Source organism: Poecilia reticulata, chromosome 2, assembly GCF_904066995.2.
Source record: "Poecilia reticulata chromosome 2, P_reticulata-male-v2, whole genome shotgun sequence".
NCBI lineage: Eukaryota > Metazoa > Chordata > Actinopteri > Cyprinodontiformes > Poeciliidae > Poecilia > Poecilia reticulata.
This window is the reverse complement of record NC_088831.1, coordinates 4,417,625-4,524,873: the sequence shown is the minus strand read 5'-3', so window position 1 is coordinate 4,524,873 and position 107,249 is coordinate 4,417,625. Positions and strand designations below refer to the sequence as shown.

The window sequence follows — 107,249 nt, the reverse complement described above, 5'->3', positions numbered from 1 at the left end:
CGTAGCGAACGTTCCAGATTATAAAACAGTTTTTGGTTTGGTAAATTGACATGAAGCAAAGTGGTTCAGAACTCCTACATCCTCTTAGATCTAAGTTTTTAATAGAAACACATTCATTCTAGACATTTTCTAATTAATGTTATTCTAGTATTGATTATATGTTTGACTTAGTGTTACAAATTTAGCCTGATTTAGACAATACCAGTGCTGTTAATATAAAACTACAAATTAGACTAGGTTCAAGTCATGTTAATTTTAACTAAATGGTATTCTATTAATCAAATTGCAATGAATAAAAGTATTAGTTTGTTTTCTTTACGTTTTAGTGTTTCTCTGTGGGAGATAACTTAAGATGTGTCCTCCGCTGCCTGCTCGTTGTAGACACGGCCTGTGTGCCAGAGTTGATTTGTGTCCTGGTTCCTCCCTGATAACAGACAGTCTCTCTTGTAAGACGGTTTTCAAACTAATCCTGCTCAATCCACTATTTTCACATGTGGAAAAATTAACTGTATGTAGGATGAATGAAGTTACATAACAGGTAAAATTGTAAATAAAATAAAGTGACTTCTAATGTGTTGAAATTTTGCTTACCTGTTCACAGGTTCAAATTTAAACTTAATGAAACTTGAGAAATTATAACATGGTTATTATAATTGAATATTATCACCATTGTTTTTTTAATAGTAATAATAGTACTAATAATATCCCCACAAAAATTTAATATTCAGTCCATTACAGTTTTATGTTTTTGTGGTTTGATATTTTGCAATTATTAATAAGTGATCAATGTGGTAGATTAGCTACCGCTGCTATTAGCTCATTAAACACCTGCTGTACTGATGATCAGTCAGAGTTGGTGTTTAACTCGCCTTTTATTTTCTAACTGAACTCAAACAGAATTCCACACCACATCTACATGTTTAGGTTGTCAAAGTCAAGCTAGCATAACTGAACTACTTCCCTCTCCCTCCATATTTTTTTCTTAATTAACTTTTTCCTTACCTGTTTATCCCTTTCCCTTTTATTAGGCGTACATTTAAAATTTAGTACGCTATATTTTAAATGTATAGCGTACTATACATTTAAAATATTGTGTACTATATTTTAAATGTATAGTACACTATACATTTAAAATATAAATGTATATTTATATACATTTATATTTCATTAATGCAAAGCTTAATGACGCTTGCATTCATGAAGCTTTGCATTAATGAATGCAAAGCTTCATTAAAGCTTTGCATTTTATATATTTTATCTGTTTGGTAAAATACCAAGTTATTTTGTCCTCTAACTTTAAATAAGCATTTAAAGTTAGAATGAATTACAGGATTATAATAGTTGTCAGGCTACAAGCTCAATTAATTCTGTTATAGATCCAGATACAAACTTCACATTAGGACAAATAGATTCATTATTCTTCTACAGAAATGAATAATTAATCCCAGGACTTCAGTCAAAACATCTAGAGCTGCATATTTTCCTGGGTAATTTAAAACTTTTAAAATCGAATTTAATTCAACTCTGTATTAAGCCTATTTATCTGGATTCATGGGCGTCGCCAGAAATCTTAGGAACCCCTGACAAAAAATTAGATTAGGCCCCCCTGCGCGGCTGCTGTTATAATTTTTTATGTCTATTTGACCCATAAAAAGCATCACAATTTTAAAGGCTTGCAACTTGCTGTCTTTGGTTTGATACCGATAGTAGCACAATATTTATTGCTTATGAATTTTACATCCAACAGTCCGCATACAGTATGTAAGTACGGCATCTTTTTATTAGAACAAGTGGAACAACCGTACACGACATGGACTTTCTGCCTCTTGAAGCTGGATAAACAGAAGTAAACGGGCTGCATTTACCTTTTGACCGCCATCAGCATTGCGTGACGTTTGCACTACGTCATCTGAAATCCAGCAGTACTTTGGGCCACAGCTCCATCTAGTGACCAAACCCAAAAAATACACATTGGTGACCATTAAGTGCCTGAGAGTCGAACCTCACAGGAGAGAAGACAGTGAGTGGTTCCTCTGCTACAAGCTACACATGCGATGTAGAAAGCAAAAGCTGCTCAGCATTAATTAGCCACACAAGCTAACATTCACCCAGAACCATGTCTACAACTAACCTCCTTATATCTGAGCCACAAAAATAGACAGGTGTGCACCAGTAAATCTTAATAACTTTATTGTCTTTGTTCTCATGATTTTACAAATATGATACTTCTGCAATTCAACTTTGACTGTGCAACACAATGGCATTATGGACTGTTAACCTGACGTCCCAAGGGACATCCGTGATTCCAGAAGGTTGTGAATCCTGCAGGCCAAAGGCCTTACATGTAAGTTTTGACCGTTTAGTGTCATCTATGTAGTGTTACGTAAATATCCCGCCTGCTGGATTCACTAGCAGCTTGCACATAATGGTCCACAGGTGACGTAATGACGGCTACTTTCAGGTCGGAGAGCGACTCCTCGGACGTGGGCTTGAAGTTAGACAGTCTCTTTGGATGAGGCTGGTTGATACTGGTCAGGGCGGTTCGTCTTTTTCTTAGAAATGGGTGATCTCGCCATGTAGGTTTACAGATAAGAACAATGGCATGCAAGACTCACATACAGACCCACTTATTTTATTTTTTTTCTCCATTTAAAATAAAAAATAAAGATTCCGACATGGTGGAAACACCCAACGGCCAAGCGTATTGAACTATACGGAGGACAAGTGAATTTTATTTTATTTTTTTACTTGGTATGGCCGCTAAAACCATTTCAACACGACAGCTGGCTTCTTTTCATATTCAACAAGTCCCTTTGTGAGGACATAATACATCTCACAGTTATATTATTTCTTCTTCTACACTTTTTTTTTATTACAAACATATGTGCTTTTGATTTGAAACGACTCGGGGGGGAGAAGCTGAGAAAGTTTTGCATTTCAGTACCAGTCCCACCCTCGAACCGCCACCGGCGAGTTTTATTGCAAATGAAGTGATAACCTCTGAACAGCAACACACACTTCAATATGGCACAAGCGTCTGAGAGATGACCGAGATATGATGTCGTCTGCGTAAGAGGGCGAATATAGAAAAACCAAACCACACCATATCTGAAAATATTAAGACGGTAATCAATAGGAAAGAAAACATGCAGTCTGACGCTCTGCAAGCAAAACCATAAAAAGAGAAAAAAATAAAAATTATCAAAGAAAAATAAATGCTGCGCTTTCAAAAAACTCGTGTTATTCCAGGGCTGGATGAGGATTCCTTCTCTTCGGAAATCGCACTCCGGCTTGCGAAGTGAAGCCCGAATCGACCTGACTGCCTGAAACGTTGCATTTCGTCAAATAAAACTTTGCAGAAAATAATCCAAACTCTCACCTTGAAGCACTCGTTTGCCTACAGATGTCGCGCTGAGACATCCTGTGTGCTTGTCTTGCTCAGCTTTGGCACCGTCCCTGAGGTACCCGACTGGAAATCTGGAAACCCAACCCCCCTCCCCCACTTATTGAGGATCTTGTTGTCTCTGGAGTGTTGAGGAGAAATCTACACATGAAGGCATTTTCCTCCAGCCCTTTCTTCGACTACAAATAAATATTGTTTAAAGTAAGGGCGACTTGGTAAACGACAAAACAAAAAACGAAAAATGTAGTGGCTTCATAACTTAACAACACTCCTGTTTGGTCAAATAAGAAAGAAACATTACAAGGAAGGATATATCTAGAGCAGTGGTTGTTTTACAATGGCGACAACTATGTCGAAAGAATGACCTCAGTTTGTCGTGTCCTTTAGAACAGCTGCGCTCGGATGGAGGTCATGCTCCGTCTGATCCAAGTCTCCGCCCGCTCCCGTCAGAGGAGGGCTGCTCAATCGGCGTAGTGCATGATGGACTCCACATAGTTACCGGGGAAGAGACCCGTGGTCCCGTTCATCACGCCCTCAAACCAGCCGTCGTCATTCTTCTTGATCACGTAGATGATGGCGCCCTCCTGGAAGGACAGCTCGTCTTCTTTGTCGCGAGTGTAGTCGTAAATGGCCACCACTGAGGCAAGGAAAGAGGGAAAGGACGTACATGAAGTGTTCCTTTGCCATTTGAACATCTAAAAACATCTTCGGGACATTAGGAAGCTTCTGGGGAAGTTGAGACATTTTACTGCTGAACTTGGCAAAACAGGCAGAGTTCATTTAAACTGGTTGGTTTTCCAGCTTTGAAGCAAATTCAGATTGAGAAGAAATGAGAAGAGGTGGATGAACTCTGAACGCTTCGACCTCTCCTCGTTTCAGGAGTTCAAAGTTCGGGTTTAGAAACAAACAAGTGTGTCCAAAACAAATAAACACATGATTTTTAAGTAAATGTATGAATACAGTTTATGTGATTTTTCCTTTCTGAACACAAACCTTTCTCCAGATAGCTGCGTGGGGCCCATGGTGGGTCTTCCTCGGCGTAGGGGTCGGTGTACTCCACCACCGCCGACTCTTCTTCTTCCTCGTCATCCTCATAGTCCTCAGGCGGAGGCGGGGGCGGGGTGGGCTCCTCGAACACCGGCTCGTCAGCGGGCGGAGGTGGCGGCGGCACGTCTGAAACTACAGGTAGCCACGGAAACACGAGATGACTCATTATGAAGGACAGAGGCAACCGAGAAAACTCTGAAAGGTTTGGGAAGGTAACAAGGTGCCATGCAGGTTCAGAAAAAGACGTGCTGACGTAAAAATAAATATAATGCATGTAAAATAAAAAAATATCCCACAGTAATATGCTTTAGTAATATGAACCACCAACATCTGCTGCCACGGAAACCCGCAGTTATCCCACCTTCACATTTAATGATGGCATCATCTCAAACAAAATTCCTGCAGGTTTAGTTTAAACGGTCTGAATGTGGAGCAGCAGCTCATGGACAGCAAGATCAACCAAACATTGAAACAAAAAGACAGACACCAGCTGATGAGGAAGGTGGAGTTCACACAAGCCAAGGTCATGCAGAGGGAAGCAAGGTGCTAAAACGCTACTTACTAGTCTCCTGAACTCGGGCCACAAAGCCCATGAGAGGCAGCTGGGGGGTGATCTGCATGGATGGGGGAGGGGGCGCGTGTGGGCCTGCTAGCACCAGTACACACAATCAGACACCAGCATGAGGTTAGAGAGTACGAGAGAAGCACAACAGAGTTAAAGGTCAGAAAAAGAGGAGCAGAGACTCCAAATAAAAAGTTCAGTCTCTGAATATTCATTTGATTTTTGCCATTTTAATTTAAGTGTTGGTAAAGTGAATATATTTGAAAGGAGGACATGAGAAGCTCTTTATCAATTTGAAGTTATACAAGCAGACAATTTCTGGCAGAGAAACAGGACAAAATATTGCAATAAGACAAAAAGTGAAAGAGCAAAGTGTCCTGATGTCGATACGAAGTGTCAGAGTCGGACAGGAAATGATTTAATAAAAAATAAACAAGCCAGGATCAGTTTTCTCTACAACCTAGTTAAACAAACAGAGACAAAAGCTTTGTTTTTGTCAACAGCACAAATGAAAATGAACTCAGAGAAAAAGTGTGTGACCAGCCCCCCCTACAAAGTCTTGTATTTTAAATAGTTCACCTCACAAAGAAGCTCATAAATGTTAAGTAGAAGGAAAAGGACAGATGATTTTCTAAATGTTCTAAAGACTGAAAAGTAATATTCAACAATATTTAATCATCTACCGCAGTTATGTGCTGCTTTGTCTCATAAAACCCTAATAAAAACACCCAGGGAGTTTGTGACAAAGCGAGTCTGGACCCGCTCTGCGTTACCTTGGTTCTGGGCGAAGTGCGGCCCGCCGTTCAGCTGGCTCTGGTTGTTGTGGGCCGTGTTGGGCTGGCCCGTGACCGACGAGGGCCGGCGGAACGGCAGGGACCCCCCGACCTGGGGGTTCTGGGGCTGCTGCTGCGCCGGGCGATTCATGCTGTAGAACTGAGGCGCACCTATCAACAGACGACAGCAGGGGGCAGCAGAGACTCCTCAGTTGGTGAAAGAAACTACAAACATTAACATTTAAGAATAGATGGAATGAATAATATTGGGCTAATTCTGCAACACTTAAGCAACTTACAAACAAATTGCTAGGTGCTAATTAATTATGATTAAGTTCCATTAAATTAAATGTACACCATCAGTTATTTGTCCTCGTTGGTACTGATATAAATAGACAGAAATTCAAATGACTGACGGAAAACATAAATGATTTATGATGTTCAAGATGAGAAAAGTCAAGAAACTGCCTTTTAGGGCAGGAATCTGACACCAGCAGGGAAGAAAAACTGAAAACAACAAATAGAAAAAAAAAAAAACAGGGACAAAGAAAACACAGAAGCTGTTCTGGCAGTCGGTTCGTGCATTTTACATCAGAACACAACGTCTCACCAGACGCCAATGACCTCTGTGTGAGACGCGGGGAGGAGCATGATGGGACGTCTACATGACAAACGCTCAGAAATGAAGTGATTAGACGGAGCCACAACTTCTTTGCGTACTTCTAGGTGTATTTCAACACTCTTCTGTGTGGAAGTCGTTACCATCACATTTGATATATGGAATATTTTTATAGGTGAAGGTAACGCGAATGGCAATATGTGTCTTTAAACTACATGATACTGCCCCTTTAAAAGACATTTGATTTCATGATTTAATGGCTTGAAATTGGGTCTTTGTCTCTTTAAGAAGCTCCTGCTCCTTCTGAAACTCCGCCTTCAGGAAGTCATCACAACATGGCTCTATTAAACCTTCATCAACATTTTTCACAGCATTTCCCTGAGAAGTAGCTCCTATAACAAGTTCAGCAGATGCTCAGTTCCACCAGGTGTTTGCTAATTGCTGCTGGCTAGTCTGAAGGATCTGAGTGGGGGAGTCACAGCTTGGAAGCTTGGAAACTGAAGCTCTGAGGAGGAGCTGCGTCTCAAAGGCGGAGCTTGGTTCCCCCAGGCGTTTTACACAGCTGAATGGTTGCCATGGGAGATTAAAGGATTTCTCAAACATGCATGAAAAAAAAAAAAGGAAACACTCCAGGTATGTTTTGATGGGGCAATAACATTATAACATGATGTAAAGCGAAAAAAAAGACAATATTATAAAGAGGATGGAGGTCCTTAACAAGCAAGTTGCATCTCGGTGTGTTTGTTTCTAACCTCTAGACACAAACACACCGGGCAACATCCAGAGAAAACCCAACGACTGCAGTCAGGAATGTTTACAAGCCAGACATGGATAAACCAAGCAGGGGGCGGTGGGGTGAAGGGGGGGTGGGGGGCGTGCAGGGTGAGCGTCTCCACTCACCTTGTGTGGGGTTGCCATAAGAAGCGGGGCCGGTGCCTGAGGGGGCCATGGAGGCGGGGAGCTGAGGAGGGGGCGGGGGGACAGGCGGGATCTCTACAGATTGGTTAGGGGCCTGTTGTGGGCCGTCTAGGACAGAAGGAAGTGGCCCGGGGGTGGTGGCAGTGTTAGGGGGAGATTTGGTCGTGTTAGGAGGGAGAGGGGCTGAACCTGATGGATATAAGTGAGGGGGTTAAAGGTCAAGAAGGAAGGAAACAAACAAACAAACAAACAAAAAAAAGATAGGTGAGGGAGGGGAAGAACAGCAGATCCCAAGTACAACCCGACGCTCGGATTAGTTCAGTTAGTTTCCGGCTGTGGAGGATAAAGGAAGCCTAGGGTTACCTGGGAATACTGTGGGCGGGGCAGGCGTCGGCACGGCGATGGGCACGCCCACGCTGCCACTGCCGCTGTTCTCTCGGCTGCTGCTGCGACTGCTGCTGGGGTGGCTTCCTCCGCTGCTCCCACTGCTGCTGACGGGGCGGCAAGGCGCGTCAGAACCCACACACACTCACACACACAATGCGAAGCACACTCCGGCTTGTTTTCTTCTTCACACAAACATATTTGTGACGAATGAAATAATCGTTTAAGCAGCAAATTGTGTAATTATTCAAAACGTATTTAGCCATTTCAACAGAACATTAAGAGGCAAAATGTTTTTCCACATTCTCTTAAAGTGGCACCCTCAAGAAGCATCGATGTGTTAGTGTGAGCCTCTGAAATGACTGACAAGTTAAATCAATAAATAAAGCAGCTGGATGCCTGAATAAGGACAAACAACACAGGAGACACTGTAGCAACAGAAGACACACACACACACACACACACACACACATGAGAGTGTGTGAAAAGCAGGAAGACGGTGAAGAGCTGCGTTTCCATTACAAATGTACGCAAAACTCTTGATAACATTAACGGGAATGTCGATAAAACACAATCTTGTTATTGTGGTGTTTCTAACACAGTTAAAAATCACACGTGAATAAGTTAGTTCACGCAGTAAGTCATTAAAAACCATCATTCTTTATTTATTTCCTGTTGTATTCTTCATGTTCTGCGCCAGTGGCAACATCCAGCTGTTGGTCATGTGACTTGCAGTGTTGCGACATAAACCCGCCTCATCCCATTACCAAATCTTTTCACCAAAAAGTGAAAATATTTTTTTTCAAATTAGCGTGTTTCCATTTAGCAAATTTATTTTATGTCAAATTGCACAATTATTTGCTCAGTAGCTGCGTCTCCATCAGCCAACAGATTACAGAAATAAGGTTGCTTAATAAAAACACGGAGATTAAAAATAAACAAAATCAAACCAAACTTGTTTTTCTGTAAAAAAAAAAGTTTTTGGTGGTTTTCGGACTTATGGGAACAGATGTCTGTTACAAAACTGCAACATAAATACTTTTATTCGCATCACATGACTCATGATCAACAGCTGGATGTTTCTACTGGTGGAAACGACAAAGACGACACAGGAAGTGGGAGGAACATGGTTTGTTTTTATTTCGTTGCTGTGGTTTTTAATGACCTATTCTGTAAAGAAACTTCCTCGTGTGATATTCATTGAGTTACTTATTTAGTGGACACACCTCAATTGCAAAATTGTGTCGGTTTTTTGACATTTGTGCACATTTATAACGGAAAAGCAGCTGCTGAGAGATGAAGAGATGTAGATGGAGAGAAATTCAGAGGAAAGTCAGGGGAAGATTTTCTCGTCTTTACAGACTGGAATAGTTTGTGAGCAACAGATGGGGGCACAGATTCAAACTGGGTTTGTGTTTCTCCCCAGAGCAGACAGCAGTTTCACAGAGAGCGTCTGGAAGGACAAAAGCTCATCAAAAAGATTTCTGTGGAGAGCCGCTTCAGAGAAGAAGAAAGGTTTTCAGAAGCTGGCAGCGGGGGTAGGGGGGCAGAAAGGGGGCTTGTTTAAAGTTTAAAGAGTACAGAGGCATGCTGGGAAGCAGAAGGCGGGGCGAGGGGGAGTGAGGGGGTACCTGTACGTGCGGTTCCTCTGATTAACGGATGCAGTGCGTGCGGGACTCTGCTGGGGGGGCGCCGTGTTGCGCGTCGGGCTCGAGACGTAGTCGTTAGGGACAACGGGAGGACGCACCGGCTCAAGCGTCCGGAAGGGGGAGTGGCGCCTGTGAGGGGTTAGGAGGAATCCAGGGGTGGGTGAAGGAGGGTGGGGGGATGCATTCAAGGGTGAGTGTTGGGGGGGAGGAGGGAAGGAGGGGAGGAAGAAACAAAGTGCAAACTTAAAAAAAATGACATGACAGATGGTAAACAGGTGAGGTGACTGCTGTTGGTGGAGAAACATGGAGCAGTTTTTCCTTCTCGGTCGTGATCAGATTGAGACAGTTTTGATAAACTAAAGATTCTCTGGTGAGTGTTGGAAACGACATGGAGCAACTTAAACATCTAGAAGAGTTAGCTTCCTGGTCTCTGAATGAAGCATTGAAACGGGAGAGTTAATGGTAGGTTGAGTCAGTATATTGTTATTATTGTTAATCTTATTGTTTTTAACACAAATAACTTGTTGTGTGAACCTTTAGATCCGCTTCTGCTGTTACACCTGACTTTACGCTTTGCGGGACAATATTCTACTTATTTCCTTGTATATCCTGCCGTAATTATGTTTTCCAGTTTTTTCTTTAAGTGAAATTCACCTCTATGAAGGCATAAAGGAAGCTAAAATGAAACTTGTTTTTATGTTACATAATTTGTCAGAGGAGAGAGACAATAATTGCTGGTGATTTTTATTCTCTATTTTATGCATCTTTCAAATAGACAATAAGAGGGTCAATGATTTGGAGCGGCCATCAAAACGTAGGCATGGGCATTTATTGTACTGTTTATCATTTATAGAGATAATTTTCTTATCGTGATAAAAATCTTGATTTATTGTCACAATAAATTACAATTAATAATGTTTAAAATCCCCTAAAACTATCTGTGCTGTTAGTTTTACTATTACCTCCACTGTACATTCAATGAAACTACCAATTTGAAAATATGATCAAATTCAGTCACTGATACAAATCACACCTCTTTATGTAATGTAATACACGTAAAGAAGCATAATATAAATGGCTGTTTCTCAAAAGCAGAATTTGTGGTTGTGGTGCTACAACCTAAAAAAGTAGCAAATAGTTCCTATTGTCGCTTTTATCGTTATCCCAAAATATTGTGATACAACTTTAAGGTCATATCATCCACTCATATCAAAAAGCCTTAGAGGAAATCTCTGAGCAGATCTGGAAAGGTGTGTGTGAGCAGGGCGGCCTACAAACCCGACCCAGTTCCACCGGTTCTGTCAGAGCAAACGCTCCAAAATTCAACTAAACTATTGGGTCAAATATTTGGGTGTCCCTCAATAAGCTGCTCCCAAGTCGTATCCGACTCGACTTCTGATCTGAGAGTGTACAAGTTGTAGTTTATTTTCTATTAAATAACTTTACCAATTATTAAAGTGAACTCAGTGAATGAGTTACTCTGTCACCACGCTTTTTTATTTATTTTTATTATTATTATTATTTAAAAGATGCAACCAAATTATATCTTTTTGCTTTGATTGTGAGCAAAAACTGTTTCATCTTTAGTCCAACAGCAGCTCTGATGAGTTTTAAACATGAGGAAACAAAGATTCAGTGATCAGAGCCTCTCTCTGCGTTTGGATGACAAGAACATTTTTTATGAGGAATGCGTAGCAGCTTGGAGTGGTCACACAAACGAAAAGGTGGAAAATAAATGTAAAAAAAAAAATCCGAGGAGATTTTTCACAAGCTTAGATGCATCATGGATGATTGATATGCATCTTGAAGGGACAAACACACACCTCTGTGGGTCGATATGAAGGTGTGGACACACTGGACCTCTCAACAAACAACTGCAGGGTACAAATACAAGCTTCTTTTTCACACGCAGAGACAAAACAAACACAAAGTTACGAGCAGCGCAGGTCGAACCCCTGAGGGATAAACACGCCTTGGATGAGTTAGGACACAGAACAGAGCATGTGCAACCTTCAGCCGCTGTGAGAAACTCAAAACAAGTCCAACTTCTGATGGCTTATTCCCCCCAAGAAAGAAGAAATTTTCATTCAAAAATATCAACCATTTCCCAAAGATATTCCCAAAGTGAAGAAATGTTTGATTAGCCTCATAACATAAGAAATGATCTCTTCCTACACTTGTTTAATAACTTAATATGAAGCCAAAATGCAAAAAGCCAAAGAGAAAAATCTTTTCCATTTGTTCATGACCCAACACAGCTTCCGTACTTCCAGATGTCTTGGCTTCAAAATCTGCAAAAATCATTTACCAATAAATTAAGAGCAGGTTCAAATGTTATGAATCGTTCTAACCACCCAGCATTTCTACTGTTTTTGTCTCAAGTTACACCAAAAAAAAAAAAAACTGATTGATGCCATCAAGTCCTAAAATGTTGATGAAAAGCCAGCAACAGATTTTTTGTCAAAAGACAGAGATCCCAAGTAAGAATCTATCCAACATCACAAAGGAATATTTGACTTTTCTGATATAAAATTGATCACAGAGAGAAGCTACTTCTCTACTGTTAGACTAATTTCTATGTACAAAAAGAGATAAAATGTCTGAATATACATTTCCATATCATACAGTTTCAGTATTTGGTTCAAAACCATTCTAAAGTCAACAGAGAAATTTTAGTTCAGCAAGTCTCCACAAGGTAACATGCAGCTATTATTAATGCATGAACTGACATTGATGTTTTATTAATGGTGACCTGAGAAAGGCCAATAATGTCAGCCAAGCTTATGTATTGTTAATCCCGACTCACACACGGTCCAACCTGCTCTGAAAGTAAAACACAGATCAACTCTTGGGGTCTGCACGCCCCAAAAAAGTGGTTTAAAAACCCAAAACAAACCCCCTGTGGCTTACATACCCAAGGGTCCCTTTCCCTGACATAGGTGGGCTGGGGGGCTTCTGTGTGGGGGGGTTGGTGCGAGGCAGGGCGCTTCCTCCGGTTTTCATGTTTTGAGCGCTGGCCTGTGAGGGAGGACAGAGGTGTGAACACCTGTTATAGCTATAGCACCTAAAAAAATAAAACAGCAATGACATTAACTACAAGAAGCAACAACTGAATTTCATAACACCACAAGTGGCATGCTTCTCTTTTTTTCTACCGAGAACAGATCAGAAAATCATCAGCTAAATAGCCGAAGAGGAGACAACGAGATGATTGATGATGGAGGACTTTCAGCTGGAATCAAGGAAGTTTTTGTAGGCTGTCCTAAAGAGCTATGTTCATATTCCCAGCAAACACTTGTCCCCAGTGTGGGATAGTGTTTGTATTGTGTATGGACAGGATCTCATGCTATGGTCAAGGAGAAGAAGACTTTCTGGATGGGGAATCTCAAGATCTCCTCGTTTGTTTCAGATTCAAAAGGTCTGCTGACATCTTCAGGCCATGACGTTGGCCGAACACTGAAGGGTCTGACGATTGAGGTTGAAGTTGCTGAAATTAATCCATCATGGTTCTAAACCAGAAGACAACTGTTACCTGAAGATTTCTCTCTTTTTTTAGCCTGGTTTTCTGTTACCCCAGCAACCAATAGTAGCTGGAGGTTTACGTTCTAGTATTTTTTAAAAAACTCTTTAACTAAGGATTTTTAAAGAATTTTAAGGCTTGAAAGAGCTTCACACATCAAACAACAGATGCACTGAAATTTCAGCAGATTTGTCACAGATCGACTTCATGTCGTTTTGTGACAAATTAAGTTTCCACTTTCTAATGTCATCTTATCTGATTATGAATAGGAATGAATAGATGCTCAACAGTAAAAGTGGTGATTAAAAACTGAAAAAAAGAGAAACAGAAACAAAAGCCACTCCCATTGCAATTCAACCCAATCCACTGATGCACCCTGAAAGCAAAACAATCCCCACCTCATGTCAGGCTTTTACTTTGAAATTCTTACCTTAAACCTTTGCAACCACTAGAGTTGACAACAAAGAGACATTTTGGCAAGCATTAAGAGAGAAAGAGAGAGAGAGACAGGAAGAAATCAGGGGGTTAGTTGGAGAAAGAACAGTAAAGCTGGTTTTCTGAAAAGCTGCTAACAATAGCTTATTGTTCAGATCTGAGGAATTCGATCTTCGGTGCTTTTGTTTCCCCACTTCTGGGAAACAAAGACACAACCAGAACAAACCACTTTTAATATGTTATTATTTGAGAAAATAGCAGGACAGAAATCTGTAGCCAGCAGCAGGTGACAGACTTTAGATTTAGTTTCCTGGCGAAAAAGACAGACTTATTGATTTTTTTCTTCCATTACTTCACTCAGAAATGCAGTGAAACCCGAGAGCTCTCTTATGTTTGACCTTTTATGTCCTCTACATTAGATTTATTCTTTTTTTTTGTTTTGCATCAACAAAAACACAATTTCATTCAGAAAAGTCACGTTTTCACACAGAAACAACTCCAATGTCTTTGTTTAAGGAAAGCAAACATTGTTAGAAAAATCAAAGTTCATCAGGATTCCTAAACATTTTCAGTGCAAAATTCCACTTAATGTTATTTAGCCACATTTTTTGATAGAGTGGACAAAATAGTGTGAATGTGTTTGTGTCACTGGGATTCCAGTCAGTAATTTAAAAAGTCAAAAGTAGATTTTGACAGAATTATGTTATATGAATTGTTTATCTCGTTATTATGATATGAAAGTCGAAACATCGGGAAATGTCTTATTATAAGTGAGATAATTGACACTGGAACTAGGACCATTTCATAAATATTAAGAAATTATCATCTTAAAATAAGCTGACAAGTTACTTCTGAGTTAGTTTTGCTTTATTTCAAGTGTACCAAAAATATTTGCACTAGAAAAATAGACCAAAAATACTTGGTAAGTTTTGTAATTTTTGCACTATATCCTATTCATACGTCACATTTTTCAAGTCTAATAAAGTAAAAGCATAAACAATAAGCTTAAAATCACCCCAAAACATATTTGATTGAACGATTTGAGTTCCTTTTAGTTAGGAATACGTTTTCAAGTATTCTGAACATTACAGAAGTAAAAAAAACAGTGAGCACCTTGACTCCGTGGCCCATGTCGTCCAGCAAGCTGTAGTCGATGGGTTTGCGGATGTAGCGGACGGGCCTCTCTGGGTTGGCCGGGGCGATGATCTTGTGTGTGCGGGAGGTGTTCTTGTTGGTGGTGAGGATGCCGATCTCTCGCCGTGCTACTTTCTCTTTGTGGATGTCCACTGTCTGAGGGACGTGAGGCAGTAATTAAACCACTGAACCTGAACTCTAACTGTGAACGGCGGCACGTTTTGTGCGCCGGATCCGCTGGTACCTGCGAGATGTGATTGATGGAGGACTCCATGCGGCGCAGCTGCGACGCCTGGATGTCAAGCATTTGCAACACATTGTTGGCCAGCGTGTTGATCAGGTAGGCCACGCTGGCCAGGGACTGGGTAGTGTAGTTCTTGGTCTCCTCCAGCGCCCTCTGCTTGTCTGGAGACTGAACAAACATGCATTTAGACGTTACGGTTAGCTGTAACAATTGTGTTAAATTTCCATACAAGTCGGTACAATAACAACAAATCAGATGAGTTTATGTTTACGGTATGACTGTCTAAGTGTTACATTTTGGGCAAGAGCTGAAGAAATGTTTGATTTTATATAAAATGTGGAAAATTCAAGTGGCCTGTATAAACATTTCTGGACAAACTTCCAACAGAAAAGTGTGAAATTACTTGACTTGTCGAAATGCAAGGTTTAAATGTCAACAGGGGGTTCAAAGTTACACCTTTTAGTCTTATTTCTAAATTGACTTTAAAAATCTGATGCTAAGAAAATTGCTTGATAGTATTTCTGATATAATTTTTTATGAAGGTATGTGGTTCTTTCTTAAAAAAAATACAATACAAAAACTTGGTAATATTAGCTTGTTTTACTTTATAGTTAGCTATTAAATAATAATAAACTAAAAAATACATCATTTCTGCACTTTAGACAAACTGTAGCATTTGTTTTTTATTTAATTTAAGTTTTAAGTAGCAGTTAAAATTAAGAGTGCACTGATTGCAGTTTTCTGGCCAATCACCAATCTTTAAAAAGCCTTGGTTACTATTCTGATAGATTTTTTTGGTCTGAATACTTACTAAATATAGCAACAAAGTTGCTATTATAATATGGACTGACATACATACTTCCAAAATAAAGAAAATTTGGACTGAATTATTGGTGCTCCACCAAATTATCGTCACTTTCACTTAAATACAGGAAATCATACAGTTTTTTGGTTTTAATTTTTGTCTTAATGCCATTATCAATAGTCTATGGGGCACAATGACAAATTTTTCTAGAAATAAATTAGGCTTTAGTGACTTCGAAGGCCTTTAGTCATGAACACATGTGACAACGTGTGGATAAACACGAATCACCCGAGAAATAAACGGTACGTGAGCTCTTTTGTAAGCAGAAACGAGCCGAGAGCGTAGAAATAACAAAACAGAGGTTAAGTAAACCCAAATCAAGTCGCATAAAGCTCCCAAAGCAGACGGATTTGGTCTGAACGGAGTTGCTGGAGGCAGGCTGATGAGAACATGGAAGTGAACGTTTCTGACACGGCAGCTATCAGAGCAGATTCAAACACATTCAATCAAAAGAACTAAAACCGACTTTCACTTCTAATTCAAACAACAAATACAAAAAAATCTACCAATACGACAAAGATTTTTCCCTTCCAGGACAGAGCTCTGAAAAAGGGGCCCACCTAATCTTAGCTTAGCTTCCATGTTTTAATTACTTTGAGAAACATTTTTCTGCTAAACTGAGAGCATAAAATCAGTTTATCTCAGTCACATCTGTTCACATAAATCCACTGGATGCCACTAGACAGCTGTTGCAAGAACCTAATGTTACTTCTAGTAAGACACACACTCCCTATAATGAGACACATTTATCAGGAATCACATCATAAAGCAGCACTGGAAAAGTAAACAAGAGCGTGTTGGAGTATGAAGACTAACTGGTTAGAAAGGAGTTTTATTTTTATCAAAGAAAAACATGCTTCTTTATAATAATAGAAAATTGAATCAATCGTTTAATAAAAAAAAAAGTTATTAGTAGCAGCCAGGTTCATGCCAATAACAGGGTTTCCACCAAAAAACTTGCTAACGACCACCTACTGTGTTTCTGAGTTAAAACTTTTTAAAGGTTGACAGTAAATTGGAAAGTATTACTATGTAGAAATACCTAAACACCAACTATAACATCTTAAAAATGGCAGACATTAAAAAAACAAAAAAACAAAACAAAGCTTGGCCTTGTGGGGGCACAAGTTAAATCTGGAGGCCCGCCAGGCTCATTATGCACCCAGGGAAACCCTGACAATGGTAATAAAATGGAGATGAAAACAGAATAGATGTTTCAACTGCATATTAGATGTATTCAAAATATAGAATTAGCTAATATCAAAGTTTTTGGTTTGCTAAACTAATTGGAATTGTTTGCGGCGGTGGGAAGAGACTGCGCGAGTCTGGCATGAAACAAGGCATAAATATAACAACCAATAAATAAAACAGAAATAAAAACCCACCCAACCGAAATCATAAATAAAACAGAAATCATCGAGCTCATTTCATTGTGTATTGTGACAGGCTTAGGTCAAAATGTTGTAAGGAAAATATCCTCCACCGTCAAAGAAACAGAAAAGAAAAGTCAATGCTCCTACTAATAATAATAATGATAATAATAATAATGTGATAAATAATAAAGAAAAATGGGTTTGGATCATTTAAATGACATCTTATGCAAGTAGGTCAAAAAGAACTGCAGTCTGCAGACAATTTCTAAGGGTTCATTTTATGAGATATACGTCAAAGCAAAACACCACAATAAGTGCAAATAGTGAAAACAGTATTTTTGACATTAATCTAAAAATGTGTGAATGTGTTCAGAATATGGATGTCATTTCTGCATCCTCTCTCTACAGACTTGAGCTCTACATTCCCTGGTGATGATGATGTTACTAGAAACCTGGCCCACATCCAGAGGAAGCTGTGACACATCCTAATAGTATTCTCCTGACTAACACTCCTGTCACAGCAATGTGAGAGCGATACCAGCTGCCTGACGGGGCAGCGTGGACAAACAGCTGGATACCACGCCCCTTGTCTCCAGGAAGACCGGACAGACCTGATCATGTCAGGATTTCACCATCACACCTTGTCGAATCTTTCTGCTTGTCTCAAGCAGATATAAATGCTGGAAAGTTGTGGTTAAATCGGCAATATTAGACTGGAATTCCTGCGTCTTTGATTTAAAGTAAGCTTAGCCGTGTAGTAGTCCCCGGAATGATGCAATTGGGAGGCCAAACCATGATAAATAACCAAAAAAATAATAATCGGCCTCTGTGTCAGCTGTCAGTCTCTCCCCCCCATCGGTTCACTTCTATAACTGTGATGCATATCTGCTGCAATATTTGAGTACACCAATAAAGCAACAGTCATATGAGCATTGAGATATAGAAGGCGTGAGGGAATTAGGAGCCTTTTATAGACTCATTTAAATAAATGTTAAGGTTGTGCATTGCATCTTAAATCAGCGGTGTAGTCGTGTGATCACAACGGTTTATCTGCTGCCAACTACAGCTCAGCAGAGATTAGTCAGACTACATATCCTTCATCGATAGCTGCCTAATCTGCCTGATCGCGACGATTGATTTCACGGCCCATTTATCGTTCTTACTGTTTTCTTCCAACCTTAATTGATGAGGGGAAAGTGGCTAGCTAGCGACCTACGGAGCTCCAGCACACATGCCCACCATAACGTTGTTGAAAATGTAAAGCTAATAGTTGTACATGTTAATAAGGTCAATAACACTTAAGTAAACCTGCCACTTGTTGATTTAGTTTCAAACCAGACGCCCTGAGAGTGTCTCATTTTCCCTATAGCAGAGGAAAGCAATAAAACAGCGCTAGCAACAGTTAGCCTAGCATCAGCTCGTCCAGTCAGGGATGCCCGTCTTAAACCTGAACCAAAAATTGCATTATAATAACATACCTGGACATAGTTGCTTTCGCAGTATTCCGCTACTCTTTCCAAGTTGGTGAAACTGTCTAGGAGAGCGCCTCGTCCTGCTGGAATCTCCTCTTCCAGAAGCATTTGTAGCTCCGCCATTTTCACATCTTTTGGCAGAGCGGGATGCAGGGCTCGGCAGCGCCGCTAGCGGCCGCGTGTGGTACTGGAAGGGCTGTCCCAGGAGCAGGGCTTCCCACGATGATGTATGTTTGAAATAGAAGTTTCCACTGACACACGGAGATGGACTATGCAAAATTAATCGTTTTCAATTCTATTTCTTTCTTATAAAATTCCATTGATGTTTAAAAATTGGGTAATACATTTGAGTATTACCCAACGCAGTTCCCCAACTTGTAAAAATGTGCAGTTCACTTCATATTAGTCTATGCTTGGAATAATCAAGCAGCAAGTAGGCGGAGTCATGTAAATTTACAAGCCCATCAATAGACGAATGTTTTGTAAAATTAAATAAAAGACAACAGCAAAAACAATATTTTCTGTTCAAGTTTATTAAACGAGAGGCCATAAAAAGTAAAATGAAATATCCAAATGCTGTAAGGCTCTAATATTTGGCCTAAAGCAGCAATGAAAATTAAGATTACCAATATTATAAACATCTGTCAAAAACAAATCATGTTTAAAAAAATGTTTCAGGTAGTTTCTACTGATTTTTAAAAAATGATTTTGTATTAATTAAATAATTACAAAATAGGACAACTGTGGAAAGTCATATTTCTACGACTAAAAAAAAGACGTAAAATGATTAGTTAAAAAAAAAAAAGATCCAGAAACAGGAAGAGCTGAAAAGGTAAAGTTATTTTTCTTCTCCATAGATGATTTACATAATCGTTAATAAAGATATAATTTCTTGCTCACGAACAGATCGGCCAAATTTTGGAAAGCCACTAGATGTCAGTCTTAGTTACAATATACTCCTTTAAAAATAAAACTCTTGCCTTTACAGCTTGCCCATTTATGAAGTAGAAATTTATTTGGCTGCAGGTTAGAAATGTCCTGAAAGTCTCTGGTCCTTACAACCGATTCAATTAAGAGCTTCATTTTAAACCACAACTGTAATACTTTGCTGGTAAATTCTCACTCAAATCGATTGTTTTCTAAAAACATGATGCTTTAGTTGCTGGGCACTATAAACTATTTTCAGCTTTTTCTATTGCTGACAGTGATCCAGGTTTCATCCTTGGGTGTGGACACCAGCTCAGATTTGACTTCTGCCACTTGATCTTCCAGTTGGTGAAGCTTCAGCTGTCGCACCAAAGTGCTGAGCAGGACTGTAGCTACAGTGTAAGCAAACCTAACAAAAAAAACCCAGTTTAGCCAATTATTAAACCACAATCTTCTGACAAAAGCTTAGTCATAAAAATGTGAAACTACCTGAGTTCTGGACACGTTTGATTCCCTGAGAAGCCAAGTAGGCAGAAACTCTTCCTTGCAGATTCTCCCTCAAATCGATCTGGATCAAACCTGATAAATATAAGAATGTTTGATTTGCGCAATATTATCTCCAGTAGTGAAGCTAATTTGTAGATACTGCCAATGGAATAAACCAAGTACACTTTGAGCAAACAGCTTATAGAACCACCTCTGAAAAAGAAGTTGCCAGAGTAAGACTCCTTGAGTCACACCTTGAATGGCAATGAACGTATGTTCATCAAATAGTCAGAAAAAATGAAGTATACCCCATGAACTCAGTAGTTGTCTCTTCTTTGCCATATTGCCTCCGTTTGTTGAGGATTAAACACCTTCCTTTTTCTGCAACGCCGCATTTCACGTTTCAATCACCTTGAATCTTCTTCAACCACTACTGTAGATTTGCTGCCATGTTTGAGATAAACCTTCCAGTTGATGACCCAGTTAGGAACAAACTTCTAAATGGAACCTTTCCTAAAAGATTTCCACTTAGGACTCTTCTCTGCTATGATAGACTTCAAATAATTTGGAAATTATCCCTGAATTTCTAACAGATTGACAAGCATCAAGAGTTGCTTCTCTGAGATCATTACTGATGTCTTTCTGTCTTGTGTTAGCACACACACACGTGGTATTCCAGGCCAAAAATAACAGTGTTTCTGTTGGAAACACACCACTTTTTTGGGGGGATCACAAAGTTTCATATCACACAATCAACAACTGGATATTAGTGATGGCAGAAAAGACAAAGACGACAACAAGAAGCGGTAGGACAATTATGTTTTTTAAATGACTTATCACATGAGCAAACGTCTTCATGTGTGATTTTAACTGTGTTTCTTATTTACTGGAAATAAGAAACTTATTTCACTTGCTGAATACAAAACGTTTTTTGCACATTTGTAATGGAAACACAGCTAGTAACAATTCCAAGTGGTCACTTAGATGCAGCAAAGTTGTACTTTGTTTTTCCATATTAAGAATCAGAGATTAGTTTGTTCTTCCAATAACTAAAGGTGAACCTGTAGGGGGCGCTCCATGTGTCTGCATCCTGAAGGACTACTCCCAGGGCGTAGATTACCAAAGTCTGAAAGTGAATACATGAAACGTTACCGTCACTTCCTCCTATTGTGGCCACAAGCTGGACACCTGAGCAGAGTTGATACCTCTTTAGGGATCACATGTTGATCAACTTTGCCCTCCACTTCCTGAAGTCGAGCAGCTACGGGGGTCAGCTTGGCGGTCCTTACTGTCTCATTGAGAACTTGCTGGCAGTATCTTCCCAAAGAGAGACAAGATTAAACTCAGCAGCTGTTTCTCTTATGCAGCCTACATACGAAGGATGATACTAAAAGTGGGTCGGAACAGGTTTCACCTGAGCTGAGGAATCTTGTCTAGAGAAACCGGATCAGAACCCAGAACATCTTGTAACTCCTGGTAGAGTTTGTCTTGGACTTCTATGGATGTGGACAGGAAGTGAAGCGCCCAGATGCACACTGCCGAAACAGCATTTTTCATTTTGGATACTTTTTTATGAGGCAAAGCAGTAATTTCTGCTACGAGTTTACTTTCAGGGTGACTCCTCGCTTACAGTTAGCAGTGATGACGCATCCAGCCAGAGTGAAGACCATGCAGTCCTCCATGACCTAAAACACAGAAATACAAAAAAAAAGTACAATTTCATAAGGTTCTCCATTAAGTTTTTTCTAAAGCTATCAAAGACTCCACCTGTCGTTCTGTGAGACTGGACTGAAGAAGAGCATCCACAAACGCCATCTGTTTCCTCTGGGCCTTCCTCTCCTTCACCACTGACAGCAGCATGGATTCCATCTCTGACAAAGCTGACAAAGGTTTTTAAAAAATCATTTATGGTTAAAACAAAAAGAAAAATATCCAAAACAACAACAATAAAATGTAAAATCCTGCGAACAAAAAAAAATTTAACAGATCCAATCTTGTGTCTAAATCCTCCTCCTGGTTTTGAAGATGAGTAAAGAATGTACATAGTTGGAATGTACATAGTTGTAGTTCCCAACTCTGTCACTAGATGTCTCCAAACCTCTATTATTTATTTGGATTGACAATAAAGTGAATGAGATTCTCCATGTTGAATTTAGATTCAAACCCATCAAAAATTACCAGAAGATGACTAAATTTTGATACGTTTTCACATTTTTTTAAACATAAACTCTCGTTTTAGGAGAATACGGCTCCTAAAACGCAACAACTACAAACGACATGTTGCTGTTTTGGCTATTTGTTAGGTTTTTTGTGAATTTTATCAACAATGCAAGACGTCACAGCACAGCATTCCTACTCAAACAGTGTGTTTTAATTAATTTTTCTGTTCAAGTTTACAGTAATGTGGGTGAAGAAGCAAAGTAATGTTAAATAAACCAATCAGGAAACCCCCCAAACTTACAGAGAATTCAAAGATGTCGGCTTCCTGATTTTTGTACAAGGAGTCAATCAAAAGTTTTGTCATAACAGCATCACAGATTGAAAGTAGATCGCAACAAAGTTCAATGATTGAACTCACCTTTCTCATAATGAGCTTTTCTACTGGAGCTCTTCTCCATGGAGCCGTCCATGTAGCCCTTCCCAATTTCAGACCAGATCTGGCAGAATCAGAACAAACACTTAAGTAATTTTGATGCCAGATTAAAAAAAGAAAAGACAAATCCAACAGATTCTCACCGCGTCGTGGTTCTTGCGGAAGGAGATGATTTCAGCGTCGTCTTTGAAGCGCTCGCCCAGACCCAGCTGGGTGACGGTCTTCAGGGCCAGACCCAGCTGGTGGGCACACAGCGGGATGTGCTGAGCCTCCGGGAACGACTTCCACTTTACCACAAGTTCCTCCACCACCTAGACAAAACTTCCTGGTCAGTGGGTCTCCTTTGATTTGAGGCGAGTCTCGTTTAAAGTGATCCAGACGAACCTTGAGCATGACTGGGAAGTTGTTCTTCAGGCTGTTATTGATGGCCCCCTCATATAATTTCTTTCTGACCACTGACTCATTGGGCCCACCTCCCATGCCCGGGGGGTATCCGAGCAGCGACTTCAACATGGTCTCAAAGGAGTCGGCTGAAAATCATAAAAACGTGAAGAGTTTAGGTATTCGCATAGACAAAAGACCCTCAGTTTGAGTGTGACGTCCTTACTGGTGTGATTGGGGTTGATGTGCTGCTTGAGCTGATTCACAGAGCCCAGGCTGACCACCGGCCGCCCGCCGAACCAGAATGATGCCACTGATCCAAACTCCTGATGCAGGTTAACAAGAAACTCATGCAGACTGCCTTGGTTGATGATGTCCTGCAAGTTTCCATCCCTAAAGATTGGAAAGAAGAATCAAAACAACCAAGATAAAAAAAATGTTGTTTATGCAGCTCCCTTCAGAATTGTTAACTCAATAAATAGGTAAACATACATTTAAATGCACCATTTCGTACAGTTAAATAGTTGTCCATGTCTTATTGTGTCATATGATTATGTAGCAAATTAGCAAAATGAAAAGACAAAAACACACTTTTCAATTTGTTTAAATGTGCATAAGAGTAGAACAGTAATTACTAATATGTACAAAACTAAATATAACTTACTTCTCATCTGTGGGATACAGACCAGGGACACCAGAGGCCCTTCTGGAAGACTGAAAACATGTTAAGAAACAAGTGAACACATCATGGCGATTTCCATTTGAATGCTGTCCATTTTAAGCCTATTATTTTCCGTTTAAGGGAGTCCAAGCTTTTTAAGACAAACAAATTATCATACGAACAGATATTTGTGCTTTCTAAAAATCGGCTAATAAATTATACACTTTCAAGTTCGAAAATGTTCATATCTACGCGTGTTTCACCTTTTTTTGCGCAAACCAAAACTCATAAAACTGTGGCTTTATGCACTAAATTTGTAGCGAGTGGAATAAAATGAATGCCGATTATGAGATAACATTACACAATGTCTGGATTTGTAAAACTGTTACACATTAGCCATCGCAATTTGCAAAAATCTGTAGATGTTTTAAAATCGAGTGTTTTGTGTTTGCAGCCTGCCCTATGTATAGCAGCCTGCTAAATGCTAACTAACTTTGACCTATCTGGGGCTTACCGGGTACAAATAGAGAACAGCTCCAACTAAAATGATGACAAACGTGACAGCGAAGATGGCAAAGTCCAACATGACGGCGCTGTTACGTTTTATTCGTGTATGTTTGGAAGTTTGAGTCCAAATGTTGGGAGTTACCACGTCAACATTGCATATCTGTGTGCGACTACACTGCCTAGCCACGGCAAGAAGACCAAAGTAATCGATGGATTTATGGAAGTTTACGGGGTTTTTTTATCTTGACATTTGAACAATTATTTTTCAATTTTCTTTTTACAAATTATACTTTTGTCTTCATAAAAATAATCGAAAACTCATAACAATTTTATTTGTACAATTTGAAATATTTCAACTTAAAAACTTGTTTTAATATCTTGATATCTTGGAGTGGAATGAGTATTTGATCCCTATATTATGGAGTATTAGGGCCACACAAATAAAAATACAATTTCTAGAATGAAATCTTAATATTACGAAAATAACGTCATAATATACTTGACCATCTCAGTTTATATTTGTAAGTATATGTATAAAAATGAAATCTTTAAATATTGTAATTTTTGTCTGTTTTCACTATGATAGAGCTTTGTTTCTTATAATGAGTAAATAAATAGTAATAATAATAATAAAAAAACATGTTATTAGTTGGTTTTATTTCAATGATCCCAGAAAATGCATCTGGACATCTGTTCAGTGGATTTTATTTCATAAATGTCATATTTTATCAGACATAAAGAAGAGTCATTGTTGGATTACTTTAAACTCTATATTTTAAGAGACAAGCACATTAGAAAAATACCAAAAATAATAATCTCTAATACAATCACAGATGTCAACAAAGCTGCAGCAAGAAGAAATTAACAGTTGCTCCTTTTTTTTTTTTTTTTTTTCAGCTGGTAATTTCTGATTTGTCCTCCGGCCTTGCCGGCTCAACCTCCATCGCCCTCAGATAACCTAAAGAAAACAGAAAACACAACATAATCTGTGATCTCACAGTGGATTTCACTGGAATTCTAACAGTTTTCCAGCGTCATCTGTCTTTCTCACCCTCGGTGTAGTCCGTCTCCGGCCTGGTGGCGATAAAGATCCACGCCAAGCCCACCAGCAGAGCCACCACCAGGTTGATGGTCACCCACGGGTGGAGGATCTGGTGCTCCGACCCCGCAGGCCTGCAGCAAGAACAGATGAAACCCGAGGAATGTAATCCTGGCCTTATGTTTTGCTTCGTAACGTCAGGATTATCTGCGTCGTCGCACCATATCGTTGTGTTGGAGGACGCATAGAGGTTGATCCGATCGCTGGTCATCTGCTGACTCAGAGAAAGAATCAACGCAGAGAAATACACTGAGTGGGGGAAAAAAAACAGTGTGGGATTAAAGTAAACAGAAACAACAGGGATCAATAATCTCTGAACGGATGTGGATTTACAGAACGAAGCCAGAGCCACTGGATCCAGAGTGATGAACTGCCGCAGAGCCACCGGACCTTTAGCCAGGTTCACCCTGACAACAGAAAGCCAAAAACAAAAAATAAATCATCAATTCTGAGGAGTAGGTTCATATTTTGGTGTACATCAGACAGATTGTTCCTGATCTGATCAAAACATGTGGTTCATGCTTGTACGATGGCGAATCAGGATCAGACAGAAGACAGGAGGAGTGAATTTCTGCTGAAAAAATTCCGAAATTTTGAGATTAATCTCAGAAATTTTCTAGCAAAAACAAAGACATTTATGAGTCAGAAAAGTCATAAGACATGTTGGAAAAAAAAAAATAAAACACAAAAATTTTGAGATTAATCTCAGAGATTTCCTAGAAAGAAAACATGGACATTTCAAAAGTCGAAAAGTTTTAACTTTCGAGAGAAATATTCAAAAGTTTTTCATTTGCAAAGTGCTGTTCTATTTTTCCTCTCTATTCTTTGCTCTTAAAAAAAAACAAAACAAAAAAAACATGTTTCGTGAGATATGACCGTAAAATGAAGTGGGTTTTTTTTCATATAAAAAAATAAGACAAAAAAAAAAGAAACTGAGAAGGTGTTGAAAAATTATTTCCAAATATTTCATTTTTTCTCCTCTAAAAAAGGAACATTGCTGTATTTTTCTGTATAATATATTATAATAAATACAGTCGGCACAGCAAGAAACCTCATATCTTCGGAATAAAAGCACTTTTATGATAAAGATATTTTCTTAAGTGACTCGTGACTTTTTGTAAAATGTAGGCTCTTATTTTGAAAGGGATTTCTCCTGGTTCACCTGTCGAAGGAGGCCACGGTGCAGATGGCCAGCAGTATGTAGAGCAGGGCCTGTGAGGGGTAGGCCAGGCCGTGATACTGCTCCAGCAGGTTGCGCAGAGCGGTGAGGTGTTGGCCGGCCAGCATGTAGACCACCACCACGTTCCACACGGCGTAGCCGGCCAGGAAGCCATGACAGAACAGACCAAACACCCTAACAAAAAAACAACAACATTGAGGAGGATACAGGAGAGGTGAAGGTTGAGTTCTCAGGTTCTCCCTCCCCTCACCTGAAGCCTTCATGCACTCGGACAGAAACGTCTCTGGTGGTCCAGAGCGGCGGCATGTGCTGCAGCTCGGCCACGCCGTCCATCTGTTCGCCCGTGGTCCTCCAGTCGGAACGCTCGGCGGCCTGGAACCGCTCTGCGCATCAACATAACCATAACAAAAAGAACACATTTTTGAAAAAACCTCAAAGTCAACCTCAAACCTTTCCACAGAGACATCTCTGATTTGACCTGTCAAGCGTTTTCTTGGTCAGAAGCTAAAGATTGTCGATTCATTTAGAAAAAAAACTATTGAATCTATTTCTTTCTCCACTTGCTGTCCTAGTGTACGACACGGGATCAGGTCAGGCTGAGGTTTTTTTTAATTAGGAGAATTAAAAATGTCACAACGATAACGACTTTTTTCTGTTTTTATTTTGACTTTTATCTCGTATTATTTCGCCTTAATGTGGTACAACTTTATTCTCGTAATAAAATGACAGTAATTTCACTTTCGTTCCTGAGCCTGGTCCTGCTATTTGTGAGCGCAGAGGAGAATAGAAGAACATTTTTAAAAAGAATCACTTTTTTGTTATTTTTGTACATAAATTCAGGCAGTAAAAAGTTAAAATAGGTGGAACACAGAAGCAGGCCTTCCTTTAGCATAAAAAAACAAGTTTATTGAATAAACTTCAGTTTAATCTCTATTGTAGATTTAATGGAGTATCTTAAGGTTTTAGTTATATATATATATATATATATATATATATATATATATATATATATATATATATATATATATATATATATAGTTTCTAAAACATAATTTAGTACTTATGATGTCATTAACTGACAGCTTTATTTGACTCTTCATATAACCTGTAAAGTTAAGTTGATTGTTTTCCTGTAGATATCGATCGGTGTAATGAACTCACTGGTTCTCTCTACAAACAGCTTCCCGACCGGCTGGCTCTGGCCCTGCGGCGCTGAGAACAGGGCCTGCTGGGGGATCGGCGAGCAGCTGTCGTTGATGATGTCGTCCTCTTCGACGCAAAACTCGTCGGGAAGCGGCGACTCTGCCACCTTCGACTTCCTGAACATGAGAAACACCTTTTTTTGTTGTTGTTGTCTTCTTAACTCTAATTTTGCTAAGTGTATTTGTTTTTCTCTTACTTTTTCTTTTTGGTTTTCTTCACCACTTCTTCCCCGTCGGTGGTCTGATCTCCGGTGTCTCCGTTGACCAGGTCGGCTTGGTTGTCTTCCAGATCTGAATTCGAGACGGATAAGCTTAAAACCGCCACCGTACTTTTGAAAAACATGAAAGAAAAGCGAAGTGGTTTCCACCTGTGGACATGGCTTTCTTCTTCTTCCGTTTCCTCTGCGTTGGACCATCTGTTGTGGCTTCGAGTGTCAGGTGATCTCCGACCTCAGACGCCCTCCGGCTGCCGAGCCCTCCCATCTCCATTTCCTGATCTGAGGAAACACAATTATTCAAACAAAGAACGCCGTTTCTCTTGTCTCCTCCTCATCTCCTTACCGTCCACGTCTCCTTCTCCATTTGCGTCTTTTCTTGGCTTCTTCTTTTTCCGTTTTGGGGCTGGAAAATCTGTCGACGTTTTTCATTTGAATTTAGAAACGGAAATAAATTGACATTGTGGCTTCTGAAAAAATTTGGACCCACCTGCTGTGTCTTGGCTTTTATGAAACAACAACAAAAAAAGAGTTTTATTATTATTCTCATTTTTACAAAGAAGTTGTTAAAGAGGAGAAGTTTTCCTACCTGGACATGGTGGGAAGGGCTCGCTGCCCTCGCTACGGAGACAAAAAAAGCAAGCATAAAAATAATTATCTCTAATTATTTAGTCATTTCTTATCAATGTAATATTACTCATAATCAAACCAAGAGAGGGTCCTAAAGAGATTTCAGATTTTTAAGGACTTTTACACATTTATCCAAGTCTTTAAGAAAAAAAAGATATCTCCACCACATTTATTGTCTACTTTAAAAAAAAATAATATAAAAAAAAAAATTAATGTGTTTTCATACACATGAACCTGCACAAAAGAATTGGAGGAGTTTTGCCAAATCCTCAGAATATTTCATAATGAATAGTTTACCTTTTAAAGAGTTTCACACGTTTTTCACAAACGTATCAGTTACTGTTTCTGTCAAATAGTACTTTTGAAACTAAAACCAAGCAAATCGACCAGGACATTAGTTCTACTTGTACCAGAACTTTGTCCTTTTTCCCCCCCAAACAAAGTATTTAAAACACAATAACTATGTTTTCTTAAAATAAAAAACCCTGATCCAAATAAGAAACTCTTACTAAACAGGGCAACCACATGATAAGTAGTTTGTTTAATCCCGGACGTTTACGTAACATCTGATCCGGTGAGGTTTTTATACTCGTATAGCTGAACTTCTTGGACGCAGCTAATCCTGAAACAAGCGGCTGAGATAACAAAAACCTTACCGTGGTTTTTCTGGCCATTTCGGTCAAGAATGCAACTCAGAGCGAAGCGAAGCCACACATGACATCCTGACAGATAAATCCTGAGCTAAATCTGCCAAGACGGAGGATTAGTTTGGGAGCAGAGGTCAAACGATTTAAACCTTTTACAAAAGACTTGGAGCATCATAAGAGTGGCTGTTTGTGAGGATGGAGAAGCGAGCTTTGGTGGGATTTGGTTTGTTTTTATTGACGGCACTGCAGCGCTTTGTTGTTTGGGAAAATAGCAACTTTTAAAGAGTTTTTGCAGGATTTATTCTTTTTTTTGTTTGTTTTGTTCTATGTCAATAAATACACATTCTTTAAAACTGAGTTCTCACTTTTTCGGATTTTATTCTGGTTGTGAACATGCAAATTGTGATGTGGTAAATAAATATCAAGCGTCAGACCTGCCACGATCCAATAAATAAATAATTACAAAAAATTTTTTTGTTTATGTGGTATTAGTAAAACAAATTAATTGTATTAAGAATTCAGTTTGTACAGAGATCTGTAATTATATGGATGTCAATAATTCATTAAATACAGAATTTTATATAAAAATCATCAATTAAAATGTTTTACATTTAGAAGTTGATCTAAATGATCACATAATAAATACATATTTATTTACTAAATTGCAAAAAAAAAAAAAAAACTTGATTGGTACACAATAAAAAAATGTAACCCAAGGATAAAATCAATTTGAAATAACTGAAATAACTTGTGAACTCTACCAGAACTCCAACATCCTGCCTTAATAGACACTGCCAGCACTTTTAAAAAGAAACGCAACAGAAGAACAAATTAAAAAGCAACTAAATTAAAATGGTCATATTACTAGTTAAATTGTATCTAAAGGTTCAATTATAAAATTATTACATTTAAAGTTTTATGGACTTTTGTCCTGCACAGTGGTACAGTTGGTAGAGCTGTTGCCTTGCAGCAAGAAGGTTCTGGGTTCGATTCCCGGCCCCGGTCTTTCTGCATGGAGTTTGCATGTTCTCTGTGCATGCGTGAGTTTTCGCCGGGTACTGCGGTTTCCTCCCAGTCCAAAACATGACTGTCAGGTTAATTGGCCTCTCTAAACGTGTGAGTTTCTTTCTACACTTTTACTTTACTTTCTACAGACAGTAATAATAATGGAACTCTAACAAATAAGTGAGTTCACTTACCTTAGGGAGAGGCGGCAGCTCCCTAAACCTTATATTCTGCACAGTAACAGAAAAAATACAAGAAGTTATAGATTTAAAAAAAAAAAAACAGCAATGAAAATGGATGGAGTATGTGCCTGGATACAAGGATGCATGGGTGGCTCCTTGTGCTATGATACAGAATAAAATGCAAAATGATACATTTTGCCAAATATATCATTTTATTCTGAATAAACTATCTTACAGACATTGAGATGTGAGAACATTTCGACAAAAGAACCGTTATTCATCTAGTATATAGATAAGTACTTACTTTACCATCTCCCCCGTCCATTCTCGGTCTTTTCACCTAAAACCCTTCAGCGAAATGAATTTCTGGTCACATTCTCATCAATGTAGCCAGACTTTTTCAACACCAAGACAGTTAAAAACCGAGTTATCGTTGTGTTGTTTACACTCACTGAGCTACCTTAACCGGATGTTACGAATGCTAGGAAGTAGTACGTATAATTTCAAAATAAAAGCAGACATTAAAAAAGTTCAAATAAGAAACGCAAAAGAGTTAATACATTTCTTCACCGATATACACTTTAATCAGTCACAAAAGTATTTACATATTTAACTTTTGCTCAGGTTGCAGTTATATAACATTTTATTTTGAAAATCTTTTATGTTGATTTATTAAATTACGAAGTCAAATTTCTAAGTCGCATTTGACATTTAAGGCATTTTTAACAACTTGTATGTATTTAGTTACTTGGCTGTGGTATAAAATGGCAGCCTGAAACATACCTAATACTGTCTTTTCAAAGTGACATTAACCCAGTTAATTATTCACCTATTTAAGATAATTTTTTTGTCATGAAACACACAAAAACGAGAGCAAACATAAAATTTTTATTTCTATACTGTAAACATTCAGAAAAAATTATTTCAACTTTGTGAGTACATATCTGATCTTAATCAGTTTTTTGTTTTTTTTTGTGTGAAAATGGAGCTGCATTCAAAGTACAAAACGGATTTATTTTAATCTAAACACCTTCCAATCCAGTACACAAAGCACATCTAAATAAACTGCTAAGTTGAGCAGAGTTTAAAAAAAAAGAAATTGTGACACAGTTTATGGGATTTCTTGGGGCTTTGTGTCCTCTGGGATTTAAAGACCAGAACAAGCTTTCCACACATATACATACAGATCAAAGGATTTACATATTTCCTGGCTCGCTTCCCCCCAAACATCCAGGCAAGGATTTTACATTTCAACATTTGTATCTTCCCGGCGAAGAGTGCTCTAATCCCTCTCTCTCTCATGATTCGGCCGTGGGTCGGATCCAGCAGGCGGGGACCCACTGTGGTTCATCCTGTGCCTTCCTGACGGCTGTCAGCAGCTGGACGCAGGAGTCCTGCAGCTCATCGTTGACGATCACCTGATCATAGAACTGCCAGTACTGGGCCTCGATCTTCCGGGCTGATTCCTCCATCTCGTGGAAGTCTTCATCCTTTTGAAAATCAAAGTCAGGTTGGATTTCAGCCTTTGGGGATTTTTGTGGGTCAATGACCAACAATGTCCATAAAAATTTTAAAAAAATGTGATAATCAAATCTTTAGCTTATATTTTTGTCTGACCTATTTAATCACTGTGTTGTTCAACTTTTAAGTTCAGCATACACTGAGTTTGTAATAGCCACATAGGAAAATAGATAGTTTTTGAGTAATATAGAGAATACATTAGAATAACTTTTTTTAGATAAAAAATAATAATTTAGGATCTCAAAAAATTGGAAAAAGTTTGAATTGTATTATATAAATGAATCCAAGGTGGAAAACAAAATAAGTGGCTCCAGTACAATTCCTTGGGGTTCACCTCATGATAATCTGAGCGCTAAACCACTAAACACACAACAGCAGAAATAACTCTTGGTAGTCATTTTCCGTCATCGTGTTTGACAATCTGTGTGCTGACGCTGATTTTTGATGTTGGTCAAACATCTCTACTTTGGTCTCATCTTTCAAAACTCTTCATTTCGAATCAATTTTGAAGTTGACCCTGTAAGACCTCATGCTGGTTCACCAGTGACATCATCTTACACCTACTACTGAACTTACTACTGTCTGTAACTAAGAAAAACTAGATGTAAACATTAAAACCCAGCCATCAGAGAGCATACTTTGAATGGACGGTTGACATAGTAGTTGGTGGTGATGTATGACTCCTGTCTCGTCTCCCTGAGGCGGTCTAGAGCCGGGGGCTTCACGTAGACAACGTACGCTCTCAGCTCATGAGTCCTCACTGCCTGAACAACCTAAAGAATAAGGCAAAGTGCTTTCGTTTTACTCTGCATCATCAGCTCTGCCCCTAAAGCGGGCGCGTGGCGAGACTTTCGAGGCTTACGTTTGGCTCTATGTCGACGATGCAGATCTTTCCGCTGTTTAAGACGTCTTTCACAGCATCAATGCTAGTTCCGTAAAGGTTACCTTTGTACTCACCAAACTCCAGAAACCTATCAAAAAAATAACAGCGTTACATTACAACATCACAATTTATTTGAAGGCGAAAAGCATGTGACAGATAGCAGCTTTACCGATTATTGTAGACCATATGATCAAAAATCTCTCGGCTGGTGAAGTAATATTCTCTCCCGGATTCCTCGTACCCTCTTGGACTTCTTGTCGTGTCTAGTGAAAGAGGAAAAACTAAATATATGACTTCTACTGGCTAAAACAACAATGATTCATAATATTTTTGTGATTCTGAAGGCTTTACACGTACGAGGTATAGCTCCCTGGAAGACGTTTGGGTTCATCTCGATAAGGCGCCGTCGGAGTTCATTCACACCAACACCAGACGAACCTGAGGAACAAGAACAAGACAAAGTCTTTTTTCATCCAGACCCGTGATATTCTGAACTCAAACTGCATACTTCTCCAGATTGTACAGAAGTCAAACCAAAGTTTTATTTCTGTACCTATAAGGGCAATGACGCGATGCGTGTCCTCTGGGTGGCGCTGGTAGCGGACCACCTCCTCGTAAGGGTCATTTAGTACGCTGCTGCAGCTGCTGGGACAGCGGATGTGGGAGGAAGGCTGAATTGTGCTCTGGGAACGCCGGCGACACAGACGGATGCTGCGCCTGAACCCCGCTGATGGTCAGACACAAAGGATGTCAGAGGCTTACCCTTACAGATGCTTTTTGTACCTTTACCGAAGGGGCAGTGAACATGTATTTTACGCGCTGTTGAAGTTCATGTGTTAATTATACGTGGCACTTTCATGTGTTTTTGTCGTGTAAGCATCACATCAGAGCAGGGGGCGTCACTAAGGTTCAAGGAGCGCAGATGCCAAGATGTACCAAACAGCAACAAAAACAGAAGAAGTTAACCAATGCTGTAAGACGTTAACCAATATAATAAAAGACTTTCCTAACAAATCTTAAGATAATTATAATTTTCTGCAGGTCTGCATACAAAATTTGTAAAATTTATAAAACTTACGTTGCCTCCTAAGGACATTTCATATTTGTATCACCTTCCGAGCAACTCCAGCCGTGTTTCACACCAGTTATGTGATTATTTATTCAAACTCATATTCTGGTCATATTATGTTGAATTTGTTGTCAATTTTTTTGGAAAACAACAACAACAAAACATCCCCACCAAATTATTTACAGGGCTTGAGAACATTTTTAGGGGGGCTGTAAGTTTGGGTTAGACCCGAGGAACATGTTGAAATGCAGTCGTCATCTCAATATTATTCAACACCACAATTATAAATGACTGCACAAACTCACTCTTATATCTGCACTACAATTAATTCATTTTCTGAAAAAAACCCGCAAAAAAAACACCATATGCAAGTTATCTGATGGGGTTTTTACACCCAATAAATACACTCACTGACTCTTGATTTCCCTCATGGAAATTCATACAAATTATGTGAAAAGCACATTTAAATATTAAATGTGCACTCTAATAAACAATTGCTTTGAGGTCAGTAGTTACCCAAGTAAACTCCTTCAATGTTGCTGCTGAAGTCATCCTCCTCTGATGGGGAGAAAAAGAGCAGAGAAGGAAAATTTAGCAAACTTATTAAGTGAAAACCTAATGGATGGAGAAATTATGACTGTAAAAACATGATACATCCACAGAGGCTGAAATCTATTAAACTTTCCTTTTCTCAAATTAATTCAAAGATTCAGAAAAACCACCAGTTTCCTCACCTTCTCTGAGCTCCTCTGACGTTTTGCGCATCAGGAATCACAAAGATTTGGAAAAGAAAAAAAAAAGTTTTCCGTGAAGCGCAAGAAAACGGATCGAGTCGTCGACTTCAGGCTCCAAAACAAATGTATCAAAGACTTACCTACCAGATTCAAATGCCTCCTCATCTGTTTTGACCCCAAAACACACAGAGAATTAAATGAAAAAGAAGCAACAAAAAAACAATAATGTGATGGTTCATCTTAACTAAATCTTACCTGCTTCAACACATCTCTCATCAATGGCCATCAAATCCTCCTCTGTGAAGAAAAAAAAAGATGTAGAAGGATTTTTGAAAAAAACAAAAAGAAAAACAATTCAGCAGAAATCTGAACATAACTTCTGTTTACCTTCGTCTACGGTGCTCACTGCAGTAAACAAGGAGTGAAACAGATAAAACCAATCTGTGAGTTTATATGGACGATTGTATGGATGGCAACAGCAAGAGCAGGTCACTCACAGATTTGCATGCAGACGTGTGGTTGGTACGGCTGGGACCACCAGAACTCCCTCTGCTTCCTGCAACAGGAGCACAGTTCAGGGGAAAATTCTTTATATTTCCAAGATGCAAATGTAATCAGTTTACTAAAGAAAAAAAAAAAGTCTTGCACATATAAAGCACAACATTCCAGATGAGAAACAGTTCCAACGATGCTAAAGGTGTACAAGCTAACGGATCGTACAGGGTACTTCATTTCTAAGACTGCATTTAACTGACAGATTTTTGGTAAAGTACCCCAAAGAATAATACCAGGATCACTTTTTTTTAACCTGAAAAGTTTAGATATTGTGCACCTTGAAATTGGGAATCTGTCTCTTTAAGAAAATGAGTGCAATCCCACTAGGACTGAGCATGTTTCCCTCCCTCCTAGGACTGTGGGAGAGTTTTACAGGAAAATCAGATCTCCCAAAGAGCTGAGGATGAAAATACACCTTATTCAAAGTAGAACATCCCTCACCTCCACACTGATCTAGGTTTAACCGTAGCCTAAAACACCTTCATGCAGAAGATGCAGAAGAGTTGTGTTGGGTAAAACTAATCATTGTTATTTTATTTGAGTGTTTTATCTAAATGTGTTCAGTTATCTAACTGGCTCTGACCAGTTATTCTTTAAGGTTCTTTCGTTATCTATAATGTAATGTCCTACTTAAGGGGTCCATCTGTTCTGTTATCTCAGCATTGTTCTACTGAAGAAGGTCATCATAATAAAAGCCAATTCCCAAGCAGAGTTGAGCAGAGCTCACCAATCTTTGATCCCGAGCGGGTTAGAGGTTGTGGATCTCTCCCTTCGCAAAGGAAGGTATAAAAACCTCAATGGTCTTATGTCTGGTTCTTTACAAGTCTTGAGTTAATTCTAAAAACCCCAACAAGTTGGGTTCAGACTCACCGTTTGAGCAGGCTAGTGGAAGGGATGAGTCCGGCACAGGCCGAGCTGCCGGGCAGCTTCTTGGCTTGCCACCAGAGGGCGTCGGTCTGGTCCACGATCTCTAAGATGTCGCCTTTCTTGAAGCTCATCCCGGCGTCGGCGCAGGGGATGGTTGGGTCCTGCTGAGGGCTGTAGTCGGTCATGGCCCGGACATAGAGCTGAGCAACGATTTACACTCGGTTTTTTTAGGCAGTTTTATGTCTAAACAAAGAAATGACAGAAGTGTGGTGGAAGACTCACCATGGTCTGGTTGTGGATCGGCCTCTCTGTGATGGGAATGACCTTAAACATGATGGTGCCATGTGACCGAGCTTGCTGATTGGATGTAATTAAACAAACAATAACTTTATTATACCCTCTTTATCCAGTTAAGACTGCAACATCTTGCAGTTAAGCATGAAGGCCATTAGACGACGGAAATAACCGATTTAATTTCTACTCTTAATCAACCCACCACGACTTGGATGACTTGCTCAGGCTCCATTCCGTCCACAGGAAACCCGTTCACCTCTATAATCCTGTCTCCTGCATGAAGCAGGCCTGCATACAGAGAAACAAATTCAAACTAAACTTGAGGATTTGGTTGAAAGTTTTTTTTGTTTGTTTTTTTTTTAAGTTATTTGGTTACTTTTTCTTAAATTATAACCAAAACGCAAGAGTTTAGTAAACTGGTTTGCAGTTTCTTTGCAAAAATAAATGCGATGCTCATCTGCATAACATAAAAGCCGGTTTATTTACTAAAATAAATAACCTTTGAGGAGCAATTCAAGGGGCAAATGTTTAAGAAAAAAAAAAGGTTTCAGAGACTCAGACTCTTTTGGAATAGTTAAAGTATTTGTTGAGTCATTGCAGGATGGAGTCAGAGATGAATAGACAGATCTTTGGACGGCAGTATGCCATTTTCTTTATAACTCCACGGTGTTTATGTTGTCATTTTGCCCTCACTCCACTGTTCACCATAAAGTGCCTCACCACTTCGATCAGCCAGCCCTCCGTGAATAACACGAGCCACGAAAATCTCTCCTGTGATGTCATTTCTCTTTATAGTCGCTCCCTGAAACAGAAAAACAGAACACATTGTTAAGCGTGGAGGTTGAACAAACGACGTGACTGGGATGCTGATGAGGTCTGCTGAAGGTCATGAAGGGACAGAAAGAAGTGGATGAATTTGTAAAGACAAGAATGAAACAAGGGCACAAAAGGAGAGGAAATTCTTTCAATATTCGAATGAAGCGCAGAAAAATGATTGGAGGCATAGTGATCCAAAAGAAGACGCTCACTGTTTGGAACCCCTTCATCGTCACTCAGGTGGGTTTCTTCCTCTTCTTCTTCTTCCTTTTCTGGCTGGTGTGATATCCCTTCACATTGTTGGCCGTCTTCATCAGTTCTAGTTCACCGTTTGTAAGTAAACCTCTGGACACATCCGGATCGCCGGGGCTATGTTTTCTTGTTTTGACGGTGGTGAGCAGGGGTCCTTGATAATTTGCGGCGATAGGAGAGGGGCCAGTTGAGGTGGAGGGAGCATCCAGAGAGCTGGCGCTGGACGAGGAGGAACATCTGGACTGCTCTGGGTGTGAAATCTTTATATCGGTCCCAGTGTTCGTGAGGAGTGTTTGTAGCCGGTTCACCACCTGAGTGAGGAGGACCAAAGACTGAACCGTCTCGGTCATGCGATCCGTTGCAGCTACCATCCTCTCTCCCAGGACTCTGATGTCTTTACTGCTGCTTTCCATTGAGCTAGCTGCTTGTTGTACGGTCGTCCTCAACTTGTCCAGGCTCTCCTGATTGGACGTCTCCACGGGTGACTCCTCCAGCACCCGGCGAGGCTGCATGGGGCTCGGGGGAGCTGTGCGGACGCAAGGGCTTTGGGCACGAAGCTTCTGAGGCAAGTCTGGATGAAGGTACGTGCCTTTGTTGACGTAGCATGGTACGCCAAGACAGGGAGGATATGGAGCACAGGTGAACGGTCCCGACTCTTTAGCAGGGAGATCCCCAGAGAAAACAGACAAAATATTAATCCGTAAGGTAATGAATAGATGGATGGATGATGGATGAATGAAGGCAGAGCAATGACGAGTTTTCAAGGCGTCGTTTCTGAAAGCGTCTTTTCTTACCAAACTCAACGGGGTTGTAGACGGACGGCGCCGACTGGTTCAACTTTTGCTCCAGATTGGTGTAACAGACGCTGCAGTGAATCGTCTGCTTGTGATAGCTCACTTCATGTCGAGGCGTGCAGGTGAGCAGGTGCTGACGGACCGCCGTCGGGCGGCACGGCAACTCAGCCGGGCGGCAGCAGGTCCGCTGGACCTCGCAACACGAGAAATGCCGCAGGTATTGCGGAGCGGGGCTTTGCACTCCAAATGTCTCGTCGCTGTGAACGCTCCAGGCGCTTCCTGTCCCTGATCGACACTTTCTTCTTGTACAAGCATGGGAGGAACCACTCAGCCCGCAAAGCTGTGACACAACACAGTCACTGAAAATATGCCGGGTTTTTCTTGTTTTTCTAGTTTTGTATTTTCCCAATAAACAAAACTTGTTTTCCCCTCATAGGAATTTAGTTAAGATTACTTAGGAAGCTAATCAAGGACTTCATTAAATCTTTAAACCAACAAAATCTTTCATACAATCTTTTCATACCATCGAAATGCAATATAATGCTGAACATTTGATTTAAATTTGGACTGACTAAAGGTACAGATCTCCAAAACATAATAAATATACATAATAAAATATTTTTACTAAGCCTTTGTATTAGTTTAGTATATTTATCATAATAGAGTCAGGTTAAAAACTACAGAATAGTCCAAATAAATGCTAATCTTATGTTTTAAAGTAGTCTTAATTCAACTGATTGGATTTTAAAGGAATCTGAAACAGAAAACCTTTCAGAGCAGTCACTTTCCAATGAGCAGCTCACCAGAGGCTGCTTGTTCTTGACGAGGCAGACGATTCGGGTGGCCTCCTCTTCGTCTGGCAGCTCATCCGGCATCGGCGGCAACACAGGCTTGTAGTCCTTCTGGGCCACGGTGTCGTGAGCCGAGAGAAGAGCCTGAACGACAAAAAAAAAAAAATTTTAAAAGTAAAGAAAGAAATTTTAAAAATCCTAAACATTTTCAAGATTTTATCACGGAAAAGTATCGCCATCAATATCTGGAATTCTCAAAGTCTGGCCCAATAATTCCAGACTTTTAAAGGCTTTTAAATTGTTATTAAAATTTTATACTAACTTAAATTATGAAAGAAGCATATTTAGTAAAGTAGTTGCTTTCCAATCAATAGCTGAAGCAACTTAAATATTTGTCAGCTGATATTTGTTGATTATCATTCAAGTCTAGCACTTTTCCACCCAGGCCACCAGACTTCAACGTTGTTTCGATACACAGTGAACTTCATAGATCAGATTTTCAAGTCAAAACTTACTAAATATATCATTTTTTATGAGCTACTAGTGGAGGAAAATGGACATTTCACTGTAAGCATATAATATAGCAGTCTGCTGAAGGCGTTTTTTTCTAAAGGAAAAAAGTTGTTAAAAAAAGAAGCAACCAAATTAAATTTGAGAGCTATTGAGCTCTCAATTTTTTTATTTATTTAAATAATGTGGCTAAAAACTACAGGGACTGTTGAAAACATCTGTTATCTTTTTTTTGATGTCATTTTTAAATGTCCACATCCTAAAAACAAATTTGAAGAAAGCAGCAAGCAGCTGGTTTCTCACCTGCATGTGCGGTTGTCGGAGGAGACGGTACAACTCTTTGGCTTCTTCAGAGCAGTATGGGAGCGATCTGATGTCTATCAACAACTACACCCAAACAGAATATATATTCAACATGAGAAAAATACACACCAACTAACCACCACTAAAATGACTGCATAACAAACCTGAAGTGAGAGTCCTGAAGCAAAATCCAGAGCTGGAGCCGGGCAGTCTGTCAGATACCTTTGAAGACATTCGTACACCTGGCAATAGCATAAAAATAGCATAAAAGATAGCAAGAAAACTTTTGCTAATTGAAAAGGTAAACACAGAAATGTCTGTTTTCCAACCTTAAGCAGCGATTGGAGCCAGGACGCGGTCAAGAGGGCGTGGAGGACCTCTGCTCCGTCAACGTCCTGACCAACACAGCGTCTCACTTCCTCAATCACGTCCGACAGGATCTGCCGCAGGCCTGCAGCGGAGAAACCATCACATCAGACCGTAAAGCCGCACAACAGATTAAACCTGCAGGCCAGGACTCTGCTTCACCTTGCTCTCCGAGCTCAAAGGGCGGAGTTACAACTTGAGCCTCCACCGCCTGCCTCATGATCCCTGGACCCCCGACCACCTGTTAGCTGATCACCAGGACAGTAAACCTGGGGATTAGAGAGGGTAAGTCAGAGAGCTTCTTTGATCCGTGTTATTTAACTTTTATGATACAGTGGGGAGAACAAGTATTTGATACACTGTTGATTTTTCAGGTTTTCCCACTTGCAAAGCTTGTAGATGACTGTAATTTTTATCATAGGTACTCTTCAACTGTGAGTGATGGAATCTAAAACAAAAATCCAGAAAAATACATTGTATGATTTTGAAATAATTAATTTCCATTTTATTGTGTGAAATAAGTATTTGATACACCAGAAAAAAGAAACTTAATATTTGGTACAGAAACCTTTGTTTGCAATTAGAGATCAGACATTTCCTGTAGTTCTTGACCAAGTTTGCACGCACTGCAGCAGGGATTTTGGCCCACTCCTCCATACAGATCTCCTCCAGAGCCTTCAGGTTTCAGGGCTGTCGCTGGGCCACACGGACTTTAAGCTCCCTCCAAAGATTTTCTATTGGATTCAGGTCTGGAGACTGGCTAGGCCACTCCAGGACCTTGAGATGTTTCCTACAGGGCCACTCTTTAGTTGCCCTGGCTGTGCATTTTGGGTCGTTATCATGCTGGAAGACCCAGCCACAACCCATCTTCAGTGCTCCTCTTACTGAGGGAAGGAGGTTGTTGGCCAAAATCTCACGATACATGGCCCCATCCATCCTTCCCACAATATGGTGCAGTCGTCCTGTCCCCTTTGCAGAAAAGCATCCCCAAAGAATGATGCTTTCACCGCCATGCTTCACGGTTAGGATGGTGTTCTTGGGGTTGTACTCATCATTCTTCTTCCTCCAAACATGACGAGTGGAGTTAAAACCAAAAAGTTCCATTTTTGTCTCATCAGACCACATGACCTTCTCCCATTCCTCCTCTGGACCATTCAGATGGTCATTTGCAAACATCAGACGGGCTTTGACATGCGTTGGCTTGAGGAAGGGCACCTTGCGTGCACTGCAGGATTTTAATCCTCGACGGCGTAGAGTGTTACCGATTGTTTTCTTTGAGACTGTGGTCCCAGCTCTATTCAGGTCATTGACCAGGTCCTGCCGTGTAGTTCTGGGCTCATTCCTCACCTTCCTCAAGATCAATGATGCTCCACGAGGTGAGATCTTGCATGGCGCCCCAGACCGAGGGAGATTTTCCGTTATTTTGTATTTCTTCCATTTTCTAATAATTGCACCAACTGTTGTTGCCTTCTCACCAAGCTGCTTGCCTATTGTCCTGTAGCCCATCCCAGCCTTGTGCAGGTCTACAATTTTATCCCTGATGTCCTTACACAGCTCTCTGGTCTTGGGCATTGTGGAGATGCTGGAGTCTGATTGATTGTGTGGACAGGCGTCTTTTATACAGGTAACGAGTTCAAACAGGTGCAGTTAATACAGGTAATGAGTGGAGAACAGGAGGGCTTCTTAAAGAAGAACTAACATGTCTGTGAGAGCCAAAATTCTTACTGGTTGATAGATGATCAAATACTTACTTCACACAATAAAATGGAAATTATTTAAAAATCATACATTGTATTTTTCTGGATTTTTGTTTTAGATTCCATCACTCACAGTTGAAGAGTACCCATGATAAAAATTACAGTCATCTACAAGCTTTGCAAGTGGGAAAACCTGAAAAATCAACAGTGTATCAAATACTTGTTCTCCCCACTGTATATGGTCAGCATCTTTTTTTTTTAAATCATAAAATGTTTAGACATAATGTGTGTTAAGCTATTCCTTTAAAGAAATGGATATGGGACATGACATCGCATTACAGTGCACTGTGAAAATTGTCCCATTTACAGTTTATAATGTGTTGTAGAGACAGTGACTGCGGCGGCAGCGTGTCGGTTGGTCTGTGTTACCCAGAAAGCAGTTGGGCACAATATCACAACACCAACACCGTGAGTGAAACAATGACTGGGGAAGCCTACTATATAAAGTACTCAGGGAACACTTCTTTACAAATGTGGATGTGTAATACTAGAGTACGGCAACCCAAACTGTAGTGTCTATTTTATGCGCCTTATATATGAAAAAAGTTTTAAAATAGGCCATTCATTGAAGGTGCGCCTTATAGTGCGGAAAATACGGTAATATGATTTTGGTCAATCATTATTTAGACATGTCTTTTGAACACTTTTTTAAGGCTTTTTTTCAAAAACTGTTAGCCCAGATACAAGCCTAACTACCTATAACTGAGAAATACAGATCATAATTCTTGATTCTATATTGTGTTGCAGCTAAGCTAAAGCTCACTGAATCTGCCTGGGAATCCAGAATAAAACACAACCTTAATGGGGAAATTTTGGGGTCCAGAATAATTATGGCATAAATCTGAAGGCCATATAGACCCTGTAACTTATTATATAAAGAAAACATGTACTCAGTGAATGCAAGGGACTTTGGTCATGTGGAGACACAGACATATAAAGTTGAGTGTCATCGGGGCAGAGACGTTGTCATACTTGACAAAGTGGCCCAAAGGCAGAGCCTTGAGGGACTCCACATGATTGCAGCTTGAAAATCAATTAAAAACCAAACAGAGGTTTGCAACAAATATCAAACTTGGCATAATTTGCTAGAGATGAACATTATAACTTATAACGAACCCTAAGCAGTCACCAGTTTGGAAATAGTATTTTAAAATCTAAGCAAACAAACAAAAAAAAAAGTCAACGTGGACGACTCGTATAAGATATTACTCCTTAATACCACAGTTTATTAATGTGGCTTCAAAATGGCACCACAGTCCCCTCCACTGGTGGCCCTGATAGCATCACTACCATATAAAGTGCATTTTAGGCTGACAGTACAATACAGAATTAAGTTAATTTTACAAGGTGGCAGATTTAGAATATTTCAAAAAACCTGTAAGTTTGTCTACTTTAAAAAGGGGACCAATCCATGGTGTGGGCCAGCAGTGGGATGAAGCAGGAACAAGCAGTCCCAGCTCTGCCAGTATGAATAAGGTCAAATGTTAATGGCACGCTTTATTACATCAGTGATGTGGAAACGGATGATAATCTCTGACTGATGAACAAAATACCAGAGTTCATCAGAAATCACGAGAAAGCAAACCAGATTTGCACAATAGGCAGCCACAACTCCAAGGAAGAATCAACTTTAGGAAGATGTTACTGCTTCAACAGGTCTGACTGTCCTGAACACTGTAGCTCACATAGGATGAGGATCTGTCAGTAAAGTGTTGTGAAGTAGGTGGAGCTAGTAAAGGGCTAACTAGTACTGCACTGCGGCCTTCATCCGACTCTTCCTTCAACTAACCAACATCCCGTCTTACCTTACACCTGAGGTATCCGAGTCCTCTTCCACCCCGTCCTCCAATCAAAGAGGAAGCTATAAGTCAGTTCGTTGAGAAAATATATTCCCGAGAGAGGAGTCTTGCGCTTTCATCGAGCAACAGTGGGGAACGAGAGAGAGAGAGAGAGAGAGAGAGGGCTGTAATCTCTCTCGATCCCACTTAATCCTGAGCAAGTGAGCTGTCTGCCTCTGGCCCCCGGGGGGCCGGTTCCTCCCTCACCGGCTGGCTAGTTGCTGCTGAGCTGCCAAATCTTCTTAACCATTTCAGCTGTTAGTGGGTAGCCAGGAGAAACTGTGGGAAAAGGAAGCAAATGTGTCGTCCTTAAAGGATAAAGAGCAAGACTGGATACGACATCAGAGGAGTAATTACCGAAAAGAAAAATCTGCTAATACACTTCAGCAGTTGGAGCCAATTTGGTCCCTGCTTAAGTTCTCGAAGTAAAAACAAATTTTGCCTAAAATGTAGCTTAACCTTTTTTTGTGCTCATTAAGTCCAACTTGTCAGTATCTATACGGTAACTTACACAGGAACAGGCTAGTTAGGATAGGTTTTTTTTATGAAGCTCCTTTTTTTTATTATTTCAGGTTATTTTAGCTTATATAATTTAATTGTTGGAAAAAAAAAACCCTGAAGATTTTAGTGTGGAGATTTCTTTTTTTTTCAAATTCACGCAGTCATTTATCTTGAGTCAATCGTATTCACTGCAATTTTTTTATTTTGTTTAAAAGTTCAGCATATTTGACAGCATGTAAAAACGTCAGCAGGGGAAAAAAACAAAAACAAAACACAGACTCTAGTTACTTTTTTTTGTTCTTTGTTTTTACAAACAAAAGCATGAGGTACAGTCAGTTTGGCAGTCAGTTTTCATGCGCAACTTCAGCTTGAGTAAATCGTTTCAGACACAGGCAACCGTTGGGAATGACAAATAAATGAACGTTTTCTTTTTTTTTCCTTTTTACAAAACCCCGCAATTTCATCTCTTCATGCGATAAATCGTGATATATTGTATTTTATTAAAAGAATCCTCTCTTAAGTGGGTTTTCCACACTGGAACAAGTTGACACGATGCATGAGTAAGAATGAGAAAAGTCGATATTAACAGATGGAGCAGAAATCCCATCTCTGAATGATGATTTATGTAGATTTCTTTTTTTTACTTTAGGAATTACAAACCTCCTAAATTCATAATTTATACCCAAGGATAATTCAGATGACAAGGTTTATGAGGCGTTTTGATTTTTACAGCGCTAGGGGTTTAAAGTCCGGTACTTTGCAGGTATGTGTGGCATTTAGGCTCAGATTGTCTAGAAGGAAAAAATAAAATACACAAGTTAAACCTTCATAACTTCACAAAATCACTTCTGTCCGAGGTCCAAAAGTCTTCCATTAAAAAAAAAGTCTTTTTTTTTTTAGTTTGATCAAGTCACAGTCAAAGCAGTTCAGATTTATATATATATATTTCTTTTTCTCCCTAATTTCTCATTTATCAAATTGGTTTTAGCATTAATTAATCTCCCCTTCATCTCTGACATCTGTTTCTGTACAAACCTGCTGTTTCCACCAGAGGTTCGCTACAGTTTTGAGCTGATGTCGACACCACTTGTAAACCATGACACATGAAAATACTTCCACATCTGTATTTTTTTTTTCTTCTTTTTTTTTTGTAAGAAATATAGGCTCTGTCTCCTTGCAGCACAACTCCAAACTCCCTCTTTCCTTCAACAGTTGGTGATTTAATGTTTCCACCCTCCACCTGGATCAAAATGGAAGGAAGCAGCTCATCGTTTACACCTGCTCAGAGGCGAAAAGTCAGAACGGACGAGGTGATCCTCGTCTACGTGACAGCAGCTGAAGGACTTGCTTCCTGAGCAAGTCACACAGATTCTGATCGTCTGCTGCGGGGATGTATGAGGAAGTACAGGCGCTGCCGTCGTTCTATGTGACCTTCTCATGTTGGATCTGGTAGTAGCAGGCCTGCGGGGGTGAAGAGACATGAGTGCGTGACCCGAATATGGATGCTAAGACCCCAGCAAAGCTGAGAGTGTACGGTTGTGTGTTACCTTCAGGGTGGTAAACATGATTCCGTGCTCGCCGTGCTGAACGCACGGATCCATCAGGTCTTCAATCAGGCTGACCTCTGAGCCGAGATTTCGGATTCTAATGGGAAAACACAAGATGGGTTTTATTCAAAGGATAACAGACAAAGTGGTAGCTAACAAAACAAACTGCAGACCATCAATGGACTAAATCAGCTGCCTAGAGATTGTTTAAGGAAACAATCTCGAGTAAATGGATAAATGGACGGATAAATGGTTGGTTAGTTGGATGATAGATGGATAAACTGGTTGGTTGGTTGGATGGATAAATTGGTTGATTAGATGGAGAAATGGTTGGATGGAATAGATGGCTATATAAGTGGATGGATGAATGGATGGACGAATGAATGGATAAATTGGTTGGTCAGATGATGATGGATGGATGGATGGATAAACTGGTTGATTAGATGGAGAAATGGTTGGATGGAATAGATGGACGGATGGATGGTTGATCTCTCATCATGATCTCAATCTGCTCTGTTTTCTGAAACAACCGCTCTGCTTCCTCTGAGCCATTAGAGCCAGTCAGCGCCTTACCGGGCCCGCAGCACCACATACAGGAACACGGGGAACAGTTCATCCATGGACCACAGGAAGTCCTGCTTCAGCAGAGACTGCACTTCCTGCGTGATCTCCTCGAAGGTGAGCTGGATCACCTGCAGCTTGTCTGACGGGGTGAACGTTGTGCTGCAAACACACAGGAAACGAGAAGCCTGACTGATCTGTGTTCATGTTAGATTTACCATAACTATAGAGCCGACTTCTACCTGATCTGCTGTAGCGTTTCGACTGCCGAGGCAAAGCAGGCGTCTTTAGTGCTTGAGATAACCTACAGAACATCATCGTTAAAGGAGGCTCTGTATCTAAAATGTAGAGAATTCAATTTATTTCATAAGTTAAATAAATGATACCGGCTGCTTCTCTCCTGGAGCAGGCAAAGAGTTTGGGTTTGAAACAGGCCAAAACTTTCTGCAACAGGAAAAGAAGAGCTAATAAAGTTACCAGGCCAGATTTCTCTTCCATGCGGTTATAAGTATTCAGACAGAGCGTGTGTTTTTACTGTTGGACACCCAGGAAGGCAAGCAGGGCGAGGTCAGGTTGCTTGTTGAGGCGCAGGACACATTCCCAGTACATGTCGTCCTCCTTCTCCTTCTCCAGAGCGTAGAGAGTGAAGAGCGGTGGATAGAGACGAGGCAGCAGGACAGGCAGCAGCAGAGCCGAGCTACTCACCACGCGGCTGTAAACAAAAACAACAACAACAAAAAAAAAAACACAAGAAGAAGAAGAAGTTCATCCTGATCTGTTCCAGCAGTGAGAGCAGCAGCTCAGTTCGTACCCCGGTTTGGGCGACTCCGTCCGGGTGTCAGCGGACGTCTCCTGGTTTTCATCTGGAAGGTTTTCAGTTGGTTCGGGTATTAGACCACCCTCTTCTGGCAGGTCAGGGAAGAGAAATCTGCAGAGAATTTAACACAAATAAGCCGGAAGATGAAGCGCACAGAACAGCAGCGTCATTTTTGCTTGAAGACGTTCCTGCTTGTACCTGACAATCTGGAAGATGCGGCAGAGGTAAGACTTGATCTCGTTGACCGCCTGAAGCAGCAGGCGACGGTTCGCGCCCACGCCAACGTAGGTCATCCTGTAGACGGCCACAAGGGTTTCCACCAGCCGCCCCAGAGGATGGAGGGGGGTGTCACAAGCCTAAAACAGCAGAAGAGGATACTGATTTTCAGGTGTTTGCTTGTTTGACAACCTGAAGCTAAATTCCGATAGGGATGCAATCATACCAAAACTAACCAGGATCTACAGGCCAACATGTTTGAGACACAGACCAGAAAAAAAGTTGTGTTTTTTTTTTACACATTCTTACCAGTAAAATGTGGCTGGACATGTTTATATTTCTTCAGTCAGAAAATAAGTTCTTAAGAATCTTACTTTTAAAAATGTCAAAACCGTTCCTTTAGACACAGTTTAGGAAAGAAATAAGACAGGAATCATAAACAACTGAACTATATGAATGACAGAGGCATGAAATATAATATAACCCAAATAACCCATGCAAATTAAGAAAAAGAAAAAGGAGACTGATGACACGTCCTTGAGGGACACCACAATGGATAGCAGCTCTTCAATACTCCCTTTCATGGTTACGATTACATCAAGCAATTTTATTGTTGTAAAAAAAAAATGCTCATTCAAATATGTATACCTAAATGCAAAGATAAATGTCCGATGAACTCACCTTGAGTAGGTACAGTCGGACACTGTGATATCTCTCGATTGTGATAGGCCCTTCATGTTGGGGGATGACCTCCAGGCCCTCTAGAGTTTTACTGTGACTCCGAGACAATATTTCTGGACTGAGAAACAAATACCAGGAATGGAACTTCTCCTGTTTGGTAACTAAGTATTAAAAAGGGATCAACTCTCATTTTTTTGGGTACCTGTCTTGTATCTGCTGCCTCCTGGAGGTCAGGGCCACAGCGATATTCTCCCAGGCCTTAAAGTGCTCCCCTTGACCTGGTGTCTCGCAGCCTAGCTGACTCCAGCACTCCTCGAACACTGCCCGCCACTTTTCCTCTGCCCTCACGCTCAGCCGACCCAGCTTCCTGGTTGGTCGGATGGATAGATTGGTCTAAACCACAGCAAGGCATTTCATTTAAAGGGTTTACAAAGATAAAGACAAGAACTTACACGGCCCGATTCTTGTCCTTTTCAGCGTCAAACAGATTTGGCTTGAAGTAGGAGCCCGTCACTTTGAGGCCAGACCCCCACTCACCACTAAAGGAGCCCTCAAGGTAGTCAAAATTCGGCATAGTAAGTACACCCTAGGTCAGAAAGAGAAGGAGCGTTTAATCTCTAAATAGGGCTCATCTGATCCCCAGTGGGTGGCTTAGATCAGTTCACATTCAGTCCACCTTTCCACTGAGGGTCCAATCATCGGAGAACTCCCCCTCGTAGGTTGTGTCGTCCTCAGACAGAAGGACTCCTGTACCCTGAAGTATAGAAAACCGCCCCAGATTTAATCCCACTCTCACAGCCGTTAGATTTTATAGCCTGTTTGCTAGAAATTCTCACCATCATCTTGTTGTCTTTGAAGGCACCTTCATAGTACAGACCAAACTGGGTGACGACGACCCCTGTGCCCTGCCGCTGGTGGTCCTGCCACATTCCCATGTACTTCTCCCCTCTTCAAAGATAAGAGGAACATCTGAGTAGACAATTCTTTGTCAAAATGAAACGATCTCGGGAAGTTCAGTGCGTTACTTTGTGATGTCGTCAAAGACTCCGTAGCCCGTTTTCTTGTCTTGTAGCCACTGTCCGATGAAGACGCTGGGGGATGAGGTGTTGTGCTTTCCGCTGCGCAGCATCCCGTGACCGTGCCGCATGCCGTCCTGGAAGGAGCCGTCGTAAACTTCGCCGCTTGCGTACCTTCGGCCAGACAGAGGAGGCTTAGGCTCTCACAACATCGTGACAAATGCAACCCGGAGTTTCTCTTTTTAGCAGCATAACATGGTTTGTTTGGCAACTCTGATTGGCAAGACCGAGGAAATCAGTAAAGATCCAAGACAGAGAAATGCAGATTTACACAAGTTGGAAAAACCTTAAAATGTAATGCATAGTGCTCAGGTAAAAAAAACAAAAAAAACCAACAAAAGCTAACTTGTTATCTTTATAATAGATTTACCGGTATGTCCCAAGGCCATGCATCTTCCCTTCTTTCCAGTAACCTTGATAAAGATCATCTTTACTTAGCGCCTTATTGGGGCAAGCGAACTCCCCAAAGCTGCACAAGAGACACACAAACAATGTTTGAAAAAATAAATCTTTCTGCTCGGTGATTCTGATACATTTCGAGGTTATTCTCATTACTCACCCATCCTCCAACCCGCTTTTGAATGAGCCGGTGTAAATCCTCCTATCAGGCCACTTTAGGATACCTCTGAAATTATAAAAAATATAAAATTACAGAAATCCTACTTTGGCTAAAACGCTTTCTTGGTGTCAAACCGTGACCAACCTGCCATGAGGCTTGCCAGCCAGCCAGCGACCCTCGTAAGTCGCATCCTTCAGGCGTCCATCTTTATAGAACGTGTACGAAGCGGTCCTGGAGATCGGAGGGTCCGACTTTGACGCCGAGCCGCCAGCGTCCTGCCCCGCCCCGCTCAGAGCCTGATCCACGGCCTGGTTGATGGCACGGAGCCACTTGGTCTAAAAAAAATAAAAAAATTTAAAAAATCCAGTAAAAGGAAAAGCAGTGTTTATTAGGAGAGCCGTGTCCGTTTGTAGGTCTACCTTCTCGGCGGAAGACGAGGCCAGAAGAGTTAGCGTCTCCTCAGGCGTGATCACCTTCAAACCATGTCTGCACAGAAACCGATTCTGAAATCAGCCGCGACCAGCCTGACTCTGTCCGCACGTCTTCCAGGACAAAAGTATTTCATTTCAAAGTATTTGTTAGTCAAAATAATTATCCAAAATGGATTCCAAAACATTACAAATGACGTGCGAGTTTTATATTTTCTGTAAATATCCAAATATGATTCCTCAGTGATGGATACCGAGCGAAACTTCGGATGACTTTGGCAGTCTCGCACCGTTTGTAAAAGCTAACTGCTACAATCTTAATCTGTAAAACCGTGGGTTCAAAAAGAGGACATTTGTATTTTAAAGTAATTTATGTCAATAATATTTTAGAGTTTTGGAAATTGTGTCACCTTTACTTTTAAACAACTTACAGTCCGGACTCGTCCTCTGGTGTCGGCTCCACCCACAGAGTGGCCAAAGCGAAGATGTGATGGGTGGAGAACTGAACGTAGGTGGAGGAAGGAGGAGCGGAAGAGCGAAGATAAAAGGAGAAAATCTCAGTTTATAAAATGTGCTTTCAAAAAATACATTTGAGACAAAAGTCTCCGTTTCCAACATTAAAGTCTAAAAGAATCCAGATTTGCAACAATTTCCATTCCTACAGCCATATACATTTCTTAAAAAGCTTTAAAGAAGGAATTTAATGTAGGACTGTTTATTCTAAAATATTCTAGTTTTCAACTTTTGATAAAAAAATGTATTCAACAAAAAATGATTCGTTATCAATGGGAAAATATTAAAGTTTCTCCATGGATAAAAATAAATAATTTTCTAAAAATGTCTCAATAATGAACAAAAATATTCGCATTTTTGGGCCTTATGCTTCAGGCTTTGCTTGTATTTAATGAAAAAAAAAATCTCACATTTAAATAACAGATTTAAAACAATCATGCAAAACACATGATTTTTACATGCAGGTTCTAATGTCTACCGACGCACTGCTTCTCATATTCACACAGCAGGAAGTCCTGCAAAGATGTTGCAGAAATAAAGGCCTGGCTTCCAGTCACGCATTTTACATTTAAAACCGATGACGGTTGCAGTCCAAACAGGTCTCACACCATCGGGACAATCACAGGACTCACTAAACGACTCGATATGAACATAAAGGAAATGGGAGAAACGAATGAAACAGGAACCTGCTGTTGAGAAGGTAACAAAAACTGTTGGTGGTTTTAGTTTTCATATTCCAAACCAACAGCGTGAACCAAGGCTTTCCCAGGAAATAAAAACTTCCATCACCTTTTCTTGGATGTAGGTCAATTACCACTGATCGTAATGTGGGTGAAGAAATAAACAAGCAAATGAAAGAAATGGGTAAAATGTTAGAGCCTTGGTTGTGGAGAGTTTATCTTCTCATGCAGCGTCCTGGAGGTGGAGAGCAGGCATAGGGTGGAGGTCAGGAGAGGGCTGAGCATCACTTAAAGGATCCAGACAGTAACGCACCCAGATTTAATATTTGTGGTTGGAAACCATAAATAGAGGTAAGATGGTAAAACATGCAAGTTTTACTTAATTTTTCTTAAAAGTGGCCTTTCATGTTTCCTTGAACAGGTCAAGATAAATCTACGGTCTATACAAAACATGTTCATTTCAGATTTGTTGAGCCCTTTTCGGGCATCTTATCGTTTTAAATCCAAATAAGCTGCTGCTGGCCACGCCCCCCAAATTCAACATTTATGTTCACACGTGAAAATGGCTGAAAAACGATGCGCAATTACACAACCATACGTCTTTGAAAAGCAGAAGCGGAACATCCTGCGCAACCAACAAGAATGCAGCAAGTGTTTTCTGGAGGGCAAGCCCCAAACACTTGTGTTTTCCAGCAGTCGTTGTTCGGCACAAACATGCTGGAGCTCTGCTTGGGTTGCTAGGTAACAGGTTGGGTTTTGGTGGAGTTAATAGGTGAGGGCCAGAGCCTGCTGGTTTGTGATGTTACATTCAGGAGGTTTTTTCAAATGGCTCATTTTCCAGACACCAAAAAAACATGAAGTTATTGTCAAAAAGTGGCTGAGTGGAACTCAGGACCCAAGTAGAGAGACAGTGACGGGTTTGAGTCCCGGCCCGTTGACCTTTGCCCTTTATCATAACCTGCTTTCTTGTCAATCTACTGTGAAACAAAGGGCAACAGAGCTAAAAAAATATTTCAAAACATCTGGGTGGTTTTGTACGAGCACTTGGGCTGTTTTTACAGACCCAGATGGACGTAGAAAAAAGTACAAAATGTGAATATTGCATAACTGGTTCCCTTAAAGTTTTAAAACTTTTTTATATATGTATATTTCAACCCAAAACATACATTGTACAGGTGAAGTTTCCTATATATCTATCAACATGTGCCAAAGAAATAAACTAGACTGCACAAAAAAATTAATACAACCTGATCATTCTGGAAAACCTGCCTCTAAATTTGGTGTCAACGGCTTGGCAAACTCGTGACATAAACGTTTGAATATTTACGTGCAATATATTGTAAAAGTTCACTGTTATAACCCCTTAAAGGCCAACTGCAGTTTCTGTTTATTATTAATTATTACTCCCTCGAATTAACTGGCTTTTTGGAGGCTTTAAACATACAAAAACTAGTGAGATTGAATTTATCTAGAAACGGATAAATAGATGTATTGACTTCAGTTAATTTCACAAATTTTAAATTGAATTCTCTGATATTAATAAAAATAAATAAAATAAAGCCGATGACACAAAGCCCTAAACATCTAAAACAAAGACAGACAAGAAAGAAGAAAAACAAAGAGGAGGAAGAGGGGCTGGGCAGGGGGAGATGAAATCGTCTCCTGGCTTAATACTTACAAGGTTTTTACAAGGCGCCACGCCCTGACAGCACAGAGGCAAGCACACACAGACTCTTGAAACACACCGAAGAGAGAAAAAGCAGAACAGCCAAAGATGTGATGCGGCGAGAGCACGAATGAGGGTCTGACCTGCGCGTGCACCAGCGAGTCGTTGAAGAGGATGAACCAGTTGACGGAAAAGCGGCCGGCGTTCTGCACCGTGAGAGATTTGTTGCTGCTCTCGTAGATGAGTCGGCGATGAGGCTTCCTCAGGGAGTCCTGGCCACAAACAGAGCTCACATTCATCCTGCTGAAGCGCCACAAGATGCCGAGGACGCCCGAAACCGAAGGAGTACCGTCATTTTCCCCGGGAAGCTCTTCCAGAAGTGGAAGGTGTACTCGGCCTCTTTCCTTTTCCTCTTCAGCTGCAGAGTCAGAGCTTCGAACTTGGAGCAGCTGTGCTGCAGCTTCTGGTAGTCACCGGAGCTCTGAAACGACAAGAGACATAAATACATTGCTGCCTACTTTAGGTGGAATAATGACGGTCATTAGTCGACTTTACCGCCAGCAAATCAACAATTTAAGCTGATTTTATTTCAACATTTAAAAATCACTTCTGATACCGATATGTGAGGTTTAGTATCGTCCGATACGATGCTGAGAAATAACGCTCAATTGACTTAAAATTTTTATTTTTTTGTTTTTTAATATGGACATAAATGTACTGAATTACAAATTTATTTGATAACTCTGCACCAGTATAGCACATCTGATAGCTTCACACACTACAAACATGCAAAAATTGAAACTGACAATAAGTTGACTACATTGGTCAAACATGTAGAAAATAAACTGCAACAAACCTTTAAAATGGTTCAGAAAGTACAATTAATTCTAAATATAATGTAAAATACATAAATATCACTCATAAAAAAAAACATAGAATTAGAATAAATAGATTTGCTCTTGTGGAACCGACACGTTGTCTCGATTCCCGATGTGGATTGTTTTCAATATCACGACCGATACAGATATTGATATCGGATTGGTGTTTCTCAATCATCTACTCTGCGTACCACTTCGAAGCAGGTGGCCAGTTTAAGCAGCAGCCGGCCGTATTCGTGCAAGTGTTGTGTGGGGAGGTAGATGAGCGCCACCAAAAGGTCGGAGGTGGCGGTGTTTTCCTCGCTGCACTCCGACAACCTCTGCAGCAGCTCGGGACTTTTCCCAAAAATGTCCCTTAAAAAAAAAAAAAAAAAAAGAACAAAATAAATTAGCATTTAATATTGTGAAACACATGTTTTCAGGTTAAAGCTAATAGTAAACTCACAAGGACGGTTTTGTAAGAGCGTGGAAACCTCCCATCACAAAGAAGTTCCCTACAGTTGAACAGTAGCTTTAAAACAACAGAAGAGTTATTAAACAGAAAGCTGGAGCGCAGAATCAAAGGAACGTCGCGTATCTGGATACGAACTCGTTGTAGACGTCTAGGAAGATGCTGGCGTGCTCCAGCATGAGGAGGCTGCTGACGTCACGGCCGCGTCGCAGGTTGGTGGTGAGGCTGGCGGCGTGCTGCCCGGTCAGGTGGCTCAGCAGGCTGAATCTGCCCGCCAGCGTCTGCAGGAGCTCGGTGGCCACCGGCCCCAACGCCGAGCTCAGAGACTCTGAAGAAGGAGCCAAATTAGTGAGGCATTTTACACACAAAGGTACCAATATCAATTTAACTTGTTCTCACCGAGCTCCAGCAGGGGGCGCAGAACTTGGGATTTGATGTCGCACAGCTTGCAGTAGAACTTCCTCTCCGCGGACGCCAACTCGTGAAGACTGGAGATGAAGCCCATGACGTTCCTGTCGGACAGCGCGACGCACCGGCGCCCGCCGGCGACCACACCGCTCACGAAGCCCAGCTGAAGTACAACACGCAAGACGGACAAAATTTGGAAAAAGATTCTGAATAAAATAAATATCAAGATAAAAAAAAAAAAAAAAAAAACTCATAATTTTAGCGCAAAGCTGATTAGTTTTACATCACAATACCCCACAGTTTGCAACTATAAACCACATTCTGGACTGATTGGTCAGCTCCAGTGGACTGATAAAATTATGTCCACTAGTTTTTTAAAGACTATTGAAAAGACATAAAATTAAAGACAAAAAAGTTTAATACTATATAATTGGATATCGTCTTCATACACAGAAATACTCCAGAAAATAATAGCCAGAAATAAAAAAAATTAAAAAAAGAAAATAAATATAATATGGGCTTCACTAACTCCAATTCAAAACTTTTTTAAGATTATGAATGAAGACCTGGTTCATGACAAACATGTACCTATGTATGTATTTCATACATAATGTCAAGGTTTATTTGCGCTGAACGAATGTAGCATCGAATGAGTTGGCAACGTAATCTTACATTCATGCAGAATGGGAGCAGGACGGGCTGCTGGGTGTAGCCTCCCGGCCTCTCGTCTTCCTCCTCCACTTCTTCCTCCACCTCCTCTTCCTCTCCACCAGCCTCCTTCACCTGCTGCCCGCTGTAGTAAATGATGGGCTGGATGCAGTCTCCGTCAGCCAGCAGCAGAGTGTGTCTCTCCCCAGCGCTGGCGTCCCAAACCCGGATCCCCTCTGACAGCTGGAAGGGAGTAAGAAAAATAAACAAATAAAAACGCCAACGCGACTCCTGGGATGAACTTCAGCGCCGGTTAGTTTACAGACTTTTGCAAGACGGGGGACGGTGCTGGGCGTGTCCATGTGTCCCAGCTGACCGGAGAGGTTACTGCCCCACGAATACACCTAGAGAGGAGATACACACACATTTTTTTTTTAAATATACTGTTAGCAATTCAAGATAAATACCGTAAATGTTAAGTGCTGACCTGAGACTGAGCCGTCAGAGCGATGGAGTGATGAGCGCCGGCTGAAACACGGATCACCTCCTTCTTGTTCAGGCTCTTGATGCAGAGCGGCTGCAGCCTGCAAACACACACCAAACACACATCGCAGCGTTTCCACCGACTACATGATAGACAATATTGAGAATTACTTAATGAAAACACACCAATTAAAAAAAAAAAAAAAACGTGTTTTGGTACAAGGACGAGTTGCTTTTTCTATGACCGCATGTTGGGGCCATTGGAGATAGAGAAGTATAATATCTGCTAAGAAACTTGAATCTCAGAAATTTGCTAGAAAAGAAATGTAGAAATTTCTGAGTTTCAAAAGTCAAGAATTTTCAACTTTTGAAACTCTGAAATAATATCAAAGTTGCTTAAATAAAATTTCTGAGATTCATCTCAAAATATTTTTTTTTCTTACCAATTTTTGACTTTTGGAGCTCAGAAAATTTCTGAAAAAAATCAAACATTTATTATGTTTTTTTTTTTCTACTTTTTTTTTTTGAAGAACATTTCTGAGATTAATCTAAAACTTTCTAATTGGTTTTGCACACATTCCTAACGCAAACACTGCAAGTTAAACTTAACATTAAGCATCAGCAAAAGAAACAGCTGCTAAAAATCGATGATTTTTAGCAGCTGAGATAGAGACAGAGATAAATAGCACTTTGGTTCCTAAAACGTCAGTTTGAGGAAAACTGAAGCCCTTCATTTAGTCTGTCCACCTGTCCAGGTTGTCTCCGTGTCCCAGCTCCCCGTGCTCGCCGTTTCCCCAGCTCCACACTTCGGTCTGCAGAGTGGGAAACACCTCCTGGTCCTCGGGGACGCCCCCTCCCATGGGCGTGAGGGCGAAGGCCCGGGTCCTGGAGCGCCCCATCTTCCTCAGCAGCCTCGGCGACACTGCACAGACACGTAAAAAAGGTTCATTTTTGGAAGATTCAGGGACATTGTGATGATGGAGGTTAAAGTGACTCAAAGACGGGAGTGAACTCATGCCTGCGCACAGACGGAAGCAATGGCTGCATTTAATCAGACGAAACGTCCAGATCAGTGAAGGTTAATAGAAACGAAGAGACAACCAAAACAAAACCGACTCAAACCGTCGGTGAAGAAAACTGGATGTGCTTCGTGCACAAATAGCGACCTACTTACTGCATGTCCTGCTAATTTAAATAATGAGAAATGTGGTGCATTTTAGTCAGAAACCACCTCTGCGACAAGCTCCACTTCCCTTTGGAAACCGATTCTTCAACTAAATGTTTCACTTCTTGTTAATGTTCACGACCTGCTGCAGGCCGTATCCAGATGAGTGGCTGCCGCATGTCGTCTATTGACCGGGAGATTTCAGAGGTTGACCTTTAGCCTCTCTGTGGCGAATGTTGAAAACATGAACGGCTCAAAACAAACGACAAAACAAAACTGGAAAATCAGCCAACACAGAAGCAGATGAGATAAACTGCGTTTCCATTACGAATGTGAGCAAAATTTGGTTTATATTCCGCTAATGTAGAAAAAAAAAAGAAAAACAGTTTTGCAATTAAATATACGCAATGAAAATCACACGTGAATACGCTTGTTCACAGCGCCATCTGCCTCCTGTCACTTCCTGTTGTCTTCTTCATCTTTTCCGCCAGTAGAAAAAAAACAATACTGCCCCCTAGCGTAAAAACCTTTTATTGAAAATGTTTTGCCAAAATTGGTTGTTTCCATTAATACATATTTATTGTCCTAATCCAATTTCAATGTGCCTTCACAATTTTATGGCTAATGGAAACGCAGCTATAGACGCTCCAGAGTGAAAGGCATGCATCCAGCAGCACACGCGGTTGCTGTACTTACGCAGCGGGCCATAGGAGGAGGATAAGAGGTGAACGGCGTATCTACCCTGAGAGAGGAGCCCCGGCAGCGAGAGGCGGCGCCGCAGACCCTCCGCCTCCTCCTCGTGAATGTCCCCTGTGCTGGAGCTCTTCTTGGCCTGGACAGACTCTTCCCGGCGGACGCGCTCCGCCCCGCCGTCGGCCGCCCCGCCGAGCGCCTCTAGCCGTGACGACGGCAAGTAGAAGTTCATCATCCTCTTCAGGGAGAGGGCCTCGTAGGTGGAGGCGACGCGCTCGCCCACCGCCGTGGCGCAGGACGCCACCAGGCTGTTGAGGGCCGACGAGCCGCGGCCCAAAGATGGCGTCTGGTGGGGGGGGGAAAAAACAAACACACACACACAAAAAAAAACCCTGAGCAGAAGCAGATTTCAGCAGAAATTTTTAAAACTTAGAGCTGCAGCATGTAACTTTTATAAAAACAAAAAATAAAAACAAATCCTTGACTTATTTATTAGAACTGTCACCATGTCATTACAGTTTGTTATAAGACAGATCATTTGTGTCTCCTCCCTGAGCTGCTATTGACCAAAAACAACCAATCAGAGCCCAGGGGGAGGGCCTAACGCTGTCAATTGAACTAATGTAGCTGCTGCTAAATGTGCCAATGCTGGAGAAACAACTTGGTCATTTATGTATTAAGAAATGCTATGAATTATTAAATACAAGATATTTTTATTGTACTTAACTAAAAGTTGCCAGATAAGTTTTTCTGTTCTGTGATGGATCCGGATGCTCACCTGCAGCGCGTGCAGACCGCCGTTGGCCATCTTGGCTTCAGTCTGCGATGCGTCCGACAGCTTCCTCAGGTATTCCTTCACTTCCTGCTCGCCAGGATACGGGGAGCTCTTAGGGGAGGAGGTGGAAGCAGCAGCTTTAGGGGATGGCGGGGGGTCCGAGTCAGAGGGCGGGTGCGCTGCGGTAGTTGTTCCTGCCTTCTGGGAGTCCTCAGGGTCAGGGGTGGGGTCAGGAGTGGGAGCTGCTGGGGTTGAAGTGGAGCTGCTGTGAGAGGGCAGGATGGGTTCAGATGGGGATGTTTTCAAGGTTTGGATAGCAGGGGGGTCTTCTCTGGCTTCCACTCCCATGGGGCAGTAATGGCCGTCAGAGATTATGACGTGGTCCTCCTTGTCCGTCATCGTGTACAGAAGCTGGTTACACTGGTTGCATTTGTCCACAGGGGGGCGCTGGATACCGTCGGGTCCCACGCAGCGCACCAGAGCTAGGCTGTGCGAAGCGCCACAGGCCACCTGCAGCACCCATCTGCCAGCCAGCTGCTCCACCTTCTGAGGCTTCCAGACGGGGAAGACGGCCGCGTTCAGGCCCAGCTGACACCCGCTGCCCCACGCCCACACCTCCCTCTGCGCCGACAGAGCCAGGCTGTGTTTCTCTCCGCAAGCTAGCTCCAGGACGGGCACCGACTGAGCGCCGCTGGGTTCCAGCAGGGCTACGGGCGTCGGGTTGGGTACGCAGTTGAGGCCTGACAGGCCGCACTGGCCCGCCGCGTTGTCCCCCCACATGTGGACGCTACCGTCCTCCGTTACCGCCCCGCTGTGGAAGCTCCCGGCTGCGACCGCGACCACCCGCTGCCCGCTGAGAGCGTTCTCCAGGGTCGGCTTAGCAGGCTGGGAAGACTGAGTCTGCTTCCATGGCAACTCCCCGAAAGTATACACCTGTCCTCCTGTAAATTAAAAAAACAGAGGAAAATTTTCTTTTAATAAGAAGTCAGCTCCACATAAAAAAAGTTAAATTAAGATTCAGAGTAGGACTGGGAAATAAAAATCTGATTTCAATCAATTTTTTTTACTCGCCTTCTTTTCTGAAAAAACAAAAACAAACAAAAAACAAAAACAAATGGCAGAAAATATTTTCAAGAAGTGATTTTTATTTCAATTATCCCTTGTGAGTTGTACGATGGAGTATTAGAACCAGGACATTAATTTTTGTTTAATTATGGGAATATAGTCACAATATTAGCAGAATAAAGTTGGGATTTTACCAGGAAAAATCCCTAAAATTTGATCTATATTATTCTCCTAAAATTATGACTGCACCCTTGTACTTTTATGACTTAATTCTTTTCATTAAAAAAAAAAGTAGAGAAATCTTAGTCTGACCCTAATACTCTGTCGCTGAGCTGAATTGAATTTAAAGTCCAAGTAAATAGAAGCTGTAAAACAGCTTTTCAAACAAGATGATTGACCTTGGGCATGCTGACATCACTCTGAACTATGGAAACCAAAACTATGAAGACCTTTGTTGAAACAAAAAAAGTTTTCCAAAATTTAAATATGCAGAAACCAAAGATTTGATAAATCAATTTATCACCCACTTAGGAGGTATGGCAGTAAGTGTCAAAGTACTCTCCTAATTGGGAAAGACTTTACAGTTATCTTGTCATATTATACATGCAGATAACAGCCTAACGTGGTTCCTTTACTACACATTATTAGCAATTGAAATTACGAGTCGGACTCGGTAACCTCTATCTGCGGTTAGAGTCCCGTGGCGCTCTAACCACTGCGCCACGGGACAACCCTAGCTTCGTTTCTATGCCTTTGAATCACGGCAGCGCAGTCTGACCTTCCACCAGCAGAACCCCGTGCTGCGCTCCGAGGGCGACCTGCAGCACTGGCCGCGGGAGGAGCAGCCTCTCTGGGACCACGCTGTAGGAGTAGCCCCTCCAGGAGTGGAGGAGACCCCGCTCCCCTCCGTCGTCATCTTCAGAGCTGGAGGGGAAAAGCACATTGATGTCAGTGCAAAAAAAAAAAAAAAAAAAAAGAAAAAGAAAACTTCGATCAGTTTTAAATAAAAGAAAGAGTGATTAAAAGAGGAATTGGAGATGTGTAGGTGGCTGCAGTAGCAGCTTTTCCAACAAGATTTGTTTTGTGGGTTAAAGCAGAAGTGAGCTCTGTCCGTAGGCGATGTCACATGGTGATCACATCCATCCAGGCTGCCTGCAGAAACAGCTGAGCAGGATTATATCAGCCCCAATCCTGGGGAGGTGGTGGGCTTTAAGTGGACCTACCTCTTCCCCTGGGCTTCCATCAGTGAGTGGGCTCTACTGCTCCATCAGGACCTGGCTGCTGCTCTCAGCCCTGCGTAACAAACCAAGCATTAACAGGCAGCTTCCTAATGAAGCCCATTTATAGGCTGTCAATCTGATTTTAACCAAACAGAAACCATACAACAGAGCCAACTGGTTTAGATGTTAAACCGAAAGCACGTTGTCGCCCTTCACATCTTTTCTGAGATAAAATGTACCATTTCATTAAAATACATTTATTCCATTATTTGCAGCACAAACTGCGGGCGTAATAATTGTGAAAAACATCATAATACAGCCTCTGGCAGGTGTTTGCTAATCTTTGCTGTCTGATATCAGCTAACCTGGCAGCTAGCAACAAAAACAAACCCAAACCTTAAAGGTAAACAAGATAAAAAAAATAATTTAAAAACAACTTCTTTTTCTTACCGGCCGGTTCTGCTGACTGCTCTTCTGGTTGTTACTTTAGCCCAGAAGGTAAATCCTCCGTTAGTGGAGCTGTTGGCAGAGAAAAGCCGCTGCTTGTTGTTTTACTGTTGATACTAGCGGTTAGCTGCAAAGATGGTCTACAAAACAAGAGGAGCTACTCAGCATTGAAATTGAGAAAAAATGAGAAGCAGCTTTCTTAAAGTGACATTACGCCTACGCCGGAACTAGAATTTGGGACATTTAGAAATCCTTTAATATCCAACTTATGCATAATTGTCATCTAATGAATCACAGTGCTGATAAATCAAGAGTGCCCAAAGTGCAGCCATTTGTAAACGGACCTGATGCATACATTTTATATAATATTTGAAGGGGGAGCATTATAAATCCTAATTTATGTATTATTAAATGGAGAGTGTTTGGTAATAAACAACGCATTTCATTTTATTAGCCATGTGTTTGGGGGTGGATGGGAGGTTATTTGCTGCAATTTAATAACATAATACGTAGGTCACAAAAGTCCAGGAACTATTTCCTCAAAAAGAGACGTGGCTGAATTCAACACGGGTTTTTGAAGGAAGTATTAGGTTTATTCTTGTGTAGTTTTTGTCTTCCATCCTAAATTTGAAACTTTTTCTACTAATTATATTTATGCAGAAGGTCACGCCAACAATGTAATTTCAAAAGAGGTGATATTGGATGTAATTTGGAATAGATTAGAATGAAAAGGAATAGAGCAAATGGAAACTAAAAAAGTTTACAATAATATTGTTAGAGATGTCTAATCTCAGAGTAATACTGTCACATTTCACAAATGTCTTGCGGATGGAGAGGTCCATTTTTCTCTAAACATCAGAGTGAGATCTCTTAGGTTTTTCCTGCTCTGTTAAACTGAAGCTCAGCTGGATGGTGAGCAGATTCAAGAATGAAAAGGCATAAAGCAGTTAAAGATGCAGTTCTAAAGAGATTAAATGAAGACGTGTCCGTGTTCATGAGACAATGTTGGTGCTATGTTTGCATTTTTTTTCTTTTTTGTTTTTTGCATTAGGTTGTGTGCAAATAGCTTCTATATTAATACATTTAATGAGACAAACCTTTAATCCCTCCTCATTGTTCCCAGGCAGCTTTGACCCATCAGCCTCATTTGAAGAATGGAGATGAAATTAAAATGAGTACAGAAATAGTTCAGTTTTATCTGCAGCAGAAAACATTACAGGAACATAAAAAGATGTCTGCCAAACTGAGTCATTTTGGATTGGACAGGAGAATGTATCAGATCACAGAGGTCTTTAAATCACTACACAACATTTTCTCAGAATGCCACATCTATTATATTTTGTAAGTAATGCGAACAATCAGGAAAATAGATTCACTTAAACACCAATAAAACAAACAAAAAAGTAGTTTATTTTAGCAACACTGCAACATAAACACTTTCAAATATGGCCGGTTTTCACAGAAAAGAGAAACGTCTGTGTCAGAGTAAAAACAAAAAGAAAAAAAAAAGACAACTAACTTTCCATGATGACTAAAATGTACATGGATTTGCACAGATGGCAGCTGACTCAGACATTATATGTTGGTAGAAGCACAGTGGCGCCCTCTTGTGTCATAAAATATGTCAAATCAGACTGTTCTGATATAAACCTCCTCATTTGGTCTTTCTAATAGTTAAATGGTAAAATATATGTTGTTTTTTAACTGAAGAACAAGACGTCAACTTTTCTGACTTTTCTGTCAAACAAAACAAAAGGTATGACAGAATCCATATCTTGCTCATGGGCACTTCAGACAACATTTTGAAGGCACTTATGCTACATAAGTGCACTAGGTGTGCTTCTATTCATATAAGCTATTCATATACAAAGGCTTGATTTTACACAATTCGTTCTTCTAACCTACCAAGTATTTTGAGTTTTTTTCTGCTTAAACTAAAAGCTTGGTATTTATATATCGATTATCAGTGATTGAAAAGACTGAGGCAGTGAGGTAAAAACACTGTTTAGCAACTTATGAGTAACGTAACATACGCGGAATACTGTATATGTGCCAGAAAACAGTCTTTGTCATAGGATTTGCCTCAGCGTTTTCAGTGTGGTCGTACAGTGTATGTTGAATCACAGACTCTACCTCCAGAAAAATAAAAATAATTATATCTAAAATATTTTAATATCTCACCAGGTGATATTAATGTCTGAAATGTATCATGACTCTACTCAGTCTAATCCTTCAAAAAAAACAAAGAGGTCATGTGATGCTCTTGACAAGCACCTCCAGGTTGGTTCAATCAGGTTTCCACCTTCCCGTAGGTGCCGTCAGGTGGCCGGTAGTGCTTGGGGAAGGCCCTGAGTTGGAACGAGTTAAAGGCGTATTTTCTCGCGCCAACGTTCTTCACTGTGTTTTCTCGTCTGCAGCCCTCGCTGTGAAGACAAAAGAAGCGGGAGGGGGAGACGAAAAGAGTTAAAACACAATCAAAACACACCGTGGGTAGGCATGACAACTGTTAACTTGCTACCTGATGGACGATCAAGTTGTTTTGCTAAATTACAAAGCGACTACAAGTTAGATTACCTTTTTTATGTATAACAATAAAATTGTAATATATAATATTATTTGGCAACCTAACTTGTTAAAAAATGTAAATCAATTGATCTATCAGGCAGTCTTTTCATGTAGGACTTTCCTACACAGTGAAAGCTGGATGTTTTATAAAAGTGCTTCTTACTGAAAACAAGCTACCTTATTTAACACTTTTCTCTAATCTGTACAGTTTGAATTATAAGCATTTTAAATGTCCCTTTTAACTTGTTATCCAACTAACTTGTCTGTTATTAGGTTGAATAAATGAACTAGATTAGGATACAAAGGTTTACTACTTGTAAATATCAATTTGTAACTTATTTGCATAGCAGACTTGTAGCGAGCTAACTAGTTAGCTAGAAGATACATATTTTACATTATAATAGCAAAATTTTAGTCCATAACTTCTAGTGTATCTCTTATTTTTGAACAAGCTTAAATATTTATAGGTTTTGATTATCGATTTGAGACTAGCTTTTCTTTAATTACAGAGATTTTAATGGCAAAGCTAACTTGCTATTTAGCTAGCAAGGCCTAAATTGAAATGTTCTTTAACTTTTTTAATTCTATTGCTTGTAACTTCAGTTCAGGTAAGCTAATCAAGTTAGCTAGGAAATCTGACATTTACATCCACATCTATAAATAAAAAACAATGTGCTTTTAAATAAAAATGTTAAATTATCTGCTTAGAAGCGGCTGGCCAACCAGATGATCAATTACCAAGAAATTTATCAAATGAAATTTGCACTGGTGAGACTTTTTAAATTTAGCCATATAATGTAAAAGAAAAAAAAAAATACATGAAAAATATTACAAGAAAAAAACATATATATATATCATCAACTTAAAAAAAAAAGTAAAACCGACACAAGAAAGAAGAAAAAAAGAAAAAAAAAACAGTAACAATACTGACATATATATATTTTCCAAGTGGAGGCATAAAACATTTATTTGAGCAGCATTATGACTGTAAGGGCACATAGACAGAGAGTTTTCTTGGATTTGCGTACACATTGTGGGTGCTGGACAAAGCAAGAGTTTAGACATTAAAGTGATATTAATTTGAGGCATAGCTGAAAATACTGTTTTTTTTTTGTTTTTTTTACCGTAATACATGTCTGGTTGCAGCTGGAATATGAAAGTTACCACTGGAATAAATTAACAAAACTGACACCTTAAAAGCAACAAAATCACTATTATCGCAATAACTTTCTGCACAAATCTCTGTAAAAGTCTTATTAGAAACCGTAATGCAGAATATTTTTCTGTTAATAATATGCTGAAATTCACTCATTGTATCAGTTTACAGTCAGACGTGAGGATTGTAACACGATGATAATGTTACATCACAAGTCAAACATCCCCAAAAACAATATCTGACAATAAGGCTTAGAGTTTTGGACAGAGCTGCAATCTGTGAAGAAATTTAGTCACACAAGAAAATGCATATTCAGTTTCAATAGGCAGTAAAAACAGACGTACACAGCAAAGAAATAAAGTGACTAGAGTAAGACAGTTATGGCACAAGCATAACTGTCTTACTCTTACATAGTATATCTATGATATACTATGATCAGTATATCATAGATATACTGATTTATGTATATACTCATTTCCTGATTCATAATAAATATCACAGACAACAATGTACTAAAACAGAACAAGCACTTAAATATAATTCTTACAAAAACATATTTCAAATATATCCTCTTATAGATCTACAAGAACAAGAACAAAAAGCTCCATGAAACAGTAACGTAACTGAATCCTTTAAGAAGAACTGTATCATCATGTATCTCTAAAGATGGATAGTAAATAATTAATATATCTCTGAAACTGACATTTTTTCTCCAACAAACTCTAATTTCCACTTCATTGTCTAGCAGCTGTCACTTTATTTATCATTTTATATATATTTAAAATATTAAAAATAGGTTATTGTTTTTGTTCAATAAATGCTAACAGTGGTAGGTCTGCAGATCAAGGAGAACTCAATCTTGTAAAATCAACAAGTTAAAAATTGCAAAAAAAGTGTAGTTTGCATTTAATTTTCCAATTGGTACTTTAAAACATAACTTAACTCAATAGTTGATTACTTAATGATCATGAACTGTTTTAAATTAAAAAAAATTCTTAAGAAAAATATTATGCCCACTTGCTAATAGCTAGCTACACGGAAAAATAGTGACTATGTAGCCTTTTTTTTTAAGACACTGGATTTTAAATTTGATTTGAAATTAGGGATTAAATTTTTTTTTAAAATCCATTTTAAATATCTTGATAACATGGCAATTTGACTAGGGATGAATAATGGTAATCCTAATCTATTTTATCTTTCTATCCAAATAAAAAAACAACTAAATAGTGAAGCTAATATGCTACTAGCGGCACAAAAATATTGAAAAAGGCAGAAACCAAAGAAGGATTTTTTACCAAACCTTTTCTAATGAAAACAATACAAATAAAAAGTACATCAACTCTAACTAAACTCATTCATAATCATAACGTACAGAAAATAAGATCAGCATAATTCAGCTAGCTAGGAGCTGAATATGCTACCAGGATATATAATTATAAATCCTGATGGATAAATCCATCAGCATTTATCCATTATAAATCCTGATGGATTTATAATTAGATAAATTTTGTTATAGGTTTATCAGGAACACACGCCACTGGATCATTTTAATTCTTGTAAATGAAATAAAAATAAGTCAACACTGTATCTGAACAAATGAAAAACTTCGCTAACATGCTAAAATGACAGAAGGTTTTTCTGTGTAGCGTGCTAGATAGCATGGATCCACATCAACCGTGGAATCATGATTAAAATATTTGTTAAATCTATTTGAGAATACAGAGAAGCTTGTTATACATTGACAAGCTAACAAATTGATCACTGGTCAGTGTATGTGAATGCTAGCAGGACATGAGAGTCAATAAACTCCCCAGGGAGGCTAATTCGGTCTTATCTATTTCCTTACTGGGTCGATCTTAATGATACCGAGTCTGAATGCTCTGGGGAGGCAGCTGATGCTGCGGGCCAAAATATTGATTTTTAAATAGCATACTTCCAAGTGAAGCAGCCTGAATGCTTTCAGTTCCCCAAAGTAATAAACACATCAAATTATGGTACAATTCTGTCTTGAGCATTTATTTGTTGCCTCGAAAATAAGACAGAGTCCAGATATGAGTGTATATTTTTTCCATAACAGTCATATGCAATATATTTTAACAATAAAATCTTTTATCATAATTACTATTTATAATTTCTCTATAAAAAGCATATATTTCTAGACACCAATTAATTCGATAAGCTATCTTATTAAATTATTCCGTGATATTTTCTGCCTTCCATATACAGAACTGTTGTTCTAAATACGTTTGAGTTGCTACCCTTTTTGTATAATTAATTCAGATTTTAGTTTTGTTTTTAAACTATTTTGTCATTCGAGAAGCAGCAATGGTTGCTAAAACAAAACAGCAATTGTATTACAGAAAACATGTTTCATTGGAAAAAAAGAAGGAAAATAAATAAACAGGAGACTTTATGCAAAACTTTATGCATCTAGGCCTGTCACAATAAGAAATTGTTCCAGAAATTACTGCAATAAATTATAAAATTGTTGTTTTGAGACCATTTTCAACTAATATATTAATAATAATAATAATAATAATAATAATGGCATATAAATGCAAGTATGCCTACTCAAACATAATTCTGATTTCTGAACGCTGGTATTGAAAAATATTTTAAAAAATCCAAAATAAAAAACCAATAATTAAAATGGATTATGAAGTCTTTGTAACCAAAATTCAAAACATATTAATCGTTCAGCGTAGACAGGGATAACAGGCAAAAGGGGCAAGTAGTGCAAACCCATTTGTATCGGGTGTCAAATGTCTGCAGCGCTTTTCCAACAATATTCAAGGACAACATCTCTTTAATGATTGTTGACTAACTGGAAGTTATCAATCATATTTGAATTGATTTATTGCTTTTTGTGACAGGCCTAGATGCATCTAGCAAACCTCTGAAAACAGACCCTACAGTAAAAACCTGACTAGCATTTGGCTATCGATGGAGTACATCCATCAATAATTCAAAAATCTTGTTGCATATTAAAGTAAATAGATTCTTTCACTTTCATAACTGCCTCTAAAGCTTATGGATGTAAACGGTACACATCCATAAGCAGCATCACTTTGCATAATCAAGCACGTTTCACCTGAATATCCTACGATCTACAATCTGCCACGGCTGCTTTGTCATGAAAGTAATATGGAGTCAAAGCCAAAAGCCTCATACTTTCTATAAAACCAGGAAGACCTGCTGGAAAGAAAAAAAACCCAAGGCTGACAAAAATATAAATATACGCTAAGCTTAAGCATAGCTGCATAAAAAGCTTTAGGTTCGTCTACATTAGCTCAGAAGCTGAGTGCCGACGCACCTGGAAGACTATGAACGCATAAATGGAAGATGCTGTGTGTGTGTGTGTGTGTGTATATATATATATATATATATATATATTTTTTTTATTAAAGCTGTTCTCAGTTCTTCCAGAAACTATTTTAATATATTTACTTATATATATTATATATATATATATATATATATATATATATATATATATATATATATATATATATGTCTCATAATAGTCATGACAACAATGAATATTAGAACTTCTGAATCCAACTGTGTCTGTTCTGGTGTTATTTGTGAGAAATAAGGCAGAGTGACATCAAGTCGTTTGCTAAAAATATTCATTACATCCCTTTTAAAAATACTTTTTCTTCTATTGCATGTTCCCCGTAAAACACATCATTTATTGTTAAGCAACTTTGCAAGCCTTTCCTCTTTCTTTATGCGAGTAATCATTTAAAAAAAAAAGAAAAAGACAAAACACTGTACTTTAGTGACCAATCAGAGGAATGGCAGCATTTAGGAGAGAAAATATGAAAATAAGACACAAAAATTAAACTTTAAAGCAGCAGTACGTAACTTTAACAAAATATTTTTTTTCTATATTTGTTGCTCAGCAAATGCTAACTAGTGCTAAGGCTAGTTAGCACGGCTACCAATAATGGGGGATAAATGTTTTTTCTGTAATGGTAAGTTGTTTCTCCGTGGTTAGCATGTTTAGCAGTGCGCTCACAAGGTTGATTGACAATGCTAAGGCCCTCCTCCTGACTCTGATTGGTTGTTTTTGGTTGGGAAATGATGATAGATTTACATACTGCAGCTTTAAATGGTAACTCAGATGCCTGATGCCTCACTTTCAGCAAGAGGAGAAAGAAGTGAAGGAAAATTCAGTTTTTGTTTTTTTTTTCCCATGAAGAAACTCCAGTGGGGGTGGTGGAAAGCCCTTCATTCAGGTGAAACAGTGTGTGACTGGACTGCAGTTTCAGGGGGGAAAAAACCCTGACCAGGCCTGGCTCAGCTGCAGCGAACTTTGGCCAAGAAATACGCCACGCTGAGGAAGATCCACACCACCAGCAGGTTGGGGCTGAGCGCCAACAGCGGCAGGGAGTACATGAGGCTGGGGTCCAGCCGCAGGTCGCGCACTGGCAGCAAGCCGCTCAGGTTCTTCTGGATCACACCTTCCCTCGTCCCAACGCTGCACGGTGTAGGAGGAAGAAGAACGGGAAGGAGGTGGAGCGGCAAAAGAGGAGGAAGAGAGCGACGGATGAGGAGGAAGGGATATAAACAGATGGCACGCAGATATGCCAGCGCAGAGATGGCAAATTAATAAGTGGGATGTGAGAACAAGGGAAAAAAATGTGTTGACAGAAAGTAGCTCCCACAAGGCGACACCAAAACAATAACGCCGATAAACAAATAAAACACAATCCGGCGAAAATAAGGCAGTTACAGGACAAGAACCATGAGACGGGAAGCAGAGGAAGAAAAGAGAGGAGAGAAAAAAAGAGAAATTAGGAAAGATGTTCTTTAAAGAAAGGAAAGAAGAAACAGCAAAATGGTTCACCATGTTTATCTTCTCTTTAGACATGGATGGAGAAGGAAGAGGAGGGAGAAGCACGAAGCTCGGGGCATGCAAACGTTACGGGGTGTGGGGCAATTTGTTGCTGTCAAACATGCATCCGGGGTCAAATAAAATCTGAGTTCATGCCAGCCGGCTGGGGAGGAGGAGAAGAGGAACGCGTGCAGACGTGAGGAGGAGAAGGAGAAAGATGGAGAGACTTTAAACAGAGTGGTGCGAGCGTCTCTGGGGTTTGTACCAAACAGACATTTGGAGCACAACCAGGCAAGAGAAGCTGGGAATCGCATTTGCTGTGGATCAATATCAGTATCAATAACGACCAGCAGCAGCAGCAGCTCAGTCGCTCTGTCTCCTGTCTCAGATCAGCATCGTATTTCTGCAAGCGGGGGGAAAAAAGCTCAGCTTGTTTCTTTTTTTATTTTTCTCCCTTTGCTGGAGGTAAACAGGACCGCTTTCACAATTACAATTTTTTGTATGTTTTATTTTTTTGTATCTTATGATTGAATTCATTTTCATTTTCCTGACTTTGAAATCATATGTATACAGACCCATTTGATAAATTAGAATACATTTGAAAAGTCCATTTATTATAGGAAACTTATCACTAAGTGATTTTTATACATTATATAGAAAGTTTCAAAAGCCTTTATTTCTCTCAATTATGATAATTTCCATTTACAGCTGATGAAAACGTGGCATTTAAATTAGTATACTACATCAGACCAATAAAAAACTATTTTCAGAAATGGTTAGAAATGTGTAATACTTGCATAAAGGTTATTTTCAAAATGTACTTTCAATCTGACAAACAAGACTTCGATGTATTTTCTAATTTATTCAACATGTCTGTATATATAGTTTGTAAATCCATTACCCAGACTTTGTTTTATTGGGGTTACATTCTAAAATATAAGAAAAATGACTAATTCTTTTTATAAACGTGCAGTAGTAATAGATTTTTCATGTTTTCCACTAAGCTACCTTGGAGAATAGTTTTTTCTTCAGGCAGAAGAAGAAAACTAATTTAAATTAATTACCATTATTACACATTCCTACAGAGTTTGGAGAGACTTTATTGATGCTTTACAATGTAACTGCTACGATTCAACTTGTAAAATTGGCTAATTTCACTAATTTTAACTGAGTTTAGAGAGATTAGTTACTGTTACCTCTTGGGTTTAGTCTGAAAATTCTGCCAGTCATCAACATACAAGAATAGCAATGGACCTGGTTCCACTAGAGGGCTCCACATGTTGTTTTGGGAGATTAACTTTAAGCTAACTAAAATGCTAGTGGTTTTTATTGGTTATTTTGTACATTAGCGGATAATAAACAAAATGCTAGCTCTTGTTTATTGCACAATATCTGGTGTTATGTACTGTAAAGTGCTCAAGAAATAAATGATATGCTTTGTTATTTACATAATTTGAATCTTGTATAACTGGTTTAACTGACCTGGCCGTGTAATTCACCAGACAGTAAATAACAACTAGCTATGTTCTTTGTAATCCGTTATTCTTCCACACTTCTGTGGAGTTTGGAGAAATTTTACAGTTGCTTTCAAGAAAGGAATTAAATGTGTTTGCAAATAAAATCAGTTTTAGTTGTGCACCTCAAATTTCCAACGAAAAGTAGCAGCAAAAGTTTATTGTAAAACCTGAAATATAACATCTTGCAGTAACACTATATTTGAAGAGGGGTGGATAAGACTGTCATGACACTTTCATAAACATGACATAACACATGTCATGAACATGAATAAGCCTTCATGAATATTTATGACTGTCGTAAAGCGTCATTCGGTAAATTATGACTCTTTTAATACAAAGTTGACATTATTCAAAATGTCTTTGTTATGACAACTTGACATTAACCAAGAAATCATTACTGTTTAAACTTTACCTTTAATAACATAAAGTTACCTAATTTTTAAAGTGCAATCAGTAATACTTTTATAACAAATTTACCCATCTTGCTTCCATGGTTTAATTTCAATCTGTGTAATCTAGTTGGCCCTCATTCTTGCAGTTAATACAAACCTAAAACAAAGTACAGTTCACTAGTTATTACTGGTAGCCGATGGACAAAAGGATGACAAAGGAAAAAATGATGATGATTGTGGCAAAAACAATAAATCTGCCAGTTAAAAAAAAGTTTACACATTTTTGTCTGAGATTTGTTTTTTCGGTTTTTTTCTATTAAATTAAGGACAAATCAGATTCCATCTTAGAGTTCAAGTGCTACTGGAATTACGGCCCAACAAAACAGGTTGATTCTCCTACCTGCGCATGCAGTCGAGTGCCTGCGTGAAGACCTGCGGCGCCATGCCGTGTTCATGCTGCAGGATCAGGCACTGCTCCAGAGTGACCGACATTCCCGTCCGGTCTTTGGCGCTCTTGCAGCTGGTGAAACGAACTCCGTTCAGTCGGCGGCAGATCTAACGCAGAAAAGCGAAGAGGTTTGAGTTTCAACAGGCAGATTCCTCCTTCCTTTTGCATTCAGAGGTTTTTCATCACCTCGGCCGCCTGCCAGAGGATGTCCACGTTCTTGTTCTTCCTGGCGTTGACGTTCTGGCCCAGAAACCTCAGCAGCTCAGGGAGGCAAGTCTGGGAACGGGATCTGGGAAGGCCTGGGTGGAGAAAAGGAGGGTTGTACGAGTTTTAACTCTTTCGTTTCTCATATTCTGAGACGATACAGAAACAGAAGAAGAAGAAGAAGAAGCTTTTCCAAACTCACAGTCCTCAGGAAGAACTTCTTTGAACTGTTCATAGTACGAGTTCAGCCTGGAGAGACTCTCCATGTTGATGATTTCCTGAAGGGACGTGTCACCAAACCTGAGCGGCACAAACACAAACTCAGGTTTCTTCCCCCCCTTCATTTCAATGTCTCTGGAGCACAAAATGTGAGTCTGTCTCACTTCTCGGCCAGCGTCTGCTGCTCGTTGATGCCCACGTTAAAGTGCACTGGCTGGACCCTTAGCAGCATTCCGCTCTGGATCTCCCGCGGCAACGCGTCGAACATGCTGCCCGGCAGCGGGATGCGGACGTTGAAGCCATCCCTGTTGCCCGTGATGATCGGCAGCATGTCGGGAGCGGAGCTGCCGGTTGCCTGGGTGACCTGAGTCAAAATTTTAAAAAACAAAGAAAATCTTCTGTTTTGATTTAGAATATTTGTATGCAAATTACACTGTAAAAATGCCCAAATTTATTCTAATTTTATTTTTTATATAGTTTCTAGTAAATTTATCTTGAAATAAGACAAAACTAACTTACAAGTAACTTTTCAGCAAGATATACAAGCTTGTTTTAAGTAAATAATTTTTTCATTTAGATATATAAAGTGCTTGAACTGCTACAGTTCTCTTTTTAGAATTGTTGAAAAATTATTTACTTAGCTTATATATCTTGCTGAAAAGTTATTTAAAAATTTTCTTTGCCCAAATTAAAACGTAATAAAATATATTAACTAGAAACTTCTTGGGTTTTTTGCTGTATAAATATTATGTAGTATTATTTTTACCTTAAAGGTGACGTTCCGCAGATCCATGACGCCGACGCTCATGTCCTCCAACATGGCGACCTCCTCTCCTAGACGCACAAGGAGACGCTCGGTGAAGTAAATCCAGCTAAAAAAAGTCATGAGTAAGACCTGATAGAGTCTGTTTCGAACCGTAGGTGCTGAGCAGGGACTCGTACTGAGCCAGTAGTCCGATTGTGTAGAGCTGCCGCAGGAAACCGTTGTCTCGAAGACAGTTCCTCAGTTTGATGATGAAGCCACAGATTAGGGCAGTGAGCTGCAAGGAACATAGGAGAGACATCAGAACAGGAGGGAAAAAAAGTTTTTTCATTGGTCTCTTGAGTCATGTACTGTGTGCTGACCGTCTGGCAGAAGACGATGTCCCGGCGATACTGCAGCGACACGTCCATGGCAATGGTGGGGGCGCTGTCCTGCATCAGCAGGAACACCATGGACTTCTTGGCCTTGTCAGTCATCATGGCGACGCACTCGGTAAGCGTGGTGAGGAGCGGGTACAGAGCCTCGCTCCACTCACCTAGGAGCAAAGATGGAACGGAGTAAAGAATAAAACCGAGAGGTTATCAGCTGGAAGACTGAAACTGAAATTAATCTTAATTAGACTGCTAAGAGACGGAAACGGACTGGACAGAGAGACGGCAAGGAAAGCAGAAGCGCTGACAGAAGCCAAGTTACACTGTGTATCTTTTTCACTTTACAAATGATAGAAAAAGTTATGGAAAGTGACTATTCAAAAACAAAAACAAACCTACATGAATTCAAAGTTAGAGGCAGCAGCTCTTACCTGGGTACGCCTCCTCTGCACTCGGGCTTCCATCTGGAAGAAGGGGTGAAGGTGCAACATGCATGATTAGCAGACACACATAGAAAACACTGCAGACCAGGGTCAAACATCTAACAATAAAAAATCTACTATGCAGCTTCTTCTGCGATTAGATATCTCAAGCAAAGGCTTCCACTTTATTCCCACATTGGTTTAAAGGGGGTAATTGGAGCAGATGTTTGACCATGGTCCAGAACATTTAAATTACTGACTGAAACACTGTGGACAATGACAAAGGTTAAACAACAAGACTCAATCAAATAGAAGAACATCATCCAGACGAGGTGAGAGACGTTCGGTTTCAGTCGGAGGTTTACATACACCCATGTCATATTAGTTAGTCTTTGAATGTTCAGATGCTTAAAACAAAAATAGGGTCAACAATTTTTAACTACCAGTGGTGACCCTAAGGGAGGTTAAAGGGGGCCTTGGTTTCTGGATGGTGAGTCAACAAAACACTGCACAGCAGAATATTAGAGACAGGCTACAAGAATTTTTAATTACAAGAGTATAGTCCTAATATTAGGCGAATAAAGACACAATTTTATCGCAAGAACTTCTTACTATTATGATGAAAAAGTCATGCTTATGAGAAAAATGCTTTGATAATTAATGTGATGCTATATTTTAGTGTTGGGAGTTCTCATAAAAATAACTACTTCTTTCTCCTGATATTACGACTTTATTCTGGTAACAATATAACTTAAAAAAAAAAATCTTCATTTAAAAAAAAAAAAAAAAAGATTTGTAGCAGAAGCTATACAACACGCTGCCAAACACAATGGTGGCCCCGGGTGTGCTGACATCACTTCAAACTATTAAAAACCCAAGAAGTCAATTGGTGAAAAAAAAAATCCTGATTTTCCAAAACTTTAATCCTCAAAAACGAAAAATCCTTTTCATTGCTCAGTCCTCAGAAATTTACCCCAGATTGAATGTACTCTAAGTGGATGTAAACGTCTGACTGTGACCTCTATGCGGTTCTGTGGAAAAAACGGAGCAACGAAGCAGTAGAAACAGAAACGTACAGTTTTCTTGTTCGGGGCTGGGGGGTCGTGCAGATGAGGAGAGGGCAGGCGAAGAAGAAGAGTATGGTGGTGCTGATGAAGATGGTGGAGGTGGTGGTTCTGATGATAATGAGTCCTGTGACAAACTTCCTGGGTTGATCCAGAAAGCCCGTCGTTTTTCCTCACCTTTTTATAGTCACATACACAAGAGTCAATTTACACCAACATCTGAGCGATTCCTCTCTTATTTTTATTTAATTTTTTTTATAAAGTATGATGGTGAAAATTGATTCCAGCTGAGCAGATTAAGCAGAAATGTTAGAGCTAAAACTTAAATGGTGAACAGGAGCACCTTTTCTACTGTCGCCGCCCTGCAGGTCATGCTGGGTACTGTCCAGACTACTGCTGCTGGGTCTCCTCTCTTTCTGCAACATCTTATCCACTCGCTGGATGATGCAGTCCAGAGACTTGTCCACATTGACCCAAACCTTCTCCTGGGCAGAAGACAAAAGATTTTAAGTCAAAATATGCCAGATGTGAAGAGAAAACCAAAAAGAGCTGATAGTAATAACGAGAAAACGTTGAGGAACGTTGTAAAGACCTACCCACTCCTCTTCGTGCCAGTCCACATGCAGCGAAGATCGACTGTTGCAGCCGCTCCACTTGGCCAGCAGAGTGTCCTGATCGTTGCGGAGGACCACTTGTTCTGGTTCGGTGGTAGGCGACGCTTTGGAGGCAATGTAGTCGGGCCGCGCCGCGTTCAAAGCCTGGATGGCCGAAGCCAGCAATTTGCAGTCACACACCGTCACGAGCTGACGAGTCTGACATCATCCGATGAAAAAAATATCGCTTTTAGTTTGTGGAATAAATGGAGGCAAACTCCTGAATCAAACTGCCCTGTGGTACCTTATCCGTCAGGATAGCCAGCGTCCTCTCCAGCCCGCTAGCCGATCGGTCTTTGGCGGCTCGAGAAAGCCTCTCAGCGTAGTAGTTGACCTGAGTTTTGAGCGTGTTGACGTGGGCAATGATCTCTTTGGCTCGGACGATGTCCTGGGGTATGTAGACGATGGACTGTGAGCTGGAGAGAGCGCTGCTGAGGGGGAGAAAAGACCGTTACCAAACCATACGTTGACGACACTCTGCTCTACACTTCTAATGGGAAGAAGTGAGCTCCTGATTTTAAGAAGATCTGTTTCCAGAACAGGAGGGAGGGATGCCACTGACTTGTCAAATAAGACTTTATAGAACGATACAGCTTTTACATGCACATGCCTGCTGTAGATGGTGCCATAACATGTTCTGAGCAGAGGGAAATACCGCTGACATTTCAAATTGAGAATTAGTTCTAAAAATGTTCTTTTCCAGGTGACTTTTATTAGAAACTTGAACAAACAGCCGACTTACAACTTTGCGAACTGACATTTTCAATGAATTTGATAAAGTGATGCCGTTTTACATGATTTATGGGTTTGACAACTTAAAAACATCAACAGTTTGTGTGGTGGCACAAAGCGGTGTTATTTGAAAATTGCAGTTCATAGCCTGTTAAATGAAGTAAATTAAGCACCGATCTTGTAATGACCAGCTGAACGATGCTTCTCAAAACCTTCGACAACTCAGTATCAAACTGATGCATATTGCTGCAATAACTTTTATTGGTCGTCCTTTGATCAGACCTTTCTGAATCTGATTCTGATCACAAATAAGAAAATTTACAGCAGTGGCAACTACCACTTGAAAAAATTGACCTCCAGTACATCCAACTATGGCATTAGGAAGACTGCTTGTGTCCTAGCTTTAACTTTCATAATAATTAGTATTCTGTAGCTTAGAAAATGCACCTATAATAGCTCACCTTTTGTCCTCCTCAGACAATGTAACAGAGGAACTTTCTCTTTCCACAGACTTTTGATAATTTGTGTCTTAGAGGATTTTTGTCAAGAAAAATATGCTAGAAATATGCATAAAAATATGCATAAAATATGCATAAAAATATGCTCCGCAAATGGGACGAAAAGAAAGAAATTTATTTTGCTGTGGCGCTTTGTAAACATGCCACGCAGTGCTGGAGCGCAGTCAGATGCACTGTCACATTTACTTCAAAACCATCCAGGAGGCATGGACATTTAATGAATTATTAAACTGGTTTCTCTTTTGCTTTTCAAAATAAGAGTAAAATATAAACATATTGTGGATATTGTAAATTCTCGGAAAGGATGTCTAAAGATACGTCAAAGTTGTGTGATTTCAGTTTGACCTGTTGAAACTCACATTTTAAGCAAATAGTTCAGTTTCTTTATTGCTTTCATGTTTTTTTTTGTAAACAAGCCATAACCTGGAATTTTCCATTGTAGCAGTGAGATACAAACTGTGAAATGAAAACAAGCAAAATTAAGGCAGCAACTCACCATTCCTCCTCACAAACGCTGATAATAAAAAAAAAAAAACAGTAACAGAAACAAATTAAGAAGAATGCCAAGAAATTATTACAAAGAAACATTGAATGTAAAAATCAAAGCAGGCCAATGATTTGCTGATTGGAAGGATCTGAAATAAAAACTGAAGTATGAATGAAGTAAAAAAAAAAAAGAAAAAATTAACACCAGGAAAAGAAAAAAAAAAAACATGACTTTTATCTGGATTTTGCCTGTATGAAGTCCGTGTTACATTCATGTTAACTTACTGTTTCTTGGCCTCCTCAAACTTATGGATGAGCTTCCTGAGGCCACCACTTTTAAATCCCTGGCAATGAGCAGCCGGAGCGCCGATCGTTATGACATCGTAGGTGTGCTCTGCGATGAAACAGATGACCGATTACAGAGGGAAGGACAGAACACAAAAGAATAAATGTTTTCAAGAACAGATGTTTTACTGAAGCCCAGCTCGTCCTGCACCCTCATCCTCTGCACATGGAGGTTGGTTGGCATGAATTCCAGCTTCCTGTCTGCTTTCAGGTTGCTAGCTTTGAAGGAGGGACCTGATGCCGAGAGCACATGAGGGAGAAAGCTTAATGTTTTTACTTGTTGACCAACGTTTGGAGAGCCGTGAAGACACCGACCTCTGTAGCTGTTGAGGTCAGATAGCGTTTCCTGATATGCGAGTGTTATGGACTGGTACTGGGACACAATCTGCCGTCGCAAAGTCTCCCAGCAGGGCGATAACTCTCCCAGTTCCTCCAGCTCACACACCCTATGAGAGATATTTAAGGTGAAAAAATAAATAAATAAACAAATAAATAAATAAAAGATTCAATAGAAATTACGTCAAAGTGCATATTTCATCATATTTTGGTGCCGGAGAATATTCACGGCGGTGCCTCACTTTTGCAACATTTAATGTTGCAGTAGTATCCCAGAACTGATTCAACTCCCCAAAATTGAAAAAATTTTAAGATTGAGGCAAGTTTATTAAATCAGTAAAACAAATGCTGCATATTTCTTGCAGTTTATGCAAAGATAGGTTTCAATTTCTTAAGTTTGTGTTTGTTTGTTACGACTGTACTTCCTGATTTTAGACACTAGAAACCACAGAACAAGAACGAAAATAAATAAAATGAAATTCTGAGGAGCTTGAAACTGCGGATTTCTCAGGCGTATGTTTAGTAGGGCTGTGAGGGATTTACCCCCTCCCTAACAGGTGCTGTTTTTTGTGTACTTTATATATTCTAATTTATTTGGGTAAATGTATTGTGTTTGGGGAAGTAACTTGATTTATTTACTTGTTTTAATCATCTTCTCATCTCTTTGAGGTCACCTGGTCACATGTTGCCATGGAAGCGCGTCCATGAGCAGTGCTGACAAGGACCTGGTGTTTCCAATCAGTCTCATTGGGAAAGTCCATTGTCTGAGAGGGAGGAGAGAAGCTTTGGATTTTGTTTGGGCCCAGATTGTTTTTGTTTCTAGTCTTGTTTGAGTTAATTGTAACTGTGTAAACATTTTTTAGGAATAGTTTAGTACAAATGTTTGTTCTTTCTTTCTAGAAATGTGAATGTCTCCATCCCTCTAATTAGTCCTGGTGGAAGCCAATCCTTTAAAAGCCAGGTGGCTCAGATGAGAGGGAGATTCTCCTTCTTGTTTTGTCTGACATGCTATGCTGTAGACTGAACTGAAGTGTGTGAAGCTGAAGATAAAAGAAAAAATATTGAGAGCTCTAAAACTGCTGGTTCCAGTCTGGTTTCGTTTTGGTCGCAAAACTAACAAGGGCTGAAATGGTTAATCGTATTTTGTGATTAACTGATTATTGAAATAATCGTAAACTAATTTAGTAATCGATTAATCGTTAACTAGAGTATACGGACTCGAGTAAAAATGGAAAAACATATACATATATTTAGCATGCAAAATTTAAAAATCCTTTGTCTGCAAATATGAACCTCCTCAAGTCAATACGTCAGCTGCGTGCTGTATTGATGTTAAGTCGTGCAGAAGGGGTTGAGCTTTTCATGTGTTTTTTAGCTGCAGATGCATCCTTCACTACAAATGATTAAGCATTCGCTAAAGGAATGCTGTGTTATTGCATTTTAGGCAATAATGTTTCAATTTAAAATAGAAAATATTTGTTTATATGTATCTTTTTATGCGTTTCTAGTATTGTATTAAAAAGGCTTAAATGAAAAGTCTGAAGAAAATGCCACTTTAAAAAATCTGATTAATCATCAGAATAATCAATAACTAAAGTAATGGCTCGTCGCAGCGCTGGCGTTCAGTACCTGGTGAAGTCCTCCTCCAGCAGCAGCTTGACAAACTGCCGAGGAATGTTGAGGGACAGGACGCTCTCGGCCATCTGCTCCAGGACGCGCAAGTGCTTTCCGTCAGTGGTTGGGAAGCGGTACATCCTGGACATGGTTCCTCCAAACACTGTTTCACATGCACATCGTAATGCAGTTTGACAGGTTTCGCAACTGCGCCAGCACCTATTCTTATCAATCATTCTTACTAAAACAATGTATGTAACTACAACACTGGGAAGCTTTCATTCCCTCTCCTAGCAGCTCTCTGTGACTTAGTTACCTTGTTTCCTGTAGGTACTCTGTGCTCCTGACCTATATTTTCCCTCATGCCGTTGTGGTGTCTTATGCTTAAATCTGTCTGCTGTTGTGAAGTCAGTGAAGTCTCACCTGAGCGAAGTAGGCTGTCTTTAGACAGCGAGGCGTATTTAATCCGGGCTCCCATCGACTCAGTCAGGCTCTCGTCGACGGAAAGTACCGTCTGCAGGCAAAACAAACACAGACTGAGTGAAAATTTGACCTGCTTTACACTGAATCAAGACAGAAATTTGACAACGTGTCTTTCTCATAGGCAGAGAGGAGTAATGTGCTGTCAGTGAGGCAATATACGCCAGCATGAGTCACAAGGCGATTTGGAGCTAGACTGGCAAGGAATAATGCAATAACTGTAACCACATCCAGGTTCAGTTCTGCTGGCTGCTGGGAGACCAAAGGAAGCCATTTTTCTCCAGGCTGCAATTTAAATGCAAATTGTACCCTATGTATTAAATATATATATATACACACACACATATATATATAATATATATACACACACACATATATATATATAGACTGTCAAGAAATAACTGCTTTCATATTTATATTTGAAAGCACCATTGATGAAGCTACGTAGCAATTCAGTATGTAATAAAACTAGGCTTTAAAATGTAATAACACACCATTAAAACTATTGTCATAATCGACACAAAATGTAATAAAATCCTTGAACACATTTTGAATAATTTTGCCTTGACATGTAGGTTAATACCAACGTTTCTGGCTATGAGCCTGAAAAGGCAACTAAATGAGCAAAGGTTTGGCATTTATTGGCCCAAGTTTCAACATGGTTGCTCTTACAAGTTTAATGATTAAGATGAGAACAGACAGGGTGTGATCTTTTATGGCACAATGCGCTACGTTATCATATTATCATTATAATTGCAAAATGTGTTCAAGGATCTATTGTATCTATTTTGCATCATCACACAATGCGGCGTTACATGCTATTTGATGAACTGTGTCACTGAATAAGATCTTCCAAACTTCCAGGAACCCAATCAGATTTCTTATAATGGTCTTAACCTAGTGTGTAAGGAGAAAAATGACAACAAAAGCTGATAATTTTGTTCCTTACTCGACCATTGATGCTCTCTGGCAGATTTCTAACAGACATCCTATGATCAGCCCTGTCCTCCATCTGCAACGCCGCAATGGTGACCTTCCCAACGCGTTGGTTCTCTGCCGATCTGTCCATCCAAAAAGAAAAACACAAGCTGGGTTTTATTTGTAGAGTTCAGGTTAGGTTATTGTGCAGGAAAACAAACTTCCATCAAAACTGCTGAATAAATGACTGAAAATATCTTAGATGCTATGCTTCCTCTACAGGATTTTAATTTCATGTGTAGGTGGTTTACCGCAATTCAAGCTCTAATCTGTGGCCTTTCTCCTGCAGAAGTTCCTTCACAGCAAAAAGTGCAAACCCCAACATGTACATCTGAACATAAAGGGAGAGACAACAGCTCAGATTTATGTTTGGTTTTCTTAAGGTGCCACAGGTACATGTCAGAAGATTCGTACCGTCCCCTGCGAGCGGTCCTTTACGTCGTACACAGCCAGCTTGACCTGCGTCTGGGGGTTGATGTTACAGTCCTGGAAAAAGGCGATGCTACTGAGGAACATGGGGTTACTGGTGCCCTGAGGGGAAACCAAGAGGACTTGCGTTACACCAGTGGTCCCCAAATATTTTTTCTGTGAGGGCCACATAACTTTTTCCTTCTCTGGTGGGGGGCCAGAGTCAGTTTGTAACAGAAAAAGTGTGACGATTGCAGGAGTGCCTAGATGTAAAAATATATAGTTTTCCAGAAAGCACAATCAAATAACTCTCTCTGGGTTCTTCACAGAACAAGTCAGGAAATAAATAATAACACTATTAATGAAATAAATAAGAACCAAACAAGCCTCTCTGGATTATAGTCCGTATTTTCCGAACAATGAGCCACACCGGACTATAAGCCACAACCCCAAAGTTTTTTTTTTTGTTTTTTTTTAAACCAGTAAACATACACATCTAAGCCTCAGATATCTCTGCTGTTCCAGGTTTTCCGCAATGATGCAGCAGCAGCAGAGGGGGGCGGACACCCAACATTTGAGTCATAACAGGTCAATTGACTATCACATTTATTATGGTTGAAAAAGAAAAAGTTGCCAAGATTAGATTTAACAGAACTGATTACGGTAGTTTCCGAATGGTAACTGTAACAGTAAAAGTGCTGATCCTTCGTGTCCGCTACTAGTTTGTGGTAAATCAGTGATCCCCAACCTGTTTATTACCGCGGACCGGTCAAGACTTGGAAATTTTGTTGCGGCCCGGGAGAGGGGGTGGGGAGGTGAACAGTCAGATAAGGTTTCTGCATGTTGGTGTTCCCACTAAATACTGAATATGCCCCATTTGGGTTGTCTTGGCCCTTTTATCGCAGCCTGTGGGGTTTTCCCTGACTGGGAACGAGAATACAACCTGTTGAATGTGACAGGTAGCCAATCAAAAAGCGCAGTGACATCAGAACAGAGGGGAATCCCAAACAGCTGACATATCGCGCAACTGAGAGTCTGGTGGATATCGGAGATGATATGTGGAAATATTTATTATTAAATCTAAAAGGTCATTATTATGTTTATTCAGTTAAAAATGTTAACTATGAAAAAACATATTCACCTCCAAATCATAGTGCAGCAAATAGAGCGGCTGCTCCCGTTGTCTTTTATCCACCGCCTTTTCTTTTTGTTACATCTTTTATCTCTTAAAATGAGTCCACAAACTATCACTACTGCCTCTACATCGTCATCAGTGTTTGGTTATTCTAAATTCCCGCTATGTTTTGGAGGGGGCCTGGGGGTTCACTGGATTATCCTCTGGAATCGGGATGTTTGTGACTGGAATCGGTTCGTGCAATGTGGCTGAACACGAACCGATCGAACCTGTACTTTTATCAGCTCTGTGGTCACAGAGGTTTGGAGAATCGGCCGACAATCTTAAATTTTGCATCTAAACCAGACTTAAGACTCAAAAGCTCTACTCCTCTCCTCTTGACCACTGCCCAAACGCTCTGTCTCTGGTCGCTATGGTAACGTTTATATATATCCCTTCAAAATAATATACAGAAGCGCCACAAAAACGAACATTTTACTTTTGTGAAAATTTTAACTCACGATACTGACTAACGGGAGCACTGAGCTTGTTTCTCTGCAACAAGACGGTCCCATCAGGGAGTGATGGGAGACGATGACACCCGAGGTGTGTTGATTGAGCACAGCGTGCTTGGTCTCTACGTGGCAAAGCAGCTTGAAGTTTCATTGCCTCATTAGCAGCCGGTCGCCGCATGTTATGCAGAGCGGGCTTGTAATGTGGGACTCACCTACCGGTCCAGGATAAATCCATTCTCCTGTCTCTTTTCTGGGCCTTTTCCCCTTTGCAAAGAAACTTTCCAAAGACATCTGATCTGTTTCTTACTCATTTTGCTGCTTGTGGGCTCAATGTTGGCACGTAATTAACCAGACTTCCAATGATTCACTTCCTGCTAAAGAGCCCTCTGGTGGTTGAAGAAAAATCCACATATAAACGGCTTGTAGTTCGGAAAATACGGTATATGAAAAAAAATCTAAATGCTCTCTGGTATTGTTCAGGGGGCCGGACCAAAAGTGGAGGCGGGTCGGATCCGGCCCGCGGGCCGTAGTTTGGGGACCACTGTGTTACACAATGCTTTACAAAAAGCAGTTTTTTGTTCAGCTTAGCACTCTTGACAAGCTGATTCTAATCACTAATGGTACATATTCTTAAGGCAGTATCGTCATAAGTCCCTTCTCCATTGTCAAGTCTCTCTCCATCTGGTTAATGTCTGATCTGGTTTTACTCAGGTTGGGTGGGTCCCCTGACTATGAGCAAGAACGTGGGTGGATGCTCCAATGATATCATTTTGCGTTTGTATATTTGTTTGTTGAGGGTTAACCCTGTCCAGCTGATGCTCTCTGTGCTGTTCTTCTACAGTTGATAAAAAGATTGAGACCTAAAGGTTTGACCATGGTGGAGATGGTGAGATCCAACCTGGACCTCACCATCTCGCCAACTACTACAGTCTTGTCACAGATTCTACAGGCCAATCAACTCGTTTGCACGCAATACTCTGCGTCTGGCTTGTACCAGAGGTATTATGATGACAGCTTTACCGGAGTAAATGTTATATAGGATTGGTACTATTAATTTATAGATCCTGAAATGTAAGATGCTCATTTATTTCAGAGAATGACAAGAAGTCTGAAACAATGCATGGAGAAAACAGTTAAAATAGTTAGCTTTGTCTACACCTTAACATATTTTTCTACCCTCTGACTATAAACAATGTAGTAAAAAACTAAAAAGAAAAAATGGAGAAATTCCAACAGAGGTGGTCAAACAGGGTCTGATTTTATTAGATGATTGGCCGGTGCAAAACAATAGAACTACATAACAATAGTTTGTTGTGATGTGCATTTTATTTTCATGCATGGATAATGACATACATCTTTTAACTGCATTACCTAAATTCAGCGGTTGAACGCTTAAAAAATTAAAAATGAAATGACATAATCTGAATAAGATGACTAATTCAGATTACTTTGATATTAAATATTAAAATATTTAATTTTGATGAGACAAAATTAAATATATGGATTTATTTAAGTCTATCAAAACCACAGCCTCAAGGTTCTCCATTGCAGAGTGTTGCTACAAACAAAATAATCAGCCGACCACGTTTGCACATTCGTGTCTGTAGTGACACTTGAGCAAATCCAGATATTAACCGGTTAGAGTGAGACGAGGTGATGGAGAAGAGGCTATAATCGGTTCCTCTGGACGGGACTGACCTCTATGATTTCGGTCTGGGCGTGTTTGGTCCAGAAGGCCTGTGGTGGGGTTGTGCAGCTCACTGCTACAAAGCTGTTTGGTTTTCGCTCCAAAGAGGGAGTGGCCAGTTCGGTGCAGGCTGGAATACACCGACAACACTTCTACAGTCACCAAGGCACAAACCAAGAGGTATTCAGGTAGTTTCTAGAAGACTGTGGTAACGCTCACCGACACTGAACTCCAAAACAGGCTCGTCTGGATCTTGACCATTTCCTGGAAAATAGGAACACAGCGATATGTGACGAGAGTAAGCTGGAGTCAAACCTGCAACATTTACACTCCAAGACAACTGATCCACAGAAGGTCCATAAATCCTGTGACTCCTCACCTGCGAGTACCAGGCCAATCATCTCGCTGGAAAGCTCGAAGGTGTTGGCCCGGTACACCGACCATGGCCTCTGTGGTCGTTCTTTCCGCTCTCTGCCACCGGCCATGTCGGTCCAGCAAAAGTGGGCGACGGGACGGCGGGAGCCCCAAACACAGACCCTTATGAGTGCGGAAGCCCACTCCCATGTGGCGAGGCCCTGTGAAGATCCACGGTTGAGCCGCTGAATGCCTCACCACCTCTAACGGAACCCAGAGAGAGAAAAACAATCAGTTTTGGAGTTAACTGCTGATTCATAATGATATAACCATATATTTTTGTTTAAGTTTTTTGTAATTAATGTGTAAAAATGTGAGGCTCTCAATTTGACAACAAAAGCTTGGTTGAGTCTGGGTTAGCAACAGAACAATATCTACAGAATTATTAGTATATTAGTATTATGGTGTGGCAGTGGGTTAGTCAATGCCCATATTTCACTTATTTGAAATTCTTCCATAACGACGAGAAAAGCCGATAAAGTCATCCAGAAAGTGTAAACAATGCAGATAAAGAGAGTTATAGCTGCTGTCTCTCTAAACTACAGAGTCATGGCCCTAATTAGTTTTTTCCACCCACTGCTTACCCAATCTGTCGTACACTTGAGGTTTTATGAAGGAATTTCAGAACCCTAAAAAGATTTAGCACAAAGACTCTCACTTTTAACAGGATTACTTTAGGGGGGGTTTCAGTGAGAACTTCTATAAAGAAGATAAATTTGTATTTCACAAGGCTTTTTTTTGTCCATCTAGCACTAAATGCTCTACTCAACTTGTTTCACATATTCCGTGTTTACATCCTTGTCGCCATCTTTGCTTTTGGGGAAAGTTAGGAAATTCTGAGCTCCCTATTGGGAATGAGGACGTCTCACTCTCACTGTGTGCCGTCTCCACTGCTTCTGTCCCACTTTAATAAAAGAGCAATTAGCCTATTTGGATGGAAGCTGTGTACACAGGGGACAGTAGGCGGCTCCAATGGAGAGATTCAATGGTCTACTTTAACATCGCGCACAGAAAGAGAGACAAATTCAGCTCCATCTACAGCCCAAACATTAATGACTCAGGTTTAAGCTAATATTAAAAAATAAAATACATTAAATCAGCTTTCTGATACAAATGAGAAGTCCAGCTTTCTGAAAAAGTTTCAAAGTGCTAATATACTTATCTGATATCTGATATACATATTCTGTACCGATTCAAAACAGAAGGTGGGTCTGGCCTACTTCCTGGCATGTGGGGTCCAGCACTCAAAGTGTCCCACTTTATAAACGACCCACATGTGTCAAACATCTGGAGCAGCTGGTGTCCTTCGTGGACCAAAGCAAGTCGATCTGATTTCCATCCGAATTTGAATGGCGTTTGCATGAGAGCATGAGATGTTTCACACGTTCCAGCACATAAACCGTGACGATCTGACAATCTACTGTTTACAAAACAAACAGTTTGTCGACTTGATTTAGAGGAAGCTGAAAGGAAGGATCAAGTTGCTTGACATGAAAACGGAGTGCAAACCTGCTCGAATTTTCACGTTTTGACATGCTAAAACCACAAAAAACTTCCAAGTATGTTACTGGGTTGTCTGGTTGTAAATAAACAAATATTAATTTTCAGTATTTTTTTTACAAAGAAAAACTTGAAAAGTGGCATGCATTACTATCCATTCACCCATCCATCCATCCATCCATCCATTTTCTTACACCCTTGTCCCTTAGTGGGGTCGGGAGGGTTGCTGGTGCATATCTCCAGCTAACGTTCCGGGCGAGAGGCGGGGTCACTTTACTACTCCTGAAGAAAAGCAATCATTGAGCATGAAACTGCAAATGTCACTTCTAATAGTTTTAATTTAACAACTGGTTTGTCCATTTTTCCATAACGATCATATTTATGGAATAAACTGCAAAGAATTCAATGGTGTGAATGATTGAAATTCAGTAAAATAGAATTTTATTTCATCATACGAAAACTGTCTGAACTGATTTTTGTTGTCATTACATTTGTTGACAAAACTTGGTTACGTTTCAGTTGAAACACAGCTGAAGCAATGATGACCAGATGAGTGAGATCTATGGTCTGGAAGTGTTTTAGCCAGCACTGGCAGTTTTATTTCCCTGAAGTGGAACTGTGATCATGGATCAGTGAGGTTGTTGGAATAAAAGCAGACGTAGCTGGAGAGTTTCCGAGGTCCTGCACTCTATCGAAAGTGTTTACAATTTAAAGAGAACAATGTGGGTAATGCTGGCAGAGGACAGGACATTAGTGTGTCTGTGTGCTACTGCAGAGATCGCTTGGCGATAGGTTTGTACTAAAGATAAACACAAAAAAGCCAGTAAGGTAGCTAGCTAGCCAGGGAATCTTAGCAGTGAGTTGCAGAACATGATGAAGATGTTTTAAGGATGCGCAGAAGCCCCGTAGCCTGATTTTTCTTTAAAGACAGAAAAATTTATTGAAACTTTTCATCTTTGCCAGCATTGATGCATTTGTACTCCTTTGTTTTAAAAACAAGTGAGAATTTTCCAGTCTCTCGTCCAGCTGAAGTCACTTTTTTTCCATTTCCAATGCCAAAAAACGTCTGAAGGGGCTTATTCGTCTCCCATTTTCGTCATCACATCATCCTAATCTATGTTTCTTCATAAATACCAACTCAATTCATTATTGCCTTTCCTCTGTATCTACAGACAGTCAAACATCTTTCTATGTTGATGTAAGGAAGGGATTAACTGCTACAGAACAAGGATGAAGAATAGAAATGTTTATTGGTCATATCTGTAGATGACAGTCATCTACCAGTTTGAAATGTAGTCATACAATAAATTTATGGTGTTGCTACAAGGAATGAGGAAAAGCAACCTTATAAGGCAGCTCCAAATTTAGCCAGCATGAGATCCAAGAGTGTATATGTCTGTGAGTCACAAAAACTGGGGCACACACTCACACACACTTTGTATAAACCTTAGAGAAGGCTTGTCAGAGCTCCTGACACTTACAACCCATGTCTGGGGTGTGTTGCGTGAATTTTGCTCTAGTAGGACCTGGTGGAACCAAGAGCAACACAAACTCAGGTCAACTGTGATTATATTCACTTTGTCGTATTTCACTAAATACATTTCCTGTTACAAACTAAGCAGAGGTTATTCAAGTCTATCACTACTTCGTAAGAATCTGGCAGAAAACGCCAAGCTGCCACCCTCAGATTACAGGAAGTTGGTTAGGATACTTAAGATCAGCCCAGCAAGCTTCAAGCCTGTCACGAACTCAAGCTTGTTCACAGCAGAGACAAAAGATGCTGACAGAACGTCTTTTTCCTGGACTGAAATTTGTAGGTGCCTGTATGAGGCAGTAGTTCATTTCAATCCAAGTTGATTTTGATAGCTTTTTCAATTAAATTATTTTTTCATTTAGTTTGATGATCTGAAAAAAAGAAGTAGAAACAGAAGAAGGGAGCTTGTAATTTGCACGCCACTTTTAAGAATTTGTTTAAGGATCCCAGCAGAAAGAAGCGCCAGGCTTGTCCTTCGCTGATTTGTATAAAAGAGCAACAGCCTCTGTGAGTGTTTACAGCTTCTGTCTTTGGTTTTAAGCCTCAGGCACAAAAGCCAGATTCAGGGACAGACAATGCAGTTGACCATACATGGCGAAACTCACGTTTCAATGCTTCCTCTCTCCGAGCAGCCCCGCTTTTTCTCACTCAGAGGACCGAGAACAGTTTATTAGGGCCAAATTTGGGTCTTTCCTCGATGTCTGTAAAACACAGCAGATGGAAAAATGAAAACGTGAAACAAATCACAAACAATTCAAAAGATTTTATTTTAAAAGAAAAAGGGAAGTAGTAATGTTGACACATGCTGTTTCACTTTTAACAAGCCGCATGCAACTAGGTCTGATTTAATCAGACTGCAAAAGACAGGGTTCCTGCAGGTTTCGCCAACTCAAAATAAAGACTTTTTAAGACCATAATGAATGAAATTTAAGTCCTGTATCACACAAGAATGTCAGATATTTTGTAGTACTCTCTACATCCTTAGTAATAAAACTAGCAGTGTTAACCAATGTCATCCAGCCAATTGGTGATACATATGCACTATCCATGACAGACACAGAAAAGCTAGCTAGTTAATTAACAGTTAAGCTAGCTATAATTGTTGACTGTGTGCTCTGACTTTGTATTTTTGTGTTTTTATGATGTAAAGCACCTTGAACCGCCTTGTCGCTGAAATGTGCTATATAAATAAACTTGACTTGACTTAGCGAGAAGCCATGTACTAGCAGCTAATCACCGGTAGCGCAACAACCTCAAGTCACAAAACGCAATAAAGATATTTGCACGCTACTCAACTTTGGCCTGACAGAAAAGTCCCAGAAGAAAATAAATGTTTAAAAGCTAGATTAAATAGTCCTGTCGCAACAAAATTTAAGACCTGTGATTGACGTATTTAAGGTATTTAAACATGAATTTAAGACATTTTAAGGCTTTACACTTAGATACACAAATGTAAAACTGTTTAAGGACAATGTAAAATCATCCGATAGGTTGTCGCGGGAGAAAAAGTGTTCCTTCGACAAAAGCAGACAGGAAGTGTGGATTTCTTGGAGGAATTTTATCATGAGTGAAAAGTCTCTGAAAAGTTTTTCGACTGAAGCGTTTTAGCTTAAGAACAAATCTTTATGACCTCCCTACCTTATACATCATCAATATTTAACATGGCAGTTGATTTTGTTTTTTCTCTCGCATTGCAACACAAACTTCTATGTATTAATTTAAGTTAAAGTAAAAGAAAAAAAGGAATTCCCACAACACAATGGTGCTATAATACATGAAAAATAAATCAAAATTAGAATAAGAACTGACAGAATTTGACATATTCATCTATAATTACAGCTGAAAAATTACATTTGAAAAAAATAACTAAGTACTTATAGCAAAAATGGTTAAATCTTTATTTTGTAAACATTAAGAAAAACCCCCCCAACAACATCCGTTTTCTTGTCTGCTCCTTTACCTGACTGTTAAAATGCCAGTCGGTGTGAAACAATGACTCATCGAAATCATCCAGGACATATACATTAGCCAATAATAAACCCCTATGGGATTTTCACATTGTTTTTGATGCTGGTTTTTACCACAGCACTAAAGCCGAACATAAACACTGTAAAACAAGCCTTGGCTTAGTCATCATCAGGCTGCAGGACTGAACCAAAATCAGAGATGCTCCCCCGACAGCTCTCTTCCACCCTCAAGGATGGGCATCAGAACGAGACATGAATAATTTCTTTATGGGGACGGAGCAGCTGTGGCCCTTTCACATGAAAATGAGCACCGGCCTAGGCCACAAACACAAAAACACACACAGTGACGTAGCGAGCATCTCCCAGAGCCTCATCCAGTTCTCTGATTTTTTACAGTTGCTTTCACTGACGGAGCAAAGAGTGAGATAACGGAAGCATCGCTAACCGAATGTAAACCGTCAAATAAAGCAACCATAAGTTTCCAGGTAAATTTCCAGGTTGTTTCTGTGTCTTGAACCGTTGAACAAGAAGTGCATTGAGCTTCCTGCCCTTTCTTACTTCACTGGTAAGAGGACTTGAAGCAACACGTATTAGCCTCTCAAAGTCAGACTGTAAAACTGTCAGGGACTCAAAGTAGAAAAAAGACACACGTCCCTTCTGTCGTTTGTGGAGGAGTGGTTTTTGGCAGAACATTCAGTTTGTCCGACAGCAGTCACAGACAACACGTTTAAGGGTGTGACCCGAGGTATTAACCTCACATACGCAACTGAAGTTTGTCATTAATGGGAGGTCATTTGTTTGGCAGCCAGAAAAATATTAAAATACATAAGTGAAAATTATGACAGAGCCCAAGGAAAATGCCATATCATCATCTTAAGGCTGGGTTTTCAATATTGGGACATTCCTGAATGGAATTAAGCCGTACCATCTAACTATCTAAAAGAGAGCTGGGTCTTTAATGTTTTTTTTGTTTGTTTGTTTGTTTTTTTATATACAAAAGGTTCCAGCTGGAACCTTTGTGTTCACACGTTTCTGGTACACCTCAAACCATGATGAGCAAGCGACATCCGCAACACAAAAATGGATGACAAAGCCGCTTCTCTCGGCCCACTGAGGCACATTTTTGCTTAAAAAAAAAACAAGCAGATTGGATGCTGGAGAAGATTATTGTTGTGTTCAAGTTTTGCTAAAAGAAGTTAGAATAACAGCAAAGCTATTCAAGTCTAAAATAGTATCATCAACTTAAAATTCTCCAGGTCTGACTTACTAATGAGCTAAAATGGAAATGAGCCCCAACATAAGACCGGATTAAATATGAACTGCCTGATCATCACCTGTAAGATCCTCAGTCACTGCTGATCATATGGGATCATACAAACTTTTCAATACAGAGGAAATAATGATAAACCCAATGACTACAAGGTCCACCTATTGTTCTGATATGCAATATTCAGAGAATTTTCTCTTTGTAAGATCGGCAGCCATATTTAAAGTTTTGCACATATGTAGAAACTTTATTGTGTTGAGTAGATTGAAAATTACCTCATAACCTTTCCTAGATTGACGGGCAGCAACAATTGCTTCACAAATCCAACGGAACATTGTGTTTGTATTGTGAGACTTCACTTAAGAGAGTAGAACTCACAGCAGAACCTCCTTTAAAGCAGAAGTGAGCCAAGAGGGTCAACTTACAAGACTCTTTCAAAGGACACCACAAGCTAAACTTCCTGCAGTGTCAGAAAAACAAGTAGTGGACGCACAAACAACAAAAAAAAAGCTTTCAGATCCTAAAGAGTGCACCGTCCATCCACGTCTGTGCTTCCGTTTTGAATCCGGTCACCATTTGCATCACGTCTTTCCCAATGAGGCTGCATTGGTCTATTAGCAAACAGCGTGACGATGCATTTCCCCTCACATCCTCCGAACATCGCAGCACAAATCTGCAGCCAAATGTACATATGACATCAGCGTTCCAGTGCACAACGGTCTGCAGCCTCGGGGTGTAAACAAACTCACGCTGCAGATGCTGTCACGAGGCGGCAGGCACTCACCCATTTCCTCTGCTTCACTTTTAATACTCACTCTGACTGCTGCTGCCTCTTGAACACTTGATCCAGTTAACACTTTGTCGACTGCAGCGGTTGTCCCACGTTTGGTGCCGTGACCGGGTGAACAAGAAGTGCAAAGTGCAAAGAACAGAAATGACTGGAAAACAGGGTTACCCACTTATAATTTCTGATGTTTATGTGGATTAGAGGAGCAAGAGATATGAAGGGGACGGTTTTGGTCAATGGAGGTGTTCCAAACTGCAAACAAAGTTCAAGCCATGAACTGCAGACCGCCACAACACAAGTGACACTGTCCACACTGGAAAAAAGGTTTCAGAAAGAACAACCAAGGAATAAGTCCGTGCTCCAACTTCACCTTCAAGCGAAGGGCTCCACTGCAGGCCAGGAAACCAACTGATTTAAATGAGCTTTACAATTCCTACCAGAAAGAGCGGTCACATGTCCAGACAGAATAATCTATTTGACCCTGTACGTATAATTTTTGAAACTGTGTCAATTGAAGAAAATCCACCATAACTCCTCCTACACTCAACTGTTGACAGACACTGGATGAAAGGTGAACAAACACCGACGTCTAGTATTTTAATATCGAAAGCTGAACATCTCACACAAATCGGTTTTCAGTTGCTCTTTCTCACCGTCTCAAGATGCTTTTCAAGAGCGCTCACCGCGTAGGAAACCCCGTCACGCCCCACATCACTCTGCGACAGCTGTTCAACACAAAGCGTAGCAAGACGGCTGCTGAACCCGAGCTGCCGGCTACACGGCGGAGCGCTGATGCGTCTTTAACCTCCCCCGGAGTTCATCAATATTAAAGAGGCCGTTACTTGAGAACAGCCGGTATCGGCAGCAGACCGCATATGTGCTCACAAATTAGAGAGGCTGATGTTCAGGAGGTTCTGCAGCTTTAAAGTGCTCAGAAGAAGAGCAATTCATTTTAAAATAGACATAAAGCTGCTGTGGCTTTTAGCTCTGAGTCAATACATGTTTGAATTTTTTTGTATTTTATCTTCCACTTTGCTTATACTGAGCTAAAGAACGAGGACATTGACATTTCAGTGTTCCTAAGATAACTGAAATCAACTCCATTTTAGTTCATGTGAAACAAATAAAAGGCTTAATTAATCTTCTTATGCGACCTTTACACGACATGTTTGATAAAGATTTGTCTCCTCGCTGGATAAGCTGTGTTCCCCCAGCTCCCAAGCATCCGGACGACCAGCGGGCTGCAGGCATGCGCTGGTAACTACCCACACATGATGATGCACAGAAGCAGAGGAGCGTGGATCAACAGGCTCCCTGCCCACAGCTGATTGGACGGGTTTGATGAGTCACGACGAGCACATGGCGTCGATGAAAAAAACAAAGCAAAAACAAAACAAAAAAAAAAGCATTACAGTCCACCAGAGATGCTCAGATACAGTCAGTGATAAATTCTGCCGGTAACCTCAAGGGACTCCTATTTAGTGGAAGGAGACAGCGTGGGGGGGGGGGGGGGGGGACGTGAGAAGACTAGAGTGATCTACATATTAAAAGTGCCAAAACTACCCTACAGGTATCCAGAAAATCTTCTGGTGAAACTCCAATTGGCTTCCTGCTAAATCCTACATCAGATCAACATATAGATCAGTTGTGGTGATGCAAATAATCACTTTTAAGAACTATCACATGAAAGTTCTTAAAAGTAGCACAAGAAAAAAAAATCTAAGGGAAAAAATTGTTTACACATTTTTTTAAAAGATTTTATGAAGTAGGAAATTGTTTTTACATTTTTGTGATTTTTTTTTCTAACCAAGTTAACATTTTAATCTTTTTATTTTGTCTAGAAATTTCTATATATATATATATATATATATATATATATATATATATATATATTAAACAGAAAATGGAGAAAAGCCTGACAACCCAAACATTTTATATACGCCTTTTTTTAGTCCATACTTATCCAGACCTGGACAGCAAATTCTATACTTTTCATCTAAAATACTAAGATCCCTAAAATCCCTAAAATACTAAAATTCAACCTAAACATTTCATTTTTTTAATGAAGCTACAGAAAAGTTGGCTTTCGTGGTGCTCTTGTTCTCAGCAGTTCGCTTCAAGTAAATCAGGTTGTTAAACCCCAAAAAATGGAAAACAGAAAACACTCGGGGAACACATATCATATGCTTTTCGACACTGGCTCGACATTCTCGAACCACCTAAACTCATCCCAGTCGCGGTAAAAGGCCTCGTTTTGAAGCCGAGGAGTATCCTCATCTCCTCCACACCACTGACCTTGACTCCTTCGGAGTGAAACTAAAAAGCAGCAGGACTACAGTGAGCTGTCAGGAACACGTGTTTCCATTCCCCAGCCAGTCAGCATCCACACAGGGCTGACTGTCACTGCGCGTTCTAAGCAGGTTTCCATTACATCTCATTAGATGCTAAGATGCAATGCAAAAAGCATACCCTGCAATGATACCGCCGAAAATATGACTCATTTCCAAACACAGCCTTGAAAATACATCGTTTCTTAATAAAGTTACATAACTACGCAGCTCAGAAATAAATCACTTAAATTCAAAAGACTTCCTCCCCCTAAAGAAGGTTAGTAGTCCTCTGCCATATTCAAACAAAATTCCGGCTTCTTAGTCATACTGCGCATATTGCTAACCGGGTGTATTATTAACTTTTAGTAGATAGACATATGCAGAGTTTACGCCAAAAGAATACAAATAGGCAGAAATTAACTCCTTCCGTTTAAGAACTTATCCCCAGCGTTATAAACAGTAAAGCCGTGGTAGTTCGCTTCCCACAGACGATTTAAAAAAAACCGCTATTCCACAACTTCAGTTTAAAAAAACATACATGTAGCAGCTACATACCAGTTTGGTTCCGTTGTCTGCATAAAAAAGACCGTTTAGCGCCAGGAAAACACGAGAACCGTCTGAAAGTGGGTGTCCGTAAACTGCAGCACAGTTTCTGTCTCCTTCTGCACGTCAACCAAGCCGCAGCAGTGACTGCCTTTAGCCACGCCCCTTGTGTCAAGAACAGCCAGACGTCATTGCGTATCTTACGCAGCGCGTTCAGTTTTTCTGGATAAAAATAAAAATAAAATAAAATAAAACAAAATTTTGTATTTTTGAGGCTTATAAAAAATACTGTGTGTTTTAGATATTTTGATTTAGAGAAGTCTGGTTAATAATTTTTAAATGCTTTAAGACAAGGGGATAAAAGAGTAAACATGACATGTGAAAATGAAAGTGCATATATTTTGTCATTATCTTGCGACATTTGGTCATTTAACTATTCATTATAGAAGGCTAGTTTTGTAGTAATAATTTATCTATTTTAGTATTTCAACATAGGAAAACAGTCAAACAAATGACAGAAGAAATCATCTATACAAACTATTCTTCGTAAATGCACATGTATTTTGAGCAGTATTCACCCACTTTTCAGTTTTGAATTTGACTAAAAATTTAAATTTAGTTATGTTTCAGACAAAGGAAACATAACTTCACACAATAAACTGTTTTCAAATAATGATTTTACTTATTAGGAAGGAAATCCAAATCAAAATGTTGATAAAGTAAAACATTCAATATCTGGGAACAAGACTGCCACTTTGTAACACCAGCAATAACTCTGTACACTCCTTTAGAGGAATTTTCCATTCTTCTACGTAAAATTGCTTTAATACTAGAGTTCCCAGGGATTGAAAGTCTGTTTAAGATCATGGCATCCTATCTCAAATCTGTATAGACTTTGATTAAGCTGTTTCATCTCACGAGTCATTCAGAGTTAGACTTTTTGGATAGCTTTCCTCAACCCATTCCCATCATAAATGCAATTGGCCCTTGAAAACTACTTAATATTTGGGTTACATTTTTTATTAACATATTATATTGATATTTTAGAAGACAATGCAAAGCAAAAGAATAAGTCTGAAAGCAGCAAAATAGCAGCAAAAAATGTTCACATTGCTATAGCTAGCTTGTATCAGTTGCCTAACTGCTTCTACCTGTTTAGGAAAGTCTAAGCAATTCAACCGGTAGTAAATCACCCGTTAGGCTGAATCAAGAAATCTAGCGAATATCTTTGTTAAATTTGTTAGTTATATCTTTTATCTCCCCAATAGATTAACCTGTTTTTTGGTACAACAGCTAGCATACTACAAACACTCAGAAACCTGCCACTTGTTTCTTAATCATTTTATTTACATTTTTGTGGTTTCATGTGAGGAAAGTGTTTTATGTATCACATAAAATATAGTTTTACATTAACTTGTAACAGTCACATTCTTGTACATCATCATATTAACCTGTATTAGTGAAATCCATGTCGTTCAGTGAATCACAGAATTGTGCTCTGCTGCCATCATGTGGATTTTATAAGGTACTGCAGATCCCCCACACAAGTTTTTTTTAGGTGAGCCTTAAAGACTGAATCAAGTCTTTTCTGAGTCCCAGCCATTCATCCGTGGGAGTGTTTGTGTTTGTGGAGTGTTAGACATTTGACCTGATGACATCATGCCAATAACAGCGATTCTTTTACCTCTTCATGTTATTTTCAACATGTAGCTCCACCTAGCAGGTGTAGTAGGGCAAATAGATGAAGCAGGTTCTGTAACAGTCGAAACCAGATTTGCACCTCAGTCCTGATCCATGAGACACTATGGAAGAAGGGATTTTTTCCCCCACCTCAGTTTTGAGCAAAACTCCCACATTTAATTAAACTAGGTCTGCACGGGAGTGATCCAAGACCTGCACAAGATCTAGGCCATCAGAGGAGCTTCTTACCCAATTTTTAAGATAAATTTAAACGTTTTTGGAAGACTTTTGAGCCACTCTGACTTTTAAAAATGGAGAGATTTACTTTATTGAGGATGAGAACTAATAGTGGAGTCATCTGCATGATTTTTGTGCTCTTTCTTTGCTGCACTACTGGAAAATGCAAACTCCAGGAAACAAAACCAACAAACTCAGTAAGCCTTGAAACTGTCAAACCTCATCCAAATGACATTGGGGAACCTCAGCCTTATCCAGAGGAGGAGAAGGGTAAACTTCCTGTGTTTACAATGGACTACAGTCGGATCCAAATCCCATTTGAATTTACCTTATGGGTACTGCTGGCTTCTTTTTCCAAAATTGGTAGGTAGAAAAGCAGGTTTGACTAATTGTGGATAATCTGGAAGTCTAACCTTGAATTGGTTCATCTATTCCATTCAGGTTTCCACATCTACCAAAAAATTACAATCTGGATCCCAGAGTCATGTCTCCTCATTGGCATTGGCCTCATAGTTGGGGGCATCATGTACTCTGTGAAGGAGGAACCCCCCGCCGTTCTCAGCTCTGATGTTTTCTTCCTCTACATGCTCCCACCCATTGTTTTGGAAAACGGCTATTTCATGCCCACAAGGCCATTCTTTGAAAATGTTGGGACGGTGTTGTGGTATGCTGTGGTGGGAACGTTGTGGAACAGCATCGGCATAGGTCTCTCTCTCTTCGCCATCTGCCAATTTGAAGTGTTTGACCTTCAAGACATTAATCTGCAGGTCAGTCATGAAACCCTTGCGGTGCCTATCAGCGTCTAACATAATTAAAATAGTTGGTGTAGATGTGCTTATGGGTCTTCTTTGTCTCCTCGTATTACTGCAGGAGAACTTGCTTTTTGCCTCAATTATCTCTACTGTAGACCCTGTGGCAGCTCTTAAAGTGTTTGATGATGTTGGAGTCAATGAGCAGATCTACATTGTTATTTTTGGAGAGGGTCTCTTCAGTGATGCCGTCACAGTGGTGAGTAATGGTGCTGTGAGACAGTTTGAGTTGCTAATTTTCAATCAGAGTGTAAACTTGATGGACCAGATGGTTCAGATTCTCTTAGGACTATGACTCTGTGACAACCCAGCTTCCTTGTGAGGTCAGCATGTACCAGTGTAGGTGTGTAAACTAAGACGTATTGACATTTAGAAACTTACTTTGCAGTTCACTTTGACTCTCACTGCAGAATTTTTAAAATCATAACGTTTTGTTTTTCTGTGGTAAAAACATGATGTTACACAAAGGCCCTCTTGTTTGAAATGGGAAAGGTGAGAGAACCTGTAATGTAAATAAGGCTAATGTAACACATTTAAATAAGTTCAATAGTGATACAAGTTCTACAAGACCCCAATTTTTCTTTGCTACCACACAGTTAACAGGAAGGTAAGGGAAGTAAAAAAAAAAGACAAAAGAAACATACACTGCTGCAGGGTTTCTACACATTTATTTCCAAATTTCAGACTAGAACTTTAAAGATTTTCTGGATCTTTGAGTGCGAAAGAAATAATTTAGTTGCGTTTATAATTCATTGTAAAAGTATATACATATAATCCCCTGCCCCCCACAAAACTAAGGTTAGCTAGTTTCAAATCCAACTTTTTAGTAAATGACAATTATTGATAACACTAAAATTTAGTAGCTGATTAGAACACAAAGATTCAACACAATTAGGTTAATATCTTGCCTTGTTTGGCTTTTTGAAATCTTTCTTATGACAGTAAAACAGTAGTTTTCCAGTAATGTGCTTCGTTTTCTGCCGCTTCAGGTCCTCTACAACATGTTTGCCTTTCTGGCCGACATGCCAGTGATTGACTCTGTAGATGTGTTCCTGGGTTTGGCCAGATTTTTTGTGGTGGGAATTGGAGGTGTCCTTTTCGGCCTCCTGTTTGGCTTCATGGCGGCGTTCACTTCCCGCTTCACCAGCAGGGTGCGGGAGATCGAGCCCCTGTTCGTCTTCATGTTCAGCTACCTGGCCTACCTGGTGGCAGAGCTGTTCGCCATCTCCAGCATCATGGCGTAAGTTCGCTGCTTATCACTGTAAACCTGTCAAACCTGATGACAGTCAGATTAAACTTTTTTTTTTCCAGCTCCAAAGTAAAAACCGAAACACTACTTTTGTTATATATTCTAGGGTTGTTTTTTTTTCACCCTTTAAGGCCTGCAGATTTATTACTACCCGAGGAAATTGCATTTATTTTTGCCTGCTGTGGATCTTGATCTGTAAATCTGACTAAACATAACATCTTTATGAATGTTGCCTTGTTTTTTTCCACTTACAATCCTCTCACGAGGGCTTCTTCCCGCCTTCTTCAGCATTACAACATAAACTTGTTCTTCCACAAAACTTTCCAGCCTTAGGAGGCGATGGAAAGTCAAGATTTGACTACATTCTGCACAGACAGGAACTACTCTGGTTCCTAAAAGTTCATGCACCCTTCTAAAGGCATATAAAAAGAAGGCCATAATAAATGATTTCAAATTATTTATCTTGTACAGTTCAACTGAAAAACAAACAAATCTGCGAGAGGATGAGTCTTGTCCTATAGATATGAAGGCTTTTCTGATCAAATTGTCACTAAAATGAGTGAGCTGTAACAAAATATAATCACTACAATGTATTTGTTTATGAGTAATAATAAGAAACAATTCACATGGTTAGAATTTAAAATAGATGTATGACGATACAGCGTAACACACGTGCCAATTTATCATCTTGCACCCTCTAGTGACCAAAAAGAGGAACACATCAAGTCGGTTTTTCATACCGTTCTAGCTGAGAGTTTTTGGCAGTAACTGATGAACAATTGAAAATTATAGAGGTTTAGGGGTGACAAAATTAAGTAAATATACAAAGAAATACATCAGTGTAAATCTTGCATTAATTGATTATCATAAAACAATGAAAACATAATTTAATAACATCATGAAATTATGGCGTGCAATTAAATCTACCTATTAAAATATTTTTTATAGGAAATGTATTTAAAAATATATTTAATTATTTCACTGTGTATTTATTTATTTCTTGGCTCAGAACGGTCCTTGTACAGCAGCCATGAAATAAACAAACACACAGTGAAACAATGCATTTTGAGTGAAATTTATTTAATAACTTAAATTTAATTAGGAGTTAAGACTTTACAGGTCTTCCTTAATTTCCAGATTTGAGTACATGACCAGACAGAGGAGTGGCAAAAGCAAACGAGGTGGATTAGCAGTGCTCGCCAAAAATGAATGGTGGCATCCAGGGCATGTGACTGTGGAACATTGCCTCTGCTGGCCTGAAATTTAACTGTTAGCATGTCATGATGGTCATAAGACTGTCACGCAGTCTTCAGTCAGAGGTCTCTTTGGATTTGTTGCTGGACTGTCTGCTACCGGAGATCCCTCCAGCCACCCACAACAACTTATTGAAGCTACTGAGATTATGAGTTATAAAATTAAATTTCCTTTTATGAGGAATTTTTGAATTGAACTGAAATCAAAAAGCAAATTCAAGGAACTAAAACCTTATAGTGGCTTTCAAAGTCATTACCATGTCCTTAACATTAGATCTAAAATGTGCCAACATTGCAGGAACTTTTAAATCGAAGTAAGGGGAGATCTTTTTTGTTTTTATCCTAATCTCTTCTGCAGCTTAGAAAAGAATGTGCATGAACTGAAATTGAAATATTGATCAAGATTTTTGTGGTTGTAATTTGTTTTTCTTTTATCATTCATACAGCCTCATCACATGCGCCATAACGATGAAGTACTACGTGGAGGAGAACGTTTCCCAGAGATCCTGCACCACCATTCGCCACGTTGTCAAGATGCTGGCCACCATCTCCGAGACACTCATCTTCTTCTTCTTGGGTGTGGTTACCATAACAACTGTCCATGAGTGGAACTGGGCCTTCATTCTGTTCACGCTGCTCTTCGCCTTCCTGTGGAGAGGATTCGGTGAGGAGCTTTCTCACTCTTTCCTGAGCTTTGTCAAATTCAAAACAATCAGGGTGATTGATCGTTTGGTAACTCCGCCTTTGAAGGAATTCTGGTGCTGACCCAGATCATCAACCCGTTCCGGACTATCCAGTTCAATTTAAAGGACCAGTTCGGCTTGGCGTACGGAGGCCTGAGAGGAGCAATCTGCTTCGCTTTGGTCTTCACTCTGGGGAACACAATTAATAGAAGAAACCTGTTTGTCACCGCTTCGATCGCCATCATCATATTCACAGTTTTCATCCAGGTAGGCACACTTGTCAGTATTTTTCTAAGTCTTTCATGCACGTCTGACTTATTATTTTGTCATTATTTTCTTTAATTAGACTTAAGCTCTTTCAGAGCTTCACAAAAGTCTTCGTATTTCTTGAAGCAAATCCACTTTTTGCAGATTCTTTCCGTTACTTCAGTTTTATCTCATGTCTCATGCAGGGCATCAGCATCCGCCCCATAGTTGAGTATATAAAGATCAGAAGGACCAACAAAGATCTTAATACTATCAATGTGGAGATTCATACCAGGGTGAGTAGCAGATCGTCTCTTACTGTTGTGTTTTCGTAAAATGGGACACCAATTATGAAACGTTATTTTTCAATATTTTTCTAGACAATGGAGCACCTTCTTTGTGGCATTGAGGACTTGTGTGGACAGTGGGGTCACTACTACTGGAAAGACAAGTAGGGATTCTTTTAAAGTGTGAACCATCCAAAAATGTACCTGAAAAAGCAGATACAGGTGTAAAATTGAACTATTTTTCTGTGTGAAAGGTTTAAAAAGTTCAATGATCGCTTTTTGAGACGCATCCTGCTGCGAGACAGGAAAGCCGAGTCGAGTATAGTGTCTATGTACAAGAAGCTGGAGCTTCAAAATGCCATTGAGCTACTGGACACAACGATGGGAGACATCAGCGCAGCTCCATCTCTTGTTTCCCTACAGTACGTCACTGTATTTTCAACTCATTTACCAAAGTGTAGTTTCTCTGGGGCATTCTTAATTAATAGCGAACGCATATTTGTACCCAGAGAAAAGAGCTGAATAGGACAAATAATGACTGCGGATGTTGTTTTCCAGTAACAAGTTCAGAACTGGACAATATAGTGATGTCTAATTCGATAAAACAGTAGACAAAAACATTTAAACACATTTTCGAAACTGTATAATCAATATTCTAATGAGTCCATATGTTGACACAAAATCTGATTTCACTGCAAGCTTTTGTCCATCTAGAGGGAAGCTGCCATGCTCTTTGTCCATCTTGATAATATTAATGATAAATAATGGCTTTCATGACTGTCTATTGTTTTCATCTTGATCTTAGAGATGAGAAGAAGGAGGCATCTCGGCCAAAGAAGACGTTCAAGGCTACTGACATTAGGAAAATGCATGACATCCTGTCTAAGAACATGTACAGAATTCGACAAAGGGTAACAATCATATTTCATACATAAATATTTCCACACTCAAAAATCCTCTTCTGCGTTCTAGAGTAATTAATTTTACACCAGTTTTATACAACCAACTTTATTTGTATGTGCCAGGGCATCCTCTGAAAGGACTTGGATATTCTGTTACAAAGGAAATAAAGCTGTAGTGGAACTGGGAAGGACAGATGTGTCCATTGAAAATGAGGAAAAGCACTAGAGTAACCTTTGAAAACAAGGACAAGATTTGAACAAGGACTGGGTAATCCAGAAAAAGTGGGGATTAAAAACCAGGATATCTGGTGAAAATGTGAACAAGGACTGTGGTATTTGGTTAAAATATGAACAAAGCATCAGGGTATTTGTTGAAAAAAGGCACCAGGACTGTCCCTGTTGTCCCATTTTTCTTGTGAAAAGGAGACAAGGACTGAAGTATTTGAACTAGTGTATCTTTTGTACCAAAAAGAACTTGTACCAAGAAATTTGTGACAAGGGACAAGGACTGTGACATCTGGTAAAAGTACCAAGGTATTCTTTTTACTGGGGACATGGAGAGGGGTATCTGATGAAAGAGACAAGTAAAAATAGAGACAAGGATGGGGTATTTATTTAAACTGAGAACAAATTACCAGGGTATCTGTTGAACATTGGAACAAGGTCTAGGGTATTGCATGAAAATTGGAACAAAACAAATTTAAATCTCAGGAGTGGACGACAGTATTCAATTAGAAATTTTATGGATGGATCATCTCTTGTTTGATGATCCATCAATAACTCAAAAGCCATAACATTTTTAAACTTGTGCATTATTTTTTCTTAATGTCTAAATGTTAATCCCTGTCTTTATATTGAAAATGTAACCAATTCTGTTTTCCAGACCACAGCTTTCACCAGCAAATACGGTCTACCAGATGACAGCCAAACCAGAGAGATTCTGATTCGCCGCCATGCGAGCATCCAACGCAGCCTCCGCGCTGAGAGTTTCCGTGAACAGGTTTAGGTTTTTTTCTTTGCTCCTTTTTAACTTTTGTGTTTCTCTAAAGAGGAAAGTAGAGAAAACAAAATAGTAAATTAAATGTTCTCCTTTATCCTTCTGTCTTGTGCCTCCTCTAGCCAGCACAGAACATCTCCAAGTCTCTGAGGTACTACTCCCTCCAACCTGGTGGTAATCTGGATTCTGGTTTACCTCTCAGAAGACGTAGTCATGGTGAGCAGGATCTCCTTTTGAATTCCTTTGATTGGCTATGGTACATAAGCATGCAAATTCTCCCACTGGCTGATTATTTGTTTGCCATTAGTTATTCCTGAGGTGGATCGCTTGCGGTCATCTGGTGTGTCTCCACGCTCCTCATCCCGCTCACTAATTCCAATGAGCAAACTGAACACAATTGAAGAAAGAAGAAGTCCCGTGGAGGCATCAGCTGCCTCCACACACCCTCTCTAACTGTCTTCTACAGAAGACCACCTGAATGAGGTGTTTACAGGCTCGAATATAAGAGGACGTAGAGCCCCTGTTCCCGCAGCGAGGAGACGTAGCCCAAATCGGGTTGATGAAGATGAAGACGAGATTGTCTCTGAAGGTCAAGGGGAGGAACGGCATCTACCTCCTCGAGGCTGGGCCCCTGAAAACAGGGATCTTGGAACAAATGAGGCTGGAAACTCATTACTTAGACCGTCATCGCTAAGATCCCAACGCTCATGGAGAATATGACAAACTGACCTTGTATTTTGTACACAAAAAAGTTATTTCTTTCAGATGGATGAGAAATATGAACCTAGAAATATGGAGTAGAAGGCTAAAACTTTTATTACAAAGTCACCTTCCAAAAGAGAGTGTACTGTATAATGTTCACCAGGACCCAACAATCCGTTATTTTTTTAAAACATTGTTATATTTGAGGACTTAATTTGCATGTATTTATTTTTACGTTTCGACTATCCTGAGCCAACAGTGATAAAATAAATGGAATTTTTAGGTAAAGCCACTATAATTTTTATTTTTTTTTTAAGTCTGCTGTTTTCTGCATTCGCACAGGATTAAAGGTTGACTAACTGAGCTCCCACACACAACAGCCCCTTATCTTAGCAAAATGTGTCCTCCCAGCCAATTCAACAGATGGCTGCATGGTGTGTTTAAAGATGAGAGTGTTGGCTAAAATTAGCGAGATGCTGAAGTCAAAATTAATTTCACGAAATGAAAACGTAAAGCAGTCTTTGTCAAAGTAAAAAAAGGGCCATTTGCTGAATGTTTTGCCAAGCTTCAGTTCTCTGCATATATTAAAATGGTATCAGAACAAATTTCAGTCAAAATAATATAGGCAGAACCAGAAAGTATGAAAAAAAGGTCAGTAAAATAAATTTCATGTATATACATTTTTAGCTTTTTCTGGTGAGTCACAACTGTACTTTAAAAAGGCAGAAGATTTCTATAAGTTTGTATGATTATTAGTGAAAGCTAAAACTTGAAAAGGAAAAGTTACTGATGTCTACTATTACTTAGGGGGAAAAAAAAGAAAAGAAACATGAAAAAGCTAATGAATAATAATAATGTAACTCCTTTTCTTTTAAATAGAGCTAAAGATTAACCTTAGCAATTGTCTGTGTTAATAGGAAGGCAAGACGTATAAAGATGTGCTATAACAGGAAAAATATTTTCCCTTTTTACTAGAAAATAAAAGCTTTCTAAATATTGGTTAGTACACAAAGTATTTTACATATGCAATTATTTCACAAGAGGAAATCAGAAATTTTATTTAATAAATCTTCAGTATTGAAATCTACAACAACTAATTGAATATTTTATATTAAAAAGATTGATTCACTTATTTTAAGATTCTTGAGAACAGTGCTATGTTTTTAGTCTAATTGATATAAATCAGCTGGCTAGCTGAAGTGAAAACTAAAACTAATTTGCCTTTAACTAAACAAGCAACAAAATTAAAACGCCCTAAAAATATCACAAGTTCAGCTAACAGGTTAATTGGCAACAAAAGAGTTTCTGCAGGCAATTATTGGGAAGCTCTAAACAAAGAGGATGAGGTATTTGCCCTTCTTTTTCTTAGTGCTTCCTTTTTTTGTCAACATTTCTATTAATTGTTATTACTAATACTTTCAGCACTCTTCTGTATTCTAGATGGCCTGGACTTAATATTGGGGCTGTGAAGCTTATTGAAAATGGTGTAAAAGACAGACTATAATGAATTTATATTTTACTGACACCGGCAAAAGATTAAAAAAAATAATAATAAAACTTAAAAATTAGTTTTAATTCTTAAATTTCCATCACCTGTAGGCATACCTTGGGGTCGCTGTTGATATTAGCGTGTAGGCTAGCTTTTGTCTAAGTGCCGGCGGAAACAATAATAATTGAGGTCAGAAGATGGCGCCAAACACACACCGAACGAACAAAGCAACGGGCAAGCTAAAGAGAGGAAGAAAAACGACAGCAAAAAATTTAAGTAATACATGGTTAACAAATGTGCTGTCTATGTGGATAATTTAGTTATAAAATGACGATTATACTCAGGAAACTGTTCTCCCGCTATGTTTTGATAAAAAAACAACAACTATATTTTATCCTTAAGTGGTATTTGAATTGTAGCAACAAATAAGGCATAAACATTTAAAATGAACTTTTGTTATCTGAACTAAAAAGCAGATAGAATTTTGTTGGCCATGATGTATATTTCTGACAATACACAGATTCAGTTATCTAACCTGATGGAGTTTTTATAATACACTGCTGTATATTCCACCATTTAACCAGTACATCTGAAACCAGGAAGAGGACCCACAGGTACTATTAAACTCAGGAAAGAGGAGTTAGAGCACTAGATGTCTTAATGTTCCCTTTTATTATCCCACTCAACTCTTTTACGGCCCTCTGTTCTCATAAACCTCCAGAGGTAAAGCTGTACGTCTGCCCGGCAAAGCTTTAAATGTTGGCATGAATTGTTTTTACAGTTAGCAGAGGAAGCTAACTCTTACTTTTAGGGGAATCAAAGTAATTCAGCTGTATATCACAATGCAAAAAAACAGTGTCCCTTTGATATTACATTAGTAAAGCTCTACAATAATAGAGTTTCCACCTGAAACTGTGTCCAGTGATTTAATGTTATAACAGAGAAGAGACAGCGTGGATTTGCTGTGGGAGGAAGCCTTGAACAGGAGACAGACGATATCTCCTCATCTCCTGTAGGAGGCAAAACTCTAAGCTCAGCTCAGGTTTAGTGACCAGTATTTCATAGGTAAAGACACACAATGACAACTGAAGATAAAAAAATGACATAAAAGTGATGAAAACAGGCAAAAAGTTGGACAGAAATGAGTCAGTATATGAGGACATTGTTAGATCGGTTGAAAGGAGCAGGATGTGGGTCGACATGCAAGGTTGGCATTTAACATTTATAACACGACTCCAAACGACAACAAACAGCAAAAATGAAGAGGCAGAACATTAAGAACTATTTAAAATCTCAAACTCTGCCATTTTGTATGCACACAACAGGCTCAGAAACATTGTTCACATAATAACTGACTGCTCGGCTTTCGCGTGTTTGTCCTGATTGCTTTTGCTTCTGCACGGCTGCTTTAATTAAACATGTGCCACAGCGATTATGGCGTTTCATTATTTCATAAGAAGCAACGCAGTATGAAATTAACTGTTTCATTGAGAAAAATCAAAGGAGGGACTTCAAATAAATGGTTTATTGAGGAACATTTTGGGCCTAAACGCAGAATAATTATGTGCTTTAGCTTTTTTAATCAATTTCTCTCTGAAGATTTTT

At 39.8% G+C, this 107,249-nt stretch overlaps 7 protein-coding genes across 56 annotated transcripts; 1 reads left to right on the top strand and 6 right to left on the bottom strand.

Annotated features, from left to right (window-relative positions):
* Positions 1-2,173: 2,173 nt before the first annotated feature.
* Positions 2,174-18,590, bottom strand: abi2b (abl-interactor 2b). Of its 32 annotated transcripts, none has more exons than XM_081615319.1 (12): positions 18,405-18,588; positions 14,689-14,856; positions 14,424-14,600; positions 13,306-13,323; positions 12,270-12,373; positions 9,338-9,484; positions 7,686-7,813; positions 7,305-7,511; positions 5,786-5,956; positions 5,013-5,096; positions 4,397-4,582; positions 2,174-4,040 (listed from the first exon to the last, which is right to left on the bottom strand). In XM_081615319.1, the coding sequence occupies exons 1-12, from the start codon at positions 18,519-18,521 to the stop codon at positions 3,865-3,867; spliced, it is 1,683 nt and encodes a 560-aa protein (XP_081471445.1). In that variant the 5' UTR covers positions 18,522-18,588; the 3' UTR covers positions 2,174-3,864. The 32 variants fall into 32 exon arrangements, with proteins under 32 accessions (XP_081471445.1, XP_081471440.1, XP_081471442.1 ...); XM_081615314.1 differs by having other exon boundaries at positions 5,013-5,099; positions 18,405-18,587; XM_081615316.1 differs by having other exon boundaries at positions 5,013-5,099; positions 7,686-7,810; positions 18,405-18,586.
* A 323-nt stretch (positions 18,591-18,913) lies between these two features.
* cyp20a1 (cytochrome P450, family 20, subfamily A, polypeptide 1) lies at positions 18,914-24,548 on the bottom strand. Its single transcript, XM_008424572.3, has 13 exons — positions 23,961-24,548; positions 23,450-23,499; positions 23,012-23,178; positions 22,789-22,934; positions 22,548-22,715; positions 22,390-22,468; positions 21,579-21,691; positions 21,442-21,496; positions 21,226-21,346; positions 21,017-21,128; positions 20,873-20,937; positions 19,815-19,904; positions 18,914-19,734 (listed from the first exon to the last, which is right to left on the bottom strand). Exons 1-13 carry the CDS (start codon positions 24,030-24,032, stop codon positions 19,581-19,583), a joined length of 1,392 nt encoding a protein of 463 aa, XP_008422794.1. The 5' UTR covers positions 24,033-24,548; the 3' UTR covers positions 18,914-19,580.
* A 94-nt stretch (positions 24,549-24,642) lies between these two features.
* Positions 24,643-30,603, bottom strand: tmem237b (transmembrane protein 237b). Of its 4 annotated transcripts, none has more exons than XM_008424548.3 (14): positions 30,418-30,602; positions 30,126-30,161; positions 28,239-28,270; positions 28,140-28,153; positions 27,996-28,064; positions 27,803-27,931; positions 27,632-27,725; positions 27,394-27,551; positions 26,483-26,615; positions 26,215-26,406; positions 25,386-25,459; positions 25,214-25,301; positions 25,005-25,126; positions 24,643-24,911 (listed from the first exon to the last, which is right to left on the bottom strand). In XM_008424548.3, the coding sequence occupies exons 1-14, from the start codon at positions 30,436-30,438 to the stop codon at positions 24,847-24,849; spliced, it is 1,227 nt and encodes a 408-aa protein (XP_008422770.1). In that variant the 5' UTR covers positions 30,439-30,602; the 3' UTR covers positions 24,643-24,846. The 4 variants fall into 4 exon arrangements, with proteins under 4 accessions (XP_008422770.1, XP_008422783.1, XP_008422751.1 ...); XM_008424561.3 differs by having other exon boundaries at positions 25,214-25,266; XM_008424529.3 differs by having other exon boundaries at positions 25,214-25,459; positions 30,418-30,603.
* Positions 30,604-30,982: 379 nt separating this feature from the next.
* Positions 30,983-44,084, bottom strand: mpp4b (MAGUK p55 scaffold protein 4b). The gene is made up of 22 exons (XM_008424518.3): positions 43,431-44,084; positions 40,031-40,137; positions 39,832-39,953; positions 39,667-39,744; positions 39,503-39,586; positions 38,702-38,833; positions 36,757-36,838; positions 36,239-36,324; positions 36,025-36,099; positions 35,746-35,942; positions 34,818-34,876; positions 34,708-34,725; positions 34,576-34,617; positions 34,465-34,485; positions 34,321-34,335; positions 34,103-34,144; positions 33,071-33,244; positions 32,875-32,955; positions 32,687-32,780; positions 32,497-32,605; positions 32,273-32,407; positions 30,983-31,603 (listed from the first exon to the last, which is right to left on the bottom strand). The coding sequence occupies exons 2-22, from the start codon at positions 40,086-40,088 to the stop codon at positions 31,412-31,414; spliced, it is 1,896 nt and encodes a 631-aa protein (XP_008422740.2). The 5' UTR covers positions 40,089-40,137; positions 43,431-44,084; the 3' UTR covers positions 30,983-31,411.
* Positions 44,085-44,139: 55 nt separating this feature from the next.
* Positions 44,140-61,102, bottom strand: als2b (alsin Rho guanine nucleotide exchange factor ALS2 b). 3 transcript variants are annotated; one of them, XM_008424465.3, is made up of 35 exons: positions 60,945-61,102; positions 60,498-60,567; positions 60,053-60,198; positions 58,213-59,150; positions 57,438-57,780; positions 56,324-56,498; positions 55,581-55,677; positions 55,420-55,497; positions 55,118-55,336; positions 54,437-54,608; positions 54,176-54,365; positions 54,032-54,097; positions 53,778-53,940; positions 53,058-53,189; positions 52,852-52,980; positions 52,721-52,744; positions 50,281-50,351; positions 49,841-49,907; positions 49,566-49,756; positions 49,422-49,487; positions 49,233-49,331; positions 48,812-48,976; positions 48,623-48,734; positions 48,463-48,540; positions 48,239-48,372; positions 47,989-48,153; positions 47,787-47,904; positions 47,088-47,245; positions 46,884-47,000; positions 46,608-46,784; positions 46,459-46,516; positions 46,315-46,376; positions 46,085-46,234; positions 45,512-45,608; positions 44,140-45,425 (listed from the first exon to the last, which is right to left on the bottom strand). In XM_008424465.3, exons 2-35 carry the CDS (start codon positions 60,515-60,517, stop codon positions 45,387-45,389), a joined length of 5,016 nt encoding a protein of 1,671 aa, XP_008422687.1. In that variant the 5' UTR covers positions 60,518-60,567; positions 60,945-61,102; the 3' UTR covers positions 44,140-45,386. The 3 variants fall into 3 exon arrangements, with proteins under 3 accessions (XP_008422687.1, XP_008422697.1, XP_008422715.1); XM_008424475.3 differs by lacking the exon at positions 52,721-52,744; XM_008424493.3 differs by lacking the exon at positions 52,721-52,744 and having other exon boundaries at positions 57,483-57,780.
* Positions 61,103-62,328: 1,226 nt separating this feature from the next.
* Positions 62,329-95,280, bottom strand: LOC103473821 (inositol polyphosphate-4-phosphatase type I A-like). 14 transcript variants are annotated; one of them, XM_008424388.3, is made up of 27 exons: positions 95,123-95,280; positions 88,822-88,917; positions 85,148-85,385; positions 84,988-85,032; positions 84,780-84,898; positions 81,459-81,575; positions 81,296-81,375; positions 81,016-81,127; positions 80,010-80,100; positions 79,602-79,749; positions 77,952-78,082; positions 77,766-77,870; positions 77,577-77,685; positions 77,302-77,319; positions 75,800-75,986; positions 75,499-75,714; positions 75,246-75,387; positions 74,915-75,079; positions 73,848-73,880; positions 73,408-73,580; positions 73,199-73,322; positions 73,049-73,116; positions 72,447-72,646; positions 72,266-72,363; positions 72,046-72,158; positions 71,812-71,966; positions 62,329-63,364 (listed from the first exon to the last, which is right to left on the bottom strand). In XM_008424388.3, exons 3-27 carry the CDS (start codon positions 85,251-85,253, stop codon positions 63,232-63,234), a joined length of 2,988 nt encoding a protein of 995 aa, XP_008422610.1. In that variant the 5' UTR covers positions 85,254-85,385; positions 88,822-88,917; positions 95,123-95,280; the 3' UTR covers positions 62,329-63,231. The 14 variants fall into 14 exon arrangements, with proteins under 14 accessions (XP_008422610.1, XP_008422643.1, XP_008422662.1 ...); XM_008424341.3 differs by lacking the exon at positions 62,329-63,364 and adding an exon at positions 68,842-69,145; XM_008424350.3 differs by lacking the exon at positions 62,329-63,364 and adding an exon at positions 68,842-69,145 and having other exon boundaries at positions 75,800-75,983.
* A 1,467-nt stretch (positions 95,281-96,747) lies between these two features.
* Positions 96,748-104,447, top strand: LOC103473813 (sodium/hydrogen exchanger 2-like). Its single transcript, XM_008424329.3, has 13 exons — positions 96,748-97,390; positions 97,469-97,794; positions 97,898-98,035; positions 98,826-99,076; positions 100,785-101,002; positions 101,089-101,288; positions 101,474-101,563; positions 101,648-101,718; positions 101,809-101,976; positions 102,360-102,465; positions 103,340-103,456; positions 103,576-103,669; positions 103,761-104,447. Exons 1-13 carry the CDS (start codon positions 97,102-97,104, stop codon positions 103,904-103,906), a joined length of 2,214 nt encoding a protein of 737 aa, XP_008422551.2. The 5' UTR covers positions 96,748-97,101; the 3' UTR covers positions 103,907-104,447.
* The last annotated feature ends 2,802 nt before the right edge of the window (positions 104,448-107,249 follow it).

Excerpts from the sequence above, each read along its gene's own strand:
- abi2b (XM_081615314.1), bottom strand. The coding sequence starts at position 18,521 with ATGGCGGAGCTACAAATGCTTCTGGAAGAGGAGATTCCAGCAGGACGA. Across the intron at positions 9,485-12,269 it reads TCAGGGAAAGGGACCCTTGG|GCGCCACTCCCCCTTCCGGA; the intron begins GTATGTAAGCCA and ends AACCCCTCACAG. Across the intron at positions 4,583-5,012 it reads GGCCCGAGTTCAGGAGACTA|TTTCAGACGTGCCGCCGCCA; the intron begins GTAAGTAGCGTT and ends GGCTACCTGTAG.
- cyp20a1 (XM_008424572.3), bottom strand. The coding sequence starts at position 24,032 with ATGTTGGACTTTGCCATCTTCGCTGTCACGTTTGTCATCATTTTAGTT. Across the intron at positions 21,692-22,389 it reads AAAAGCTCATTATGAGAAAG|CTTTGTCAGAGATGGAATCC; the intron begins GTGAGTTCAATC and ends AACCTTTGTCAG. Across the intron at positions 19,905-20,872 it reads ACATGGAGCGCCCCCTACAG|GTTTGATCCAGATCGATTTG; the intron begins GTTCACCTTTAG and ends TATATTTATCAG.
- tmem237b (XM_008424529.3), bottom strand. The coding sequence starts at position 30,438 with ATGGACGGGGGAGATGGTAAA. Across the intron at positions 27,726-27,802 it reads GAAGAAAGCCATGTCCACAG|ATCTGGAAGACAACCAAGCC; the intron begins GTGGAAACCACT and ends TCTCGAATTCAG. Across the intron at positions 25,460-26,214 it reads ACCGTGGCCTCCTTCGACAG|GGTGAACCTGGCTAAAGGTC; the intron begins GTGAACCAGGAG and ends TTCTGTTGTCAG.
- mpp4b (XM_008424518.3), bottom strand. The coding sequence starts at position 40,088 with ATGAGGCAGGCGGTGGAGGCTCAAGTTGTAACTCCGCCCTTTGAGCTC. Across the intron at positions 35,943-36,024 it reads CGATCCACAACCAGACCATG|CTCTATGTCCGGGCCATGAC; the intron begins GTGAGTCTTCCA and ends ATCGTTGCTCAG. Across the intron at positions 33,245-34,102 it reads CATTGAAGGAGTTTACTTGG|CGGGGTTCAGGCGCAGCATC; the intron begins GTAACTACTGAC and ends TCTGACCATCAG.
- als2b (XM_008424465.3), bottom strand. The coding sequence starts at position 60,517 with ATGGAAGCCCAGGGGAAGAG. Across the intron at positions 59,151-60,052 it reads CGGGGTTCTGCTGGTGGAAG|GAGGACAGGTGTATACTTTC; the intron begins GTCAGACTGCGC and ends TTTAATTTACAG. Across the intron at positions 48,373-48,462 it reads ATTGGACCCTCAGTGGAAAG|GGTGTACTTACTATGCCGAA; the intron begins GTGGACTGAATG and ends TTTCTGACCTAG.
- LOC103473821 (XM_008424341.3), bottom strand. The coding sequence starts at position 85,253 with ATGGCCGGTGGCAGAGAGCGGAAAGAACGACCACAGAGGCCATGGTCG. Across the intron at positions 73,581-73,847 it reads TGCAGAGGAGGCGTACCCAG|GTGAGTGGAGCGAGGCTCTG; the intron begins GTAAGAGCTGCT and ends CTTTGCTCCTAG. Across the intron at positions 73,323-73,407 it reads ACATCGTCTTCTGCCAGACG|CTCACTGCCCTAATCTGTGG; the intron begins GTCAGCACACAG and ends TGTTCCTTGCAG.
- LOC103473813 (XM_008424329.3), top strand. The coding sequence starts at position 97,102 with ATGGAGAGATTTACTTTATTGAGGATGAGAACTAATAGTGGAGTCATC. Across the intron at positions 97,795-97,897 it reads TTCAAGACATTAATCTGCAG|GAGAACTTGCTTTTTGCCTC; the intron begins GTCAGTCATGAA and ends GTATTACTGCAG. Across the intron at positions 101,003-101,088 it reads CTTCCTGTGGAGAGGATTCG|GAATTCTGGTGCTGACCCAG; the intron begins GTGAGGAGCTTT and ends CCGCCTTTGAAG.